Source organism: Hippoglossus stenolepis, chromosome 5 (assembly GCF_022539355.2).
Source record: "Hippoglossus stenolepis isolate QCI-W04-F060 chromosome 5, HSTE1.2, whole genome shotgun sequence".
Lineage (NCBI taxonomy): Eukaryota > Metazoa > Chordata > Actinopteri > Pleuronectiformes > Pleuronectidae > Hippoglossus > Hippoglossus stenolepis.
Genome location: NC_061487.1, coordinates 10,646,263 through 10,790,441, shown reverse-complemented (window position 1 = coordinate 10,790,441; position 144,179 = coordinate 10,646,263). Strand labels below are relative to the sequence as shown.

Below are 144,179 nucleotides of genomic sequence, written 5' to 3'. Positions count from 1 at the left end.
TCGGTTTGATCCTTCCCCAAATAAAACTACACAGATTTTCCAATAAGCAGTTTTTTAGCTCTTGAAGTCAGGATTTAAATCTTTGCTTCCAGTTTAAAGCCAACAAGACGTCTTACCACCGTGTCATAACTAACTGCTCTGTCAACACACAGTTCTGTCATAACATTGTTATTGTATGTTGACTCCGTAATGACCTTCTCTGACTAAAAGGACAGTCTCCAACACTTGGAGCTGGGCAGCAGTCAGGAAGCAGTTGGCATGCTCTGGCACATCCCGAGTCGGGCCAGCAGTTGTGCAGATGGTTTGAGCTGAACGTGTTGTGTCATCTCTCAGCCCTCTAACCGGAATCAGGCCCGGCTGAACACCTCCTGCACGGCCTCAGCAAACAGTTCTGTCATCAGGCCACATTGCTCGAGGAAAAATCCTGTAAGCGTCACTTCTAACCACACTTTTGCACCATTGAAATATTTAAACAACCACTGGATTAATTGCAGTGAGATTTGGTACAGACGTTCATGGAAACCAGAGGTTGAAGTTTACTGATCATGATGATTGCCCTGATGTTCCATCGACTGCTACCATGACAACCACCTTTATAATTTTGGGGTGAAATGTCCCAACAACCGACGATGAGGAGCCATGAAATCTAGAAAAGAAATTCTGTCCCTCTCTGGATGAATTGAAGATTATACCTTCAAAAAATCTGTGAGCTAGCATGCTGACATTAGCATTTAGCTCAAAGTATTTGCTGTGCCTTATTACAGCCCGAAAGAAACTGTGTCCCAAATTAGGGGCCGCATCCCTCATCGGCTGCATTCGAAGACCGTTTGCGTCACAGTGGCGAGACTAGGCTGTACCAATTCGAAGGGTCCTCCAAATGCGGCCGACAAATGTGTCCTTCCACCCCTTGAGCAACAGAGGCTCCACTGGGTAGATCCTTCCCGGCCCAACATATCCCATGATTCATTGTGCTTCAGTGACAAACTGTTTTTCAAAGAGGTAATAGCGTCAAAAAGCAAGGAGAATTTATTTTTAAATGTAAGTACTCAACTGAACAGCTAACTGTACACGTAAAAAAAAACATCTTTTCAACATTTTTAATCAACCGAAGAACCTTTTCGTCCATAGCTTTGTTGCCAGGCGATGGCTGTGACGGCGGGACAAGCTGGTGACGCAACATGTAGACCAGACCTTCTCATTTTTCTCATCTGCGACTGGTTTGTCAAGGCAGAGAAGCGCACACATCCCTAAGCGGTGTAAAGCGTGGAGTAAACAAGCCAGCGCCAAAACTGTTCTTTTTGCGTTTTTTTCCTTTTTTTCTGGTACTTTTGTATTTTTCTCAGCGGCTACACCTATTGTTTGGGAGAAGACTGCAAGAGTCACATGCATGATGGATTGGTCATGATGTTGTGCCACAGTCAGTGCACGCAATGACAAACCCGTCAAGCATATCTGCAGCTTTAGTTCTCTTATATTGTTCAACCGTGGATGCATAAACCCCTGATGTGATCTGGACAGATTGTTTCCAAAAGTCTTTTTGACATTTCTCATTTATGCTGGTAAGATCAGAAATAATTTATTTATGATTTTATCTCTGTACTACTGTAAACCTTTGAGTTGCTGTTAAACCTTAAATTGCTTGGTAAGCATTTGTCAGTTCTCAGTGTCGGTAACTTATTTTCATGTATAAAAGGCAAACTATCTGATTTATTTCAGTCCCCTTAGTTTGAGACAAGAAATTGCATCAAATCTTTTACTAATCTTTAGTTATTATTCCTCACCAAAAACAAAAGTGAGTGATGAAAGTAAAGTCATAAACTTGTCAGGACTGTGTCGTTATGTTTGTTTGTGTTATACAAGCATATTTACCAAATGATTGAAGCGATTGCTGGCTGGATAAAGGGTAAATGCCTCTGCATATCTCATTGTCAGGAGCATGCACGACTGTCTGTCTCGTAATAGGGAGTTTGCCCCTATGGCACCCCGGATCCACACAGATGACCTCATACCAAAGAGATGCGCTGTACTGACGAGGAGCTGAGATTCTAGCACCACACAGACAGCCCTGAACGGGGCCGGCTTTAAAAACAACTCTGCCTGTTCCGTTTCCTCTCACTGATGGTGTGATTTGTGGATGAGTTGAACAAGTCTCCACTGTCTAGGCAGCGGGTTACTGAGGCCGTGACTCTAGAGCGGCTTTCAGACAGGCAAAGAAGTCTGCACATTAACCTGAAACTTCCTGGAGTGGCAGTTTGTGCAAATGTCTGAGTCCGTTGCTCTCGACATTTTACAAAATGTTTCCTGTTATCCTCTTGGTAAAAAGCCTGCAAATAACCTGAGTGAGCCCATGTGAGAACACAGCAGGATAATATCTGGTAATTTCACAGTGAGCGAGTGGGCATTCTTGTGGAAGAATACAAATATCTCAGGATGAAAAAGAGGTACCATTCATGCAGAGGAGGCTGATGAAGATGTCAAATAAGAAAGACAATGACATTCAAGAGCTTTTGACATTAAGAGTTAACGCGTTAGTGACGTTGTGCTGTATATGAAAACACTGTGCTTTCCACAGCAGAATGTATGTGTCATGTCCTGCCCCCTGCTTGCTCTACCCAGGTGCTACTCCTCACCTGAATGTTCCAGAAATGTTTCTGCTTTTTGTGAACACGTCTGACCCTGCAAAATGTCCTGCTGCGTTCTTCACATGTGAAAGGCAAACTCTTGCAAATGTCCACAACCCAATTTCTCGGACATTTCAGAGTTCATGTCTGAAAACAGCTTGAAAGACTTTCAAATTTCACTGTGTCTTCTTGCAATAGTCTCGTCTCTCTTTTTCAATTTTCCCCCAAGCTTGACTCTGATCCCTTCTCTGCAGAACAAGCCCAGTTTGGAGAGCTAAAATACATTCCCATCTTGTAGGATCTTGATAGGATTCACAGCTCCGTTTCCAGCGGATATGTGCTGGCATAGTTTTTGTTGGAGCATTGGCCTTTAAGCAGGAGGCCTTTGTTGTGGTGGGAAGCAGCAGTGCTATCCCAACACAGATCTCTGTCACATGGATTTTGGACAGCAGGAAAGCCAACAAGAGGGGCTTTTACATGAAATCCCCGAACTGGTTCCTACTGTGCCATCCCACTTCCCCTATACCTTACCCGGCGGAAACAGATCCTATCTTTCCTTACTGTGGGTGTAACTCAACCCCTATTTATTTAAATCCATCCTTTGGCTACAGCAGCGACAGTGACTCGCATCATTACATCATATGAGCAGACAGAAAGATACATAGCAGATAATGTAACTTGTTAAAGCTGAAACTTTCCCATACTCCAAACCTAGCAAGCTAGACAAGAACACATCTCAAAAACATTCATTTGACTCCATATGTCCGACTATATGTTTGAAATAAGCTGAAGGCCAAATCTGTGGCTCAGAACGAAGAGGAAAATGGTTACAACCCCGCAGACATTGGCTTGGACGCACTGTGTTGTTTACTGCCAAGAACAACAACTCAGCCGAGGAAACAAAATCATTCTGACACTCTCCAAATGAGTCCCCGGCTCTTGTGGAACACGTTATTTACTGACCAAGTTTAATTAAGAATAAATTGATTTCGAGTTTTATATGGTTATAACTTATTTGAACACAGAACATAAGTCACTGCAAGCAAGACTTGTTTAGAGTTCTGCTTCAGCACCCTCAGGATATTCCCCCGTAAAATATGAGCCCTCTAACAGCTTCGTCAATGAGTATCTGCTCTTGACAGGATAACATCTAATGCAGAGGCATGAGTTTGGCTTGTATTCAGGGTCTAATAAAAAACAAATCATAAACCTGGAGTTGGAATCTCAGCAATGTTGAAGATGTGAAAGACTTAAGGTCATTGCCCTGAGGTCTGTGCACTCCTGACTCATGTGGGCACAGTCTCCCCTTGGTCCTGGAGGCGTCTGACTGGTTCCTGACCAGTCGTGGAGGGTCTGCCCTCAAAGTCACAAGCTTCACCACTCAGTGAACTCGGTGCCTAGGGGTCAAGGGCCAAGAGCCCGGGGCCAGGCCACAGCCCGAGCATCTGACAGTTATGCCTAAAGATCATACTCAGCGAGCTGATTTGTGAGGTTTACATAGAGCGTGGGCGGGATTGTCAAACAAAGCTGTTTATGGCCTGAGTGTTTACCTGTGACCTGCTCCTGGAGCACAATTTACAGCCTATTATTCTAAAAAGACAAATTCTATCACACAGGATAGACAGGAATGCAAAGACAGGAAGCTGTGAATAACAGCAATGTGAGAAAATATTATTTGTGATGGACTTCTTGACTAAAACAACAACAGTATTCCTCACCCATAAAAAAGGTGTGCATATAGCATTCAGAAAGGTTTTTCAAACAGAGCTATGGTGAAAAGCCAATTATCTTTTAAAGAGGGACACCAACAACAAAGTGGCCCATTGCAAATCTTGTCATGACTTTTTGAGGAGCACTCTCATAACGCCTGCTGACCCGGGGGTAAAGTAAACATTTCATTTGGCCTTCATGACTCGCCAGTAATTACCCAGACTGCCCCAGGGCCTTGCTCTGAGCCTGGCTGGCTGGCTATCTGGCTGGCTGGTTGATTTTTACTAGCTCACAGATATACAAAGAAACACACATTGCATTTCCTAACAGGTTTACCCCACATTAACAAATCAAAGCGCATTCACATGGGGCTTGTAAACTCTCAGGCTCAGAGCAAGGGGATTCTCTGGAATGGAAAACAGCTTGTAGGTTTTATAATTGACTTGTTCGGCTTTTTCCACTATTTGCAACTATCCACAATATTTTTGCATAAAAATACAAGATACCCAGATTTATCAAGTCATTGCACTGCAGCATTGGCCGGGGACGATTTTGCGCCTCCTTGCATGAATTCATCGAGTCCTGTTGACCGCTGAAGGCTGCTGTCAGTTGCAGTGGTCGTTACTGTCTGCCAACCTTGACGCAGGTTTGTCGCACTGATGACTGTCTCTGCCTGTCATGCACACATAACAACCACACATACACACAGGTCTGATTGTCCGCTGTCCGGCTCCACTCCCTCATTATCTGTATAACTGCATGTCTGAGACCTTTAGCTCAGCAGCCAGGCCAAGTCTCCACAACGCAGACTAACATCCTAGCCACGATAATTTACCTTTGGGACACGGATAAGTGTGTCTGGCCTCACTGATTTGGTTAAGATGTTAATCCTGTTCTAATGTCCATTAAAATTGCTGGAAAGCTCATAAGAAAGACTCAGATAGGGAACACTACCAATTAAGTAAATTTTATTCTTAAGTACATTTTTCATGTATCGTTACTTTACTTAGGTAGATGTAATTTTGTGTGCTTTTCATTTTGACTCCACTAAATATATCAGCAAATATCTGTACTTTTCAATTTCTATATCTTTAAAGTGACCAATAACGAGAAGGATTGATCCACTGATCCAATCAGAGTGGGCAGGTTACATTATTAGACCATGCCTCCTTCAATGAGAGCAAAGTGCGCCTGCAGCAGCATGACTGAAAACACCTATCAGAGGCCATTACATACACCATCCATAGCCATATTCAAAAGCCACAGTTAATAATATAGTAGACATTTTATTTTTATTCTTTAAGTACATTTAACAGCAAGTAACTACTTACTTTTAATCAGTACAAAATGTAAGTTTGAGCAGCTATCCATTTGATAGCTTTGCATTGACTTCCATTCATTGTGGACAGCCTAACCAAAACCTTATCCCTAACCTTAACTAGGACCTTTTATGCTGGAAATGTTCCTAAGAAGTACACACACACACACACACACACACACACACACACACACACACACACACACACACACACACACACACACACACACACACACCTCCCTTGCCTCTAGCCATATGTGTAATGATGCAGATGTCTGTGTGTGTTTTAGATTGTGACTTTCCAAGAGCAGGTAATTTATAATAGGGAAACAATGATGACAGAAATACAAAAAATATATACATGTACTGTCTGCAAATTAATGCATTGACAGTGATTGTAACAGAAAATTTGCAAAGGGTGACTGAAAACACAAAGAACCTGAGGAGAAAAGAAAAACATGAAGCAGAAAACAGTGCCAAGTTATACTGAGAAGCCTTTCAATTAAGTGCAACTTGAGAGCCCATTACAATAACAACAACATGCCTGTCACACTTCAAATTCAGCTTGGCTCAGCACAGCAGCCGCCTCAGCCAATCAGAGCGAGTCGATCTTCAGTTTAAATGGTAAATGAACGTGTTGTTCACTTGATGGATGTGCGTTTCCTGAGAGCCGGCGCTCGTCCCTACATAAAACCATACATCATTTTTAATTGGCTGGGCCTAGACTGGAACTGGATAATTAAAATGTAAAGTCCCTGGCAAATGAGCTGCTACTGCGGCAAAGCCTCCGCAATCCTGATACCTTTAGTTCCATTTGTGGTTTACTAATAAACTAAGCATGTGTGAGCCTTTAAGCATGTTCAACTATCTGGAGAGGATTTGGGGCAAAATGTGTGGCTGATAGAATAAAGACAGGGAAAGAGAAATCGCTAGCAGCTGTGCGAGAAAACAAAGGAATTCAAATGCACTTCCTTATTTAAAAAGTTTATTTAAAACTTAAAAATCAGCCTAAACACTCTGGAGTGAATTACATTCTCCAGAGCTGTGTTACCACGTGCTGTAGCCAGTGGTTTAAAGGGACTATAGGGGAGACTGTCGGGCTGAATGCAGGTACTGTTCACACAAGGCCCTCCCTGAATACGTGTTTGCTCAACCAGTCACATGTTCAAATCTATGAGGGGAGAAAAAAAAGTAATATTACCGTTTTCCAGACAGATTAACCCTAAGATTCAGGTTAACAGCCCTCCAGCACAGGAAATTCCTGTTTCACATGCTATGGGGGACACTGTCGTTTCTGCATTAGCCATACTATGAATTTTGATCTGTGCTGTAATGACCTCTGTGAGTGTATCTGTAAGTTTAAGGGATATGAAATGAAAGCAGTCATTTAAGTCCCATGGATGGGAGATTGGCAACAAGTCAAGACATTAACCGTTTTATACACAGTTGAAATATTGAGCCACACACATACAGTTACAACTTTTTTTAACTGCAACGGCAATGAAAACATTTTAAATTTATACAGCTTGTTTAATGGCGAAACATAACATTGTGTAAATCGATTCCATATTCTGGCAAAAAAACTGAGAGGACACAAAGAATGAAGTGAGATCGCAGCGGCTGGTTGTGCCACATTAGGAGCATTGGACAATAAAGGTGTTCCTGGAGCTCATGAAGAAAAGAAGATAGGATTTTCCATGCTTGTGTGCACCCTGTCTATGTAAATAAACGGGAAAGGGCTGGTAGGGCTCTCTCAAGGCTTTGCTCTCTCTGCTCAGACCTTATAAGGAGGCTTGCCGATCAACAGAGCAGTCGCCAGGACATTTGATCCACAGAGACAAATGGGGAGCACTTGCACTGGAAACAGTGGGCAGGCAGTCCGGGGGAGGGGGAGTTATCATGGTTAACCATCCTTAAGATATCACTGACATTTCTTAAGGCACTTTCCAGTAAGTTCAAATGAAATGTGCGGAGGCGGTGACTGCATCTGGAAGACAGTATATTGTCATTTTTGTTGAGTAATAATTAAAGCTAATAAAAAAATTTTAGTGTGGGAGTAGAGCTTAATGAAAAGCTCAACTCAAGCCATTTTCAGACATGAACTCTAGTGAATGTCTGCACAGTTGGGTCCGGACTTTCTCCGGAGTTTGCCTTTTCCATAGGAACAACGCAGCAGGAGATTCTCTGCTCAGACGTGTGGACACCAGCAGTGGCTGATACACTGGAACCTGCTCAGACGTGTGGACAACAACACAGAAATCTCCAGAGCATTCAGGAAAGTGGGAGGCGCAACAGGCAGAAGGGAATGTACATCAACACTGGCATTGGCCTGTATCACCGAAAACTCTTGAATCTCGTTGTCTTTCTCAGTTTGCATCTTCTGTTCTGTTTTTTTCTATGTGTCTGCCACATCTTTTCATCTTTAGATATTCGTATTCTTTTGGTTATTTTCAGTTTTGCGTCCATCATGTGTTAGAAACATCATTAACTCGCTCATGGTAAATCCTTTGGCTGTGTTCTCACCTGGACTCACTTAGAGTTTCTCTGGAGCTTTTACCAGGGGGCTGGTTGGAGAAACTCTGGAAAATGTCTGCAGCAACTGACTCGGGACTGTTTGCATTCTCCGGATAAAGTCAGAAGAGTATCCAGAGCTGCATGTCTGAAAGCAGCTCCAGGTGTAACATGCAGGATAAGCTTTCCTCTCCTCACGGTGCAGCAGTGGCTGATACACTGGAGCCTGCTGGGATGAGAAGGTGCTGCCAATTTCACAGAGAGGACCCAAGATGAAAGGGGTGAACATGTTCATTCCCAAGAGCTGTTGACAGCAGAACTGACTTCCAGGTCAAGGATGGGTAAGGATCATCCAGAGGGTCCAGACCTTTGCGGTTACCGTTCAGAAAAACAGCTGGTCCTGCACGGGCTCTCCTTCCAACCCATCCTCCGCTGCCGTCACTCATCCTGCTTAGCAAGAGCTGAGTCAGCGGCATGAAACGGACACTCCCTTTACCGTCAACCACAAACCCAGACAATTTACTGTCATCTCAATCTTACAGCATCAATGGGAGCTTTGGCAGCCTGGGATGATTGTAGGGTGACTGTGAGAGCTTACGTAGGTTTTTCTCAGGACATCTGTTGATGGGAACTCTCCGGTCTCTCAGTTGGTGGTATTTTTCTTGGCCGTACGCTGAACTCGAGAGTGACAATGAGACGTCTGATCATGCAGGCTGATGCGGGGTCTCAGGTGCCACAATGGATGTGGAACAGCGGGAAAAGTCAAGCAAGACGCGTAGGAGGTATATGGGAAGGGAAGACCACCAATTGCAGAGCAGTCAAGTGAAACATCACACATTAGATCTGCCGGTTCACCGATCGGCCTGAAGTAGAAGCAGCCTGGCGAAGGGATTCAGTTTGGTGACCCATCACCCTTATCAGTGCGTTTGTTTTGATCAGTGATCACTCAGTGGAGGCACTGCAGGTTCCACATCACATCAGCCCAAGGGGGTGAATACCTGTGATGCAGACAGGCTGTGAGACATGGTGTTAAGTGAGTGACGGTGCTGTGCTGCAGCTGTGTGGGATGACAGGGCCGGGACGCAGAGGCAGGTGGGAGGAGTGGACCACCTACAGTTTGAGTCTGAGAGGACACTGTTGGGTAGTCCCCTCCCAGTCCCTCATAAACAGTGCAGGTGTACCAACACATAGTCAGCTCCATGTCCTGTCTAGCCCTGACTTTCATTTCTCCATATTTACATATCTCTATTCACCTGTCAGTATTAGATTTTAGCCAGAATACTAATTATTAATGAGGCCTGAAAATTATTTATAGTTACAGTGTATGTCACAATCGGCTGCTTCAAGTGCCCTCGGCCTTTCTCAAGCCCCTCTCACTTCTCTCATGTTTTCTCCATCTGCCCACTAGATGTCCTTTGACTGTCTGTCCCCATTTTCAATCCTCAATCACTGTGTGATAGCTGTGATATTTCCTTCTTCGCAACAAGGACTCACGTGTTTGGTAAAAGCTGCAAAGCCTCCATCAACAAAAAGGGCCTTAACAATTTGTTTGTACTTGGTTTCACTTGATAAAAAACAACTACAAATATGCAACACAACACAAGCATCTAATTTTGGCTGGTGTGTTTTCAAGACTTAAAAACACATGGGTGGGTTGATTCAATAAAGGAATCTCTGTCTGTCCTTTGATTTTTTTGCACCCACTAATCTGATTGACCTCAATCTTCTATGTTATACTGAGAAGTGTTTCTGCTTTGTCGAGTGCACCATTAAAGCATATTACATGACGTACAAAAGACAAGGAATCTTTCAGTGTAACCCAGTACAGTTCAACAACACTTTAAATTACAGCCTCCGAAATGACCAGTAAAATGAATCAACACCTCTCAAACAGATGGATTCAATAAAAGCTGAACATTATAATTACCAGAAAGGGACAATTTATTGCAGACCTGTTGCATTACACAGCATTAGTTTTATCCAGATGTACCTAATAAATGTGTAAGTGAGTGGCTGGCTGTGTTGCAGCAATCCATTTGAATTTATGGTACAGTTTTTTTAAATCGGGTATATAACAAAAAATTACACAATTATTTTTATTATTAATATCATAATACAGCAGCAACATGGAAATAAAAGATATTTAAATCCTGATTTAAAGCCATGTTTGCATTTGATACTGTATATTCATATGTTTTTTTCCCCCTGAGGACCTTGGCCAGAGAAGCTACAGCCATGTGTCCTATAAACATTTATATACCACTCATATATAATAGGTGAATGGAGGCTGAACAATCTGAATTTAGTGAAGATTGTCTTCACACAACTATAAAGTTTTATTCATGCTCTAGTTCCTATGAGGAGATATTGTATATGCAGTATACAGATACCATAGGGAAAACAAATGTCTTATGCTGTCATTGGACATTTTACAAATATGTTTATAACTTCAAGTGGGATTCATTTTCTGTCCAAACATATTTGCTGTTCCGGATTAAACAGAACTTCTAGGGTCAGTGTCGGCTGATCCAAACTAACATCATGTAATTACTCTTCCTTGTACGTTTCAGACTCATCCATAGATGAGAAAGTCTTTGGATAGTTTTTTTTCACCCCTTCTGCCCTGAAGTCGTGATTTACACAGCAAGAGGCCCCTCAGTAAACAGAGGGAGCAGACGTACAGCTCAAGGGCTCCTCATTCATCTCCTCGTCCCAAGGACACTGACAGCTGGCCTTCGTGACGGGACAATGAGTCCGTGAGGAGCTCCAGCAGAGAGACGCTGGCCAAGGGCCCTTTCTGCTGCAGAATGGCACTCTCTCTCTGAAGGGGTTAAAGTCTTAATCCTCCTCTATTCTCTATGGCATAAGGATTAGCCAGACAGAGTTAATACGCACACCTTCAGGTTAGGGAGCAGAGGACGATCCCTGCGCTGTGGCTGCTCAGCCTGTCCACTTTTTTGGAAACACTGTGTGGCCCTCACTGCTCTCTTTGGCCAAAGTCCATACAAGAGGCCATTCTAGTCAGAGAGTGACCACCCTCATTTCAAAGCACATTATGCAGAACGAACAGATTGTTTGACTTGTCCCTCTGCACTCTATGCGTATGCATTTTGTCGCCACTTAACCCCTGAGCTGGGTCATGATTGAGATAGAAGTTGCATCCATCCTCCATGAAAATATTGCAAGAGTTATGTAAACAAGGGCGTAAATAGAGCAATTTCACAGCTCACGCTGCTGACCCTCAAAAGGGGGTTTGTTTGCTGCTGCTCGGCGGCATATAAATATTCAGTTGCCTGTTAGCCACGGCTGCTGCTAATCCTCAGCAGAAGTCGCTGCCAAGTTGGAACATATTTGAGGGCAGCTGGATAATAAATCATAAGAATTCAAACCCAGAAATATACCAAAGAGCTTGCTCTTTACAACCTCTGTTGTTGGAGCAATTGATGGCTGTGACGGCAGGCTCACGAGACCGGGACAAAACCCACCGCGAATTTCAGGCTCTATAGAGTCCATGATTTAAGGCAAGCAAGATCAAAAAAGAAGCTCCAAACATCATTCAAATTAGCTGAAGTAATTTATACTGACACATTATGTTCCCTGTGATTACTTTAACTTACATTTTTGTATCTATTGAAAGTCATGTATTTCGTCAATAGTTTTTGCTCTTGAAACTTTTTTTTTTTTTATGTTTACTATTTTGCAGCTTTAACCTACTTTTGCTAAACTTTTATTTCAATACACAGTGTCTATGGTCACTCTTACTGTGATGTCAGCACAAGTATAAAACTAGAGTGGCACTCAGTAGAACACATACCTCCACAAACTGTCCTCTTATTAAACCACATTTAAATCTACTACAACCACATTTTTTCATCAAGATCCATGAATTATTAAATATAAAAAATAAAAAAAACAAGGTAAACATTTCTGGATCTGCCAGTTTGTCATGATCCACACCAAAATTTGATAATTTTTTTTTCAGCTCATGTCCTATTCTTCAATTAAGTTTCGTGGAAATCCAATCAGTAGTTTTAATGAACAAACCAACCAACCCACAAACAAATGGACAGGGGTGAAAACATAACCTCCTTGGTGAAGGTAATAACTGTTCATTTACAACATGTTATTAAAAAGATAAACATACAAGAGTTTTATATCGAAAGATTTTGACTTTAAAGCTCCAAATAGAGATGTTGAATATTACTGATATTCTCAGACACAGAGGGAAAACTTTTTACAGTACAATAATTCACTCAAACTGTTTATTGGCTGAAGCAAGTTGATACCGGTATGTTGTGTAAGTGAAAACAGGTGTTTAGTGCTGGGGCTGCTATGGAGACACAGAGTACACTGTCTACAGTATGTCTGTACACGTGGTATATTTCACATATCATCTATCGCTCTGTCACTCTCTTTCCATCTACTACTGCTGAGACCAATGTTCATGTGCTCACTCGAAATATTAAAAAAAAATGTTTTGAAATGGTTTGATAATCTATAATTTTTACCAGATACTGTGCAGTAGGTATCGTGGAAGACTTACAATAGTCTTACGATAGCCAAATTCTGGTTTATGGGAAAGAGGCAGACCGCACATCCCACAGAGAAACATTGTGGTGACACAATATTGAGGCATATTTCTGTGACATCGCATCATATATTGGCGCTCATGCTCGTACCGCCAGTGTCAATCAAGTTGGATAGCCGGTGAGTGAGCATGTTTTTGCTCGAGCGTTGTCCACAATAACATGTTTACACTGGAAAAATGTACTGGGCCTCTACAGAGAAGTCAAATAACCATTTCAAAACGTCTTTATAAGTGAAAAGCTTTGAGTGGATGTTGCTTATCAACACTGCTCGATCCTTCATTCGCACTGATACAAACATTTCCATCTGGAAGCTGTAGTACAATTTGTTCTTCTGAAGCAGCTTAAGGATGTAACTCTACTGAGGGAACCAAAATGGATGAAGTGGACGTTTTACTGTTTCACCCATTGGCTGCAAATGAAGATGAACGGCGTGTCTCCACTTTCTCCCACTGAGCAATAATGAAGCCAAGATATCTTGAGAACAGGGGCTGCCGTCTTGCACTGGTGATGTCATTTCGAGCCAAAGTCAGCACAGTAGTGTTCATGGAGTGGAGCCTCAGTATCGAGGTTCATACACGTGCTCGATCAAAATCGAGTCAGTCTCAGCTGTCAATCGTGATGTTTTACCCCGTTTTCATAGCCTCTGATAATAAAACCAAACTTACTTGAAGATACATCAATGTGATAAGAATTACCTAAAAGGACAGAAACCATCTTTGAGAAGAAAATAATTAACTTACTGCACTTTGACTTTTTAGTTTGATCCATTTTTGCTAACATGGAGGATGCAGGTTTTATGACATATTCCGCATCCAGCCACCAGGGGGAGATCAAGATGTTTTAGCTTCACTTGTGGGAAGTCGGCATGTCGTCCATCTCTTTGTACAGTCTATGGTTTCAACATACAGACACTCACCCTGCAATTAGACATGTATAATGACAACTTTGCACTTCAGTTACAAACTACTACATCATAAACTTGTAGTCAAGTGGGGACAAACAAGTCTCAGGCATTCTTTGAGCAGCTTTGGATTCATATTTGGGCTGTCCATTGGTTCTATACTTACTTCACCAACAAAACACAAACATGACCAATGCATTTATATGTATGACAGTGATGTTACAAGCCCGAAACCGTTCATGTGAAACAGGTTATCAAAAAACAGGTTATCAAAAAACCTCACTTTATCCTGCCATTATGAAAACCTCCTCTTTTAGATATAACTGCATGTTCTGGCATATGTCATTTTGCTGATAATTCCTCTTAAATTAGGAGTCACAAGGGAAGATTTCTGACACAAACCTCTTAACCCCCCAAAAATAAAAACATCACAAGTGTTTGCCTGAGGAAAAAGGAGCTGTGGATCGAAGCCTAGATTACTGTTTTTCACTGGGGACACCTTTGTACAAACTGTACCTGTGTGTAACTTTATCATACTGTACCCTTCCAGGTATCAGAGGAATCTGTGGAATGGCTAAATGGATTGTTGACGTTCTTATGAGCTCGCCTTGATGTGGCAGTAATCCCTCCATCTCAGGTGATAGAAAGAATAGCTGCATTCATCTTTTCAATAGGAGTATCCATCACTGGTGATTAGGACATGAGTGGCAACATGACAGGTCCAGGTAGGACGTGACTGCTGATCAAGCCAAGCAAGTTAATCCTCAATTCCAGAGTTCTGTCTGGGTAAGAGGCACAATGAGGGATGTCAATAAAAGAGGCTGGGGCTTTGGAGCACTGCTTTAATCCACACTGAAACCAAAGAGGCCTCTGTCACCAAGCCTTGTTTATTACTGAGGCGATTAAGGTATTGCTAGGTTAAGAACAACTTTGATCATGACTGCTGAGCTTGAGCATAAGCCAAGTCAACAATTACGAGCCGACAGAGGGTCATTAGAAGGAGGGCTGCTGCCTACGTTCCAGACACCCCCTCCACCCCAACCCCACCCCCCAACCGAGCAGGATCTTTGATAACATCAAGTCCACTTCCATTCCTCCAAGCTTTGCCACAATCACGCCAAGCAAGGCTGCCTAATGCTAAGTACAACTCTGTCAGGCTCCACCAAGATCCAGCGTTCCCCACAACTGAAGAGTAGGAGTGGCCCGACAGGAAGTGTCCAGGGTGGGCCAAAGTGGGAGGCTGCAAGCCTCCGGGTGGTTAGGTCCATGGAGAGCTGCTCTGATCTGGTTCAAATGTGATGCTATCTATCTACTGTGCTTTACTTGGATTTTTCGCTCTTATTGGTTTCCCCAGGGGGACGCTCGGTTGACCTAAAATAGGAATAAAAGGTGTTGTGCTTATTTCTAGCGCGGCTCGACTGTAAAAGTGATGTGATGGAACTTAATTCTCTCATTGTACTGTTTCACAGAATTTATTAGCAATGTGTAGGCTTTTTGTTATGACTTTCAATACAAACGTACTTATGCATAGAGTTTTTAACTTCTGTGTTACAATATACAAACATTTTACAATACAACTTTAAATGTTTCAATAAAACATTAGATCCATTGATGGTTATACACATCCATGTTCATGTTCCAGGCTTTGCAGGACAAACAACATAACTAAAGTTACACTGGCTCTTGACGCAAGAGATACACTGCAGTTTTGCTATGCTATATTATACTATGTTTTGATTACTTCATACTACTTTGACACACTTCACTGTTTGTGATTTCACCAATTCATCAGCCCACACTGGACAGATAAATATATGGATGTGCTTTGGTTATTTTTTCTACAGTCTTTACACTGTTGTTAATTTTTGACACACAGCAACACTAAATGGGGGACAACTGCCAAGCCCTTTTTTGATCCACTGTGACAGTGGGAATCACAGTGAACAGAAGGCTTGTAGTAGAAATGACTTTGCCTGATGTGTGTCACTGAAAAGGAGAAGATTACCAAGGCTTTCTAGCACTTGCTTCACACCGGCTTCAAAAAGGAAAGGGGAACAAAGCTGAGCAACCACTGGGACACGTAATCTACTTTATGTAGTTTTGTCATAACTCCATCTATGAACAAATTTGAATATGACTCAGCTTATCATGCATCCATCTTCCTAGTTAAATGCACAACCTGATAATAGGCAAAACCTTGAATAATTTTAAATCAGAAACCGTGAAGACATATTCATATAAATAATTAAAAAAAGATTTGTTACAGAAAACAGACAATGAAAGCATTGTTTCTTCTAAATGCAGTAAAGGTGGTTTAAATTAATGTTTAAGTCTGTGTGGTAGAAAACAGAAGTAGGCTCTTATATTTCTATCTATCTATCTGTCAAAGAACACTACTGAAAAGAAGGCACATTTTTTGAGTAAAATTTTCTTTTACATTTTGTTCTTAATTTTACAAACTGTTACACATGTTCTTTAATGCCTATTTGGAGATAAACAGATCTAAATACTTTCAAACGTGTGCAGAGGAAAACCAACCTTGTAGCAGATAAGTTGGAGCAGTCATACCTCGTCACCGCTCCTTTGATGACCTAACTGTTGTGTTTAGTTGAAAGCTACAGTTACATGCATGGTGACTTTGCTGAGGGCCACATGTAATTCTATGATATGAGCCTTGAGGAGGAAGAATCAAAGAAAATATTGTTTTTAGTTTCCCCCGTCTCCAGTCGTAATATATGTGTGTGTGATAGCCTTAATTAGAGCATGAAATCAACAGAATGACCTTTGACCTTTCTGTTCCTTTTACCCCTCCTGACCCTGGTCTCGAGGTGAACTAGGGTTAGGAAAGGTCAGCGCAGGGTCGATATACCTGTAAACAGGGAAGTGGAAAGGATCAAAAGGCCAAGCTTCTGTTAAGAGCCTGATAAAATGTGACTTTTACTAGAGTGGTGAGGATCAGGTCAGTGTTAACACGGCTCTTTATTCACTGGGTCAGGAGAGTGAAAGCGAGGAAGAAGAAAAACTTTGCTGTCTGTTTTTATGTTTCCAGCTTCAAGACTCGAAGTGGAGTGGACTGGATCTGAAACTGCCACCAGCTGTGTAGAGTTACAGACATCCTGCCAATTTTGCTTGCTAATGAACCAGCTCATAGAGGTTGCTTCTTCTTGCTAAATATGCTTGTGTAAGATCTGTAGGCTCTCGTAAATCTGTGAAAGTTCCAACTCAGCATTGTTGGTCCGTGAATACGCAGCCCTGACATAATCAACAACACTCTCTTCGGGTCTGAGTATGCCACAAAATTGTTCAGACCTTACAATGTTTTCCACCCACCGCGTGGTTATTGCTTTCAGCTGGCGAGGGCAACATCGATCCCCATCCTGAGCGCTTGTGCGGTGCACATCACCAGGAAACAAACAGGCAGCGAGCATACCCACAGTGTTTTGGTTGAGGTCACAACTGTGAGATGACTGGCAGGAAAAATGTAAATAATAGCTCTATTTTTACCCGGGTCTTCCACAGAAGCCACAAAAGCTGACAGTTTGACAAAATGGGAAGTAAATAAAAAAGTGTTTTGTGACAGCGGTTTATCAGCGACTGCTTGGGTAAACATTTTGCAACATGTGTCATGTCTGGGGAAAGATCGAAGGTTTTAAATGCAATACATTCACTTTCATGCAAAAGTCTTTTGGGTTCTGCATGAATTGAACTAAGTGTCTGTTGAATTATTTCATCTTATTGAACAGACTCTGAAACAGCCGTTGGGAGGATTTCAACTTCTCTTACAAACTTAATCATGTGTGCCTTTTTGTGTGTGTCGAGTGCAAACCCATGAAGAGGGACAATTAGTAAGTGCCTATTTGTACGATTACGCTCAATTTACCCATGTCAATTTGGATCCACGTTAAAACTATGTTTCATTAAATCAAGCTGAACCCTCGAAAGATTTTTTTCGGTCATATCAGATTTGGCTTTTCAATATATACATGCAATCTGGACTATCAAACAATGCTTTCGTGAACTGCCAGATGTTTGAACACGGATCAGCAAAACATTCAGGGCGACATTCACATAATTGAGTACAAACCAAGTTATACCACGACATATCAAACAAAAGCCTGAGACTATATTGAGACTAAGTCGGTGTAAACTGTGCATTCACCGCTTTGACACTGAAAGAAGAAGATGACATGATCTCAGAGCCCGACCAGGCGCGGCGTCCATCTCACTCGGACTCACCAAGGATCCCCGTCTGTATCGTCAAAGACATCTTCACTAAGAACACAGGAAGACTCAAGGTAGGTTTACACCTAAGAACAGCATGAAAGACAGGAGTGCTCACTCTACATTTACTTGTTAAGACCAAAATATCCCCAGAAACACACTGCATACCGACTGACAAAAATACAAATGTTCAACTTGAAAACTGGATTGAAGGATGTGGTGCGGGTCAGGGAAAAAGACATTCAATTATGGATCTGGATGAAGGGGCAGATCTGGGGATTCTTTTCACTTTCTTTAGCATTGCGAGATAGGGCGTTTTTCAACCTTGTCATTGTTCTTCATGAATCTCGATTTAAAAAAATCTAGCATGTTGAGACGACTGATATTTATGAGTGTGTGCAATTTGGTGCTGATCCAAGTAAAAACCTGGATCTAGTGAAATGCTGCAACATTTTAGAAAGTTCCCATAAAAACGCTAAAGCAAGTTTCCCTCTTAGGCATAAACTTTATTTATGTAAATGAAAAAGAGAAAGAAATCATGGTTCTGAATACACATCTTCCGTCCAGTACAGTCGTTTCATATAGGATCAACAATGCCATCTGTTTGCTGGCTCTCTCTTTGTTATAGTGGATCTACAAGCTCCTTCATCTGCCATATCCACCATCACAGACCTCGAGTCATAGTACAGAGGTATTTGCTTGCTTGGAGCTGTAGTCTTTTACACTTAACACTTTCCAAGGGCAAACACAAATTTACTTTCAGACGCTTGAGGCTGATTTTGGAACCATAGGCGATGTTGTGTCAAGGCTTTTGTGAATGTTTTCACAAACAAAGCAAGCTAAGCGTTTCTAAAACCTCTGCTATCCCCAGATTATTCTTGAACTCTGAGTTACCTGCACTTGGTAAGCTGTACTTGGCGGGTAGAGCCGACGCTGAGAGTGGTCACGTGAAACACTTGCTGGCCTTTCTTTCATTGTTATTCCAGATTAGAGAGGGATTTTATTCATTTTCTGCAATTTATTAGTTTTGACTATAAATGGCAGGCAAAGTTCCATCAAGATTTTCATTTGAGAATCATGGCAGTGCTCATCTTACCACAATCGAAAATCTACTCCAAAATACACTGAGGATGGTTTGGGAAGTGTCTGAAGCTACAGTTAAACAATTTCGCTGCCAACAGACGTTTTATTCTAGCCTGAAATATTCTTCGTGTTGCTGCTGTGCAGCTTTTCTAATTTGGGGATTTCTCCTTCAGACTTCTCCATCTCTGTCTCTCTCCCCCTCTATTTTGGCAGAAGTGTAAAGTATAGCATATCATTAGATCAGCAATCGTTCCGAGGCCTCTGCCCCCATGGCGTGTTCAGGCGTTACGGCGAGACCTCACTCTTATCGGAGACAACGCTGCATTCCACTGCAGGGCAGATGGAGTCACATTTCTCAGCTCTTCTCTGACAGGATTTACTATTGCGCCCACTATCTTTGATTTGTAGGTACAACTGACTTTGAAATTCTCCCAGTCTCCCCCTGGCACAACACAGGACTAAAATGTGCTTATAGTTTTTCTTTCTTTCTTTACCCCCCCACCCCCAATAAATCTGTCTCTTATAGACTCTCATGGTCAAAGTTGTTGGCTTCGCTTCATTTTCCCCCCTTTTTGCTTAATTAGTAGGGCTGCACTCTCCCGTTTGATTGGCCGAGTAGTTGGTCGACATGCTCTTCTCCGACCAAATTGTCATTTATCTGTTAATCGCCAATGTTAGAACGAAACAATTGCTACAGCTTTCTCTCCAGGGTTAATCCATTATTCTTGGTGGTTGTAATAAGGACTGAGTTGAATTTATATTCTGGTTCAGGTCGGGTCGGTCACATAGGCTGGGCTGATTTTCTACACTGCACATGTCTTTAATCAGGGAAAACAACCAATAACCATGTGTGTTGGGGACAGGGTGACAAAAACAAAAACAAAAAGTTTTGTAAATGGTCACAATGGCGTCTGCATGTTTAGGCTACAGTGTAGGCTCTGCATTAATCCAATGCTTGGCTGCATTAACTTGGCTGAGTTAGGATGCTCTGTACGCTTTATGTTTTGAGTGTGACTGTACCACAATTGGCATTTTACAACATGTTTGATGCCCATGAATGACTTTAACTATTCCACTATGCTTTTCACTGTTATGACCAGACTTGCGATACTGACTGCAACTAATTTAAGGTCTTTTACTCAATTTTCGGAGCACAGAGTTATTAATGTTTCCATGTGTAGCCTGGTTTCTTTGGGTGTTTTGATTCAGCATGTACCACAGAGTGGAGTGGCAGCAACTCCAGTAAGATGAACACAAGTTTTTTTATGGGCAAATAAATGTCTTTTGATTTTTAGAATGCAACATATTTGTGACTGTAATGTGTGACGGACCTTAATGAGCACTGTCGCCTTACATCAAGGAGGTTCCTGGGCTTTCTGTGTGGAGTTTGCATGTTCTCCCCGTGTCTGTGAGGGTTTTCATGCAGATTGGGGTTTGCTTAATTGGAGACTCTAGTTGACCGTAGGTGTTAATGTAAGTGTGAATGGTCGTTCATCTCTGCATGTCAACCCTGCGATACACTGGTGACTTGTGCAGGGTGTTCTCCCCCCCCCTGCAACCCTCCTTTATTAGAACTATTATCAGATTCAAAACATGCAAGTCCATCCAATGGCAGAAATTGCATTATACCTTATGCTATGTGTATCAGACCATTCAATCAGTTTGTTATTTACCAGGTAAATGTAAATGGGCCTACCTCTGTTTTTCAACTTTACCCACCACCAGAACACAGATGCCTCAGTATAAATAAACTAATGTTTGGCAAATTTACTGCAGTAAGATTACAACCCATGAGTAAAGGAGTACGAGGATTACAAAGAAGTGACAGAATGGCTTTCTTCCTGCATTAAATCAAATCCCCGTTTCTGTCTATCTTTGTATCCGCAGACAGCCATGTCTCTGCTGCCAGGGGCAGGGCACCATACCGGGGTGCTATAATCTGTTTAACCTACATGAAAGTGCTTCAGATGAAGAGAAAAGATGACCCACAGATGGTCACAATATCCCTCACAAAAATGGTTTGAATTGGAGCTCTGCATCAAATGAATATCTGGCCCACAAAGATAAGACTTTGTCCACAGGAAGTCTTTGAGGAACCTCTCCCTTTGTGGGCTTGGTGATTTCATGCAATACAACATTTTTTTTCAAGGCAGATTAGCTTTTTGAAGAATAATAAGAAAATAGGGTTGTGTGTGGTTGTGTGTACAATCTGGCGATTCCATGTGCACGAGGGAAGAAATATTTTGTTTCCAAGGTTTAGCGATCTCAGCCTCAGCATTTAATGATCCTGAAATCTGTCTGGGTTCAAATATCTGGGAACAAATCACAACTTTCATGTGAAAAGTCATTTGGATTTTCTAAAGCTCATTCATTGAAAAGGAAGTCTGATTTTAAAAGGTAAAACCATGATAACTATGTACTTAAAACGCATTCTTTTCTTCCTTAATATTAAGCTGTTTACAGGACCTACGGGTAAAATCTACAGAATTTGCCTCGGAGTTTGCCTTTCACACATGTGCAACATAGGTTCTCTTCACAGACGCATTCACAACAGCATCAAATCCTCTGCATTACTCAGGCGAGCGGTGGAGCAGCCGGGTGCAGCAGACAGAGACAGGAAGCGATGTAGTAACTCCACTGCCGAGATGACGTGATCATGTTTACAGCCCCCCGACACCGTCGCCGGCTTTTATCAACACAAACTCTGTTGACATCTTCATCGGTGTCTTCTACATGTTTTCTGTTTTGAAGCGTCATCAACCCCCCCACTCGCTCGTGGTAATCCAGCGGTGGATCCCCTGCTGTGTTCACACATCCACATCACCTGGATTTCTACAGACCTTATACTGCAGAAACTACGGAGAGTCTCACTCGGACATTTGTGTTCACACATGCACCTCCACCGGAGACAATATAGAGCACCTGCGGAGTCCAGTGCATGTCTGAAAGCAGCTTTAGATTACATGGACAGTTCAAAATATTACATCTTGTGCTTGTCAGTTTGACAGAATAAAACCCCAAAAAGGCTGGGTTTATTTCCGCAGTATAACTGAGAAGGTTGGATGATGTTGAATCTGATACAGGCTAATCTCTGGAAAGCCCTCCTTGTTGTCATTCTCGCAGTGAAGACATGAGCAGACACTTGCCAAACACTTCTAAGCACTGGGAGGAGAACAATCACTCACAGAATTACTGGTTTCCTTTTGGCTTATCCTTGCACGTAAATGGCAGTTTGCACAAATTTGTTCAGCTCGAACCACACCCAAGCACCGCTTGAGACAAACTGTCTGGTCTCACTTTCCGAGATTCCTGCAGCCGCATCACCAAACCAAGGACGTAGTCTTTCTGTTGCTCCGTCACATTCAGCGACATGACCAACAGCTTTATGATGGGTGTGAGAAGGTTTTTGATTTGTTGATCTTTTCTCACATCTAAGCCCACATCAAAGGCTGAAAGCTATTCAAAAAAGGTGGAGAATATGGCATCTTCTCTTTATATGAGCTAATCCAAACCAGGACGAAGCAGGAGAGAGGATTGATGGCCTGACGTAGAAACGTAGCTCGTGGTATTGCCAAACATCAGGTTCTGTGAAGCCTGTTTACCCCAGCCCTGCTTCAGAGGCTTTGGTGGAGAATCTACCACTGTACTTTATTACAGACGCTTTTGTTTCTTATGCTCCGAGTGTGCTTGTGCTGATTTGTGCACATCTGAAGCTTCAATTAATAAATTCACATGGGGAAATTTAGAGCCTTCAATTGTCTATACTTTACACTATACCCCGGTCCCAATGCTAAACCCAATACTAGGCTAAACTCAAGCTACTGAATGTTTTAACTTCATCACATGACATAGATGGATCCAGTATATTGTTGGGAAACATAAGGATGAGTTTGGGTTCGAGTTGAGGAAGCTACCGTTTACAGCTTTGAGATTGGGTAGGTTTCAAACAGGGTTTATTTAAGTCTACCGTGAAATTTATAACCCTAATCCCAACTCTGAACAAACATGTCCTTAGAAAATGCTACTCCTTAATCCTAAAATCTGTCCTTTAGCAGCAATTTTTTTCACCCGAAATCAACAGGCTCAACCAAACTATACTCTTTTATAAACTCCGCTCCTAATTAGTGGGCAGTTCTTGAAATGACCAGATGTGACTCATCAGATTAGTTTTTACTAGGGGAGCAGTACACTGTTTGCTCACCATTACCTGTAAGCTCAGTGGGGAAAGTCACAAAGCTGTAACTTAAGACAAAGATTCACACTAGCACATAAAAGGTTTAACTGTGTTAGGTTCATGTTAAAAAGGTTTAACATGAACCTAAATCACTTGAGCGTCTAATTATCCTTCTATTATAAAAGCTGCTGAGACCTGGAACATCACCATTTATAAAAAGATCTACAAATATCAGGTTTCCTAAGTTTAGGTGACAAAGCCAAGATGCAGTGGAACCTGAGAAAATAAAACAGTTTTCAACAAAAGCAATGAAGAGGGAAACAAAGGGCTTTAAACTGATAAAAAAACATGAACTCTACTGACAGAAAAGGAGAAGGAAGACAGAAACTTGTCGATGAAGGAATTCAACATCAAAATCACCTGGCAAAAGGATGGGTTTTGTTATAACGTTCAGGTTTGGAAGGATTTTTAGCTCAGAAAAAGAAAAAGGAAAGATCCTGGAGCAAGTGGGATGCTTCATCTGTTGAGCATTAACTGTTCATTCATCATAAGGGGAACGTGCAGACCACAGGATAACCTTCAGGCAAGTACAAATGACATAATCAGTGATGAAATCTCAGAAAACAAGTGTTTGTTCATTCTCTCCAGCTGTGCAACAAACTTCGCTTTAACTGAATTTATGGACTTGGCTTTCAACTTAAAAGTCTTGTTTTGATAAAAACTGGAAAGTCATTTCCAAGGGATTGACTTGGTGTAAACTTGAGACATGTTGCAACTGTCGATTTTCTGATTTTGGACGTAATTATACAAGACTACGGTAACTTAATGGAGAACTGGAGCTTATGGTCAGCCATAAAACATCTCTTTCGAAAATCCTCCTCAGTCTTTGCTGGTTAGTCGACGAAAACAACAGAGAACAGATGCCCTGCAGCCATAAAAAAGGGAAAAGGGTAACGAAAACAAATCCTTTTCAGTTGTTTAAACTTGAACTCCAGCAGACTGATGGGAGGTAGGTTTTGGGGTCATCGGTGCCAGAAGGATTCCCCTCTAAGCGTTGCCTCCATGCGCACATCAAAGATCCTCAGCCTCTGCAGATAGCGGGTCCAACCCTGTGAGCAAAAACAGCTGGGCCCGAGCAAAACAAAGATGATATAAGCGGCTTCCTCCTCAGTGGCGGCACCGGAGCAGTCGGAGATGATAAGCCCCAGCTCTTATTGTGTTTGAAGCGCAGTGTCCCCCTCTCCACCACCGGCACCACCGAAAAACCAGACAATTTAGAGTCCCATGTAATGCAAGAGGAAATATAAACTGTGATCTTTTGAACCCTGTCAAAAGAAAAGGTCTGGCTTTTGTCTTTGTGGCCATTTTGGGGAAGTGGGAGTGACTTTGACTTGCAGGGACTGTGATCATTTAAAGCATTCAAACATGCCATCATGTCAGCAAGGGGGAATAAAGGAAGGATATAAAGGAGCTACACAGGATATGATGGGAAATAAAAATGATATACACAAGATTCCTCTCTGGAGTTTAAAGTAGAGCAAATTGTTTCCTTGTTTTTCTCTTGCTCATCTAAATCAGCCATGACAGACTGCTGCAGTTTCAATGAAACAACAGTTCCATGTGTATGTACCCCGGAGACAAATAAGACTCAACCAAGTTCTTAACATCTTCCATGTAACCTCACCACACCTACTGATGCAACGCAGACAACATTTTCACAATCAAAGTTTCCTTCTCAAACTAGGACACGAGTGCAATGAAATTCAGACGCAGCACTGAGCATGTTGACGGACACGGCAGCCAAATAAAAGAAATACTTCTCAAATGACTCAAACTGGGAGAAGCAGAACAGACCGAGCAGTCCGTGCTGACTGCAAATCTTTCATACGAACAGAAAATCTTCTTTAAAAAGAGGACATTTTCCTGGATGGCACCCAAGTTGGAGGTAAACATTTTTGGTGGGATGGACAATTTCCCGTTGGATTTATCTGACAGTGCTCCAGGCCTGAAGGACAAGGGGCACGCATGGATCCAACTTTAGAGGTTTCTCAAGTCTTGGTAGCACACACAAGAAATTTTCTTTTTTACAAACAGAAAACAATCTAAAATACTTTATTCCCCTACGTCTAAAGGCATAGCCATAGTCATCTCTATTAACAGATCCTGTATGTGAATATGCAGAATTTGTAGATGAGCGACAAGGCTTTCTGGTTTTCGTTTCTAGTTTGACAGATCACATTGGAGCAGGCTTTGCCCACAGTTAAACCTCCTCGTGTCTGCGTGGGTTTTCTCTGGGTGCTCTGGCTTCCTCCCAGCCGCAGATTGGGGTTAGGTTGACTTTAAATTGACCGTAGGTGTGAATGTGAGTGTCAATGGTTGTTTGTGTCTGAATGTTGGCCCTGTGATCCGCACAATGTTAGCTGGGATTGGCTCCAGCTTCACTCAAAGGATAAGCTGTGTTGATGATGGATGGATGGATGGATTATCATCTTCTTACTGATCGTGGCAGTTCTATTGTATCGATGATTTGGGCGCATTTAATGTTTTTTTTGGACTAGGCCCATACAAAGCCTCCTCTTGCCAGTTCAAGCTAACAGCACTTGACTCGAAGGAACATCACTGCCCCCCAGATTACATTGACTTTGGAGAGCAGGAGGGGCCAGCACCCAGACCCCCCCCTCATCCCCTAGAGGCCATCCTGAGCCACAGCCACGTCTGGTGAAGGTGTGACTTAGGGATCTCACAGTCAGGCTGTTACGCCTCCATCTGGGCCCCTGAATTAAACATCAGCGAGGCAGATGGGCGCCCTGGCTCTAGAGCTCCGAGGACCAGGAACTGAGGCCAATTAACCCGTGCCCGGTCTATTCAGACGTTACTTTGTAGCCAATTAACAGGGCATGTTACAGAAGGGGATTAGGAGGGATGATAAAATGATTGGGTTTGATCGGACAATGGGAAAAATACTGACTGAAAGAAGCACTTTGACCTCTGCCATTAATGCAGACATCATGAACTAAGTAAATACATAAAACATGTAATGGATAATAATAATGATGATAATTTAGTTTACTTCTGCTTCCCTAAAGTTTCCAAGGGCACCTACAACATTTACTTGCAGTAATTAGAGGATAACTGAGCCTGTTTTATTGAGCAGTTGAATCCTGGACTTAGAAAATATCGCCCTGACACACGACACTGTCACATTTTATCTCTGTGATCAGACAGTAGTTTGTCTTCACTGCAGCTCAGTTCCCCTTCAGTAACTCTGACGTCCTTCTGGTGTGAGGAAAGACTGCAGATGAGACGAGGACAGGAAACAGTGAATTACAAGAGCAGAAGGGAACTGAATCAGGAATCTGTTGTTTTCTTGTACTACTTCACCAGATGGAAGTGACCCCAGATGTGACCTGCTGTACTAATGTACTGTATATTTATGTTGTTATTATATATTTCCTCTCAAGAAAAACTATGATGGCAATTATATCACTGATTATATCACGCTTACATTAGTCAATTTAGTTTTTATGGAACGGTTTCACAAGTGTCCCTGAAAAATATATATGAAATGCATTTTTATACTGTGCAGTCTGTCAGAATTAGTGATGCATTTTTCATCGTTTTGACTTTGCTCCAGTTGGTTGAATTTGAAATTAAACCCTTTCTCTGAGGTGAAAGTGCTGACTCTTTACTCTGAGGGTGTTTGTGGATGTTCACATTAATATTAGATGATCAGTGAAGAACTATTAGTGGAAGGAAAGAGGAGCACACAATATGAGAACTGATCCAATTCCTGTAAATGTAAGTACCCTCTGTTTAAAATTTAAAGTCAGTGATTTCTTGATTCTTAAGAAGTTTTCACGCCTGAAAGTCACAACCAAAGTTCATGCCTTTGTTTCACATTTAATTGTGTCTGACGTTGCTGTGTTGTCTATTCAGTTATTGTATTCTCTAACTATTTTGAATAAAGTTATTATGGTATTACCACCAGCAAAATGAACACCCTCGTCATTTTTAAAGTTAATTTGTTGTAGGCAAAGACTACAAGCAGTCCTGACAGCCGCTTCCACTTCTTCTTCTATTGTTTAATGCCGTGTCAACTTCCTGAGGTTGCGCCAAAAGTCTAAAATATCCAAAGTGTTTTCCCACTGCAAATAAACCAGAACATGGTTCTGTTTGATCCGAACTGAGACCGCCTCCTTTGGTATGTTGGTCCAGACCTTTCACTCCGGTTATTTTGGTTGGAACTAAACTGAAAAGTCACAAGGTCCAGACCAAGCAGGGTGCTTGTAGGTGTGAAAGTGCCTTTAGTCCCCATTTAATGTTAATACAAAGTGCTGAATCACAGAAGCGAAACAAAACTGTCCTAAAACATTCAAAATGTCCTGTAAAACACTGAGGTGTGTACTCAAGTTAGTCATCCAAAATGTCCATGTACATGTCTGTGCAATTTTCCTCATAATTTGCAGTGATTTATTATTGAAATGTGTCAGAGTTTCATAGGAACCAGATGGATCATTACTGAACATAGAAACCTACACTATGAAAGAAAATAAATCTGATACATGTTTTCATTTCCTCGCTTCATTTATCTTCGGCCGGTTGTGCTGACACAACTGCAGTGGATGCTGAAACTGTAAAAAGCTGGGTGATGAAACTTCCAGCTGACGATTTTTTTGCTGCCAGGTCCTGCAAGATGAACCTGGTGTTGCAGACCTTGATCAAAAAAGGTGTCGAGTGTGGACAAGGCTCGTGTCAGCTGTGATGTAAAACTCGAGCTTGCCGTAGGTCTGCTCACCTCTTCTTAAACCTCTATCTGTGAACCTGCTGCTTTCGACTACGCACACATGGCACACACTGTCAGATGGCAGATATTATTTTTACAACATTTTTAACTAGGAGTTCATTGCATTCAGCTCTGGATACACACCCCTCCTCCGAATAGCTAACATTTTACATCAATCTATTCCCTCGGGGGAGGAAAAAGTGTAATGATGGGCCAAACTGAGAGAAACAGGTGTTCTTCTTGCTGTGGGTATCTTCGAAGGTGTTGAGAGGCGCAACAAAGAGTGTGAATCACTGCTAATTGCATGAGATTATAGTTGTGCGGTGTAATATGAACTCATTCCAGTGGAGCTTGAGCCAACACAGTTACAGACGCAGTGTTGAGTTGGTTGAAGGATGGCATGAGTTATGGGATGATGTTGGTTTACTGGAAACGCTGCAAGGGATTTACTGAAAGTTTACTTGATGTTTGGACTGCATTCAAATGTAAATTGTTTATTTTATATCATGTTCACTCAAGTTTCAGACACACTAAATTAAAATCATAAGGGAACTGAAATTACCTAAACTTCGAGAATTTGGGGATTAAAACCACTGAGTCAAAAGAGGTCAGAATGTGACTGGATCTGACTGGAGCCTCCGTGTTATTGTCTTTAAAATTAAATCAACTGTGGCTTAGAAGGAGATATATTGGAATAATGGGATTTCAATTTTAAATGACAGCATCGCCACCGTCTCTAATTACACAACACAATCACTCTTTAGTTAAGCTGCTCAGCAGAGGCCATCGAAAGAAAAGCGTTTACAACAGATATTAACACGAGGGGGTGGCCTCTCATTGTTCCGTGACTAAATCTATTTAGTTCCGACAAATAAAAAATCATCTGTATTCTTTGACAAACAAAAACCAATAACTAGGATAAATCATGAAAAAGCCAACATGGGAAATACCTGACTGGCAGTCAAGTGTAAAACTACCTTCATGCATTTCAATAAATTTATATTCAACATTGTGTATATTGTATATCTGAAATATTCTACTGTGATTTGCTGACTGAGTTTTGTTTTCAAAACTCATATTAAGCCATAACACAGTTCCTTTTCATGTAGTCTCTTTTTAAGTCACATTTAATCAGAATATGTTAAATGAGTTCAGTTTGATGCAAGATGTAGGGTTTTAAATAAGCTGAAAGTGATGCATAAAGGATGAATTAAAGCTGCATTCAATCAAATCTGAACGCTCAGAGAACAAGAGTTGCCTCTTAGCAGAAGATTATGAGCATCATGTCTGTGGCCGCCTGGCAAATGTCCAACACTGACCATTGTTTTGTTCTTGTTGCTTCTTTGTTCGTCTTTGTTCGTGTTTGAATCACCAACTACTGAGGAAAACATCTGCGTTTCAGCTGCTTCACTTGCTTCACCAGCCACTCTGTCACTTTCAGCCTGGGCAGGTACTTTATAGGCTGGTTCACATTTAGCTTGTTTGAGCTTGTTTGCTGTAATTCTCAGTGGAAATACTGGTGACGTTCTCATAGTTCTACCACTAAGCTCTGACAGGAGTTAAAGAGTCTGACTGGCAGGCAGAGTTTTGAGTGGCATGTGCAAACCAGTTCCTCAACAAAGACTTGACTTGATTCTAAAACAAATGAAACTATCTACTGTCTAACCTGATTTCAGAGGGAAATATTGTACTTTTTACTCCACTACATCTACTTCAGCTACAAGTTAGAGTACTTGATTATTGATACAAAATAAATATATATATTTACAAATACAAAAATCAAATAAATTATGACATAGGCAAAAAATTATCAATCAATCAAATGTTATGTGTATATCCCATATTCACTTTCATATTCCATATGCTAAGTTATTTAGCTTTTGCTTATTTTGATGCTCAAAATTTTGAATACTTATAAACTTGTATTAGAGTATTTGTTACTATTCGTACATATTAAGTAATAAACCACAAAGTGAGTATCTAAAGGTTGTATTGTTGTAATGGTTGTGTATGAGTAATGAATGACACATTAGTTCAAGTGTTTTTAAAAATAGAAGTAAAAGTCATATGGTGTTTAGCGATACTTTGGCCATCAGGTCAAGCCTGGAATCATCACAGTTAGTTACGTACATAAGCCGCAGATTTCTAAACACATGTGATTGAAACACAGGAGTGGAAACTGGGAGTTGACACATCACTTTAGTCGTCTTCTGAGAACTGAAAGTAGACTCTTGGCTAATAGATGTTCCTTCCTGCTGAAGAGTCACTTCTCTTGAAGTTTGTCACTTGTGTGCCACTTATATTTTGGATCGCCAGTGTGAGGTCTCATCTTCACAGGACGGCATCTCGATCACCGCTTGAATAGATTAGATAAGGATAGTTTAACGCTCAAGTGATTGATTATTCATCACAAATTTCCTGTCATCATTCAGAAGGGACATCTTGGGCTCCCCTTGGTTATCATGACGTGTTTTGCTGTGATCATTCTGTCTGGATTCATCAGCATCTCAGCAGCAAAGGAAGCATGTGATCACTATGCTGCAGTTGGACAGAGTCTGACTCTGCCTCTTGACTTTAAGGGACTGAAAAACACACATGGGCTGAGATGGTATCACAATGCTAAGATCCTGTTTGACAGACAAGGAGACAGAGTGTCTGTTGGAAAGCCAGGGGACGTTTCTGCAACCGGAGATCTTCAGCTGAAGAACCTGCAGTTCTCCAGTGCAGGCGTTTACCAAGCAGATTACGGTATTTCGAAGGAAGATTGGAGTCTCTGTGTGATGGACAAGGTGTCAAAACCTCAACTAACTTATGTGTGTGACTTCAAGTCCAGCACTGTTAATCTAAACTGCGATGTATCCAAGCCTCAGGGTTTGGATTTCTCATGGATGCCCGATGACACGTCGTCAACGAGACAAACGTTGAGCGTATCGTTCAAAGAGCAGAGGAGCTTCACATGCAGCGTGGCAAACAACGTCAGCAGTGCGAGGAGTGACACTGTTCGTCCAACCTGCACACATCCATCACCGTCACCACCCAATTTGCTTTGTTTTCCATCCAAAACTGTTGTGGCAGCGGTCGCAGGAGGAGTGAGTCTGATTCTGCTTTTGATTGTCATCGTCATCGTATTATGTTTCTACTACAGATGCAACAAGACTCAAAAGGGACTCAGGGAGAAAGGGGCCGTCAGAATGCTTTCTGTAAACATGCGAGAACCGGACATCAGCCCAGATTATGAGACCATGAACCCGACTGAGAACCCTCCTCCCCCGAGCCCCAAGCCTCCACCGAGAGCATGTAACCAGAACGTTCCTCCGCCCGAAGCTCAGACTGGAAACGGCCTTCTGCAGCTGTCCACCGTCGCTGAGAGACAACCACCTTCGCCTGTGCCGAAGCCAAGGACCAAGACAACAAATATCGGAATGTGTCTCCCTCAAGAAACTTTCAGCGACAAAGAAAAAATTTGTGGCTTAAACACATACAACTGAAAGTTTACATTTTTATCCTGCATAGTCTTTATCGCTGTGTCAATATCTTTGTAGGAGTGATGGGTTAAATGTTTATAAATATGTGGCGAAATTATATTTCAGAATAAAAAAGATTTTGTGTAAAAAAGTGACGGTGCAGTAGATTGAGGATGGGGAGGTTGATGTTCTGTATTTTTATTAAAGTCCACAAATCGAAACCAAAGTCTTGTTCTGTCTTCCTAACTTCCTGAATTGTGTCTGTGACACTCACCACATTAAGTTGAATTTGTTAACATCATTTACTAAAACAACAAGACAGTGTAGAGTTTAGTTTCTCAAACAAGAGTAAATTGTATATTTATTGGGGACTGTACTTTCAACACCTTTGTTGCTTTAGTGCCTGTTTCCGACTGCAGGTGTGACTGGCTAAAAATAAACTGCAGTGTTTTCATGAGGACACAATGTCACAGTGACATTTCTTTAATATAAAGTAGGGGATTTTTCAACATTTACAAGTTTTTTTTTCTGGAGAATAATTCATGGGTCTTTTAAAATAGTTTAAAATAGCTTTAGATTCGGTTCAACTAATTCTTGGTTTTGTCCTTTTCATGAAATTTAACAAGAATGATAAAGGAAACTTAAACACTTTGAAGCTAAGGTGTCCCACATTACCCAAATTCAAATAGTTACAGTCTGTTTATTTCCTGTTCCAACAAAATCTAGTCAACAGGACTTTTACAGTAAGTGTAGCATGGACATCATGTGATTGAAATCACTGACGTCACAGAAAGGGGCGGGGCCAGTGTCAACTTGCATTATGGTTATAAATCTGTCATAAATAAAACAATGTTACTAATTGTTATCAAAGTATAATAGTTTGTGATATATTCAAGCAACAAAATATGAATTTAGTTTTGTTTTAGTTAGTTTTTTAAAAAAACATTTTTGACATCACTGATAATGTGGGACATCATGCGTTGGGTAATCTGTGACAGTCATTTCACTTCTCTAAATGGGGAAAATATGTATTTAAAGACTTCCTGAAGTTAAAAATAGACTAAAGACATGTAGCATATGATCTGCAGTTGTCAGACAGGAGTAACTGGTAAACTTAGTCTGTCCCTGTCTGTTTAAACTGATTGTCTGGTTAACTAACAAGCACATAATTCAGCTCTGTAGGACAGCGATGATCCAGAAAGCACAGAAGAGTTTCTGTCCTGTCGTCTGCAGCCATTGGTTTCACCAAAACAGTTTGTAAAACAGATATCAGAATAAGTCACAGAAGTCAAAATTGCAAAAAATGTCAAGGATTACCACAATTCACCATATTGGAATTGTATGAGTAAAATGAAATTGACACAAATAGGAAAAGAAAACATAAACATGACTTTATCTCTTACCCAAGATAGTTTTATCCAGTAGTCTTTCAAGATTAATAAGCAGGTTTCGTGTAATATAACCACACTGAGTGTTTATATATATGGCTTGTTATAAATAAAGTTATAATGAATGATCTTTACATCTCTGTTTGTATGAAACCTACATTAAGCAGCTTTTCCGTGTCAAACGCAGCCCCTTTGTTCCAGCCTCTTACACGTCAGCATTCTTGCACTTATTAAAATTTGCTTGCTTGCAAGAAGTTATTAAAGGGGGAAAAAATCAATAGAGGGATGGATTAGCTAAGGCAAATATCTGTTATCTCCAATGGGTAAATGGTAATCCACACATGAAAGTGTTTGCTCTCTCGCCTAATGCTGTGTGACAGCCACACAATGGAATCCCCCTGAGCGTCATCGCCTAAAACTTACAAGCCAATGTCATCTTTTGTCAGGGCCCCCGCTCCACTCCTGCTCCCTTTACATGGCTGAAATTTCAGTCCAGCCGGCAGGGATTTGGCAGTAAAGCTGGTATCTGCTCCTGGAACAATGTCATTTGTCTTCCTTGAGAAACACTGAGACTTGGCTGGCAGCGCGCCGAGTCACTTCCCCTCGCCAGCTAAAAGTGTGCACGATATACATAGGACATACACATGCACCTACATCGGCATGTTGTGTTCTCACACACATTTTACACATGTAACACACAAGGGAGGGCGTTCCATGATTAAACTTAATGAAATACATCTCATACGTCTTTGCTTGATCTGTCCTAGATAAGGAGGGAAATACTTGTGAAATGTGTTTAATCAGTGGCTCTTGGAGTCTAGAGGATTTACCCTTTGATCTTTGGAGTGTGTGTGTCCAGGAAAAGGGTCAATTATCCATGGAAGGTATTTATACTCATGTCAGATCATTCCTTGTTACAGGCCTTTAGTTGTCATGTGCTGCCAAGTCTGGGGGAACATGAAAAAAACAAATCAGAGAATCAGAGGTCAGCCAGAACCGTGGCCTTTTTCATCAGATTTGTCTGAAAATACAGAGATGATTACGGACGTTTAGCATTCTTCAGTCAACATGACATCCTTTGACCTCGGGCCTTTTTCAGAAAATTAAACCAGACAAAGCGATGAGTTAGTTAACCGGTAAATGGACTCGTTTTTCTAGTTTTAACGACCACTCTAAGGACTTTACAGTCACATTGACCCGTTCACACAAGCATTCATACAGTTTATATATAGAGCTTCTGCATCCATCGAAAGCCGTTTTCAGGCATTAACTCCGGAGCACCCAATTTGCTCTTTCACACATGAGGAACACAGCAGGAGATTGTCTGGGTCAAACGTGCTAACAACTGTAAAATGTACGAAACATTCAGGCGAGGGGTGGCGCCTGGATAGAGCAGGCACTCCCGTGCAGAAATCACATTTGTTTTACAGCACATCAACACCGGCATCGACCCTCATCGTCAAAAGCTTTCGAATATCGTTGTCTTTCCAAGTTGGCATCTTTGTCTGTGTCTTCTTTGTGTATGGCTCTTTTTTTCATCCTGAGATATTTGTATTTTTATATTTATTTTTTTTCAGTTTTGCTTCTGTTGTGTGTCACCAACACTCGCTTACTGCAAATTTCCCAGACATTTTACCAGAGAAAGGTTCCGGAAAATTAACGAAGAAAACCAACTTATACATTTGCCTTCTCACATGCAAACCCTATGAGAAACAGCTCTACATCCACAATGTCATCGGGGACAATTCCCTTTTTATTGAAAAAAGAAAAATGGCCTTTCACTGTTTGAACCAAACCTGTGTTGTTTAGAGTGTGTTGTTTCCATGGAAAGCTGAGGCTCTGAACTTTCTGACCACATGACATGATTGAATTATCAGTATCTGTCAAAACACCAGTCCTGTTTATTTGTTCTCCTCCATATGTGCACCTCACATGGGTTTTCACACACTTCTTTTATACAGCACATTTAATTTGTGGACCGGCTCTGCACAGTCTGCTACACACCAAATCAATTTCACAAATTTGCTGAGGAATCAGGCAGCACTGATTTTTAAATGGTGGCAGAATACTTTCCAGAACTCAGCAAGATTAAGCAACTCACAGTCCCTGGATGTCTGGGGTCGACGCTCAGAGCATTTCAGTCTTCTAACATTTGGCTGACTCTAATCTGACTTGTTAGAAGATTGTGTCCTTGAAGGTCGAATTGAATGTTCACCTGAGCACAAAACGTAGCCATACCATGCATTACTACTTAGGATAAAGAAATCATTTACTGACAGACTTTTTACGTAGTCGGTCAGTTGTCCATCCATTAACATGGAGAAGATAGAGTTTATGACCTATACTGTAGCCAGCCACCAGGGGACCATTTAGACACTTAGGCTTAATCTCGGGGAGCTTTGTTTTCTGTCTTCATATACAGTACGGTCTGTGGGCTATTGAAATAAATCTGACTTGACTTGATATACTGTTTATGTTGACTTAGACTGAGATGCCATGTTTGTTGTTTTGTAATTGTAATTTAACGTATATTGTGTTGTTTTTGTTGAATGAAACTTAAATGCTAAATGCAGTGTATCCCATTACGTTTTTAATCTCCACACCAAATGGCTAACACATGATTAGCAAATTAATGTTAGCATTGTCAGTCTAGTCAACAGGACGTTTAGTCAGTTTGCTACCAAAACATTACATTTAGCAGAGAATGGGTGAACTAATCTCTATATAAGAACTTGTTTGTGGGCTGGAAAGTTTAGGCCAATGTTCGTAATGTTTAGCTTGAACCACAGACTGTATAAAAAGATGGATGATGCATCTCCACTTCCTCCAACTTTCCAGACCTGAGGCCAAAATATCCTGGATCCAAACGCTGCCATCTTGTGCATTTGGAGCCAGAGTCTGTGCAGTAGTGATCGGGGGATGTTAATGAGGTCTTACCGATATGTGCACTTTTACAGCTTCAAATAACTTGTTAAAACCAAACCTACTAGAAAAATGAGTACTGGAAAAAACAATAGTGTGACAAGAACTAAATCAAATAACAGAAACCATCTTTAAGTAGAATTTATTGGACGTGTACTTTGACTTTTCAGTTTGGTCCATGTCCTGTGTTCACTTTTGGGGAGCTGACATGTCGTCCAACCTATTGAACCTATTGATCCGGTACAACTGTCTCTTGGGATAACAGGGATTGATTAAATGACATGTTTGGTATTCATGTGATTCTGTTTTTCTTAAGAATAAATACAAAAACCACAGTACAAGTAGATACAAAAGTCATAACTTAAGTGGATATTTAACGTGAGTTTACAGTGGAAATTAAAAGCTCCAGGAAACCAAATAAAAACTGAAGACAGCTGTAAATTAGAAGGGATTTTCCCAGCACTGTCTTCATCAGCGGAGCAGACACTTGGAATCATGGCAGATTAAAGCCAGGACCTTCCAACTGGAGGACTTTTGGTTCGAGACCTTAAAGAACCTGAAGGATTTTACAGGATTTCTAAATACTCCATGATTCCATGAGAACCCATGACCAACAGGCTTCAAGCACGTCTCATATCTGCAGCCAAATCATTTTATAATTTTCTTCATGGATGACTCATGGATGAAAATTGTACAAGCACATGTTTTCCAACAGGATGTTGGAATAAAAATGACAGAGTTCGATTGCCTCGAAGGGTCTTTGGATTCAGTTTAGTGTTCTGCTAATGTCTGCACATTAAAAACAACAGTTCATCCAAATTGAGTTTTGTAGGTCTTCTGAGGTCATGACGTACAAATACAAACATTCATACTGTGTCTGGCCAAGGCTTTGTGTGGGCCTTTCATCAGGGACACATTTACACTTATCATCACAAAGAAAATGTAGAAAATGCTGGTTGAGTCTCTAATTTGCCTTCTGCAACGGTTAGAGATGCATACATGAATCACCCTGATACCGTATCATGTGTCCAGAGAGTGAGACATCATACAGGAAGAATCATCATGCCAGCGAGTAGAAGAAATATTCACTTAATTTTATTGTAATGCCTCGGCAGCTGCTCTGAGCCAAGATGCTGTGTGAAAAGGAAAAGGCAGTGAAAACAACAGATGTAGACAGAAGCACTGCTTCCTCTTCATGAAGGACTGTGACGACACCAAGCTCTATGGACACGATCATCACCGCCCCAACCAAACATGTCACTACTGTGGTAACAGAGATTTGATCCCTCACTGGTGTCTTAACTGTGACCTCCATTACACATGGACCGGGGTGTGATGGAGGTCACAGTCAAGCTGGAGATTTAAGACAATTCACCCTGGTGGTAAAAACCTTCCAGAACTGATTTGTAACTTTTTGGTCCTTGCCACATCCTGTAAATAAGTGTTTGAGATAATAAGAGGTGACCTGTCCTCTTTCCAATAAGTCAAGTTTGGACAAATTTGAATAAATTCAGAAACGTTAAGGTGTAATGGGCCATTTCACACCGTGATACAGCAGAGTGTTGTGAATGAATGTGGTGAAAAGTCAGATGAGGCTGAACTGATCAGTCAGCAGATCATGTGATGCATCCACCACAATACACACGACTGCAAACTGTCTGTTGTGCTCATAGAGTCCATTTTGAAGAGAAGCAGGTCATAGGGTTAGTATTTCATATAATACATTTTTCGTGTTTGAATTTGGAATAAACAGTGAGAGCTCCACATCACGATCCACTTGAAATCTGCCAGATAACTGCCAGATTTTCTTCCCTCTCTTGTTTGAAAGAAGAGCAAAAATAAACAGGTTACTGGCTGGTTCGAAACCTCATGCACACAGTTACACTGACTGTAAAACTGAACAAATCCCCTTTATTAGTGCCATCAACCAGGCTTTGCACTTAAAATGGTCTTAAGCCTGAATAAATCCTGTTTATGTTACCTTCCCATTAACCCCCTAATATGCTGTAACTGATATCATGTTAAATTCCCAAATTGTCTTCTAATTCTATTAATTCGGGGGTTTTGAGCGATGCACCAACTGGAACGTGCTGCCATTATGTATCTGGTGTTTTATCATTTTGTATAAATTTAAAATTGGTTTATTAAAATTGGTCCCCTTACAGGTTCCCATATACTGTACAGTCACAAAAAAAATTAATACAACTTTATTTCTATAGCATTTTTGTAAACGAGGTTACAAAGTGCTTTACAAAATACACAGGAATACAACAACACATGACCAAAATAAGAAAGATAATATAAAATAAAATATTAAAAACCAACAATATCCTTTAAAACCAGTTAAAATCCGGCATTAAACTGGTTCCATAGCTGGGGGCCAGATGCTGCTAAGCTTTAAAAGTTATTAAAAGAATCTTAACATCAATCCTAAATTTAACTGGCAGCCAATGACGTGAGGCAAGAATTGAAGAGTTATGGGCCCTAAGCTTGGTGTTGGTTAAAATGTGAGCAGCAGAATCCTGCACCGGCTGAAGATTAACAGGATCACTTCAGTTTTTTAAAGTCAAAGTCTGTGTTTTATATCTCTATTACTTTACTGAGTGTGATAATGTCTAGATGGTGTGAGAGATGTCTGCAGTGGTTGAAGGAGGCTTTCCAGGAGGCTTAATCTTGTGTGTTTTGTTTTATCCCTCACCAGGTATATCTCACTGCTCGTCTCCATCGTGGAAGCTGCCAGGAGTTCCAGGTGAAGCTCGTGCGCAGGGATGAGTCTAAACAAACATTCCAGGAGAATCAGCTGCAGACAACAGCAAGGGGGTAAACTCCAGTCCACAAACTCTGCAAAGCAGGCCTATCATTTCCAGCACGACCACAGCTCTGTAATAAAAATGCTTCCATCAGCCAAATTACCCATCCACAGACTTACACCTGATATAAATCAGATGGAGGAAAAATTCCACCTCCAGCTCTAATAAGCATCTTTTGTGCACAGACTCAACACTCATTACTGAGATCAAACATTCCTGTAACATTCTTGGAGATATAGTGTGTGTGTGTGTGTGTGTGTGTGTGGGTTGCACAAATTACAACCTGGCAGAAAAACAAAAGGAGGAAAAGTCAACACCCCGCTGCTTATGATGTACATTTAGCACAATAAGACCTTTTTGCTTTGACATGTAGGGTAAAATCATTTAAGATGATTCCCTCAGATAGCTATAATTCCTTTTGAGGAGCACCAAGAAGAGATCATTTGGATTGTCTCGGTCTACAGGCCTATCTCACGACAGAGAAAACAATCCCTTGAGCCTTATTGTGCGTGTGGATTCATGCAGGGATAACAGCATGTCAGTGAAGGGCCGTGCAACAATAGGTCAAGATGAGAGAGGTGTAAAGGTGCGACAGAGGGCCGGCAACACAAGGCTTTGCTTTGGCTATGCCGTGACTATCAAGCGAAGCATCAACACAACACTCCTGTGGACTCTCTGTGTGGCCGTGGTTTCTTCAAACGTCTTTGAAAAGGTACACTGCGCTTTGCACTGGCCTCATAGTAGAAAAACTGCCTTGAAAAAAGTTTATGACTGAAATAGATAAGAGCTTTGGGGGGGGGGGGGAAATGTGTGTTTACTGCAGCCATGGAGACAAAGGGGTTGAGTGAATTGATAGATAAAAAAGTAAACACAAATTAAAGCCAAGTAAGGTCAAGAATAGAAATTTGCAATACCTGTAAAAGTAAAATATGAAACTGCTATTACATGAGACACGTGTCATTGTTAATCTTTTTTTTTACAAAAGCAGCATTAACAGGAATAACAGCAGTAAAGCAGAAATGATAGTAAAAAAAAACATTATTTATGTAGCACTTTTCAAAACAAAGTTACAAAGTTCTTCACAGGTCAAAATGATAAAAAGCAATACATGGCAGATTAAATGTCAAGCAATCATTAATCAAAAGAAGCAGGATGAAAGAAATAAAGTCAAGTAGAACAATATGAAATGGTTTTAGGGGTTATGATGCCATTGTATAAAATTGGTGTTATAAGGTGTCTTTGGAAAATAAAGTTTTAGACCACAAGCCTCGTAAAAGCCCATTTATACAAACTTGTTTTTAAGAGTGATTCAACCAGTCTGATCTCCTCGGGGAGATGGCTCCATAGCTTGGGCGACCTAACAAAAAATCCCCATCACCTTTGGTCCTCAGGTTGTCTGTGGTGTCAGAAGATCAGTGATGAACATGCGTACGAGTCCAGAGCCAATCCATTAAAAGGTTATTACCAGTGTCTTGAAGTCAATTCTGAAGTTTAACAGGAGCGACTGAAGTGATGTTGAAATTGGGATAATGTGCTCACTCTGTTTGTTTCGGTGATGAGTGTTGCTATGGTTGCTACGGCATTTTGGAGAAGTTACAAAGTTCAAAGTATGAGCCACTTATAAAAAGACATCATGAGGTCAGGAGTGGTCACACAGACAAAAGAAGAAGTAGAAAATAGAATAGAAAATAGTATATTAGAATAATAATAGGTTATAACGCTTTATAGGCCAATTATATGCTGTGCCATATTAGTGATAGGAGCAAACAGTACAAATCATACTAACAAATTAGTACGCTGAAGCATGACTGTTTAATTAGAATACGTCTAATCATGTGTCTAACAAGTCGTCTGGGCCAATTAATCGGAGTCAAATCTTGGTCCTTATGGCAACTGACAGACAGTCTGGTCGAGGTGGCCACTGACGCTGCTCTCTGTGCCAGGAAATGTGTCACAAGCAGCTGGGTACTGTACGTTGTTGAGCTGCGCTACCATATGGAGTGTTAAAGCCGAATCATAAAACCCTCCTGCCAGCGTGGCATGCGAAAAGCTCCCGATTACTCCGTCAAGGAGCAGAACATTTCGTCTGACACTGAACAACCCGTGTGCAATATAGGAACAATGGGTTGGGGGCATAAGGCTTAGATTTGAGGTTCTTTGGAAAACAACGCGGGAGGCTTCAGTAGAGAACGCAGCAACATGCCAGCAGAAAGATTGATCAGCTGTCTTCTGACATGGAAGTTAAGAATCCGTGCTGAAGTTTGGACGTATAGAGCCCACAGTCTCTCTTTCCTTTAGAATATTATTCAACTCTCCCAGTTAACAGAGAATGTTCCCTTTTTATGGCATCAGTGGTAATTATGTACAAACGCAGGAACAGCCAGGAGCTCAAATGATCTGCGTATGTACAACAGTTCTATGTTCTGCATTTCATTACTTTCAATAAAGTCAAACCTTTTACACGTCTGTAAAACACTTTTACTTAATTACACTTCAATTAATATTTACATTTTATCTAGTCTAGTGCCATATGTATCGTTTCATATGTGGTATTGATAGATGTTTGTGTCTCCTTGTCTGATTTTGATTTGAACATTTGGTTTTACTTGAAGTTTTCAAGTGTTTATTTATGAATTATGTGTCCAGAAAGGCGCTATGAAATAAAATGTATTCTGCATTATGCGGAGTCAGTAGCTTCCTTTAAATTATAGAAGAAAATGTACTTTGATGGTACCGCATTCCCTGATTTGACTTTTTATCATTGTTTGGGAGATTATGCTAAAAAACACATTTAGTGTTGTTATGCTTTGGTTTAATTTTTCAATTCTTTCTTCAAATATTTACTTTACTATAGAGTCTTCATGTGTCCACTCTAATTTTTTGGGATTTTTTTTTTTATTTGCTTGTATTTATTTTTTTATTTTTGAAGCACTTTGTTTTGAGATGTGCCGATTCAATAAAGTTATTATTATATTGTGGATAACACCTACATAGACAAAAGACTTTGGCACAAAAATAACCTAACCTGCATGTTTCTGGACTGAATGGGGAAATTCATACAGACTCAAAGACATTCAAATTATATGTAAAACTAAAGATCAAATGCCTACAACAGTACACCTGACTTCAAAAAACAATGTAATCTCATCTCTGTGCCATAGACCTCTACCCTCTCATGTGCACATTTGAATGTAAGTATATGATAGAATATGCAGATGGAAGACAGATGCTCACACGATAGTGTGATAAAAGCTTATCATGTGCTATTGTGCTGGTCTACTGAAGTGGCTTTGTCTGGGTCTGAGTAGCACCATCAGTGTGTGTGTGTGTGTGTGTGTGTGTGTGTGTGTGTGTGTGTAGCCCAGACAGGAAGACATGCCCAACTCGACAGCGGCACTTAGACTGGCTCCTAATTAGAGCAGGTAGACGGAGGGGTGGAGATGTTTTGGGGGGAACGACATTGTTGGGGTTTAAGGGCCGTTTGAAGGATGAAAAGCTGGGCGATAGCGAGGCTTTGTTGTGGGTCTAATAAGATCACACCCTCGTGCAAAGAAACACGGATTGATAATCACAACACAAGTTCTTTTTTATTGAGTCCCGCGGATCGAGTGTGCAACCAAGTGTCTGGGAATTTCCTATTTTTCTCTCGTCTGCAGTTTGTATCTTCCCTCGACAGAGCAGGACTCGCCTACATGTCTCTTTGGTAGAAGAAACCAGATCCTATTATTTAGTCAAGCACAGAGAAAAAGTGGCTTATGAGAGCAGAGGACCTTCAGAGTAGTGATTGATGTTAGTTAACCCTGTCAAATGCAGGGTTATGGATCAGTGCAAACCGGCACATAAATCACTTCCAAATGGTCTGACCTACCGCTGTTAGATCCCACTGATACACTCTTTGCTCTTTCTGCCATCTCTGTGAATGTCTAGAGTATCACTGTATTCTACCATTTCAGCTGCTTTATTAGTACAACTGCAGGAGTTGGTTACCTCTGCTAGGTTATGTTGTTATCTGCATCTGTTATTGAGCCGAATTATGCAAAAACGACGGGATGGATTTCCATGAGACTTGGTGGAAGGATGTGGTATGGGGTCACGTAAGAACATTTCGTGCAGATCTGGATCAGGGGGCAGATCCAGGAATTTTTTCCCCCCCACTTTCTTTAACGTTGCCAGAGACTGCGTTTGTCAACATTTCTGTGGATTTCTTAGAGAATAATTCATGGATCTTGCTGAAAAAAAATTGACAATTTAAAGGGACATGTTTTTACGAGTGTGTGTAATTTGGTGCAGATCCAAATGAAAATCTGGATTTGGTGAATTTGAATGTGGTTTCATGAGGGGAGCGTTGGATCTGTCATGTTAGCCAGAGGTTCTTTGTCTATTTATCTCTGTGAATGTATTAAAATCCTCTAATCACATATTCCATCCTATTATGTTAAATCCTGAAATGTAGCAAAGTATTGAAATGTTAAACCTCATCTTTGCCAGAAACTGGACTTGGACATTTAATTTCGGGGGGAAAATACAGAAATTACCATAAAGATTTAATATTACACTAATAAGAAAACATATTCATGTTTTGTATCTTACATTGTTTTTATAACTTACATGAACTTAAGTCCATCAGAGACATAGGAAAGAGCAGAATGTTTTCCTTATAAATGTTCAAATAAATAAACTACAAAAGGAGAATGCAAATAGACACATTTTAGATTTAGGAGTACCACTGTGTAAAAAGTATTGTTAACACCAACCACTGACATATAACACAACTAGAGTAGCACTCAAAAGAGCACATAGCTTCGCTAAGGCCCAATAGTCCTCTTAAATTCAATCAAGCCACATCATATATCAGTCCCACAAACATTTCTGAATCTGCCCTCTGATCCAGATCCGCACCAAAATTTCATTGCTTCTTTCTGAACCCATACCGCATCCTTCCACCATGTTTCCTGGAAATCTGTACAGTATTTTTTGCGTAAACCCAAAATTCCACTGTATTTAACCAAGGAGTAATGAAGTACCAAGAATTCCGTATAGTTTTTCATGAGGTGCCCCCTCTCTCTGTGTATTCATCCTCTATAGAAAACACAGTCCTCCTCAGCAGGAAAACAATTGACTATGGAAAAATGGACATAATCTATTCTGAGGTACCTTGACAAGAATTCCCTCATGACCGCTAACGTCTTTTTCATAAGCTTTGCAAATGTTTCCACTGAAGACATAACATGTCGCCTCACAGTATGAAACCCCCGAAATGCTGAAGCCACAAGAAAAGAAAATGTGGGACTTTACTCTTTTTTTTGGAGGAGAATTTGAGTTGCTTGTATGGCCTGTTGTCTGTCTCATCACATGGCAGGGTGTGTGTGTGTGTGTGTGTGTGGGGGGGGGGACTGGGCTCTACAGTACTAACCCTAACCCTAGCTCACAGGCCTCATGTAAGAGTGAACTTTCTGTTAAGAGGTTTATTAAACCCTGATGACGTGAGGCACAACAGTGTGTAAAAATCTGCAGAAGGCTCATTTGATTGGAGCGCTAAGCTGTTAAAAATAATAAGCTTTATACCACCCCCCCACCTCCTGTTATCGAGACACACACACACACACACACACACAATACTGACCACAGCTCACAGTTGTAGCCGCACTGGCCTTTGCCTCATTCATTCTGACTATTCTGACGTGGGGTAGCATTTTCCAGCGCTGCTTAATGGTCGCAAGTTTTACAATGGGAAAGTATTTTCTGCAATGAAAACACACCCACTGGTCATAATGTGTGCATTTCCTAAATGTCAGTCAGGAGGCTTTTATGACTATTATGCTTTGTTCACTGTGAGAACCAAAGTTGGAGCATTGGTTGGGTAACTGCATTCACATGCTTCTCTGAAGGTACCATTTAAGTTGTGAAGTCGTATTTAAACAGCACCTTGACACCTATTTCCAATATTTGCATAATAATGAAGCGTTAGAAGCCACCCGCCAATAAACCGAACTAAGAAGAACAAGAAAGGTCCAGGTGAGACAGGCATATGAATACTTTAAAAATGGATGCATGTTAATAATAAATTCACCTATTTGGACCCTGTTCGCACGGCGGCCATTTTCCTCTGATGTCACGCTCAGGGTGGGAAGCTCTGCTCTGAACAGACTTATGTGTCAGTGCTGTGATCCAGGTTTATAAGTCACATAAACACAGCGACTGTGACAAATTGTTTTCATTTCATAGGCCACCAACCGATCAGCAACTGAAAGGACAATGGTTGGTTAAAACCTGGTGGGACCTGTTAAAATAGCTTGAAGGTTTAATGAGATATTTGATCGCTCATGAGCTACAATTAGACAGCGGCTCTGATAGTTGCAAAGTGGTCTCTGGTGCTTGTGAGACATGGACATACAGTGCATTGTTTGACAAGTTGACATAAGAAGCTACTATTTAGATCTTATTGTAAATGATGTTTATTGGCTTATAAATAACTGGAACCTGCCTGTTTGGAATGGGCTGTTTGCTTGACCTGTTATGGGAATGGAATTTGCTAATGTGAAAGAGCTTCATCCGAATTATTCCTTGTCATCAGTGAGACCTCCTCCAACCGTTCTACAATAGACTGTCCCTCTTCATTCTTTTTGTGCTGGACATTGTGTGCAGAGCTTTTTATAAACTGTCTACGGTGCAGAGAGAAGTTTATCCTACCTGGTTTATCTGCGATAAAGATTTTATAGTGTGTGTTTCACTAAATTTAACTGAATTTACAAAACAAACATGTTGCTACCAAACAGGGAGTGGGTCTGTGAAATGTTGCTGCCATGACGGAGATCAGCACATGTTAATGTCTGTGTCCGTCTGATATGGTGAAATAAAAATAATCAAATTATCACAATGATCTGCCGACCCAGTTGCCGACCACTGCTGTAGTTTATCTGAGGACCTAGAAGGAGACATGTTCAACTCAGTCCACAAACTGAATTTTGTTTTTGTTTTTATTGATATTGAAATCGTGTTAAATTCAACACTGCACTTCGCCGAGCCACCAAGAACACACATGCCAAGTGTGAAGTCTATAAGATGAAGAAACACAGGCAGGGAACATGTGACGCTTGTGGAATTAGTTGATAGATGACGACAGCAACTCATGGACCAAACTTTTTGCAGGCTTTTCCGAATTGTTCTGAGTTGAGATGACGTTCACGGGAATTTTCCCAGTCAAGACTATTTTTTTCCGATTGTTCTGACACTACTTGCATGCACAATAACAAATAGAACATTCTATGCTCAACAATGTCAAACAATACCTCGCTGTATTGTGTTCAATCTTAACAAAGATGCTTGAGCAGATGTAAAAATCCTCCGGTGATTTGTGAGAGCGTTCTGATCTCCGGTCGCCTTAATGTGCGATTCATGCCAGAGTCTCCTGGTCACGGATCAAACAATGCGAGTCCATTTTTCATCAGACAACATGTGCGTACGGGGCATTCGCACATACTTGTGCACCCCAGGGGTCCGACACCAACCCCTTACCCCCTTCATACCTCCTCCAGTCGGATCTTGCCCGTCCCTGACAGCATACCACCCCAGTCATGTGCAGTGAATAGGTGGTCAGCTTTGGACCAAGGCACACACGCACACACACACACACACACACACACACACACACACACACACACACACACACACACACACACACACGGCACACGCAGCTGTTACAAAATGGACACTCTAGACATGTAACACAATACCTAAAAATGACCTCATTCAGTCTCAGCCAGTTAAAGTCAAAGCTGACAGTATTTCCTTCAAAAGGGTTGGCAGCCAGGCTGACAGTACAGTCCGTAACGCCTGTGAGGCAAAGTGCCAACAGCATCTAATCCCCCCCCACCCCAAAAAAAAAACTCCTGATAGCCCTGTTGGCAGCGGAGATAACTGTGTAATCGTGTGTGGTTTTCATGGATTTTGAAGCAGACATGGTGCATCAAAAGATGAAACTGATACTGTTCAAGGCCAACTGTTCCACCAGAGGATGTGTGTGAGTGTGAGAGTGTGTGAGTGAGGGGTGGGAGTTATGTGAGTATGTGTGAGGAACCGTATACAAGGATTTGAGCTCGCTTAAACAACCTCCTCCTGCTGCAGCGGCTCTCGGTGTGAAAATCATTTCAAGGACTGCTGAACTGGGAAACTGGATGTTTGTGTCCACTGCTGTTTATACAGATGCACATAACCAACGCTGTGGGAAAATATAGGAGAGGAGCTGGAGCATAGTCTGGATTACAGACCTTGAGAGTGTGGAGGAAATCCACTATTTTATATATTTTACTTACACACCACTTCAGTCAGGCAATCACCATGCACACACACACTTGTCTTTCTATAGTTGTGACAACACTCATTGACATAGTGTATTCCTTAGCCCCACACCCTAACCTTACCATCGTAACTATGCCTAAACCTAACCCCTAACCCCAAAATATCCTCACAACAATGGTATTCAACCAAAATTGGCTCTCAAAACTATAGAAAGACAAGGACGCACACATGCAAACATGCACATACACACACACACACACACACACACACACACACACACACACACACACACACACACACACACACACACACACACACACACGCACACATACACGCACACACTCGCTTCCACTCTGTGGCGACTACGGACAAAACCTCCCAAATACCGCAAAGGCAGGGCATGTATGACACAGTGTTAATGTAAAATACATTTGTAGGAATTACTTATGGAAATAAACTCACTTAATAATTTATATACATCAGTGTTTTCTCTTGGGCTCAGTGTTAACCTGCAGTAGTCTAAAGAAACTCCATTGAAGCAAGCAGTGGTTTTTCTAATGTTTTGTCGCCATCTACTGGTCAACAGTAAAAGTGCTTTATGTTTTTTTACAGTGAGCTTCATCAGTTCAGTTCCATTGGAAGTGTAAATATAGTGTTGAATTGTAACGTTACTGCTGGTTCTCTTCTACAATCTTTGTGTGTGCTGTGGACCTGAAGATGTTGGTCTCAACACAGACACTCAGGAGGAAATGCTGCAACTTCTATGGTCCAGGGAGAAAGGAGGTGCTGATATCAGTGTTGTTTCTTTCAGGGTTTTCTGTTCATTGTGTTCAGGAATCAGTAGCATTGTGTGAATAAGTTTACTAGTTTTCTTAAGGACATTTCACATTGTCTCACAGGTTGTCCCAGTCTCAGTTTTTAATGATATGCCTTATGTTGCGCCTTTCTTCTTTGTTCAATGTAACAGTATTATTGGGTGAATATGCTTTCACCTTTTCCACCAACCTCTCCTCTCTCCCCCATTTCTCTCAGCCCAAACGGTCGAGACAGATAGTTGCCAAGTGTTTGCATTTTTTTGTCGGGAACTGTTGTGTTTCTCTGTAATATTCTAAAGTCTCGGCCTTACTATGCAAAGTGCCTTAAAATAATATAATCATTCATCATCATTATTATATATAATAATATAATCGCTGAACAAATATAATCGGATTGAATTGAAACAGCCATAACTCACCAGCATTTCATATTGCTGAGGATTTTGTACGTACCTTTTCACTAAGGCTTGTGTGTAGCCACAGCATCTGTCAACAGGGACAGTAGATGTAGAGTCTTATATGGTACACTAGGGGTCACTGTTTGCTCAGTTTAAAAAAATAGAATTTCATTGGGTCACTCTGTGGATGCTTTGCCTTTTGGTCTAAATTTAAGTCAGTGTTGTTGAAACGTTATTAAAAGTGCTAAATATTGTATTGCAGATAGAGATATTGATGCAATCTTTTTGCAGTGATTCTAAAATATATAATATCATATAGTTACTTGTCTATGAAAACTGAGTAAAATTGTGACTTGATTGGATCCAGTTAAAACACGTCATTAACGTTACCATTCCTTGATATCTTACCTAGAAGTGAGATTAATCAAAGGTCGTATATGTGTTGTCTCAGTCAGTATGAACCAGTTATAACAGTCTCTGGATACTTACTCTTCAGAGCAGGTTGCAGCTGCAGATTACACTGAGACGTCTGTGCCGTTACCTCACAGCAGACTGCTCCATGGTGAACGTTCATCATTAGTGTCTTTTTATGAGGATCCTCTGTGCGTGTTTGTGTTTTTCACTTCAGTCATTAAAGATGTCTGGTTTATGCTCTACAGCGAGCAGAGCAGGGAAGCTTTTTCCTAACTTGTCCATAGCCCGGAGAGCCTGAAAGGACCTGAGCACAGCTTGATTTCACTGGAAAACTGCTTTGGAGGGGAGTTGTTGTCGTGCTTCAGGTCTCTTCCAAATCCTGAGATTAGATTTTGGGAGCCGAGGCAGACTTCTGGCAAGAAATCAAAGCAACTCTTGAGGGACCGCTGTATCTGTTTTCATTTAATGTACAAAGCTATCTCAGTGCAATGAACCCTGGTGAAGTGGTTTGTATATGGACAGTTTGCCTTTGGCTGAAGTACCTGCCCCTTTATTACAGCGTCATTCTGGTGATACAATTCCTTGAAAATGGTACTTTCCAAGTTTTTGAAGCTTACTTGGAACTTAGCTCAGTCCTTAATTCAACATAACAATTCGATGACATCGCCTCAGCTGTTTCCAGATCCTGAGAAAACGTGTACTTCAGTGAGAAATGGATTTAAAGGTATCACCCTGTTTATGTGTCTCTTAAGTAGAACTGACCTCAAGAGTCATTAGAATCCTTTCACTAATAATAAATTGGCCTCTGTCAGGAAGAGGAACTTTTCAGTGGTGAAAATAAGATTTGGCTCAGCTTTTTATGTTGCGCCTCTTTTTGTCTGTGTAATATTTGAAATATTTAAAAATGTGTTCTTTCTAAATGTTTGACCTTCACTGTGCAGTAACATATATTGTATATGCAGAGTTTGACACAGACAAATTCTGAACTGAAAAATGTACTCATGGTGACCTTATTTATTCAGGAACAAAGATTCAATCTTGTAGTTTTTGGTAATAGAGATTTTTTGTGAAACAATCATACCAGATATAATTATTATTATTCCAAGTGGATAATTATTTGATTTATTATATATGTTTACAGGGGATCTTTAATATTGCATAAATGTTTATGTTTGAAATATAAAACTGTAGTTACAGCCCTGTGGTCCCTGACATATTGCATTCACAATAACATGAGGTGACTGTGACAGTTGACCCCTGAAATCTAATCAGTCTTGAGTCCAAGTGACAATTTGTCAAATTTAAAGAAATTCCCTGAAGGCAGACTTGAGATATAATTTTCAAGAGGCCAAAAACATGTTGTGTTCTTGATTACCTAAAATTTTTAATCAGATCATCCTTTAATCCAAGTGAATGTTTGTACAACATTTGAGAGAATTCCCTCAAGGCTTTCTTGAGATATCATGTTCACAAAACCAAAAACAAGTTTTGTTAAGTCAAAGTGACCGTAACCTTCGACAATCAAATTCTGATCCGTTCATCTATTAGTCCAAGTAACCGCTAGTATCAAATTTGAAAATATTTCCCGGAAGACGTTGCTGAGACAAGGCAAAAATGTGTTTTGTGAGGTCAAAGCGACTTTGACCACAAAAATCTTTATCAGTTCATCCTTGAGTTCAACTAAACTTTTTATTCCTTCAACTTATTTTGAAGATGTCGTGTTCACAAGAATGACAGACGGACAACTTGAAAACGAGACGCCTCTGGCCAATGTCTGTCGCCGACATAAACATAAATAAATCAAACAGTAAATCAGCTGAAAGCATGTTTTATTAATACTTATGTCTGGACAGTGTTAGTACACGTAGTAGCATGGCATACAGTATTGGTACGATTAGTAACCATAGCACCAGAATCAATCATTCATTTCTTTTATACAGGCTACATACATACTGTAGGTACATATGATTCTTAAAAACATCTTTGGATAAAGCATGGCAAACAAGCACACTATCTCTCTATTCAGTACAATGACCATTCAATATTTAGCACACTGTTTACAATTCAAGTATGAATATTAAAAATACACATATATCATAAGTTACAAATCTTAATGGTTATTACAAAAAACAAACAGGATTACATTTCTACAAAATTCATGGCACATAGTGCATCAAGTATTCTTTAAATTTCTGATACAGACCTCATAGAACAATTGACCATCATAGAAATGAATGATAGCCAAAGGTTTTCTAGCTGCTCATTGACGTATTTATCATTTATCAGCCATTCTTTAAATCAAAAATAAGCTGCATTGTCTGAGAAGAAGAAAAATAAATCTGCATCTATCTTCTAACTTTGGTTAAAGCTGAACATCGGAGTAGCAGGGTGTTAGGTTGTTTGTGGTGGTGGTCACGGTGAAAGTCGTTTATGTGTTTGACAGATCCCGCATGCTAGTTTTTTTCTCCAGCTCCATTTATAAGAGGAGCATGGCATACATTTATAAACTGATGCTACATACAGAATGAACTGAAGCTCTGCCGCAGCACATCTTATTCCCCAAAGCCAGTGTTTTCCTTCTCAAGTTGTCTCAGAGGTAATTCCAGTAGTTCAAAAGCACCATTCAAAAGATCCTCATTTAAGGTTAGTGGTTATACACTACAAACTGCAGGCTAATAACTTTCTCTTAGCGAAGCAGACAACGGCTTCTCTGTTGGTAGTAGTCATTGTACATTAACACAGAACGCATCTACGATACAGTCAATACAGAATAAATATGGTCAGACATAAATATATTACAACACATATCTCCTAGACAATGGATGTGTGTGAGAGGTAGGGGTTGCAGGGACCCACGGGCCCAGTGGAGAGTGTGACGTGAGTCATCACACTTGATACTGTGTCGCGGCGTAACAGATGAGAACTTGTATGAGTAATGTCATCGAAGAGTAACACTAATAAAACTTCAAAAATAAAAAATAAATCCTCATGGTTTTAAAAAACGCCATGAAAAATGTTTATGCGGTAAATGAACACCAGGAAATATTGAAATATTTCAGTTATTTCCTCACAGCACTGGTGTTGATCAGTCAGTGGACAATTGTCAGTGATTCTCTGAAATGACCAGTGTTAGGCAAGTAACTGAAAATGAGGAATTGGTTACAGTTACTTCTCTCCAAAGTAACTGAGTTACCTTTCCAATAACTGCATTCAAAAAGTAATTAGCAACTAGGGAAAGTAACGTTCACTTACTTTAATAATGTCTACTTCACTTCACGTCTCCACCACATACCTGTGTGGAGGAAAGGGTATTGCTCCAATGTGGAACAACACAAGTGTCAAACTGGATCTATCACTGTTCCCATCACCACTGTGGCCTTCAACTCTAAGTCAGTAACACTGTTGTAGAAGTTTGAAATGAAGTGTTTCTCAGATATTTACCAGGTGCTTCAGGAGATTAGATTTACTAATTGAATGTGGACGAGGTCCTCACACCAGTGCATAGAATATCCGCCCTAAGAGATCAGGACACTAGTGATCAGCGTTCAGTTCACGTGATAACACCCGACATTGAAATGTGTCCTGAATGTGTCTCCTGTGACCGCTTGTGATCAGATCTCGCTTCCCTGCTCTGAATGCAAATAATCACGGATATACGTCATTTTTGTTCATAAAGAGCAAATTATGTTGTTTTAACCCAGTCTGAGTTTAACGAGGTGTTCGATGTCACTGTGTATGTGTGTGTGTGAGAGAGAAAGAGAGTGAGAGGAGTCAGGAGGGATGAAATGAATGGATGTGTGCAGCTATGAAGGAAGATTTTACCAATTTTAAGAAAAGTATTAGTCATAGTGTGTCCCTCAGTGTTGATATTGTGAGTGTAAACTAACACATTTGATTCATTGTGAAACTGTAGCAGGTCAGAGGATATACCAGCAGAGAAGATGGGTCTCAGACAAACTCCCTATGTGGTTTGAGTGAACAGATCTCAGGACACATTTCGGTTTGTTTAAACCTGTACTTAGCGCTAACCACTTGTGATCTGATCACTCAGGACGGATTTTAATACCGAGTCTGAACAGGGTTTATAACTCACTAGTATAGTTTTATCCTTATCCTCTAGGACAAAACTTAAAAAAAAATTATATTTCCAGGGGAAACTGCTTGGACTCGGATTGTTTGGGCTGATGGCTAATGCAAATGTTTAGTTGAGTCACAGTAAAGTCAGGTGAAGGCTGTAACTGACTAACTCATGTTAGGAATTAGTTACACTACTTGTTTCTGTCCAAAGTAGTGGTGTTACAGAAACACTACTCCCAACTCTGCAAATGACAGGCTACAAATACACTAAAAGTAAATCCTAATCTTAAATGTATTTTTTTTCCTAAAGGCTCCTGCTGATCTGCTACAGTTTGACCCCTGACACAAAGCAGATTAGGAAGAATGTCAGTAGTTACTTGCTACGTCACTGTTTGTATAAGTCCTGCACCCTAAAGGAAGAGTTTACAGTTTGGTAAATAAACTGAATACGGTGGTCAGTTGCTAAGTTGCTGTGTGTGCGTAGCTACAGTAAGCTAACTGGCAACTAACTTAATATTTACTGAAGAGACGTGAGAGGGTTGTTGAACTTGTCATCTATATAAATACCAAAAATGTTGAACTATGCCTTTAAGGCCAAAACGTGAGGTGGCACAGCTTTTAGCATTTAGTATAGTCGGGGAAAAAAAGGTTTTGTATGATTGTAAGTTTTGTAAAGCAAAGCCATCCCTCTCATCCTATCCACAATGTAGCACTTCTTCATCACTGCAGGACTTCAGTTGTTATTGCACACATACAATGTGATATTTTATGTTGTCTCCTCGATTGCAAGTCAGTAAGATTGGTAAGGTACAATATAAAAAAATTTGTAATAATGAAATCCTGGACTTTTAAGCATAAATGTTCTTTTGTTGTTGTTTTTTTTCACATAATTCACTTCACAGAATACCAGAGACAGCTGTTTTTTTTTGTTAAGATTTGAATTTGTTCCTTGAAGAGAGAGGAGACGTCTGTAAATCCTTTCCCAATGTTTTGAAGCTCTTTATCCCTTTGTATGATGCTAAAAAAATTCACAACAGTATCAGAAAAAGAAAACACTTGAGGTTTCAAAGCACAGATGTGTTGGATCGCCACTGCTGGCTCCTCCTCAGAGTTAGCAGTTTGGATGAGGGACCCGACAGTGGCCCTGTGAAGCACAGCACAGTACGTAGTGTGTTGTATGGTTTAGCTGCCATTTGGGAACTGGGGCTGTTACTACAGGATGATTAGTGTTGCATGCACCTCCACCAGACTCGTACATGCCTATTCCATGTTCCTGGGCCACTGTCTTTAGGGAAAGATTTAGGGGTTTGGTCTCTGCATGGCCCTCAGTAGACTTCAAGGAGTAGGCCATTGTGAGCCTGGGGAATGCACTTCCCACAGAATCCACCACAGCGGCCGTAGATTCTTGTCCCGTCCTACGTACCGAAACAAATGAGAGGGGAAGGGTTGGGCAAAGGGCAGCCTTTTTTACGCAGAGAATGAGAGCTTCATAAATGTCACTGGGGATTCCTCTTCAATGAATCAGCGAGAGATACGACATGACATTTCAGATGACATTTCACAACCACACTCCAAGACCCGACAAGAAGGACAATTATCCTGACAACTTTACATTCAGGCCAAAATCCATGACTCAAGAGTCACAGAGTGTCGGCCACACCACAGACAACCAGCTTATGAGTCGACTGTTAGATTCTTACCTCAGATCTGTGGACTTTGACGGACACGTAGTTGCCCTGAGATGTCCACTTGGTGGCCTCAGATACTTTGAGGCCGGTGCCGATCAGATTGATGCTGAACTGACCCTGTGAGCACACAGCACATCGAGCAATTTAAAAGCTTATTTAACCAGGAGGGTCAAGCGTTTAACACACAAACAGTAACTACAGATACATTGTGTTAATGAGCACTCTCAAATAGTCCAAGAGAGTCATAGTGTACACTTGAAAAAGTGGAGTAAATATTTGTATTAGTCTTAAAGCTAGGGTTTGTAATCCTGGAAAAGTTATCAAGAGCAGGCTACACTTTGAAAATATGTATCGTTGGAAGTACTTATTTCTTCAAGTGCATATTCCAAGTAGCTCCAGGGAATTATAGCAGCTTTTCTCTGACTTTCAGGACACTTTAATACAAAGACACATGAATGACACCATGTACTGCGTTTCACTCACCTGTGGACACTTGGCTGCACTGTAACAATCTCCTGCTGTAGCAAAGGGCACAGGTCGCCCGAGAAGAGTCTGGGAAAACTGGAGGTCCGTGACTGGTGAACAGAGCAGACGCAGATCCAGAGTCACATTGAGGTAAACACAGAGTGGAGGCAGCTGCTCAGAAGTAAACAACCACTGCACAGATAGCCACAGAGCATCAGCAACTACACTTTATGTCATTAAACTTCACTGCAGGGTTGATGTCACTGCACTGTCACTTTGCCAGATGTTTTAAAAAAAGAACTTTTCCACTAAAAGATTCTTCCAATGAAGTTGTAGCTTGAATCTGAAATAAGCAATAAGAAATAATGTAAATTAGATTAAATCCTTTGTCAAGTCTATTAGGTTCAGTGATTCAATGATTTTAAGTCTCCAAAGTTACAAAAAGTATATTTTTTAAGAATAAAACCTCAAATTAAAAGTTGCTATGCTGTGGCAATTGTTAGTACTTTTGTTAAAAACCTGATTATTTTGTGCAATAAAGTTTTGATGAGAGATGTATTACCCATGGAAGACATTTGAATCTAAACATTTTACATTTGACAGTTGTAAGAATTCAGCCATAACGATAACAGCATACTTTATATATTCTGTTTGTGAGTAAATCAATTAAATCAATTAAACCTTTTTTTTTATAATAACAGAAACTTAACATAACTCACCAAAGAACAGACGAACACAATAAACACAACATAAAAATCACATTAAACAATACCAGACCAGACTGAAACATTCACACAAGCACAACCGTACCAACAGGCGGAACAACCTGATTAGTTCAACAAGGAAAAAAATAAAGGAATAAACAAACAAACTACATGAATAAATAAATAATATTTTGGTCAAATAAAAGTTTCATTCCAGGGCTCAGCCTCAATGAACTTTACCCATCTATCCCGATAATTTGAAGTCAATCATTTCTCTTTGCCTCAAAATAAAGTAAAATTTCATTAAAACAACAATCTAAATTAATAAATATTCAAAGAATCCACATCCTTGGCTTTAAAAATTAACCTTTTTCAAAACAAAACGATCAAGTTATGAACTAAACTGTCTGTTTTTGAAACATCTCCCAAAACCATAGAAATTAAATCAGGGTTTGAAACGTGATTTCATTGCGTTGCACATTCCTTAAACCTCTGCTCATAAACAAAATGAAAGTTCCATTGTCTTATCTTTTCTGGGGCTAAATCAAACATTTTCCTCTTTCATTTTGAATTGAGTGACTCGATCTGGATCCTGTCTGGGCGAGTCTTTTGTTTTATCATTTTCCGTTTACCCCGCAGTGTCACACACGACGTCGAGGACCTCATCCTGCCCTTCCTGTCACTGTGCCTGCATAAAATGATGATTAAGTTCACGAGATGCGCAAGGCCCACTGCAGCAGAGCCTCCTCATAATGATCCCTTCATCTTGAACTCATTACCCCCTCCCTCAGCTCTCTTCAAGCCGCCTGAAGGCCAAATGAGTACCATGCAGCGGGAGGGAGGGTGGGAACATGTGCTGTCAGGGTCCAGACGAGAGGAAGAGGATGGAGGGATGAATGTGTAAGTTATAATCCAACTTCCCTTATAACACACACACACACGCACGCACACACACACACACACTGTATGCTGTATACTAATCCACATACTCTAATCAAAGGCATATGTGGACACAACGGGGAAGGTGGATCTGACTGTTATAATGAGCAGAGGAATATGGCCCGGAGATCCGTGTGTGTGATTGCTTGTTTGATTTGGATGCGATTACATGCACTGGTGTGTGCCTGCTTCTTGTACCTTCACATCTCGATGCGTGTGCTTGCAACAGCAAAGACGTGCGAGGCAGCATCACGTAGCGTATGTGCTCGAGAGCAGGCGTGTATGTCTCTATGTGCATGCATGCATTCCATTATTCCCATGCTCACGTGTTTGCACAGAGGGGCCCGGCGTCAAGTCCTCCCCTGGTGATGTGAACACGGAGCGCTGAAAGGTCATTATTTGGATTTTCGGAGGAGAGAGCGTGTGGAGAGCGCACTGCGTTTGGACGGCGCAGACGTTTTGAGGGAGGTCTTATTAGCAGTACGAGGCGTATGAGGGTTAAAACAACAGCGATGTGTGGTCTCATTACAGCAGACAGTGTAAGGCAATCACACAGTAATTACGCACTCATTATCCTCAGGGAGCTCAGGTCCAGACGAACTTTGTGGAAAAGAGTGTATCCCGCTGCTGAGTAGTCGTTCCTGCAGTCGCAGTCCTGTCTTCGGCTGCCGTTGTACGGGCATTCAAAAGGGTTCAGCAACCTTTGCATATAAGATAATGAGTTTAAGAAAAAACACAGCAATCTCAACACAAATGGTGTATTTTCATGGTGTGGCAGCAAAACAATCCTGATTTACACGTTACAAGATCCTAATACAAAGCCACACTGTCATCACCACATTATACACACCTGTGACCGTAAACCTCCGAGAAGTTGTCCGTCTGACCGCTTCGCAAGGTCACGTACTCTTTGGGGAAATCAGTCTGCATCTCAGCACAGTAAATCTGAGGGCAGACACGTTTAGACACGATGTGAGAGCCTGCAGGAGAGTTGCCAGGTTGAGTCATGATGTGTGCAGGAGCAGTTGTGACAGAACAGACGCACCTGTAGGATCCGGGACCTGACTTTGAGATAGTACTCGCCATCTATCCTCAGACCCTGTCTCATCTGGACCTCCAGACAGGACGCCAACAACTGGCCTGGGAGGAGAAAAATGTAGGGAAGAAGGAGAGTGAGGAAACAGGAGACTTTGACTTTAAAGAGTATTAGGGCCATACGGAGAAATAAAAAATAGGGAGATCTCAAGAATAATGTCGTAGTATTACGAGGAAAAAGTCATAATATTATGAGAATAAAGAAAAAAACGTTCTTTCACTGGAATTCCGCTCCTTCTGGATCGAGAATCTTGAACCAATCTCGTAGTTTTTTGAGAAACTGCAAAGATCCTTTGAATAAACACCGATGTAACCAACGTTAACCTGACACTCGACCACTACCAAACATTTTCTCCAACTCTGACAAAATGTAAAATTTTAGCCTTTTCCTTAAAAAATTCAAACGACAAATGTTTGGGACTTTTTCTCATAAAATTACGAGATTATTTTTTCCCCCTTTAACTTACAACCCTGTCATACTCTTTAGCCACTTCTGCACATTAGTGCATGAATCATTTGCCGAATGCCAGAGAGATAACAAAAAAATGTAATAAACACAACTAACAGAACGATTTGTCTTCTTAAATACGAGCTCTTGTTAATGTCCCATTATTTGTGTGGCCTCCTCTGTTGTCCAACAGTGCTGTAGAGCTCCCATCACGCTGATTAGCTGATTAGCATTAATACTTGACTGCAGAACTGGCTGTCATCCGAGCATATCATTTTAATTTTGCTAGTGCCTGACTTGGCAGAAGCCAAGTAGGGAATGAACAGTCCAGTGCGCCAGTACTGAAACATCTGAAATGTGGGGGAGCGAACCTGCAAACTTTGGCCCGCTGCCGAGTTTTACACTGCCTGCAAGTCCACAATGTAGGCAGCTCCCGACACACTGCCCTGCGGCGCGCTGACAAACTCTCCATATCACAATTTTGTACAAAATGAATGACTGTCTATTTATTGCTCCAGTAAGTAATCACTCCGAGAAGTTTTCAGTGAGGGCCGCCGTTCTGCTCAATGTGCTAAACAAAGCAAAAGGTTGAGCTTCTATAAACACAATCAGATACAGGGTTGGTGGCAATATACAGTACAGTCCATTTGATACTATTACTGAGGAGATGAGAGGAAGAGGAAGAGGAAGATGAAGAGGAAGAGGAAGATGAAGAGGAAGAGGAAGAGGAAGAGGAAGAGGAAGATGAAGACTCACACTCTCTGTCTTGACATGCAGCTTGAGACTCAGGTCTCTCTGATGGACGGCAGTGTTTGGAAGGTTGGCCTTTAGAGTTCACACACTCCACCCTGCGCTCCATCACTCCTGCACCACAGGTCTGCGAGCACTGGTACACACACACACACACACACAAAATGATTCCCACACACCGTAACAAAACAATTAACAAATAAGCTGCAACCAAATCCACAAATGTGATTCATCAGCAGAACTGAAAAATGCAAAGGTCATCGAAAGGTTTTGTGGAAACAGCGATTGGCGGGAGGAGAAGGTCTCCCACTGCCGAACAAGGATTTTGTGTTTCACCTTGCTCCACGGGCCAACTTTCCAGTAGGTTGTGTGCGGGCAGTCTCTGAGGAGGCACGGCCGGCTTCCAGTGGGATGAGGCTCGGAGCAGTAGGTGCTGCTGGCAGCGGACGACTGGGCAGCAGTGTACGGGTGAGCAGCCTGGGAGGAGGGAACCACGGAGCAGGAGACAATACGCTGCTGGTAGCCAAGACCACAGCTGGCAGAGCACTGAGACACACACACACACATAACAGTTACTAACATGGGCATGAGTAAACGTTTGTACGGCGCAGTAACATTAAACACAGAAGTGCATCTCTTCATCTGGGCCTCTGTGGCACTAATGCACTAATAATGTTAATCTATCATCTTCCTTCTTCCTTTTTTTTTTTACACCTATATTTATTGAAAAATAGTGATTATACATGTATGTACAGCATAAATCTGCTCGTGAAAGTTTTCACAATGTTTCTGTCAGTCAGGTCTCTTTAAATGTATTGAGATTTATATACTATTCTATTTCTCAATTAATAAAAACAATTAAATTGAATACAAGAGAATTTATGAGGCAAAATTACATAATCCTTATTGCCCTGACATGTGTCTCCAAGACGTTTACAAATTTGTTTATGTTTTTTAGCTGATATCGTTGGTTTTTTCTTGAGATTATCTGAAAAGTTAAAAATCACCTACGTTGCAGGATACATTTAGACAAAAGGGGTCCACCTTGTTTGAGCATTTGTGTTTTTTGTTTCATATAATTTTTGAATTTGAATTGCTGGTTTAAAAAACTCATGACTACTTTTTCCCAGATGTAAGAACAAAGCTCACGGTTTATCTCCTCTTTTGTTCCTACCTGTGACCACTCCCCTGTGATCCACATGTAGTTGCAGGGAGCTCTCGTGCACTGTTGGTGTAACGCAGGACGGGACGGCGGCTCACAGTAATCGTCCTGGACGGGTGTCATCCCTGGGCCCATGCACCCCACCTTCCTCCCCTGCATACCCTCTCCGCAGGTTGCGTTACACTGCAAGAAAAGAAGGAGGGAAGAACTGAGTAGGAGTGGAGAGGAGCTGACAGAGGGGGGGCAGTGTTGTACTTCCAGCAGCAGCAGCAGCAGCAGCATCATTGACCTCTCAGACTCCAGCTTGTCTGTTTGGTTCTCCAGATGGTCACAGATGAGCAGCCCTTATCGTATAAAGCCTCTCACAAGAAGACAAATTTAATGGTTGTGAGACAGTGGTACCATTACCTCACAATCTCAAATGTGTTCTGTTTGGAAATGTCCCCATAAAAGATAAAAAGTTCCGCTGGTTTGCCTTGGGCCTAGTGATCGTTTATAGGAGTATTTAAAAGTAAGGATATGGAGCACAATCTTAAAATGTACTCATGTAAAACAAAAAAAATCTGCTGTGTGTGGATTTTAATGTCATTTTATTTGCACCTCTTGAGAAGAGAAAAGATCTCAGGGCCGAGCTGTGAATGGAAGGAGTCTGCGAGTTCTCGAGGCAACGCAGACAAGAATCTGAAGAGAGCAAACATTCCTGCAGCAGGAGGATACAGCGCTGCGTCCCTACATGGTGCCCCTCTTTTCATGCCTCACTTTTGAGGACAAAGCACGGGACATTAAAGATAGATGAGCCAAGGAAAAACAAACAGACTGCTGGCGTGACACAGAGCGGCGATATTCAGCAGAACCAAAGGGATGATGCCCATCGCTACCTCGAGGTTTGATACAGAAAGATATTGTGACTGATGGTTATCACTTAAGCCCTCACGACAGACGCAAGGCAGCGAGGGTATCTACAGGTCGTCTGTTTAATGGTGCAGAGAGAGACGGAGAGAGAGAGAGAGAGAGAGAGAGAGAGAGAGAGAGAGAACCTCAGCCAATAAAAACCTTAATAAGATGGTTAAACATCTCTACATCTGTCTCACCCTGGGAACGAGGACGAGGGGGAATTACACGTAGAAAGAGGAGGAAAAGAGTCTCTTACTTACTTCTTCCCATTCACCGGCGACCCAAGAGTAACGTGTGCATTCTGCCGTTTGGCACGGTTGGGTAACAGCAGGACGCTCGTGAGCGTCGCAGAGATCCTCCCTGACCCGACCGGTGCCCTTGAGCCGGCAGTAAATGTCTCGGCTCTGAACTCCGACTCCACAGGTGACAGAGCACTGGTAAAAAAAACACACATCGATATGAGAGAAAGGCAGCTACATGGAAAATCCGTTTGTGACATGTTTGTTCTTGTGTTTCTCATTCAGGAACAGCTGCAAGGAAATAATGTAATATAATTATAATTTCCAGGCATTCCAACCTCATTTGTCTCACAGACTGGATGTTACACGTGAAGTTCAATTTACTTGTCGGGAGGAGAATTACTCAGCTTTGTGTGTGCGGAGTGTTTTCTGTGTCTCTGGAGGACACTTTGCAAAGTTTGATCAAACAACCCTGATTATAATGATCTCACTGGGGTAATACTGGCTTAGGCTTACAGACTTGGGGTATTTTTTGTAGAAAGTTTGCAGCACAACCTAATGGGTGCCATTGAAAAAACAAGTGGAAAACGTATATCAGTAGCTAACCATGGTACTGCAACTTAAAATATAGTGAATTCCAACATTTCTCTTATAGAAGACGACATATGTAAAGACTTCTCTAATCTCCAAGAACGAAAACTTTAATGGCGTATTTGTTAGGTGAGCAACTTTAATTGCAATTCATGGGTGGAATCTTAAGGGAGACATATTCTGCTCATATTCTTTATATTACTTGAAAAGGTCGACGTGCTCTAATGCTCACTTTCCCCAATCTGTCTATTGCTGCAGCTCCTCTTTCAGCCTCTGTCTGAAACACTTTGTTTTAGCTGTTTTAGCTCTTTAAGGGCCCCTTTCCGATAAAGCCCAGTCTGCTTTGATTGACTAGCTACCCCTCTCTGTTGTGATTGGATAACTGCTTCCAGCATGTGTTGGAAATGTCTGCCTCTGCTCTCGCTTCACCTGGCTTTGTTGGGGGCCAGACTAATCGCTAGGCGTGCAATGTGCAAATGTGGGGCGTGTGACATCCCAATGATGTGGAGGTATCAGGAGATGTGTTTGCTGTGGGGGAGAGGAGCTCCCTTTACCAACGACTGGGGTTTTACATACAGAAAAAAACTTATAACACACAAGAAAAAAAAAAAAAGAAAACCCACGATATGTCTCCTTTAAAATACTTATTATATTCAGTTATCCTAATACATGTAGGGGGGAATTGCAGAATTGCAGTGTGGGATGTAGTTATTTATTTGTTGCTAACACAAACCAACTAGTTGACATAGGCTAATGGCCTTACCAGACCAAGTAAGCAGCAAAACTCGCCTGAGTGCATTGAATTGATTTGACCACTTATGATGAGTGAAGTTGTTATTTGCAAGAGGAAGATTGAATGATGATTTCAAAATGTTTGGTCTGCTGCGTCAGAGTCGCTGCTTTGAAGCTCCAGCACCATGTCCTCCATTAACCCAGTTTGTCGCTTCCTTGCGAGCTGTATCAGTTGGGTCACACAGAGGTCTATCTCACCCATCTCTTTGATGTGCTTTGAGAAGCATACCTGCATACTGAGGAAGCACTCTGTAAGGCTTGAGCTGATTCCCCCCCCCCCCAGACCTCAAAGAACCATGCCAAGCTTCAGCAAATTCACACAGTCAGAAAATCTGCACATTATAACACCGAGTATCAAATTCCCCCGAAAACGTCCAGATGTATTTGTGTTGTGCGTTTCTCGCTGCTGCAATTGTGACGTGTTATCATTGCAGAGCGTGAGGTTAGATGTTAAGGGTCAAGTCCGTGAGTTTGGAAAGAGAACAAAAAGCACCACAGGAAATCTGACCTTCAAATCAAAAGCTGTGTTTTTAAAACTCGTACAAAGCCTGAAAATAGAACCTGCTCTTGCAGTGACTCTAGCAACTGTTAACTGCTACAGCTGCAGTGTGTATTCCAGCGAAAAAGAGCTGCAGCTCTTTTATCGCAGATGGTGGGGACGCCATGAAACCGTGGAAGTGCTGAGTGAGCAGCTCCAGACGTAAAAGGGTAATTTCACCCAAAATACAAAACATATTTTCTCACTTATCTTATCTTGTGGGTATTGAGCCATGCAGTTAATTTTAGTTCTTGGCCATGCTTAGATTTCTGCTGCCGCGTTTCTAAGAAGCGTGGGCAAATAAAACCTAAACTGAAGCAATATAAACAACTTAGACGGCTTTGGGCCAAAAGTAGAAAATACATTTTAGTGTAAATCAGATAAAACAACCTTTTAACTGGAATTTAGCATTAGAAAAAGCGGAGAACGGTTCTCGAAAACCAGTAAAATGCTCAAAGCCTACACCCTCCTAGGCTTCACTGACTTGCTGCCCATTACACCCCCAGTCAGAGGTGACTGAGAGGACTGGGTAGCTGTGGAATAACTCAAACAGTGGGGCTGAGGTTTCAAAGTTGTCACATGCATGGATATTAAGATATAAAACATGTCTTTATGCTCTAGTTGAGGATTTCATGGTTGCTGGTGGTATGCGGAGGAAGATGATTGCTTCCAGACAGCGGCGGGGGAGAGAGTGAGAGGGGAGGAGGACACCCTCAAAGAGCGGGGAGTGGCAGGGAGTCCTGTGGAGGGAGGTGGACGAGGGTCTGCGTGGACCTTTTGGGATTTTACACTTAAATTGAAAAAATTACCAAGAATTTGTAATATTGGACAAATATCCTTCAGCGGTGGATTCATAGTGTCAGAGGAGATGTTGACACTTCCCGCATCAATCAACAGATGTCATATTTCTGTACTTGAACACACATGCACAGTGCTCCTCAAGGTACTTAAATTTGGTTTTGAACATTGCCCTCCCTCTGTGAGCTCAGCGGGACTCGAGGCCAAAACTGTGTGGCGGCTGCACACGGAGCCCCTTGGTCGCAGATACCGTGACTGTGTGGTCGGCTCCAAGATGCCTGTGACCTCAAACCCCCCCCTCCCCAGGGTGACTCCTCTACGCATGGCTTTTACTTTTCCAGTGTCTGGTTGCACTAGTGTACGGTGGTACAGAAAAACCCTGAAGCTCCAGGATGTTCATCATGCTGGATCGCAACGCTTTCATCTGCAAGGGAGGCCGAGCTCGACCACATCAGCTGCACCTCTGGATGCTCATATTTACTGTGTTTCATTACGACGGCTTTTTGTGTATTTGAGCTGCAAACACATCCTTAAAAAGATTGAGTGGATGAAATGTGATTTGCATGAACATGCTTTTGTGCTCTCGGATTGCCTCTGGTCCGCTTCCAAAGGAAAAAACTTTGAACATTTTAACATGATATATAAATGTCCTGAGCACTACGTAAACAGATTTGCACATCCAGCCTGCGGTGTTTAGTGCACACTTAGGGAAAAGGACACATTTCGTTTGAACAAGAATAAACTGAGTGGTGATTGAACAGGTGCTCTGTGTGTACATGTCCTACATCTGCAGCCTCTGGGAAGCCGTCGGTCGTGTTTGTGCTTGTGTCTCAGCTGCTTGCAGCAGTCGCTGTTATCACAAGTCCCCGAGAGGCTATTCTGTGAGGCAGAAGAGAGCAAACATACCTCCCTCCACTTATTGGCTTTCCAACTGGGGCATCCCCGTGCCCGACAGGCCTTCTGTGTTCGCGGGCGAGGCAGATGGCTGCAGTGCTCCTCCTCTGTTTTGGTTTGGTTCTGGAGAGCGCAGGCTATCTCTCGCTTCTTGGTCCCACGACCGCAAGTCACTGAACACTGGGGAGGTAAGAGGAGAGGGGGGGGGGATTAGCAAAGTCCTGTTGAAGTTCACAACATTATATCTTTACCATTCGTGCTCATGATTACAAAAGTAAAACGCTTTAAAAACAAAACTGTAGGGTTATGCTGCATTGAATTTTGAGCTTATATTTTATCCAATTCAAAACTTAAACATTATAAGTCACAATATTTTTTTATTAAATTTTTGTGATTTATTGGGTGTCGAATTTTTTTATAGATAAAGTATAAAGTGTGTTGAGACAGGACACTGTTTCCAGAAAGACACTTTAATAACCTCCATATTCAATTTTGTATTGTTTGTGTGCAGAGCTTTTTATTAACCGTCTATGGTGCAGAGTGAAGTTAGAAAAGTTTGGTTTATATATAAGTTTGAATGATTTACTGAACTGTTTTTCAGGTCTGTTAAGCATCGACACGATCTTCACACCCAAGTTCAAAGCTTTTTCAAAATAAATGCTCTGTAATTTAGCTCGATATAAAGCATCAAAGCAACAAACTGAATGTTGTGCTTTTACTTAGAAGGCAATTGCAACTTTTAAAAATGATGCTGCCATGACGGAGACCAGCCCCCACTACACCCATGAATGTCTGTGTCAGTTTGATATGTTGAAATAAAAATAATATGATTCTCAAAATGATGTGGCGGGACACATATTATTGGTTGCAGGCTGCCAGTTGCTATCCTCTGCTGTAATGTATCAGAGGACGTAGAAGAAGACACGTTCAATTCGGGCTGCAGGCTAGAGGCACACTGCCCCTCCCCCACTGACTGCCACAGAGCGCTGGTCACTTGTTTATTCAATTTGTATTCATATTGAATGTATTATGGGTCAATCTCAGAAATGTATATCGCTAGATACCTCAAGCATATCCAGACATCAAATGCCATCTAGTTCTTTTTGTTTTACGTTTTGAAACACAACACCGACAAACAGCCATAATGGACATAAATAATTCCCTCAGCACCGCATAACACAGGATTTAAACACAACTCAACACAAGAAACCCAGCAGCTTCCTTGTTTAATTTCATGGCCAACTGAACTCACTGCATACAAATCTCAGCTCAACAAACCCAAATAGATGTCACTGAAAACCTTTTGTCAAACACACGCACGCTGATGGAATGCAGCCAACTATTTAACCTGTAAACAGAGGAATTACTTTTAGAGCTGCTGCGAACGGCAGAGGGCCGGGGCAGCAGAGAAAAGATGCAGAGCCAAAACGTGGATGCATGGCGAGACAATCATCTGGTACCAATAAGGAACCAAGAAATTCTGCAGGACAGCTAGAGAGAGACGACAACGAAGAAGAAGAAAAAAATAACCCGTAATGAATAAAAACCAGACACCCTGATGAAAGCCTTGAAAAAGAGAGGCCTTTGCCTGTGATGGCAGATGAAAAATATTCTAGAGTCCACGGTCCCCATGAGGCCAGACAGCAATTAGGGTGCCCGCTATTTCTGCTTGACGAGTGAGCGCCCCTATACAAAGCCACTCCAAAAATGGGGTGCTGGAATCAAATACACAAGATGAGAAGAGTTACATTTTGTCTTAGCGTATTTTCCAGTCCAGATAATACACATAATATTGCATTGTCCTCTAATTATGATCTCAGAATGTTGCATAACACCAAACACACTTTTTTTCATCCTGTGTGCTCATGGCACTGATCATACTACAGACGGTGATGGGGGAATCGGAAGAAGAATCTAGATTCACGAACGCGTCTCGAGGACTTTTTGTCTTTTCGCTCTCCACTTTTCAGAAGCTGAAAGACTTTTATTCCCGCCGGGAAAAGAAAAAAGGAGTCTACCGATCAAGATCGGAGTACCCATTTGAACCCTTCAAACAAAGCCACCTCCTGGTCCTGTTCTGTGGTGCGGGCAGTGGTTTGACACTGCACACACATGCATCACACACATTGTAATTACACAGGCATTTTAAACACAGGGCTGGCTCAGCTGACACAGAACATCAAAGCCGAGGCCGGACCTGAGCGACTGGTCCTGAGCGTGGCAGATTCACATACCCGCTGCACACCCCCTCAAAAATGATAACAGAACTCCCTCTACCTCAGACAAAAGCAGAGACAGGCAAACATGTTGGAGGGGGTGGTGGTGGTGGTGGTGATGGAGAGGGGGGTTGGCCCCTCCTTACTGCTGTAGAAGCAGGAGGAGGAAAAAAAAAGAGAGAGAGAGAGAGAGAGAGAGAGAGAGAAAGAAAAAAAAGGAGAGGAAGAAAGGAAATCGCAGCCATACGGGCTACGCTCCCCCGGCTGAACTGTATCTGCGTTTTGAGCGGTGAGAGAGAGGGGAAGACGCGGCGTACGGCGACGCGCTCCTCCCTCCACCCTGCACCCTCATCTGTCAGCCATTAGTTAATCAGGGCTTCCAAAGACGAGAGCACGGAGAGCTGGCACAACGCGTGGGACCAGAGGACAGCTTCACCTCTGAGAGCAAGAGGAGGGCAAGGACTCAGGGACCTCTGTTTCACTGAGCCACAGCTGGGCTGCTTCACTCAGCAGCACCCACTCAGGTAAGGCTCCTCCACTTATCACCAGTCTCAGCTGCTCCCAGCCTGACATGGTGCTATCTCGCTGCTCCGCTCCCTGTTACTTAGAGAAACAGTTGTGCCTGCTTTTTGAAGAGTGTCAAAGTTGAATATGGAGGTCGGCTTTTTTTCTTTTTAGAGATTGCTGCATTATTATAGCACGAGGAGCTTTTACTGATAATAGTGATATCAAATGTACTTGTTGCTTTTATGTGTGTTATGTTGGATTTAAACAGGTGTTATCCTCTTGTCTTTCTGTGATATAAGGGATCTGAATGTTAGTTTAAAATCCTCTGGGGGCACAAAAAAGACGCCTGAGAAAAACCAGCACATAAAACCAAAAGCTCACATGATAAATGAAAGACTCTTGGAAAGATTTGCCCTCCCACGTTGTCCCAGCCATTAATTTCACATGATTAGGTGGCTTAAATCTACTATAATCCGCTGAGGTTCATCTACACATGATTTCTACGAGTCGCAATGACTCGGTCTCTTTGAATTTGGCACAAAGTTGAAAACACGCCAGATAAAACAGCTTTTGTGAAATCTTGATATTTAAAATAATATGTGAGCAACGGGCAGATCTTAGTAGGGACAACATTCTTGAACCGATTGGGTTTCACAGCTCTGGAACAAATCACATAATTGAGTGTTAAACCAGACACATATTCATGGATTTCTGGCAAAGTATGAAACCCCATAATAGCCTGAACAGACGTCTGATTTAGTGTAGTATATAGTAGTATATTATAGTAGCCGATATTTAGTATGTAATAACCCAGCATGATTTCTAACAGACATATTTCTTCTATCAGACTGATATTAGAGACTCTTTTCTCAGCACCTTTGTCTTTGTCTGGCAGGCGGCACCCTCAACATGACCCCGCCCACTGCTTCACTGTGAACAGGTAAGCCAATAGGACACATGGAAGCTGTTAGACGTCCCAGCGAGAGACTCGACCATGTGGCAGGCAAACAGTTAATGCTGAATACGGCACCAGTGTGAATGTGCTCAGTGATCAAATATACTCATCGCTGAGACCTTAAGCAACACAGGTGGGCGATAAAAGCAGAAGTCAGTGTTTGGAAAAAAAATGGTTTATGTTGTGGATTGAAAATCACAAAGGGCCTAATTACACATCATAATGTGAACGATGAAAAATGCAGAATTACGTGAAGATCAGTGCCAAAAAGAATATAACTTATTTACTAACTATATAACTGACTGGTTTCAGCTTGTTGTTTTTTTAAACCAGTATAATGATGTACAACAATAATGAATCTGTTTATAGGACTACAGTCAAGTTATTTTGTGTCTAAATTACTCTTGATTGTCTCAAAATAAATAACCTATTATTAAATATGAAGGGATAACAACCAAAAAGGCCATTTAGTCCACATATGAGTTTTTGTTATATATGCCCTTCTTAACATGTGAGAGCCAAGGTTGAATTCCAATCACATTGCAGCACGCTCACAATGCAAGAGGATGGTAATACCAAGCATATGGTAACTGTAGTTACAGAGACTCTTCAAAAGAGCTCAGCGCTGACCTGGAGCAAGAACAAACTTGCAAAGCGTCGACTGCGTGAAGGGAGTGTAGAATTATACCCTAGGCAACATGTTGTCAAGGTTGTGAGCTGCGGTATCGTCACACAAAGCTGCTAGCTCACAATTATCAAGTGATAGAAGGGAAGTGAATGTGCTTGAAGATAATGCCATGTCTCTTGTTGCAGCTTCGCCAGTTTCACTGTGTTCCCTGGTTGCACTGATTAAACTTGAATCAGCAGAGACGTGGGGAGACGAGAGGGAGGAAGATAGAGTCATGGAACATTCACACTACTTTTCCATTCAGGGTTTTGTTTTGTAAGAAGTCAAAACAACACATGTTGTCAGCATGAGGACAGCTGGTAAGAGCGGCGTCATGGGGCAGAGGAATGTCAAAAGTCATAGATCTTTTCATCCATCAGGACATAGTAGCCACCCAGACTTTTTGAAACCAAGCACACGGCCGGCGTGAAATCCTTGCATTAATATATGCCACTCATCTCGTGCAATTTTTGCCAATAACATCTCAACAAATTGAGAAATATCAAAGGATCAATTCATCAATAATGAGGATACGCAAGTGCGATATTTCCAAATGCAAAACAGGCTTATTTTGTTTTTAGAGTAATGTTACAATACTGAGTGATGAATTTCAGATGGGAGACATGATTTTTCCACATAATTCATCTCAAGACGTAGTTGATTAGATGACAAATAATGGAAATAATTTCCTTCCTGTCTCTGCCAATGCAGCTCCTGACAGCGCATCTTCCGATTGGCTGAAACCTTCCAGCATGTTCTGCACTCCATGCCAAGTATGACTTTGCCACGTCCGAAGAGTTAAATAAACACTCGCTTGAGTAGGCATATACAGTTTCTTCAACACAGTTTCCTTTTTAAGTCAACACCACTCAGAAAAGATACACTGAGCGGCCGTAAGTCAAAACGGAATGACAAAACAGGCAAGTTTTTCCGTTTGTATAAACATTCCACTGAGAGCTTTTTCCATTACCGTGTTATACTGAAACATCCGGCAGTGCTCATGTGAGTACTACGCTGCAGATGGACTAAAAAAAGAGGATTGAGCGCATTTAAGTTAGAAGAAGAAAAAAAAAAATTCTAATTCCTGACGACAGAAGTTGAAAAATACAAACAGCAGAGCAGCCGTAAAGTTATAAAGCGGTGACCTTTGACACAACACATCCCCGTCTAACTCCCTCTTCCTGCTATATGTTACACAGCTGCTTTTCTAATCTGTCATAGCAACCAGTTTACCACAGCTTGCAAGCAGGGAAGTATGGAAAAGCTCAGAGAAGGGGAAGGTCCTGACCTTGCATTCATGTTTATCCAAAAAGTTTTTACCTAAGTTTACTTAAATTGGCATTACTTTTTAAACCATACCACCCTAATCCCTTTATCTGCGTCTGGGACTAGTTTATAGGTGGTGGCTCGTCTTGGCAAAGGAAATGTGCCTCAATCGGGAAAAACACACCCTTAAATACATTGTATCAATGAGAAATCAAATAAAGAAGTGTTTTTTGTAATATTTATAAACAGGTTGTATTTTCAGCTCCTTAGATTCGACATATGGAGGATCTTGTTGCTGATTCACCGTTTTACGTAAATTCCAAACGCAAAAGAGAAAAACGTGGCAGGTAACCAGAGACAGATAGAGGCAATAGAATTGTTCACTGGTAGGAGTTTGACGAGCCAATGCAAAGGTCAGTTATGGGTAATACAGCTCCTCCCTTTCATTTGAACAAGTTTAACAGCCTAATAAAAAATAAGGTAGATTAATTGAAAGTGAAAAGAATTGTTAGGTTGTTCTTATTATCTACAGTGCACAAGAACGCTGAATGGATATTTCCTGTGATTGTTCCTTGTTTTGTGTGGAGAAGGCTGTCGACCAGTGGCCCAGATAGCACAGGTGATGAACGAGAAGAAACAGACCGGACAGGTAGTTAACTGAAGTGTTAACAACACTGTTAGAAGTGTACAACTAAGACAAACAGTACAATACGAGTACAGATCAATCGTTTACTCTGCAACATCCCAGAGAGTGGTCTAAGACTTTTGGACCGCTGTACATTGGAGTTGGGTGGAAGAGCCATTTCCTCCCTGTTACTTCATATGGGCCAAATCAGTCAATCAATCATCGTCTTTCTCATATTTCCGAAAAAGACTCTTTGAAAGAGTTGTTGAATCTCCCATTTCCCATTTCACTCCGTCAGCCTGATAGGCCTGAATAAGACCAGGCCCCAGTAAAGTATGATATGGTTCAGTAGAGTGTCTCCTAGATGCCTAAGACCACTTCATAATAACCAACAAGTTGAGGATAAGCAGACGCTCTCTACCTGTGTCAAAGTGAGGCCTATCATCCGATGGGTTCGGGGTAGACCGACCTAAATGCTTCCAGACTTTCACGCCCTGTCTCCTCTCATTTCATCTCACTGCATCTCTCCCAGCTCCGATCGCCCACAAAACAGCATCTACCCTCACAAGAAGGACTCCTCCCTTCCAGTTTCAATAATCCAGAACAAATGTATTATGAGTTCACACTTGTTTCTATAGCTTACTTCTACAGGGACAACATCCATAGGATCATTGAACTGCTCTCAAAGATACAACAGATACAATGTCTATGCAAGAAAATCTATTTAACAGTGTGCAATGTGTTCTCCCTTCATGCTATAAATCTGTTTGGCTTGCAACACAGGGTCATCCCCGATGTGAAAGCCATGGTGTCATCCAAATATTTTGAATTTTCAGATAACATCTCACAGCATCTGTTTGTTTTTGCCTGCAAAAGTCTTGATGGTTTGCCAAAATCCCTGGGCCATATTGCTTGGCTTCTAACCAACATCAATCATCCATTTTGTGTATATCTCTGGACTCAGATTTAAGTTTAAGACATGATCCACACTAAGGAGGACCAGGGAGTGTGGAGGGGCCGGCCCTCCCAGCCACCACTTCAGTTGCTCAAACTCAACTGGCATATGGGCAGGATGAGGAAACGCAAGCTGAATGATGTCAGGACCAGGTGACCCCCGGGGTGACAGGTTTGGAGAATGTTCTACCCTCAGGCCAAAGTCAAGTATGTCAATGTTGCGCATGTGGATTTCATCTGAAGCAGCAGCATGATTAGTCCACAGACGCTCAACTGCGATCCCCCTCCATGGGAAAGCCTCTCCTGACAGGAAACGGCGTGTTTTTGTTAGCAACAAACAGGCATAAATTACTAAAATGGTGCCTTGGTTGCCAATTCATCACACAGAGCCGTATTGTTGTTCCTGCACACATTTGACATCGACATGGCTTTAGGATAATTACCATTACTTAATGATATTTACATTCTGGAGGGTTTATGTTAAACTGTGTCTGCTATTCTAATTGTGTGCAATAAATGTGATAATTGTTTTGTGTCTTTTCTTTTTTACAAATGACAAAATGTGTTTCAATGACCTGTACATACAGCAAAATAAAAAATGATCCAGGGATGCGGAAGAAGGAAGGCAGCTAATTTGAGAAATCCTGGGATGTTGTCAATAAAGTGAAGCAAAGATTGAAATGCTAAATTTGTAAAACTGTGTAAATGTATCATTAATAAAGCCATTTCATATTTAGGTTTAAGAAATGTTTCATTTCATGTAAGAGTTGGCTTGACTAGGATGCCTTCATGGTATGTGTTGTGTTGACATATATTTTCCAAGGATTTATGAGCTACTTCTGTAAACTGATGTGACTGATATTGGTGCAAAAATGATGAAAAGTAATTAGCAGAGAATAAAATATTGGGGATTGTACCAAGAGAAGAGGCCATCACACGAGGTAAGACACCCACTGCAGCCATGGCAAATACAAAAGAGCATCAGCTCCTACAAATACTGACATTTCATCAGGAATATGTGTTCAGTCATAATTTTTTTAAATGACTGGAAATGTAAAAATGATATTTGACTTTTTCTATAATATATGAACTTACTTGCATGGAGGTAAATTTAGAATTGATGTTTGCCAGTGAATTAAGTTCAATACAATATAGAAGTAAATTGGATAAACTCTATTTCATTGCATTTGGTGTATGAGAGGTTTCCTATGGTCACATTTCGTAACATTGTCTATTTTAGGTTTGCCTATGTTTTAATTCAAGTATATTTGAGTATACTACTTTTTAACTGATGCTTTTACTAAGCAAATTTTCATTGAAGTATAACCTCTTCTAATGTTATAATACAATAGAATATTAATTAATATCTATATTCAGGCAGGGCTTTTCTATAAATACTGGCAGAGCTTTGCTTTTGGATCTCCTCAACTTAACAACCATGCCAGCATGAATTAATACCAATTATTGTTGTAGTAAAAGTAATACTCTGGGTCTTCAGTCTTCTGCCAAACGCATTACAGAGCGCTCCATTATTACAATGGTAAACAGATGTGCCACCCAGTGCCAAAGTTTGATTTGGCCTGTGTATGTTTTCTCCAGGGAGATTGCAAAATAAAAACGTCGAAGCACATAAAAGGGAAAAGACCTGCAGTGTTTTTACACTACATTATACCAAAGTATGTTAAGTACTACAGATGCAACAGAAACAGGTCTAAGTGCAGCCCTCAGAGGTTGAGCTGTTGTGAAGATTACTGAACAAGACATCCAAACGGAGTGAAGTCAATTGAGGGTCAAATACCAAAATACCACATAATGACCCATGAGTCAAGTCCCTGACGAGTTGTTTACAGTAAATCGCCTACACACCATACACTGCCTAAGTATACTGTACACATATTGCATGCTCATATTGAACTAGTGGTGTACTAGAAAACTATGATAACTGCTGTACCTCAACAAAAACTGCTCCTCAAACAAGGCAATAAACTTTATATTTCAACCCTCATTGCATGTTTGTATATTCTGTCTTCTCATCACAAACTTGTTCTCTAGTGAGACATTATGTTCTATGTTTTCATAACCTTGAACATAAAATGTGCTTTCTCTTAGCACTAACCGTTACTACAGTCCTGTATTTTGTTTTCAGCAAAATACTGCATTGACAAACAACACAAATTTCAGTTACGTTTCTTTAATATTCTTTACAGTGGGGAAAAAAGCTAATTCAACATATTATGTATTTTTCATGAGAATGAAATAAATAGCAAAAAGAACAATAACAAAACCAGAATATGCTAAATAAAGTAGCGTTGCCCTCTCGAGTTTGGCAACTTTGCACCGCATGCTCAGCGAAAAAAAAGAAGAGTGGGAGTGAAACTGTCATGGCTGAGGAGTCTTGGTTGTGAACGACACAGTGAGAGGAGCAAAGAGTGCAGACGTCCTCGCTGAAGAGGACGCCAACATAAACACAGACTCACGTGCAAAACACTTCACCTGAAATATTTGTCATGATAACTTTGTGTGATGTCACGTTTAAACTGTTGGTAAACTGTTTGCAGGAGCCTGAATGTGCTGAGCTGCACAGGAAACTGTAGCCCTTGGCCTGACTCAACGTCCAACACACAGCACTGCGGGTCCTGCACTGAATGAGAGCTGCTTAGCTCTGAGTTCCAGTTCACACCTGGTATTACAATGGGTCCTGAATGTGTCTCCTGTGACCACTCGTGATCAGATCTCGCTCCCACGCACTTTATGCAAATCATCGCGTACGTTGTTTGTGTTTGTGCAGATCCAATTATGTCGGAGTTTACAGATGTGTCCGATTTCCATGTGGTTGTGTGTGTCTGTGTCGGCACGAGCGTGAGAGAGAGCGGTCTAGAGAGAGAGAGAGAGAGAGAGGAGTCGGGTTTATCAATCATTATGCCTTGATCAGAGTTTATTTTGTGGTAGAGGCTACAAATGTATTCTCACTGAAAAGCGTAATAAATAAGTTTGATTCATTGAGAGCGGGTCAGAGGACGTCCGCTGAGTAGGCGGTCCTTTAAATGTGGCCCAGGACGCATTTGCATTCACGCGGCGAAAAGAATAGGTCCCAGACCACCTTCAACCTCCACATGTGGTTGGAGTGATCGCATTTCACGACACAATCAGCTCTCATTTGGTTCACAGCTGCACTTAGCGCTGACCACTTGTGATCCAATCCCTCAGGACAGATGTTAATACCAGGTCTGAACAGGGTGTGAACTGGGAGTAATCACAGCAGGGGCGTGAAGCCAGTAAAGGTCAGCAAAAAAAAAAAAGAAGGATTTGTAGCAGGTGTTTATTCCTCTTTCAGGCTGTAACAAGACAATAAGAGCAACTTGTAGAGTATATTGAGCTAAAATCTGCTCTTCACATTTAATACTGGCAGATTAACTATACAGAAGCAGATTTTGCAATGATTGTTTTCAGCATAATGCATAATGTGTGAATGGGGAACAAAGCTGAACATGGGTTATGGAAATGTATGTGACTCGTTTAGAAATTTCTGTTAATTCCATATAACTAAGCACCAGCTGCTTCCCAGGTCCCAGGTCACATGACTGCAAGAGACCAAAGGGATCCGACCAGAACAGTTCAGGTGCCACTTGTGTATCATGACAAATAATTCAGGTAAAAGTGGTTTCATCAGTCCAAACTGGAGGAACAACATTGGAGCTGAAACAACTAATAATCTCTTTGTAAACAAATAAATAAGTTTCATCTGAAAAAAAAAAATCCTTCAGAAATACAAAAACAAAAAAAAACTGGCCAAAGGAATAAAGAGACACAGCAACAAATGACTATAACTTTATAAAGAGGAGGTATCTGTGTGCTTATGTTTGTGTTATGGACACTGATCGAAGGGGAACAGGAACGGCTCAACGAGTTTCACTGCACTGACGGTTCCATGTGCAATAAGCTGCACTGCTGCTGCTGCCTGATATTCATGAATTCTTTCTCAGCCTGAAGATATGATGAACCTCCGTCTTCACAATACCAGTAACGCACCATTATTTAATGTAAACTATTACAGTGCCTTATCATAATGAGAGTCTGGCTTCCATTCGCAGACAGGATGTTAGGATCCACTGGTTCAGTCGACACATTAAGATGCTTCTTTGTATGTAAAGTCAAAAAGCAGGTGAATTCAAATATCCTTGAATGGAAACTACAGTGTAGATTATCAACAATTATGCCTGTTTTATTGTGACCATAAACCAGACCATATACTTTATTCAGTTAATGTTTAATGAATTTTATTTCCTATAATGTTTATTTTTTTGATATTTCAAGGCACTAGCTATTAATTTCATTTTGGATGAAGTTTAATGTAAATCTTTTATTTCATAGTTTACTTGGTTACTGTGACAGTGTAGATGTTTTAACATATTTTATACATATCAAATATGTGAAACTGTATTAAGTAAAAATAAAAACATTATCAAAAATACGCATGAAACATGATCTGAAAATATTTTCCTCTGTACAAACTGTATTAACTCATAAAGATACGAGAGGTCTGACCAATAGCACCAGCAAAGAAAAAATTAAATATAATATTCAGTACGGCTACTTGAAAAACAAAATCATACTGTACAAAGATACATATACAAAATACACTGACAGTCATCTGTTGCTGTTCAATAAAGGTCATTATATATACTCTTATACACAAATATACACTTGTGTACTTCAGATTCAGGGTGAAGACAGCAATAACAACAAAGAACATTTACTTCAAGCCTCATTAATGAAATAAATATTTTCCAGAGTTATGCCTCTACAAATATATGGCGATGTTGGACAGCACCGTCCACATTTATATGATTTCATTTGGAGCCTTGGCTCAAAATGGGTTCCATGTGTTTTTCATGATCCCCTGAGTGGAGCAGCATTGTGTTTTTGTGTATTTTTCTTTTTCTTTTATTTTTTTTCCTGATTCTAATCAGCACCACGCCCCTGCAGGGCCCCTCTGGGTGGGCTGGAGCGAGCGAGCCAACGGCAGCGCTCGATACCCATGTCTCACTCCAGAGTCACCTACAGTTTTATAGGCAAAGAAATCACACTCGCTACGCAGGCCGTTTTCAGCACACACAATGTCTACTCACAGTGACGCACACCTCGGTGGGGAGGGTGAGTGGCAAAGGAGAACGAGTTAGCACTATCATACCGGCTTCCATGGTCGGCGGTGCCAGGTGGCGGAGCCTGGGCAGGGCTGCAGGTTGCATTGCTCCATGTCAGTCGGCTTGTCCAGGATGTCACAGTTGTAGTTGTTGAGCCGCTGACCATTGGGCCTTTGACACACCACCAGACGAGTCCTCCTTCCTCCACCGCAGGTCTGGGTGCACTGAGGTTAGGAAAAAAAATCATTCGTAATGATTCTTATAAATTACTTTAGCTGGGCATTTCCTGACTATTCTAGCATCGACTTTATAAGACTAATGTCCCTTGACCTAACTAACCTGACAAACAGACTGACTTTTAGTTTCAAAATGAATCATTGCTGCTACGTTTACGCCTGTCGTCCACAACGCTGCATAATTGTAGAGCACCTAAACTGAAGTTTGGAAAAGCTGCTTTTCCCGTTTTAGTTCGAAAGTGTTGGGGTTGCGTTGTAGTCTGAACAAGCCGAAATGGAAACAGATGATGATGCAGTCACTTGCATTCACATCCTGATTGGTTCCTATCAGTCATGACTCAACTACCAGTGGTGAGGGTTGCTAACACTTAGTGTCTCTCATGTTTTTTAAATTTACTTTAAAGTTCCAGCATGCACACGATAACGATAAAAACTGTGTCTGAGCTCTAAACGTGACCTCACCTCTCCCCAGACACCGTAGTTCCACAGAGGGCAGGGCCCGGAGTCACAGCTCTTGGACTCGGCAGGTTTTACTCTCTCGTCACAGTAGCTGTTGCTGCGTCCATCAGCATCCTGACAGACAACCACTCGTCTCTGGAAGCCTCCTGCACACGTACTGGAACACTGCAGAGCACACACGTGTGTGTCATTGAGGGCTACAACACATGAACACACAAAGAAGCCTGAAAAATAGAAAACCACTGGGAAACACCTGGGTACACCTAATATAGTATACGACCGATGTCGCCACACCACCAAAGTTCCCTACAAGCTCCAGAAAGCGTTACTATACGTTTGTTAGAGCTAACATACACATTATACAAGCCGACACGCTGAATTTAACTCACTAAGACGACCTCCAGCTGCACAGTTCAAAACTGTTTTCCTAAGGAGGAAAAACATCAGCCAGTGAGGGATTGTCTGAGTCTCTGAACGACACAGCCTTGGACGGAGCGGTGGGCGCACACTGCATCCAATTAAAATGACTAATCTCCACTGTCAATAGGAGTGAGTACATTCAGAGCTCTGTATGTGTGAGGGAGGACAGCACTGAGTGAGCCGGGACTGCAGCTTGCACTCGACTTCATTATGTGAGAATGTGAGAATGAGCAGTGTGCTGAGATGAATGCCTCTTCTGGGGGGATTTTCAAAAATAGAAGAATTTTCTTCTCATGGCTTTCGGAGAAAAGGAAACCCTTAGTGGGATCGCTAAAGTTTCACAGAAATAAACACATCTGTTGATGGAGCAATGGCCGTCTCATTAAGTGATTTATTAGGTATAAAATTTAAAACAGGAAAATTAAGGGGAAAAACATTGTGATTTTACCCAGAACTGAGAAGCTTTACCAATTATTGGTGAGTGGGCAGCAGATTCCTTCTTTTAAATAACACACTAGGTTCTACTTGTATTGAACTGGACAGCCAATAATTCTAAATCTCTCTCTGTGTGTGGCTCTCGAGAACTGTTCATCTTTTTAGCTTCACACTTGGCATGTGTTTGTTAAGGATCCAAGGAAGGACAGTGTTGAATTCGGTGCGATTAGGTCACGTGATTCGTTCAATATTACAATCACACAATCCAAACCATTACTTCCTCTCATGGGTTCATGCTGTTCAGGTCTCTTTCGCACCTCAACCCCTGAAGGCCGGACACGGCTCTTGTGTTAGTGTTAATGTTGGCCTGGGCACACTGGGGCAATTTCATGGCAAAATGGACTCCAAAATAAAACTTCATGCATTAGACACAACTTCATCTGCACCGATCTTGGCATAAACCAACTGAGCTACCACACATGGGTAAACACAGAGAAGATGAACTTGAGCCCGATGAAAATAGCATCCTGCCTGCATCTGAGCCAACACGACTCAAAGCCAAGAGCATGAAAAGCCTGAATGGCTCCGATCCGTTTGGGTTCGTTCATGCCCAATCGATTTCAACCGAAGAATTGAGGTCGTACCTTCAAGGGATGATTCTTTGGATACATAGCTACAGTATATTAAACTGATGTCTATACTTGCACTGACAAAACATTTATACACATTATATACACTCTTCAGTGTATGTATTGCAATTTGTCCCTTGGTGCTGTTTGTAAAGTCCTTTACCATGTATGGCCCTCTGCCATGGGAACTGAAAACATCCGCTACCTCACCCTCCCAGTGGTCACAAGGTTGTGTTTACTCACAGACAAACACAGGATTTCATAGACTTATGTTATATATACTATACACCAAACTGGCCAAACATCAAATAATTCCATTCATCATTGGCTTTTTCAGATATAGAAGTTAATCAGGCTCTAAGAGAAGATCTGGTTTCCTGAAAATGCTGTAAATTCTGACTGAAGTCTCTTAAACGTTTCTACCACAACACAAAATACTACACACTGCTTTTCATCCAGAGATCATATGCTGAACAAACATACTGCGCCCCAGGGTCCAGTCCTCCACTGGTTGTCTGTGGAGGGCACGTTCCAGCTGCTGTGCCCTGGATGGCGTCCTGGGTCCTGTGGATATCCGTAGGGCTGGTTGTTGATGCGCTGGCGGTGGAAGGTAGAGGAGCAGGGCGCAGCGGTGCACTCCTGTTCTGTCGCGGGCTTCTCATCCGGGTCACAGAAGGACTGGTCCACTGGCTGGTGGTAGTTAGAGCAGACCACCTGTCTGGTGGTTCGTCCCGCGCCACATGTTACTGAACACTGTAGCGGGGGGAAGTGCAACACACAGATGTGAGGAAGGGGGACAGGAAATATCACAAGCAACAAAGAGTTTACACAATGAAATGTAATTTAATATTGAAACGAAATGAATGTGTTCCTGTGATTCTGAGAGTTCACTTGGAGAAATAACATAAGCTATCACACTGTGAATACAACAGGAGTAGAAATCAACTTAATATGACATGAATTTAATGAACTTAAGACTTTGTCCCCTCAGAGAAATTTCCTCTGGGCTTTTATATTTAAAAGGATTTTCATTTCACATGAACATGTGATTGAAAAGATCAGAACAGAATCACTGTAAATCCTCCCTGGCTCCTTCACACTGCCAGTTAGACGACCCCACCTCTGGTCGTTCGGTGACAACATCCAGAGTTTTTTGTCTCTCTCTGTGTGTTGACGCACACAAATCAAGACTAAACTGTCCAAGATCACAGCAGTACTAAAAGTGCGTTATTGCCCAGGGCAATTTTAACGTTTCAGAATGAACTGATTGATCACTGCCAGTCACTGTAGTGGAAAAACAGCTGCATTGATTAGACACAGTGTTAACTCACAGGAGACCACTCCCCGGCACGCCATTGGCCACAGGGGCTGAAGCAGGCGGAGGTCTCTGGGGGGCGTGGCAGGTGGGCGCAGTGTGATTCGTCGGCCACTCCTCCCTGGGCATCTCTGCAGCTGACATAACGCGCCCGCTTCCCCTTGCCACAAGACACGGAGCACTGCAGGACATGCAAATACAGGCAGAGATGACATGAATGTTTGTCCCGTGGAATTTCTGTTATTTTCATTTTCAGTTTTCACACACTGTGGTTTTTAAAGTGACGTGTGAAGTGTGTGATACTCTTCCTGACTTACCAGGAGGTGCCATGCTGTTTAGATAAGGAACCACAGAACTGAGTGGTTTGAAGTGATATGTAAGTTGTGTTATACAAGTTGTATAGCACTTTTAGGCAGCCCCAAATGTCAACGAGGGAGTAGAATATGTACAGTATACTTCATGTATCTAAAGGTCTACAGTATATGATATATATTACAGGAAAAATAATCAGCTTTTATAAACTTAATTATGAAATTAAATTCAAGGTTAATGCTTTTAAACCTACTTTTTCTACTTTTCAGCCAGCGTTTACAATAAACAAGAATAGTGTTTGTGCATTAGACCTTCAGCTTCAGGTTTGTTTGTCTGATAGGACTAAATATCTCTTCTCTACTATCGCTGGTGTCCTGAGATGACTCTCTGATCACCTCTCGCCAGCTCGTAGTCAAACTACACCGTGTCATCTCAACACGACATCATAGCAAACATTTCTGAGGGGATGAATACCTAATGCAATCAAATGGCTCCAGCTCAAACAGGCCCGTTAATATCCCTCTCATATCAGTGACACTTTAAAGACGATGGCAGTTCCGCTGCTCGGGGGAATGTATGCATGTGTATACGTTCATGTGGTGTGTGTATTTTGTGTGTGTGAGTGTGTGTGTGTGTAAGACCACACTGCTGGCCTCTTTGACATGTGAGCTCACAACGACTTTCAGATTGACAGACGGGGTTCAATCTACGAAACCGTAGACTTGTGTTTAGATGAAATCTGGTTTTCATTTGCAACGAGTAACAATGCAAAAGTATCAGGGAGACAGAGGGGCCTCTCAGCCCAGACAGTGGAGTCTGTGTGTGTGTGTGTGTGTGTGTGTGGGGGTGCGTGTGGGTGGGTGTGTAACAGCAGGGGGTAAAAGAGACAATGCCAAAGAGGATCATGAATACAGTATGTACAATCTGAAGGAATGTAGGGATATACAATAAATTGTTGAATATGTCAACCTTATATTTGTAAACATACAACCAGGAGACCCATCCTTATAGGAGTGTGGTTTCCTTCTATTAAACACACACACACACACACACACACACACACACACACACACACACACACACACACACACACACACACACACACACACACACACACACACACACACACACAGTTCTATATTCTCACATTTCATTCTTTGTCAAGACAGAGGTCTTTGACAAAGAATGAAAACATAATGAGAGGTAAGTCTCACTCTAGAGCTCAGCAGATAATTTACCCTCAAGCTACACACACAGAAAGATGAATGCAACAGTACAATATATTAACAAAGTGCATTGTTCATTTATATAATTCTCTGGGCTGCAGAAGGTAAACCTATAGACTGTAATTTGCTCTGATAGACACAGTAAATCCTGTGTGTGTTTCCTTACCGCCGTCCAGGAGCCGTATCTCCACTGAGTCAGGAGCTGAGCTGTGTTGTCAGGTCGAGGTGTGCTTTGTGCCGAAGAGGTCCATGGACATCCTGGCATCTCACAGTCCTACAAATACAAACATGCAAACACAATATAATGAGCTATAAGTCCTATGTGAGCCATTCAGCAATAGACTGAAGCAGTGGAAGAAACTGCGCCACACAAACATGGGTGTTTTTTTTATCCTATCGTTATTCAAGAGCGTGCTCAGCAGGACTTGTTGATTTCAAGTTCAGATTTTGTAATGCCCACAAATGTGCCTAGCATCTGTCAATATGGTAGGTGACCTCAATTCCAGCAGCCAAACAGATCTCTTATCTGGAGTCTGAAAGGTCATCAGTTCACAACTGTCTGCCTTCAGTGCCCATCAGTGTCTAAAAACCTTTCAGCAACACACTTAAACCACTCAGGCAAAGTGCACTGCAGCCGTATGGTCTCTGTCCTCGCTGACACAAACTTGGGACTTTGGGTCAAAGTGGAGCAGAGCAGGTAAACATATAAAGAGGCTGCTGATGATGCTAACCAGGTCACAACCTTTGCCTCATTGAAGTTTGTGGTGAAGGTCATATCTTTGATTTAAGGGTGTCGTCACAGAGAGAAACGATCAGCAGATGACTGATAAGAGCCATCCCACACTTAAACATCAACAACTGGAAAAATCTTTGGCCGTTTCTCCGGAACAAAAATTTGAGTGATCCTTGCTTAATCATGCTTGATTGTAGATGCACGATGCCCGGTTCAAGTCATTGGTTACAATGAATGGGAGGTGAGAGACAATGAGACGGCTCTGCTTGACATCCTCATCATCTAAACCGCATCATTTCTTTGCAGCTGTCTGGCTCACCAAGCTCTCAGTAGATGGTTTCAAGCTCAAATCTCACAGAAACTAGAAGATATACTTCCACTAAGGCTAACGCCCTAAACCAAGCCCTATTCCATGTTAAAGAAAAAGAAAAATGTATTCCTTGATCCGCCAGTTAATCCAGATCCATGCCAAAGTGTAATTCTTTCTTCCTTGGGTCATGCAACACTCCTCTAATAAATTTCATGGAAATCGGTTCAGTAGTTTTTGAGTAATGCTGCTGACAAACAGAATAACAAACAGCAATGAAACATAACCTCCTTAGAAGAGGTAATAATTTAAAAAGGCATCAAACATGTTATATGAAAGGGGATACTCATAGTGGGAGTAGGAGCCCACTGAGAATTAGTGCAGAACTTTATAGTTCCCCTAAGGTCTATGAAACATTTGAGCTTTTCCTTATTTTGGTTTTCTGGCCGAAAACTTTACTGTTCATTCTTGCAGCTCTAATTATTCCAAACCCAGTAGGTAGCTGCTTTCAGTGCGTTGGTCGGTAGACGTCTCTTCCATCAGTGTGAATAAAGCTAGGTGTGTAAAGTGTGAGGTTGCATGGAGGTGATTGGTTCCCCAGCTCAGGACCTGCAGTAATTGGCTCATATCCAGATGATGCACTCAGTTTAAGGAGAGAAGATGGCTCCACGCAGCACGGGAGGCAAAACCTCAGTTTCGTCCAGTCTTGCTGCGCTGATGGTAACTAAATCTTTAGAGTCATTAGGGGTGGGCTTCCTCTTGAGTTAAACATGTGTTCTCTTGTTTATTATATTAAGGAGGGTAAGTTAAGGTCCGTTGCGTTTGTTATTTTTGCCCTAATGGCACAACCAGCTCCGTCTTTCTCTTTTTCTATATTATATCGTACATAAACATAACAATCATCAGCTAAGAATCTGACTTCCGAGCATTCTTGGACCTGGAGCAGCATGAGGCTCCTTCATGTTGTGTCTCAGCCACCCCTAAATAGGACATGACACTCAAAGCAAAGGTTCTGATAAACACAGTTAGCGACGAGCCAGTGATCATATTGGAGTATTTATCAGTGCTCTGGGATTCCCTCAGCAGTTGGTCGAGATCAAACACATAACTTAAAGAAGGGTGGATATTGGACTTAAAGCCAATATATTAACATGTATTTTGAGTCGCAACTACAAATGAATGCCAATATTGCTTTGTGTCTGCTGAATGTGTAACTGGGAACCCTCAGTTCCTTGACTGATCACTGATCTGTAGCTGGTATGTACAGTTGAAGGATTCACAATAATGATCAGCAGTTCTTTATAGCATATTTTTAAGTTGGTCCTGCAGTTCACTTTAAACCAATGTTCTCCATATCTGAGAAACATATCCATCTCCTTATATAAGAATATTTGGCCATTTCTAAAAAAAAACATTGATGAGGCACTTTATCAATGCATAATTCTTGTTGTATCTAAGGAAGTTGGTAATAGGCTTTTATGTTTCTGGCTCCTTCTGATTGGAATAAATTACCTTTAAATATCAGTTCTCTGTCATAATCTATCTTATTCAAAAATATTTTGTCTTGTCATCTTAAAACAAACCGCTTATGCTTTCATGAATGATGTCATTGTTCCATGATTTCTAGGATTTCTTGTATTTTCCTTCTTTCCTTCTTTATTTACAGATTTACACTCTCTTTTGATAGTGTCTAGTTTAAGTTAGTAGCTTTTGTCTTGTCTTCTTACTGTCTTACTTACCTGACTGTCTCTGGGCCTCGCCGCAGCGTTGCACTCTCTGTCATCCACTGTGTTGCCGTAGTCCCCCGACACACACCTCACCGCCCTCATCTGGTATCCATGGCCACAGGTCACCGCACACTGAAAGGCAAAATCACACACATACATTCACACACACACACAAACACAAAGAGAGAGGCCCAGTCAAGCGCAAGATATCTCAAACTCTATCTAAGTATGTCAAGGTTGATATCTTAGACGGGGCCTCTGTCAAGGTCCAGCTCAGCAGAGCCTGAGTAAGACGCCGACATGCACACACACACATGCACGCACAAATACATTCACACACACACCCATACTCTCAACTCGACCCTTAACCTAGTTCTTAACTCACATACGAGTTGATCCAAGCACGTTTAGTTACAACACGAGAGCAGAGGAAGCGCCACAGGATAGGTTTATTTGAGCAGCAAATTATAATTACACAGGCATTAACGAGCCGATTCATCCCAGCTCTGTAAATACTACTATCTGACTTCATACAAACACGTGTGGGAGGGCATTAGATCTACGTGTGTAGAGTATGAACAGCCAAGGACACCTTTACATACACGGTTCATTCAAGTTCGTGCTTTATCTTAACAGTGCTACATCTATTAATAAACAGCTGGAAACCTATGTGCTGTTGAATGTATAAGGTGTGTGTGTGTGTGTGTGTGTGTGTGCGTGCGTGTGTGTGTGTGTGTGTGTGCGCACTGTGGATCAGGTTTAGTCTGACAGGATATGAGGGCAAAGTGAAAGCACCGTGGAGGAAATGGCAGCTGGAGTCAGGGCACACTCCTCTGTAACTCGCTGCTGTATCAGGTTCCACGCACAGACACACAATTGAAATATACGCTGTCTCTCCTACACACCACATTCTCTCTTGGTGACCACACACACACACACCCACACACACTCAGTGTAAAAGATACGAGTCAAACACCAAGACAGCAAGCCACACATGAAACCCATTTCCTTGGTCAAACACTGCACCATGTCACCTTGCGTCTATGTCTTATCTGTGTGTGTGTGCATGTGTGTGTGCATGTGTGTGTGTGCGTGTCTGCAGGACTCACCGCTCCCCAGACGCCGACTTGCCAGGACGCACACTCGGGCAGCTCGCAGCTCCCCACAGCTTGCGGTTTGGTGGACGGGTCACAGAAGTGCTCGCTCAGCTTCTCGTCCCCGGCGCCTGTGGTGCAGGACACTTGCCTGTGTCTCATCCCTTTCCCACAGGTCACCAGGCACTGGGAGAGGGAGGAGGGTGTGGGGGTGATGGTGGGAGAAGGAGAGAGAAAAATAAATTATAGCTGCGAAAGTGAAAAAATCACTTCCATGCTCACATTTATAACAAGACACCCCACTCTAACAACAAGAGCTAACGGGAGACCCTCATTTGTGTATATCTATATAAACTTATGTAGTATACACTCTTTTTCATACTTTATGCATTACTTCTTTATAACATTGCTGAGCTGACCTGTCCTCTTGTCCAACACTTGGGCCGTTGACCTTGTGTTAACGTTATTCTCTATATTCTCATAATATAATATAGTGACCAGGCCCACCTCGCTCCACTCGCTGACGGTCCACTTCGGACACGGCTGCTCGCTGCAGGTCTCAGTTACCACCCTCTGGTATTCATTGCACTCGCGGTCTATCAGCCGTCTGCCCAGGTTGTTCATGCAGTAAGACTCTCTGCTCCGGCTCCCACGTCCACATGTCTTGGAGCACTGTTCAAAAGAATAAATCAGCCTTTCTTTGCCCACGCAGTCATGTGTTTTCATCTATTTCTTATAGAACCCCAGAAAGGGATATTTATATACATCAAAGCCACGTTCGACTACATTGAGCACTCAAAATGATGTTGCGTAAGCAAGAGATACACTTACTTCTCATCTTTTGCTTAATTTGTTTTGCACAAGATAAAAAACAGATAGCACAACAGGCCAACCTTTACCATTTAACATAAGGTATTAACACAAAGTATATATTAAATACATAGATATACAGGGACGTCTTATGTGGTACTGATCTAAAAATATTAAAAGCTTAAGTGCGATATATATTTCAATCCGACAAGGAAATTCTAATCGTGTGAATCGTGGTACTGTGTGAAAAACAAGTTGATTTCTAATAACTTTCGGGTCAGTGGCTTTTTGTATATGTACATGTATCACCTGTGCACAAATTTATCAAAACATGGAAACAAATCATCAAACAAATTAATGAAAAAGTGGAAATGACTTCTATCTTGTGAGAAGGCAATAGGATATTTAATATAGTTTCTTCATATAACCCCTGTGCTCTGTATTTATCCCTTGAAACATTATATAATAATGTGAATGAATTTCTGATGCAAATCAGAAATAGTGGTTGCATAAAGTTCCATAATTCAAGCCCAGAAAATAAGTCTCATAATTGCATCTTTCTCGTGTTTCCTTTCAAATGGTTATTTTGGTGTTAATCCTCCATTGACTGTACCTGTGACCAGGCGCTGTACTGCCAGTTCTTCAGCAGGCAGTCCCCATGGCAGGTCTCTCGGGCCTGGGGTTTTGCAGCAGCTCCACACATGCTGGCCTCCATCCTCTCACTCTGTCTCTTTATCAGGCTGTACTTCATGCATTGGACATCCAGGCTGCGGTAGCCTGGACCACATTTAGCAGAACACTCGCTCTTTCCAGCAAGATGCCAACTGTGTGAGGGGAAATGCAGGACAAACGTTTAGCTGATTGTGCTGTGCAGGAATTGATACTATGTGTGTGTGTGTGTGTGTGTGTGTGTGTGTGTGTGTGTGTGTGTGTGTGTGTGTGTGTGTGTGTGTGTGTGTGTGTGTGTGTGTGTGTGTGTGTGTGTGTGTGTGTGTGTGTGTGAAGTAATGCGCACCTGACTTCACAGTCAGTGTTGCAGGGCTCAGCATCAGCAACGGGACGAGGTAAATGCTCACAGCGTTGGTCTGACACCTCAAGGTGATCGCTCTTACGCACACATACTGACTTTTGCCTCCGTTCACCTTAAGAAACACACACACACACACACACACAGAAGAAGAAGAAGAAAAGGTTCATATCAGAAAACATCTGGCAGCCAGTCCGCTTGCCAAAATATCACATTTCTCCACCTCCAACTACACCGTGCAGCTCTCTGACATGTTGGTCTCAGACCCCACAGACTCATCTCTTGACTGGATCCCACTGTGACCCACTGGGAGTCTGACTAGCTCACTTCTAAAAGAGACATTTAAAGGGCTTAGTCGGGTTAAGGGCCAGGCCAAGGGGAAAGAGTCGGTGAGGTCACACTGGGGTTGCCAGGAGGGGGATTTATGGAAGAGGAGGGGGACGGGTGAGTGATTAAGGTTTTAAATCCAGAGGTGTGTGTGTAAGCGATGCAAGAGAAATGCTGATTCTAATGTGCACTGACACTTAAATCTGTGCCCTTGAAATAAGATTCCCTTGTAATGAGAGCTGTAAGACGCATCGCGGATCCTATAAACTTCACACTTTTTACAGATTTTTGGTGGTGAATTTTTATGCTTTGTATTAAGAGTCATGTGGAAGTTGGCTCTCAGCTAGGCCACATGATTCGACAGCAATGAACTTTTTCTTCTCAAAGTCAAATATTATAATATGTGAAAAAATAATGACCCCAAAAAACTTTTTGCAAGTATCACACCCGCACAAGCAAAAGCTTTTCAGGATGCACGAGGGCCTGAAGCCCCTTTTTCCACTGGTCAGCTTTGATTGGCAACGGCAAAAACATGACACCACGGTGAACGCGCTAATTTCTTCTTCTTCTTTATTTTAGCAGTGTAGAAGCTGCACCATTTCCAGTGGGACGTAATGACACACATTGAACGTTGGTACGTAAATATCTTGGGAACAATGTGCAACAACGTTTTTTTTCTTTGTTTTGTGCAAGATGCAACACTGGCAAGGCACCAAGTTAAGACAATTTATCTGTTTCCTGCACGTTCATGACGCACCGTGGAAAAAACCCCGAAAGACAAACTCCTCTACTGGCAATGGGAAATTAGTCTATTGCCTTTTTATAGCGGGTTTACCTGCGTATACCCCTAAATTTTGGTTTGAAACAAGTATAAGACAGATCATCATATTCTTCCGAAGTGGAGATTTTGAAAGCGCACTGAGACCTTACCCTGACAGATGCGGTTGCATTCAAGCCAGGAGCCCGAGGGGTCCCACACAAACTGCTCCCTGTGCTCCTCGATTGGTATGTTAAAGGAGTAACGGACATCTGGGTTATAAAGGTTTCCCACACACAAGACCTGTGGAGAAAAAATGGTAAGAAAGGTGAAGTCAGAAGTCCACACAGAGATACCGGCCTATTAGACAGAGATCCGGCTCAGTATGTCAGGAGTTCGGAAGGAAACATCAAGACGATTTGTCGCAGATGTGACTGCACAGCAGCTGTTAGCAAAGACAACAGGGTCAGCACTGCTTGTACTTGAGGGCCATGTGATTGGAGCCTGACAAATCAGCAAAGGTTACGTCCTGACTGTCATTGTTTCCAAACATCTCAGTTTCTGCTCATTCAGACTAAAATTCAGCCTTTTTCAAACTAAAATAGGACCAGCAGCTTTTCCAAACTTCTTAGATTTAGCGGCACCAAAATTCAGGAGTAGTGCGGACACCATCTGTAGCAGAGTTGATGCATTTTCGATTTGAAAACATAGTAGCATGGATGAAGCCTAATACACAGAACATGTAAAGGAGGAATAAAACTGATAAAATAAACTTAACATAAACATATTCAAAGACTATGAGAATGGTCCTCTTCCTACCTGTAGAATAAGCTCCTCCTCGATGCGTTCGGTGCAGTTGATGCGCTCCACTTTTGTGTCCGAGCCACTGTACTCTATGACAATTCCCTTGAAGGTGATTTCCCTTTTGAACATGGCCACCACAAAGTTCCCGTTCAGGAGGGAGTTGGACTGGCTATCGGCTAATGCTGCAAAAGGAAATGGATAGATGAGAACAACCACAAAAAAACCTCAACAGCACAAAACTCCAGCTATGAAAGGATTAGCGCAAGTGAAGGAATGTTTGGTTCCTGGAACGGGTCTTGTCTCCTGAGGAATTGAGGTTTTTGGGAATGTTTAGGCGATGTGGCAGTCATCAGTTCAGGCTGTATGTTAAAGTAAACAGTCTTTGATTGACCCGTCTTATTGTTCTGCAAAAACCATTGTTGCAGGGGAGGTATGCTGAAACACTGCCGGCTCTAAATTGCAGTTATTTGGAGTTAGACTGCATGACTCTTTTTAATGACTGGCACTGCAATGCAAACAAAGGATCTCCACTCGCTGCTAATACAAACAAGCATAAACATACAAACACGAACAACACACACATACAAATGAATAAACACTCACACATAAACACAAAAGAAAAACACCCACCACCTGTTTTTCACCTCAGATGTTGTGCTTCTGGGAAACAAGCACTTCGTTAAAATCTGAGAGAGCCCACTGAAACTATGCATCTGATTAACGCAACTTTGTGTGCACATAGTCCGATGCCAGATGTCATCTTTAGCCAACAGACCCTCTGGGGTTTGACAATCATCTACAGACTCTGGCTGTCATCAGTGATGCTTTGCAGCAACAAAAAGAAAAGAAATAATCCCAGAGTAAAATGTGCGGACACACAGCCACACACACACATTCAATATATGTATAAACATATTTAAGTCTCTGCCCTAATGTTCAGAGATGCTTCTGCTGAGGCTGATTTTTTCTCCAGAAAAACGTACAGCTAAATGTTGGAACAGCAAAGAAAATTACGTGGTAGAACAACACAACCTGAAGTTCGTGTTCTGGTGCACACGCTCTGAACACTGAATGACTGCTAACTTTATGAACCACTCTAGCTCCATAAGTAAATTCCCCATTAATTTTCTCCATTGACATTTCAGAAAAATCCCTATAAAAAGAGTTTTAAGTCCAGAACCAGGTCGACCAGCTACGGAATTAATTGTGACCATAAAACATTTGATTCAGAGTGTTTCCGTGTGTTTAAATATTTCTATTATTAAGTATTGGTCATTGCCACTGAGATCTTTTCTGTTTTGAAGCTCCAAAATTCAGGCTCAATGACTTCAGAGTGCGCTGATCGTCTCAAAATAATTTCGACCCATTGGACCGGTTGTGACAAAATTGGCGGGGAGTGGCAAATATCAACCGTGTTCAATATAGACGGCACTCGCTCACGGCAGGGTGGCGCTCAGTGACGGTGGGGGTCGACCCTCTAACAGCAGTGTGTCGACGAACCTTTGCCAGATGTGTTTTCAGACTATTTGACTTAAAACATCTTGAACCTCACTTGAACCAACATTACAACACAGGCAAACTCCCTTTTTCCTGTTTCTCTCTCTGTCTGTCTCTCACATGCAAGCACACACACACACACGCGCACACACACACTCACACTAAGCCCGGTGGGTCCATCTAACCCTATACCCCTATATCTACTTTCATGCAGCCTGGGCTCCACATGCCTCTAATTAGCACCTATTGCTGCCTCATTTATCTTTCTCAGGGGTTGACACTCCATTTGCTTTCCCAACCAACCTTCTCCGCCATGACCAGATGGACCAACGCCCCTACACATTTCCTCCATAACACGCTCAGTACAAATGACAGTTTCTTTTCCTCTAAGAAAATGGTTTGACAACCGTTTGGCCCATGTCTCCTTGCCCTCCATTTAAAAATCCTAAAAGCCTCAGCAGCTCGGGGTCAGCAAGTCTGGGTGGTTTATAGTCGTGTTAAGGGAATAATGGCATTGACCTGCCAGATGAGAACTGAACGGGTGTTATATATACGTCTTATTGGCCTGGACTGCTTCCATTTTGCGTTGATTCTTTCAAGGAAACCTACAAGGTTAAACTCACAAACACACAGACACACTCACCGAGGTAGTTGTCGTCTTCTGGCTTTCCAGAGTAGCTGACCTGCTTGATGTCAATGTTGGTGGCTCCGGCCGGGATCCGCACCACTGTGTTGTAACCTGAAGACGGAGAAGAGACATAGGGACTTGGAAAGTTAACACAACTTTAAAGAAGTCTCCTATGGGTTAGATGAGATGTCCCACCTTGAATTTCATAATAGCTTCACTATGCTAAACCGAAACCCCCAGTCAGGGAAGTCCGGTTCCAACCGCTGGGGATTTAAATGTCATACTTGGAAAAATACCCCCAAAAAAAGGTGTAGTCCTCTCAAATAACCTGCAGGAGACCTTGTTTTAGTCTCAGAGGCCCGACCGTGAAATGATATGTAATTATTCCCTGGACCTTTACCTTTGGCCTGTAATTACCACACCGAGCCTGTTGTCCCATGATAAACTAACATGGAAAATTAGTGAACACGAGAGACAGAGCATGTGAGTCAAGAGGTGACAACAAACATGTAGATATGAAGACTGAAATAGGCTAGATGCAAATACAAATGGGACAGTTAGAGGAGAGAAGACGAAAGAAAATAAGAATCTGTGTCTTAATGTGAGAATGACTGTGTATAGAATCATATTCATTTTGACGGATGTATATCAATAGCAGCAGGTATCAAAGACTAGAATCGTCCTCTTCTTTACTTCATACGATCATCCAGTTTTTTCTTATTGTGGATGCTTGTGTAAAAGCAGCTGTTTTTGTTTTGTTTTATTAAGTAAGAATAAGGGTTTAAAAAAAATATATACATTTTCTAAAAACTAATGATATTAAAGGAAAAAGTAACATTTTGTGTATATGGTCTTAAATGGCAAAATTAGTACCTACCAATCTCTAACCACACCACTTGTGTGAGCAGTTGCTACAGCTTATAGTGAACCCAGTATGAAATAGAATGGCACTCAGTAGGGCACATACCTCCACCCAGGCCGAGCAGTCCCTTTAAATTCAATCAAGCTGCACACTCAAAAGTTCCCTAAATATGATTTTCATTGATTTTCATCAAAAAATCCGGGAAAACAGGGAAAAATTGCAAGATGTTAAAGGTAAAGATGAATAAAATTTAGGCTGAGAGTTCTTTGTTTAGTGTTGAATCGTAGTTTTTGTGTAATCTTGCTCACTAACAAGCAAACACCAACAAAAGAGGTAAATGTAACCTTTAGCGTTTAAAACACAGAGAGAGAAGAAGAGAGACAACATAGACCAAATGTCAGCGTAGTGGGAACATGCACCGAACAGCCCTAACATTCAAAGCAGTTACTGGGTTTAATGTAACGGCTAAACGGTGGATTCTTGTTTATAGCAACACTTTGAGAATTATGAGGGGGAAGCGTTTATCCACACTGAACTCATGATGCGCAGCTGTTTGGTGCAATAACAATTTTATGTCTCTGGTCACTAGGTAAGTCTAGTAAAATCACTGCAGGTTTACAGGGATTGCCGTGGGTGTAATTATGTTTCTGTCACATTCAGACAGACGGAGTGATTCATTTCTTTCATCGTGAGAGATCAGCTTGAGGATTTTTGAACCAACAAACATTTGGCGAAGGCGTCGACTCACCCTCCCACGACTTGTTCAAAAATAAAAGAAAAACAGTAAAGTAATGAAAGGAAGGAAACGTGTGAGCTGGTGTGACATGATGATTAACCTGACACCTTGAGCCACTCGGGGGCAGCACTTGGTTTACATATCATCCTGTCATCTGCCATGGAGTTTCTTTTTCACACACACACACACACACACACACACACACACACACACACACACACACACACACACACACACACACACACACACACACACACACACACACACACACACACACACACACACACACACACACACACACACACACACAGGGATGTCAAAATAGCACAGGAGGCTACTTTTCATTCATAAACATCACTATGAAACAAAACCACTTTACATATTCCTTCACAAGCCTTTGCACAGTTTCCCTTGAAGCTCCCTTGATGTTGCTTTTTGAGTGTCATGTCTAATTCCCTCCCAAACCACTTGGGACAGGATAAGCTCTTAAAAATACAGGGGAGCAGGAACTTTAGAAACCGCCAACACAGTCGCCCTCCGAGGACACACGGCATCCACAAGCCGCCAGAGGCCTCCGAGATCCCCCCCCCCCGGCTTAGCTACTGACCATACACACAATCCTCCGCCACCACAGAGTGACCCAGAAATGAACAGTAAACACACCGCGGCGGGGGGAAAAAAAACACAGACCGTCCTACACTGGGGAATGCTGGGGTTAACCTCAAACATGCCTCCCCCTGCCACTAGCAAGAAAGAAGATGATGTAGTATTAATAGCCCGAAGAAGAAAATTAGAGGGCGTCACAAGCTCGGCCCTGCTGGAATCTGCGAGAGGGTACGGGCTGAGTGGACGGCAAACATTGGCTTGTTGTGTCATTACAGCGATGGTTAATCCCATTCTAAGGCAGAATGCGTTTAACCTTTCAATCTGATGTTGCCAGTTTAATTAGTAATTGCGTTAATTTAAAGTGAAGAAACAAGATAATAGAGGAAGCATAAACCTGCATCAGGTCCACTTGTAAATCTCCAGTACAGGGTTTAGGTATTCACTGGGTCCTGTGCAGCTGTCAGGAGACATTAACTGCCTGGTTTAATACAGAGTTGCAGACCTGGACTATTCAGACTTTTTAGTTAGTAATTGATGATGTCCGATCATAAATTCGGCTCGTTCCGGTCACTTTAACCCTGATGTCCTGGCTTTGCGCGTCTCATGTTGTGTGTAGCAGATGAAATACGTGCACACATGTTTAAATGCGTGCCTCATGAACGTCAGTACTGGTCAGGTCCTAATAACTTCTGATTCGTGTTGGTGTTTATTGTTAAAGTGTAAGAGAGTGGAGGGAAGACAAGCAGACAGAGACTCTGACACGGTAACAGACGACCAGACCTTTAATGTGAGTCTGTTAATAATTATGCAGCTGCGGGATTTCGCTTTAAAAAAGTAAAGTAGCGGAAAACATGAATCGATTATGTTCCGTCTCTGCATCGATGCAGAGTCGTCCTCGACTGCCATCAATAAATAAAGTTGCCTGTAAAAACAAAAAGAAAAAAGAAAGAAAGCAGCTGTCTGTGGCTCCTGCAAGACTGTGATAAAAACGACAAATTAAATGATTCGCTGGAATACTCACTAACCGACCTGCGTGCCTTCATCTTTTATCAGTTGTGAATCAGTCAGTGCACGTTCATGGTTTTTGGGGGCGTAGCTTTGAAGAGAGGGCCAATTTTTTCAAGTGTAGCCTTCTCTTGCCAGCTTTCCCAGGATTATCAACCCTGGCTTTAAGTTAGAACATGAGACTTGCTTCATGCTGAAATGACATTACTGAACACTTTTATCAGTTCAGTCACTTGGCTGACACGGTGACGGTCACCAACTATATTTTGCTGTTTTTAATACAGGGTATCATTGTCCAAAAAGGGTCAAAGACCAACCAACTTCAATGTTCCATGGAAACAAACGTTACATAAGCTGTTTTAGGGCATGAAGTCTGGTAATGTACAGACAATTGTGACTGTTTGGGTCAGACTTGTTCACAACAGCAGGAATATTCAGGTGCCAGGTGGCGCCTGAGTAGAGCTGCAGAAGGCAGGGCTTTATATAAATTCCTCCGATAGAGCCCAGTGTTTTTGTTTACAGCACAATTGACATCGACATAGGCCCTTATCGCCAAAAGTTCATGATTATCCCTGTCTTTCCCAGTTGACGTCTTTGTCTGCGTTTTCTACATGCGTTGAACCTCTTTTTCACCCTGAGATATTTGTATTCTTCCAGTTTCCCATCTATTGCGTGTTAAAAAGTAATGGACACACCCACTCCCTCACTGTGAACTTTCTAGATATTTACCTGCTGCATTTTTACACGGACTCATACGGACATTTTCTGGACATTTTACTACAAGGCAGGAAGAAGGAATTCTGTAAAATGTCCTGGTTAACTTTCAGAAATTTGCATTCTAACAAATACCTAGATTTGACTTCAGTGCATGTCTGAAAGCAGCTATACATACATGCGGACTCTGACACTCTAGCCTTTTTAGGACATCTTCATAAGGTAATGCTGTGGTTGTCACAGCATTACTAATGATCATTGTCTAATGAGGAAAAATACGCAGTTGTGTACATTTTCTTTCTCAATGCACCTGATTAGAACTCACTTGACACTGTACCATCCAAAGACTTATATACAGATAGATATATAGCAACATTTTTTTAGCTGTTATGAATTTAAAGGTCAACATTTAGAGACTTTGCATTCCCCACAGGATAATAAGAACTCTATGGTTTTATCTCAGAGTTCAGTTTGTCTGGTCTGTTGAAGAACAGAAAGAAAGGTTGTGATAAATGCAAATATTAACACAAAGGAAAAAAAGGAATGAGACAAGGATAGAGACTAACAAATAGAGAAACAACACACAGAAAAGGACAAAGAGGTGAAAGACAGAAAGACGCCCAGGAGCAGAGGGATATCCTGCCTGGGCTGCACTCCCACTCGTGTTCTCTTTCTTCAGGTTAAGCCAGAAAGTTTAGGTCTGGTTCAGTTCAATACACTCCTCAAACCCAGTCCGCCCCCCCCTCAAACGGCCAACAGACTGGAGAAAGAAAGCAGATGGATAGAGACACAAAAAAGCTCAGTGCCAAACTAATGTGAAGTTAACATGACAAGCCACACCCAGGGCTTTTATGCTAATGTTTCTGCTGTTTCTGCCCGCACTTAAAAAAAAAAAAAGGGGGTCGGATGCAATCAGCAGTTGGCTGCAGTGCAAAAAGCTCGGTATTAAGCAGGACAGTTCAAAGGGGTGATGTCAGGTTCGTGTTTGCTCGACCTGAAAGAGTGAGATCGCTGTATTAATCAGTTTCCAAGGCTTCAGAGAAGATCGGTGCTCGGAGTTTTTCTAAATTTGGCCGAGACACGTACCAATGCTGAAATACGTTTAAACATAACCAGACATGACATCAGTGCCTAATGTGAGTATACGGCACGTCAGCGCTGCAGCCGCGTGGAACTGAAGTCTCGCCCAGCTCGTCTATGTTTACTGTGGATCACATAAATCATAGCTCATCTGCAGAAGCAGCTGACGTACAGTTTGTTAAATAGCAACACCTTTTTTTGTGAACCGTCAGCTATTAGTGTACTGTACATGTAATGGGCGCATCGGGGGGCTTACCATACTGTGCATCGTTGAAGGTCCCTGCCTGGGTTTTACACGATGAGTTGTCCCCGCCACACACTCCGCACTTGTCATTCCTGGCCTTGGAGTTGAGGACGTGGTCGCAGCCCGCTTGCTAAAGAGCCACACAAAATGAAAATTTATGATTTGCAATTACTTAATTCAAAGTTTTCAAAGCGTAGTTTTGCCTGGAGATCATGGGCTTGGCAAATGCAGGTGTTTCAAAATGTGACCTCAGTGGCGGATCTAGGATTTTTCTAAATAGGGGCAATAAAGGGGCCACAATTCACACTGAGTGGCCAATTATATGTCCAATTTCCATGCACAATTCCTGATCAGACCCCATCAGACTTCAGTGGGGTCTGTACCAGTGTGACATACAAATATCTTGCTGCAAATTCAAACCAAGTGTTAATGTTGTGTTATAATACGAGAGGGCCGAGATTAAGTTTGTATTTCTGTGTCGGTATCATCCTTAATTCCTCTTCAGCCAAGACATAACTTTAACCAAAACATATCTGACGCTACACACCATGATTAGTGGAACCTATTGTGTATGTATGTGTGTGTGTGTGTGTGTGTGTGTGTGTGTGTGTGTGTGTGTGTGTGTGTGTGTGTGTGTGTGTGTGTGTAATTTCATTAGAAAAGAAGAAAGAAACAAATGTACCCTGCAGAGGCCTTGAACACAGATGTCGTATGTGTCTGGCCCACACGGCGTGCCGTCGGTGACGCGGTCCTTCAGCTGATAATATGCCATCGTCCCAGCCACCCGGCAGAAGAGCTTACAGCGATCCTTCATCAGTACTGCATGGCGGAGGAAAGAGAATGGACCGCAGCTCTTTCAGTTAATGAGATTAATAAAACAAAAATTCTGAACAGTTACAAGATGGAAGTCATCTTGAGACTTGCCCGTACTGATTAAAATAAAACAAAACATAACTTCACATTTTTGATCTTGAGCCTATTTACAGTATTTTCTTCAAAGTCCTGCAGACTCTTTGTAAGAATTGCCAAAATTGTCCAAGCTTCACGGAAAACGTCTTGACAGTGTACTGGCTCTGGGGTTTTGGCATGTTGGCTTGTACAGAATCAATTAAATGAATGAATCACTTGCAGTAACTTAGACATGGTGGTCTTTGCCAGATGGTAATCTCCCATAGCGGGGCAAGGCATCTCCACAAGGAATGAGATACGGCTGCGAGAGGGATCGCTGCCAGATGGGTTCATATGGACGGGCTGCATACTGCGTCAATGTGGCGGATGTTGTTCAGTATCAAGTATAGGTTTACCCTGGGGTAACTCATCATGGGGATGTAAATCATGACAAAGACAAACACACGCACACACACACATACGTCCACCCACCTATCAACAAAGGGTTTGTTATCCTTTCACCTCACAGACTTACTAATTCCACATGTGTGGCATTTGTATCTTAAGTGGCCTCAGGAAGAGCTGTTTTGAATTTTGGTGCATTTTGGACATGCGATAGGTTCAATTAGGTCAGGTTAATAGAATTATTATAATCCTAAGAATTCATTCTGTGGACCTAGTTGAACATGTCTTCTTCTATGTCCTTGGATAAATTACAGCTGTGTCTGGCAACTGGCGGCCTGCGGCCAATTATATCTGGCCCACCAGATCATTTGAAAATGTTATTGTCTTTATTTCACCATATTGGAATGACACATTCATTCACAGGAGTCACGGTTGCTGATCTCCGTCATGCAGCATTCATAGAATCACTTGTCTAGTTATTTGTCTAAAGCACAACATGTGTTTTGTTGGTTGCAATACTTTATATTGAGTTGAATTACAGAGATTGTGTCGAGCATTCACACAGAGAGCAGCCCCATTCCAAATGGACAGGTTTACAATGGACAGTGCACTAGTGTATTAAATTATCAATGGATTACATTGCAAAGGCTGCAGATACACAGACATCACAATGCTGTGTGTCTTGGCCTCAACAAACCTCCTACACACAATGGAGACGGAGCGGTTTACACAAGCCCAAGTGCTGGTAATCAAACATAAAATGAATAACTGGGGGATTTCAAAATGGAAAAATGGAGCATTTAATGCATCAATCACAGTGAAACACTGGCCTCAAACTACACTGTACAGTTGGATTTAAATACCATCCAACTTTGATGTTGCGGCTCAAGTTACCACAAGACATCCAAATTACACGCTTCAGGATTACATTGGTGTACTCACTGCCACTGTACTTGGGGACCCAGCGGACGGTGGGAGGTAGACCGTTGATGTTGAAGTGCTTGCCGTCAAACTGGGAGCACTGCTCTTCGCGGAAGTCTTTCTGTCCTCGTGGACACGGCTCTGTGTTGCAGGAGCGGAATTTCATCCTGCGACCCACGCAGAACTTACCGCCATTTCTGGGCCTGGTGGGAGAAACGCATGAAATGACAGAGATGGATCACAGAAGCGCTGCACTCGATTTCAATGTTTGCCCTCGTTTGACTAGAGCTTTACGACTTCAGAGCAACATTGTTTACTTTGGAATTCACACTAAGGAAACAGGCTTTCTTCGACTGTTGTTTGAAATCAAGTTGAGACTCAGTGGATCTGACACACGGGCTTGTTACTCACTTAAGCTTGTTTACAACTCTTGATCATGCCTGACTGCCTGACAGAGTAACACCCATATTTACAATCTGTGATGGCTTTAACTGTGTGATTCTTCCTTACTCAGGCTTGTTGCATTCTCTGATGTTGCTCCGGGTTCCTCCGCCACAGGACCTGGAGCAAACGCTGTAGGGCCCCCAGGTACCCCACTCCCCGTGAACAGGTTGCAGGTCCAACTCCTTGTTTACACACATTCCGTGTCTGCAATACTGCACCAGAACACACACACACACACACAGATCCAGTTAAAAAACGATGACTCCAACACCTGCAGTCCTGACGTCAAACGTGGACGTTGTGAGGCTCTAGTGTAGATTAAGTGCATGCACAGCTGGGAGCGGTGTTCCTCTTTGCCTTCTTAATCCTCTGTTTATATCTTTAGCTTTATTTGAAAAGAAATCCACATTCAGCTATTGTTTACCCTCAGGGACTGTGTGCAACTACCACAGCTGTCAAAAGAGAAATGGGAGTGTGAGGGAGAGACATGGATACAGACAGAAACAAAGAAAGAGGAAGACAGAAAGGAAACATGTCAATAAGAGAAACCTGAAACTGATGCCACCACACAAAATATATATTTTTAAAATGCATTTGGGGTGTGGGGTAATAAACTATAGTGGCGATGACAACATTGCATGTTACTGCTGCAATATGGAAATCAAAAGGGAACTGAAGAAAAAATGAAAAGTGGTAGATCCATTTTCAAAAAGAAATTAGTTTAGCAACAAAGAGGAAGCACTTAAAAAAAATATGAAGAATATCCGGACTAAATGTTCCTTAAATCATCTTGGTCTTTCCGACAGTAGACCAGATGTGACATGAAGAATAAGGTGCCTAGTATCAAACGGTGTGTACCCACTAACTAACCTTTGCCAAGAAGTGCTAACACTGCTTTCATAAGCAAAGCATGGCAGGCCCACTTCCCTTTGTGTGTAACCAAATCCCCTTCCCAGCGACTAAGATATCGGAGGGTCCTGTTCACTGAAAGAATGCAGGACAAGACGGCGTCTGTCTGGGTACGTAACCTGCCATCCGGGCACACAGGCACGAGGAGGCAGTGGCACCGCGATAAGGAAACTCTAGAGTTGTGATAACAAAAGAAACAAAGTTCATTACTTGCCTGACATAGGATCACCACTTTAAAAGGTGCAACTTCCAGAGGAGGATCAGTTTGTTCATTTTCACTTTGTTTTGATGTGCACATTGTTATTTCAACAACCAGCTTCATCCAGATGAGAAATACATCTGGCTACACACCCATTGTGTTCAATCCCCTAAGACCGACTGAACTTTGCATGATCCAGTGGACTTTTCCTAATTTCACCAATAAACCAGAGAGGACATTAATCAAAGTCATCACTTGGACATTCTCTGGCCCATTTCTGCTTTAAAATAAATTTACAACTTGCAGCCATCATCTTTGGTGAACATCTGCAAAAAGTTCAAAGTCACACACACAAACACATGTAAACATACACACGGTTTTGCACCGTGGCCTCTTCTATACTGGCCTAGATTGCGTGTGTGTTTTTACACCCTTGCAGGTCTAATGATGGAGTGTAAAGTCTGTGCACAATGACAGACAGGTGTTAACAGCTGCAGGGTATGAACCAAACAGGCCACAAACATTTCCATAATCCAGACATGGTTTGAGTCATGGCCGGGTCCTTTCTACCTGTCTGACTCCACTGTAAATACAAAAATGAAGGTGCTGATAATTTTCTCAGAGCACTAACAATGGATTCAGAGAACAAATTCAAATAAAAGGCACTAACAAAATGTGATAAAACATCCACAAGCGGAAATGGCTTCCACACCACGAAAAGGCAAACAGGTGTTGCTCCTCCTAACCCTGGTTGAGCAACATCCTCGAGAGATCATGGAATCATCAAAGAAACTCATTTTATAAAGTAAAAAAGTAAAGGAAACATTTCCCCTCCTCTAACAGCTCTCACATCCCCTTCCCCCCCGCCTCCATTTAGTGACTGACAACCCCGGACGTGAGCATCCCCTCTATACGTCCTCTCCGCTGTCACCCATCCCCCCCTCATTCCCTTATGGGAAATTGCAAAAGGGCCACGCAGGGACCACCGCAGTGCAACCAGGAGGCGGGACCTGAGGAGCTGTCAAACACAAGGCGGACTGTCTGTCAGAGAGGACCAAAGTCCGTGTAAGCCTCTGAGACATTCCACTCCCCCCGCTGGCACCCTGTGTTTACAACCGTTTTGTTTGGCTTGAAAAGGTGATGTGGGTGAAAAGAAGAAAGGAGGACAAGGGGGGAGTGGAAGGAAAAAAACATCTGTGTGAGATGATGTATGTGCGTGTGTGTGTGGGTGTGTTTATGTGTGTGTGTGTGTGTGCGAATGTGAGCCTGCTTATGACTCTGTGTGTGTGTGTGTGTGTGTGTGTGTGTGTGTGTGTGTGTGTGTGTGTGTGTGTGTGTGTGTGTGTGTGTGTGTGTGCGCTTGGAGAATGATTGCACAGAGTCTGGAGGCATCTGGAGGCCACGCTCATTTCCAATTAGCCTCTCTTTCAGAAGTGCTCAAACACACTCTTTGAAAGACGCTGTGGTGACAGGCGGCTTCGGCAAAGCTCAAACAGGCATTAGGGACATCGGCCGACACTTTCCAAGTAAGATCGTCAAAATTTGCCCTCAATTGGGAACGTGGTGAGACATTTGAAGCTCTTGTGAGAGAAACCTGTCCAGCTGGGACTAGCATGTGTTTCAAATTAGGAATCTCCCAAAGACACACGCTGACTCACCCACACATACAGAGACATATGCACGTATCACCTTCATGCATTTTGCACTCACTGTGCGTAGATGCACATGTCATGCACCCAAACACACACAATCCCTAAAAATCCCAAATCGCACGACAACACGCTGAGTAAAGTTTCAGGAACTCAGCTGTAGAAAGTGGCCACCAGCGAGCAAACCCTGACAGTGGTGAGCTGGGGACAGCAGCATCTGCTCCGAGCCGTTCGGCCGGCTGGGATGGAAGTGAGCACCCTGTAATTGCCAGGAAACTGTTGCAGGGAGCACCTCATTTCTGAACCCAAGCCATACATCAGGGCAGGAATGAGAAGGCAGGGGGCCGATTTAAAAAGCCCTTCCACTCTTTCATTTTAACACGGCCATTTCCAAATGGCATCATCTTTCATGCTGTGGTCTTTCTCATGGTTCTGGGTTCGGAGTTCACAGGCCTCTTGCCTGGTGAGATTTGTCTTTGCCTCCGTTGCTTTGCAGCCAGTCCAGCAGAAATAAAACAGACTGTAGTAAAAACAAATTGGTCAATGTCACGAAGTGGACCACTGCTGCTGATTTTCAATAAGTCCTCTTTACATGTCTGATGACTTGTGCAGCGGGTGAGGGCCGGTGGAAAGAAGCTATACAGTAGAAGATATGCAGATATCTTTGAGCTGACAGGGAAATGGAAATAAGTCAAATGACAGCTGACGGATTGAATCTACACAGACTGATTTTTTTGGTCTAGACCTTTCACCTGTTGGTTCCATATTTCATCTTTCCCCTGTGTTGAAAGTGTGTGAAGACAGACGGAGGAGAAATGATGAGAGGGTTGGGATACGGTGAGAAAGAGAGACAAAGCGACCTTGACCACAATCAACCTCTCCGCTTTACTACATCACCTTTCCCTTGTTTCCTATCCTGTTTGTCCTCTCTCTGATCCCTCCTCTCCTCACATGTTTCCAAGAACTGTGAGGGTTATCATTAAAGTGAATGAGTAGTTTCTTCCCGTCAGCTGTTCCGACACCTTTACGGTAGGTTTTCTCACTTATCATCATCTCTATACTACTGACACATATATGGTAAATGGTATGTATTTATATTGCGCTTTTCTAGTCTTGATGACCACTCAAACATAAATACATATATATATATATATATACATATATACCTCTTGTGATCTTTTAAAGCTGCACTTACTGATATTGTGTTCATTAAAGTATTGTCGACTGTATTTTTGCTAAATTGTTTAGTATTAAGACTTGCATTAATGCAAAAAAACGAAACATATAATGAATAATGGAAAGAAAATTATAATCAGAATTGTTTGGCCACCTGGGGGCAGCCCATCACACTGTAAAAGCATTGACATTTGCTGATCATATATGATTATGCACAGCAAATTGTGGCTTATTTACAAATTAAGAAAACACATAAACATTAGTTATTAATCTTGTTCATGTTCACCTGATGAATTATCATGCGATATAAACTGAGACAAGAAACAGAAAGAGATAGAACATTGAGACAGAAATGCAGAGTCAGGTTTGACTATAAAATCGAGCTCTTTCATACATCTAAGCTTTGTCCCAAATCAGGGGCCTCGGGCGGCCGCATTTGAGGACCGGTTGCATCACAGCGGCACAACTAGGCTGTCCCATATCGAAGGCTCCTTCAAACTTGCCCAATAAATGCGTCCATCCTTCCCTGAGCAACGAAGGCTCCAACGGGTGGATCCTCTTTAGAACAGTAGCAGGAAGTTGTCTTAAACAAAAAGGTTCTGGTGAACTCATGGTATCTAAAAGGCTGCCAGACAAAGTTAGCAACCAGCTGATAGCTTAGAAACAGAAGCAGGAAACACTCCTCCTGATTATTGCTAATGTTGCTCTGAGTCTGGTATTGTTTGCTCTCACCTTTGTAATAACAACATTACAAAGCACCGTATGTCCGGTGCGGTCTCTTCAGCTTCCCCTGTTTCTGTAATACTGTAAATATTTACATATATAATTTCACTTGCACATAATAATTTGACTTAAATAATGAGTTTTAGGGCATTAATGGTCGCTACATTTTGGAACCACTCTATAATCATACAAATACATCTTTCTCCTTCTACGCAGCCAGCAATGAAAGCTCCACTCACTGGCTACCGGACGCAGTAATTCCATCGGCAAACTATGTGAATGCTAAAACAACAATCCTCTTGTTAGCCCAAATCCACAGATATGTCTGTGATGGTGGTAAATCAAAGTGGCAACATCCTGCAAATATCAAGAGATTAGCTGAGAGTGACACTGATACCAGTCTCACAATCCCAAGCTCCAGTGCAGACATATGCACACACAAATACACACATACACGCGTATACACAAACACACACACACCCCGTCCCAGCATCATACGACAAGTCTGTCAGGCTGCCAGGGAGCTCCAGCCAACACTCACCGCCTCAGCCAGCAGACTCCATTCTGCCCCCGCTTCACTTTTCAAGACCTCACTATCTCACTCTAATTGGCTGAAACCATAGCGGGCCGTTATTCTTTTCGGAGGAATGTTCTGGAAATCGAAAACAACTTCCCGTTTATTTACTTACACTAACCACTCAATTAAGTCCTTATTATCTGGGAAAGCTTTTTGGGGTTTTACACTTATTCAGAGGGGAGCTAAGCAAGCCGTGGCTGTATTGAAATCGTAAATTTGCGACAAAGTCCCCAAGAAAAAAAAGGGCTTTCAGGGGAGCTTTCAGTCAAGACCACACTCAAGTTGACACTTTTTTCTCTCTGCCACCCACTGAGTGATGATGTGGTGAGAAGCCGCAAAGGGGATCTACAAAGGGTGGGGATGTGGATGCAGGGCCAAGTGCTCGGCTGTAGTTTGACAGGCACTTATTGATCAAGTTGGCTGGCCCCTAATCTAGACGCACACATCTGCATATGTGTGTGTGGTTAGAATTAAAGGTTAGGTAATCCCACAAAACCGTTTATGAATACAACGAACACCAGGACATTCACATGTATGTACTTGCACACACAGTCAAAACATACACACACACACACACACAGACACACAGAGACGCACACAGGCAGGATCCCTTTGAAGAGTGAGAGGGACAGAGAGGGGGTGTAGGCGGGTAAGCGAGAGAGACCAGGGGGAAGAGAGGATAGAGGGGAGGGAGGATGGTGGCAGTATTTATAGACAGCAAGTGATGGGATGCCCTCATTAGTGCATGGCCCACTGAGCTAGATGACATACGCCGCCAAGAGGTCATGTGACCGCATTACTCACTCCGGCGGCCTGTGAGAGGGCCCGTCGAGTAACAGAGAGGGAGCGAGCGAGTGAGGGAGGGAGGGAGGGAAGGAGGGCGAGAAAGAGGCAGAAGTGGAGAAGCGGAGGGAGTCAGAGAAGAAAGGAACACAGGGGGAGAAAACTAACCATGAACCCTGCCGTGCCCGTTGCCCTATTTTAACTAAGCTGTATACAAACAAAAACTCTTAATTTAGGGGACGTGCCGCTCTCCCAACTTTCTGAGCACTGACCTCAATTACCCGATGAGCCCGCAGCTTTGTTTCATAACCCTAATAGAACCACGCGAAAAAAGCCTTGGACAATGCCGGCTCAGGAGGTGACAGCCGTTCAGAAAATACGTACTTTTTTACGAGAGATCATGTTTCCAGTGTCAAAGTTTAGAATGACACGACAGGCTTTGGGCTAATGATAGGCCAGGAAAGTTGTCTTTAAAGGGGAGGTGGTGTGGTGGTTGCAAAGATAATGTGTGCCGCTAGTTTTCCCCCATTGAGGCCATAAATGTAATCCTCTATACATCTGACACCCCCCCACCCGCACACACACACACGCTCCCTGTCAGAGCTGTGCAGACACCTCAGAGCGAGGAGCTTGACCAGAGACCCTGTAAAGCCTCAGACCTGGACCTCATGACTTCTGTTTGGAAAGAATGAGAAAGCGGTCAGGAGGAGTGCTGAGGAGGTGTGATAGAGGCATTGCATTAAAGGTAGGGTTGGTAATTTTTCCTGAAACTGTTTCTTATCTTATTTGTTCTCTTCACATCCCGCTAGCCATCAATAAATAAAGTCATCTGACAAAAAAGGAAAAATTCTAAGAGCTGTTGTTTGGGACCTCGCAGGACTGTAATAATTACGACTAATCATTTCATTGCAACCAGATTAATGGATTGGATGGTGGATCCATCACTTACTGACCTGCCCACCTGCACGCACCCTGTCCATGTTCTCAGCGCACGTGACTGGAGTCTTCGGCCAACGAGGCTTACACCACCGAAGCAGAGACGGTAGTCAGAAGTTGGAGAGCGAGTCACGGAGAAGTCGGCTTTGTAGCTTTGACGAGAGAACTGATTGGTGGGATGTATCGGTTGCATGTGTAGCCTACTCTTGCCTTGCTTTTCCTGGATCACCAACCCCAGCTTTAAAAGGTGCTTGTAAATTTTATTATTGCCAATATTGCTACAGAATTACTCACCAATCTAGCAGAAAAATGCAAGTTCAGTATCAAACATCATTACTTACATGGCGCTTGGTGTGCTAGCGCAAATGACACCAATCACAGTTTCATGCTTGTAGAACACTACATAGTAAGCTCATCAGCAAAAGAAAGACAAATTTTACTCGGTGCATTTTCTCTATGCCTGTAATTACATAATTGTCGCAGGACTATGACGTACAACAACGATGTTGGCCAATGTATAATCTGACAGTATATTCAAAATATTTATTCTACATTCACTATTAATAGGTTTAGGTAAAAAACACAGTGAATGATCACCATCACCTTGTTTGCCGCAAGTTTGTGCTGTCTCCAGTAGTGGAAAGCAACACCACAGTTATCTGTTGTTTACTTCCTTTTCTATCGCTTTCCTTTTCTCTAACATCCAGTTACTCAGGGGACATATTATAACCTCTTGTCTTGTAAACAAAACAATGAAGCTCTTGATAAGACATCAAATCCACCACCCCCTCTCGCTTGAAACCACGTTCCGCAGCAAAGATACAAGTAGTGTAAGGTTAAGTCCAAAGAAAAAAATAGAAAGAGAGGCACAAAGACATTCAAAGAACAATACAGCACTGACACAAGAGAATCAAAAAGAGTCATCCGGGTTTACAGATAACCAGACATTTGAGGATGGCATGATGAGGAACACACACACACACACACACACACACACACACACACACACACACACACACACACACACACACACACACACACACACACACACACACACACACACACACACACACACACACACACACACACACACACACACACACACCACAGAGAAGTACCACATAAAAGCGCTCTTGTATAGGCAGGTGAGTGTTGGTGAAGGGTCCCCCTGTCTTTCAACTCACGCTACTTCAAACAGCCCCCTGCATGCTGATGAAACCTGGGCCTCATCACCACAAACAAAGCTGGTGCCACTACTCACACACACAAGAAGTGAAAGAAAACTGTTTGTGTATTTTTTTTCAGACAGAAAACAACCACCACTAAAGGATCAGATTTTTTGTTTTTAGCTATTGCTATAGCTTTAGGGATCGCAATGTCGAACAGAATTAATCCCAATGACTTTGGAGATCCTCAGACTTTTCATCTCATACCACCATGAAGTTGATATTCATTCTGTTATTTGGCATCAAGAGACAGCTTAGCTGAATATGGTTTGAAGGTAACACTTGTTACTTTACTCAAACGATTTCACTGTGAAACAGGCCCTATAACGATGATTGGTTATACGTCTATAAAGGTTTTTCAAACAAATGGAACCTGGTTTTAATCAAGATGTCTGACCGCATTGGATCTGGATTTTATCAAAAGTGTTTACAGGATTCCAATGAAGATCAGTCAACCATGGTGATATAGCTCAGTCACCTTAAGTTGGGTTAAGGTTTGTAGCTGATTCAACGAACCACTTGCTGTGATTAAACTCACACCATGTCTCCTCAACCTGTTCTCCCACATACATGCTGAGAACAGTGTGGGAGCAACAATCCCCGGACCATTACTGTTTAGTGCGGTTGTTGTAGTTGGATTAAGACGTTAGCTATCCCCTGTTAACCTCTCCTCACTGGACAGCGCTGATCCAGGGCCTAACATGGTGATCAGGGAGATGGAGCCACATGAAAGGATATCAAAGATATAAGACTTACATGGGCCCACACTGCAAAGGACTCCTGGAGGGCAGGGGGTTAAGGAGAAGAGAGACCCTCCTTCTCTTGTTCCCTCTCTTTCGCCCTCTCATGCATGTTCCGAATGTTAAACACCACCACATCCTCGTCCCCCTGTACCTCCTCCTCACTCGCCTCTTCCCTCCTCTCCTCCCGCCTCCTGCCCTTCAGAATCACTGATGTGAGGTCTTTTGTGAGAGCGCTGGCTGGCCTCAGCCTGGGCTCTGTTACGGCCTGACCACTGACCCACTCACCCGCCTTTTAAAGAGGTTTTAGGGTCACGGGTTCACAACAAGGTGACTCAACTGTGAACGGCGGGCGGCATCCTCTTTCAAAGAGCCTACGTCTTCACCTTTTCCCTCTCAAGAATCTCTCTCCCTCTTTTTTTGCTCCCTCTATCTGTCTTTTCTTTCTTCTTTCTCTCTTTCTCTTTCCGCCCCCCTCCCGTGCAGCCCTTCTCTCCATGTATCCTCAGAGACTGACCCGCCGTCTCAGCCCTAATTAGCATAGCATCCCAGAGCGAGGAGAACATGAAGGCTAATGGGGGTTGGGGCCCCGTAACAACACCAAGGGTAAAGCTTCAAGTTTCCAACTAAGGCCATCACCTGACCACATTTACATGGGTTTCTGCAACCAGGATGCAGGCAGCAGAGTAATGCATGATAAATTATTCCCTTCCTATTTGTGGAGGAAGTGAACTAGAGGGGAAAGGCATCAGGATTCAAAGCAGTGCTACATGGAAGGTATTTTGAATTTTAACTAAACTGTAATGAGGGGAGCTTTCATAACTACGGTGATTGTGGAACAGGAGGAAACATATTCAGATGATTCATTGTGTTATCCAATTAAACACTACCTCAAAAAAGAGGATTAGGAGTTTCTTATGCGAGATGCATTTTTACACACGCATATAAGAAAATTGGACAGATCATTCAAATACAAAGCTCCCTCTGATTGGTATAATCCCTTTTTTTGACATCCATTACTTCTTTCCATTGCTTCAGTTCATCTTCATTTTATCATCTCAATACAGTCGCCTCCAAGCAATTAGGTTCCCAGTTTGAAACCCTGCTTGGCTTTCTGTTCTCCCCGTTATGTTGTCCCCATGTCTGAGTGGGTTTTCACTAGGTACTCTGGCTTCTTCCCACAGCCCAAAGACATGCCGATTGTTTGTATGATTGGAGACTACTAGGTGTGGATGGCGATACACAGGTGACTTATCCAGGTTGTAACCCGCCTCTCGCCCACTGTCAGATGGGATTGGGTCCAGCTCCCCACGCGACCCTCAGAGGATAAGTGGTATATATAATGGATACATTTGTTAGTGTATGTAAAGCTTTTGTGGGTGTGGGTTAGGGTTAGGGTTAGGGTTAGGGTTAGGCTGTGTTCTCAATTTTGCATTTCAAGGATATCATCGAAAATGAGATATATGCACATACACATCTCGTTATGCAAGAGTTTAAAGAGTTTTGCACAATATTCAGTTATTGGCCTTTATACAGTATAGAGGTCAGACAGGTCAACAACTGTTAGTCTCTCAGTTTTCACTTTGCTCTCAAAGGCATTTATTATCATTCACCAAACTGTCTCATCCTAATTACAGGATCCAACAACTTGATTGTTGCTGTTTTGAGACCTTCAGCTAACAAACAGGTCTGGAACATGCACAGTTAGTGTCATTCTAAGCAAAACATGTGCGTCAATAAAAAAGGACACACTGTTGTAGTATAGGGAATCAAGTTCCTATGATCTGTTCATTAAGCAGCACAGATCCACATGTGGATCAACTTACCATTCCATTTCCACAGTCGGTCCCATCAGCCAGTGGCATGTGCTGCGTGCGGCATCCTTTGTGGTCCCCCTCTGCGCTCGTACACCACAGCCTCTTGCACTGTTTCTGCAGAGGGGAAAAAAAGCATGCTTCTGCAATTAATCATTTTTGTGGCTGAATAGGAAACAAGCTTGTCTATAATGTGAGAACATTGTACAGACAAAATGTTTTAATTGAATCTGTGACTTTTATTGGGCCCATCGCAGAATTTAAGTGTAAACATATTGCTTTGTTTCTTGTGGAAGGAAGTGTGCGTGATTGCAGCTCCCAAATATGTTTATTGGTTTCATCAAATTCTTAATATGTTATGTTTAATAAATATTTTTGTCCAAGTAGCCAGGAACTGACACTTTCTTTTGTGCCTCACTGGTTCCCACACATGTGCGAGATGCATTTTAATGCCTCGGCATCGGGTTGTAATTAACGGCTGTGCAGTCAACAACAGGCTGAGTTAATCTGCCTGTTTGTATTTACATTAGGCAATGGGATTTACTGATGAAACCAATCCACACTATTTTACAATAAACTACACACATTTAACTGATTTAAGTTTCATTTTTTATGATATTTTCGGACCTACAAGAAACTGCTTTGCATAACCCTCGGACAGTTCATGAAGGTTCTCTACTTCCACTTGAAGTCTTACATCTTCACTTTTTCAGTGTGGTTCTGCTTTGATAGCAAGCCAACTTACCATGTAGGGGCAAATTTGGGAACCGGGTCCAAACATCAGTTCACACTGCCTGTTGGCATTGTATATTTGACCAGGGAGGAGGGTGGGCAGCTCGTACGTTCTGCCTACTGGCTCATCGAGGAGGCACTCTCCATAGCCGGTGCTGAAAAAAAAAAATGTAAGAACGTGTGTAGTGTAAATGAAAAGAGAATATAAAAACCACACAAGTCTGTTTACAAACACATATATGCACCACGCACACACACGTCATCATGGTATGACAATTCCCAGGATAATCCAGCATGTTCTGACCCAGAAAAGTATCAACATGTGTCATCTCTTTCATAAGTAACAAAGTAAACATCTCTGTGTAATTGTGTGATCATCCTCAGATGTGTTTCCCCCTGTGGGTGGTCTGGAGGGTTACCTAACGGGGAGGCTGATACCGCTTGCCCTCGATGAGCCTGTTAGTAAATGCTGTGCTTGCTTCATGCTGTGAAACTGGTGTCAGTTGCCGCAGACTGAATAAAACTGCATTTTGATACAGTCTGAAAAGGATCTTCGTGCTGACCACGTTTTTATTCGAGGTGGAATTATAAAGCCCCTTGATTAAGTTACACTTCAGCGCAATGAATAAAGACTGACTCATAGCACAATAACCGAGACAATAAAAGCACAGCTGGACTAAATGTAAGTGCAGACACGCCACATACAGACTCATCGGCCTTCATGGACGTGAAAAGGCACTAGACAAACACGCTAGCAGAGCGTGCTGAGCCTCAAAGGATCTCCTCCTTCTTGTTTACTTTTGAAAAAAAAGGAAACTGGAAGTTGAGGCATGAATAGATGTGTCATTACACAACGTGTCTGCACTGCTCTGACAAATTTCATCCTGGACCGAGCTGCTAAGGCACCTGCTCCATACACCACCAGCTGATGTGGAAGGACACATAATTACCCGGGATTATCCTGAGTTACCGTCACTTTGTTTCTTTCCCCTTTCATTTGCAGCCGTGATGTAAGAGACTGTGGCAAACAGCGCTGGGATTCAAGGGGATGACTGCATGACAAGAATGAATCAGCAGCAGAAAATACTATGAATGAAGACTGTGGAGGAACCCTTTCAAGGAATCACACGGACACTCCCATATTACAGCGTCTGTCAGCAGTTGGTGATCTGTCTAATCAGTGTCCCGGAGCCTAATGGAATGATTATTAAGACCAAGACAGACAGAGGATGGAGAGGTGGTCTCTGTGGTCATGTTTTAAAATTTTATGTCTACCACTACTCCCTGAAAAAAACAACAACATAAAAGAGACTTGATTTATAAGATGACTTATACTTGGCTGTCGTGTGCTTGTCATAAAATAAGATAAAATGATCGTTTCCATGTTTAATATACTGGGCTTTGGTTTTTGAGTGACGCACGGCATTGCTGGCTAAACAGTGTTTGATCAAACAGCAGCAAAGAGACATGCAAGAGTTTTTCTCTGATGCCCTGTAACAAGATAATGACAGAGGTTTATTTGAATTTGAAGTGACACGCTACAGAAAGACTCGTCTTGATTTTAAAAAGCAACAATAGATTTAAAAAACGTCGATGACGATTTCACATTAGTGTTTTTCAAGAATGGTTAGGCCAATTTCTGAGGTGAGTAATGGAAGATGACAGGGCTTGTCCCCTTCTAATGATCATGCGGTTTCAGACAGAAGGGGCAAACACAACAATTAGTGGTTGGCAACAGTCAGAAATTAGCATTTTACTTTTAGATTTGGATTTTGAGGCTTAAATCAAACGGCACGGAGCCAGGGGGAGAATGAATAGCTGCTTTATGTAGCGGGCTGACGCATAACAACACTACACAACAGCGGGACGCTTTTCATCAGTCCTCAGGTGCGGGAGTTCAGTGTTCACATTATTACAGCAACAGTGAGATAATGGGGGTCCTCAGCCTTTCTTTTTTTCAAACTAGTAGGCGAGTGGTGGAGATTGAGTTTGCTCTTCAGGGGAAAATGGGCAGTCAAAACACTGACGTACTTGACCAGGTCAGCCCACTGAGCAGGAGTGGTACTGTAGAAGTGCGAGATTGAATCAATGCTTCTCATTGTTGACTGGAGACAGACTTCAAAAGCACTTAGACTTTGGTCTCGAGGGCCTTTCCCACCGCTGTGGCTCCCACACTGGAGCCAAGTGCTACTTCACTTTCACTACACCCGCATTATTTTTTTAAATATAATGTATGTTAAAGTTTATCACAGAGACATTTGATGTTCACGTCTCTTGGCTTTTGAGCGGTAAACACAGAAACCCAACACTGCTGATATGGCCCAGTCCTGATAATAAATAGATTCATGAAGATTGTCCTCAAATTTAGTCAAATGTTCCAACTGCTGAACCTTGAGCTCATCACTGGAAACTATGCAGAGCGCAGCCTTAAAACTCCATAGGAGGCGTCACCAAATGCTGAGCCTTCAAGATGCATCTGGACCACAAGGCTGTCCTTTGTGAAGGCCTCCACAATTAACAGAGGAAAGGAGGCAAGGATTAAAGGGTCATGTCCAGGGAAGATCTAATTATAACTGACATTTCCCATCTTGAAGGAAACCCTTCACCAGGATCAGTGACCATGGTGCTGGGTAAGGAGTAGGCGAATGAGCAATGGCCCCAAGTTACGAGTTCTGGTGTGAAAAGCAAGCTAAAGTGACTAGATTACTATTTGCGCAGCATCTTGGGAGCAGGGCTCAGCCTCTGCAAGGAGACAGCTCTGCTGGAGATGTATCACTCAGGTCGGCCAAGGAAGACCCCAGGATTCAAACAGGAAATACTCTTTCAACACCAGGCAATAACAACTCCGCATAGTTTACATTTCGCCGACCTGTCTACAGAGCACTGCGAGAGATGTAGAATAACTTTGTTTAGATGGCCATGTCACAACAAGTAGAGTAAGTTAATGACAATCTTAAAATGTGAAAAGGGATTGTGTGAGAATGAAAAAGAAATTGAGTGGCATCACTTTCATCTGCCTGAGAAGAGCCGTAATCGGACATTTGTTTTGCTTTTAGAGTGTTTTGGTGTACACTGGGGCGACACGGTTTGAATCCCAGTTCAGCCAGGGTCTTTCTGTGTGGCATTCTCCCTGAGTTGGCATGGGCTTTCTCCAGGTAGTTCAGCTTCCCCCCCACAGTCCAAAGACATGGAGATTGGGGTTAGGTTAATTGGAGACAAAATTGACAGTGAGTGTGAATGTTGTTTGTTTCTATGCGTTGGCCCTGCTCTACGCTAGCAACCTGTCCAGTGAGTACCCCCCCTCTCATCAGATATCAGCTGGGATTGGCTCCAACTCCCCTCAAAACCCTCAAAGGATAAACTGTTTAGATATTGGACGTATCAGTTTACAATTGGCAAGAAGAGGTGACAGTACTCACTCCAAAAACTCTGTAATGTACTTGCGACTGCACTTGGACCATGACCAGGGATTGGTGTCGTAGTTGAGGGTGGGAGCCATGACGTGGTACTGGTGCTTCATGCCTGCCTCTCGACATTTTGGGTTGTCGTCGTGGGGCATGTTGAACCTGGTTTCAGAGAGGGAGAGAAAAGGAAAAGGGGGGTTAGAGACGGAGAAAGGGATATAAGGAACACACACAAAGTGATTATCAGCTGCTTAATGGCTCAGTCATAGAAAGAGGGATAAATGTCACAAGATTTACGTTCAGCCGTTTGGGGATCACCCTGCCTGATCTTGGCTGCCAAACATCTTTTTGCCTACCCCCCGCTCTATCTCCCAAACATTTATACAGTAAAATCCTGAAAAGGGCTTCAATAAACCTTCTAATGGCGAGTAGGCTGTGCAACTTTTTTTGTAAAACATCACTCTCCATCGATCAGCATCTGTCTTCTCCACCATCATGGCAAGCAAGTTAGCGAGAATCACCTCTAGCTCACCACTTGGAGGTGAGAGGTCACCATCTCACATTCTCAAAGGGCTTAATGCTGAGGGAAGGGCAGGGACACCACGGACATCACTAGACACATGTGTGTACAGCCTACACATCACATAAGAACACAGATGTTTTTAGAATTGCAACTCATGATTATTTTAATTATCATCTGTCATGGTGACATATTCAAATTCTTTGGATTCCCTGCAAGTCAAATATGAAACCTGCACTGCTTTAAAACAGATCTGGATACAGCACATATTTGGCATTTTTTTCCACATGAATGACTTTATAATCTTAAATGATTATCAAAATTAATTTTCAGTTGCTTCCGTAAACAATTAATCAACTAATTGTTTTGACATCAGGCATTACAAACTCACAGGAAGAACAACTGTATAAAGTGGAGAACACAACAGAGCATTTGCTAATTAATGAGTTACTCCAGGAAGTCTGCTGTCAGCACTTTTCTTGTGTATGTCCAGAAGAAGAGTGCAGTCCAGTGTGGATGTTCTGTTTTGTGCTGCGGTTTGGCGTACGTTCATGGATACATGCAGTGCCTGCGCCAACGCGAGCATGTGTATTTATACACGCAACAACCCATGCAGCTGCATGATGTCCGAGGTGTTTACAACAGGATGTGGGCCAGTGCTGGGCTCCGGGCCTGTGGCTTAGGGTCAATCCATACCACCACACAAACAAGACCTAGCATGGCTGGCATGAGGCCCACCCTACAGGGGCCGAGGGCCTGAAGGAAAACACCCCGGCCATAATAAAGCCTCTGGCACAGTAATGAGCTCTGAACACACAAACTCAGGCTGCTGCCTCATGCTGACAAAAGCTAATCTGGCTCAAATGGTCTTTGCAAACTATTTTCTATCGCTTATGATGGCGGACAGGTGCATCAAGGTGATGCAGAGAGTCACAGGCAGATAAATAAAAACAAAAGGCTCAATACTTTGCTGCAACATAAAATGGATTTGAGACAAGCTCCAAAAAAAGTTCTCTTAACACATTACACTGATTTAGGCTTCAGCCATACTACTATGATTTAGTTTGAAAACACTGTTTTCAAGCAACTCCACACCACTGCTTTGGCTTCATATCAGTTTTTTATCCCTGTCCATACATATATCAAACACACCTATGAACACATATCACGTGACCACTCATGTATACTGGGCATGTGCATGCTGGAAACAGCAATGGCTACACATGTAATCAGTTGTATCATTGTAAAATGCGTCAGCAACACTTGTAATAGATTATCCAAGTTACATTCTACACTGTTATCCAAGGCTAACGCTGGTTGTTTCTTCCAGAAAGGGGTCACGTGATAGGAGCATGACGAAGTGAAGTGAAGGCTACGTCATGACCAACAAGACCCAATCAGTAAAAAGTTGTCAGTGTCTACCTCATCATTTACAAACATCTCTGTTTCGGGACATCCAGGCTAAAATGAAGCTACGGAGTTTTCAAGCTAAAATGAGGACAGCATTTTAAACATCCAAACATTTTAGTGGCTTTAAAACTCCAGAGTACTGCTGACGCCAGATGTATCCATAGCAGAGCTGGTGCATTTTTAAAGCGTAGTATTATGGATGTAGCCTAAGTTTAATCAGGTCTGAGGACAACTAATGGAGATACTGGCTTGAAACCCTGAGAGCCTTTTAGTGTAATTAGCTTATAAATCAGGCAGTTTTGTGGCTCTCCTCCTGACAACCTCAGGGGACAGATCGATAAAGGGATGACAATGGGAGTGTACCACCTCTGGCAAAAACTTATTGGCATCCAGAATGTCATCCTTTTAAAGTTCACTCGCTTTTATTAAAAGCTCTTAACAAAATTAACTGCTTTGCTCTTTCCACATCGCAATCTTAATGCCATGCTGCAATCCTAAAGAGGTGACTTTCAGAAGGACATAAAAAGATTTCTGCTGAAAGGCTCATAAATAACATAAAGAGATAGACTTGTTGGAACGATGACAACCGGAGTTTCTGCAGATTGGCAATAAAAAGCAGTTGATTCCTGCATCGTCAGTGTGTTTCACCAGTTTGCTGCTTAAGGTGGATTTACCAACAAGAGAAATCCTCTTTGACAGCCCCAGTCATTTGATCCGCCTCGCTTGCTGATAAAATATGCGTGATCAGAACAATGCCAGTGATGTTCTGTGGTGTAGCCTGTCATATTCCGCCGTCTCTTGGTAGCTCTCCTCATTCTACTAATGACGGATCAAAATGTCAGAAAGATTTGGTTTTCACCTAAGTCACTTGAAGTCTTGGCGTCATCAGATGACACACTTGATAAATCCCTGTATGTGTCACCTTTGAATGGCTGTTAAGTTTCACCGCCTCGCCCGAAAATCCCCATGATGGCTAGTTGTACTCACACGTCTTTGCGGCCATCCGAGAAAGGCCTCCTATCCTTTAGTCTAAATCTTTCTTTAATCTGCAACACTCTAGAGTGGCTCCCACTACCTGACACCGGCTTTCCCAGAGCGCTAAACACCCGGGAGAGCTCGTGCCTGTGAATGCAGCGATTAACCACGCCAGGAGGCAGCGCCAACTGGGCCTCCAGCTGCTTGAACTTTAGCATAAACAGATACACACACGAGACGCAAGGGGAAAGAGGGCCCAGAGACTCGTCCATCTGGCTGCTGCTCTGCACTGGAAGAATGTGTGAGCGTGGACAGAGGAGGCAGAAGAATATCTTTCATTCTTACCCCGAATGGCTCAAAAGCTCACACTGACACTGCTCCTTTTTATCATCCACAAAAACAGAGAGGCAGACCGGAAAGAAAATCTGTCACTCACTTTCACAGCTACGCTCTGCGAGGGAGGTGGGCATGAGGCAAGGACGGAAGAAAAACTGACGGTTGCTTTGTCTGGCTTTAAGAAATTGCCCACAAGTGAGCTGGCAGAGACGGAAGAAAAGGTGTTCAAAGAAAGAAAGACTTTAGATCTGATGCTAATCAAGGTTCTAAAATTACATCTTAATGAAATCCACTGAACTACAAGACAAGAAAGAGGCCGCAGTGACTGATTTATGACAGTTTTACCTCAGATAGATGTTTAGAATAAACAGAGCCTCATATGACAGATAAAGTCATGTGTTTATGATTACGTGTTTAAGATTACTCATGCAAGGTTTTTTTTCTTCACATGATACATGTGGCAGTATTAGCTTGTTGTGAAAACACTGTCCGGCAGAGTAGCATGTTGTGATAACACTGCTTTACTAACTAACAGGCGAAGAAGTAGAATATGACGAGGCTGTCACATCTCCAGCTTCTTTTATCAGTCGTTGGTTGCTGATATTTCAAAGCAGTACATTTTGTCTTGTACTCTCTGATAAAGCTCTCAGTGTTTTTGTGTTTGTAGAAAAAAACAAAGACTGCGATAAAGGGAGCTCCTCGCCCCCACAGAAAATACTGCTCCTGAAGCTCTGAGTCTGATACTTCCGCAACATTGTGATGTCATGTGACGAATACTTGCATAATGCACGCCAAGCAGTTACTCCACCAGCCCCTAACAAAGCCAGGTAAAGCAAGAGCAGAGTCCGGTATATCCTACATGCTGTGAAAGCGGCTGACAAATCACAACAGAGTGGGCCAGCTGGCCAATCAGAGCAGACATGCCTTTCTGCCTCTTAAGAGGAGCTGCAGCAATTGACAGTATGAAGAAAGTACTGATTTTCTGAACATTGGCGCAAATAAAAGAAATGTAAATAATAATCCAAATTAAAATAGCACAATATGTCTTCTTTTAAATTATCTGGATTTTTCCACCTCTCAAGACACAGCTCTGACACATACAGGGTTAACTTCTATTGCTGTAAAGTAAAGTAATATAGGCTGGCATGTTCTTACTTTATTATGTTTTGCACCTGTGTCTGCTGCGCCCTACGTCCCATGATAAGAGGGCTTTTGTTGGTCAAGTTTGGCTGCGAGTGGTGAGATAGGGTTTGTGTGTACAGTGTGTGTACGTGTGTGAAGGGTGGGGGGCAGAGTTGCTACAAGATGTGTGCAGCAACTTACACATGGCCAAGCTCATGAGCGATGGTGAAGGAGGCACTAATTCCATTTTCTTCACTGATGGAGCAGCTCCGGTACTGGTCGCACATGGTCCCCAGCTCCGCAAGCCCTAAGAGGTCACGTACACACATCGAGTCAAACACACAGATGCACATAAACACGTACAGCGCAGTGCTACTTGAAAAAGAAAAATGCTGCTCGAGTGTTAAAGGCGATTAAACCATCCAAATTTCTGTTTTGTAAGAGAGATTAGCCCCGACATCGACTCCCTCCCTTCTCCCCACTCTACCACTCTGTTCTGTCACTACAATATTATTAGCTGACAGCTTGCCATAAACTCATTACTGCACAGTTTATTGTAAAGTTTATTGAAAGAGAACTGAGGTAAAGAAGTTTTTGCAATAGTTTACCTAACGTGTCACATTTGTCTTTCGCACGGCAGATGTCTTCTCTAAAAAGAAAGAACACACAAAATATACAATGATGTTAACAGTTGTCGAAGAGGAACATTTCCTTGAGACATTTGGTTTTGCTTTCAAAGCGAGGAAGAGGAGAGGTTGAACCTGGTGATGAGAAGTGCTGTGTCATGGTGAGAGGGATGGCTGTCGTCCTGGACATTTTGGGTCTGCTGCCAAACACAGAAGTTGTGGAGAGTCGTAGCAGCGTTGAAGCTCACTGTTGGCCCTTCCTGTTTGGGTTGAAACACCAATGGGGATGTAACCATGATGAAACTGGGTATACACATAATAATAACTGTTTTAAGTGAGTATATCATAACAATCTCATATTTCGAAGGATACTGTACCCTGCATTTGTCCGTTATGACTTTAGCAGGAATTACATAAGTTAATGGTTAAGTTTTGTAAATAGCTTTCCAAACCATTTTGGATTAACAATGTCAGCCTCTTGTTTTTAAATTAGACTACAAGTTAATATTGTATTCCCATATAAATCCAAAGGTACATCACGGCATACCTCTTGCACAAAGACCCCATAAGAACAGCTGGAGATTGCAGATAACCCAGTGGTTTTATCTACTCTGACATGTTTGCATATGCAATAGTCAACATGATGGTGTTTCTTGATGAACGCATCCATCCATCTATCATCTCTAGTGTTTATCCTTTGAGGGTTGTGGGGTGGCTGGAGCCAAACCCAGCTGACACTGGGCAAGAGGCGTGATACACCTTGGACAGGTCGCCAGCGTATCGCAGGGTCAACATATAGTAACAAACAACTATTCACGCTTACATTCAGAACTATGGTCAATTTATCATCTCTAATAAACTTAACCAACCAGAAAGACCAATGCCCAACTATGATATTCCTGGCTGTGAGGCGACAGTGCTACCCACTGCACTACCATACCACCCCCTTTGATAAATCAAGCTCTTTACCCCCATTATCTGTTTTAATACCAAGGTGTTGAGTAAAATGTTTATATGAATATATAAATGTGTTAAAAATATCAGGTTGGAAAATTCTATGAGTTTAATATAACTGTTTAGGATTCAGTCACACAACTACAGTGAGTCTCTTCAGCCACATTTGCAGGTGGCACCCTGCCTCACTATCGTACCGTCTGTTTTCCAATGAGACCTCTCTTGAGACTTGAGACTGACAAGGTTGATAGTGTCCTTTCAAACAGGCCCCACAGAGAAAAGGCCAGGCCAGGGACACCTGCACTGACGTCACACATCTTTGAGACCTGGATACAGGCAGCATTCAATGTCCTGCACTCACCTGTTCATTGTGAACGACGACGAGCTTGACAATCATGATGTTGATTAGGTTTCCTACGCTGGGATCCTTGTACACTGCTGCTACCTGTAACAAAGACAAAACACAGACAAAAAATGCAAACCTGCACCAACCTCAACCAGAGCAGAGAAACAGCTATCGCTTTTACGGTTCAGCTCCATGGGGTTTGATCAAAACAGCAACAGTGCATTGAAGTCTAAAGGAGAAAAAGTCTGCTTCAGGGTAAGTTTAATCAACAGGGTATTAAAACCAATTACAATCCCTCCACAGACCTTAGCAAAGGAACAATAAACTAAACTCTGGACCCAGCAACAAATGTGAAACTTCAGCAAATCTGAAGTTCAGAGCCCTCTGTGAGGACAGCAAAACATTCCCTCTGCAGTTGCTCTGCTCCTCCTGCTTTTCTCGTGCACCCCTGTCACGGTCAGCCAGCGGTCTCCTGAGGCCGTGTGCGGCCCCCTGACAGGAACTCATTAGTCCATTATAAACATTTAGCTTGTCTTAGCCTGGGGGGAGGCAAACGTGGCCCAGGCCTGTCCAGAGTGGGCAAAGGGATCTGTCTTTGCTTGCTCTTAGTCCAACTGTGACGCAGGACCTTCCTTTGTACGCTAAATCCCAGTGTGGGTTGTTGTATGATCAGGGCAAAAAACTGACGTGAGGAGGGAGTGCAGCTTGCAATAGGCCATCACCTCAGTATCTCACACAGCCAGTTAGCCAAAAACAAGCTCTGAAGGCAGAAATAGCAGAGCTGACACAACTGTCAAGGCCAAGATCTCTGTCATACAGTAGTTCTGGGACTTTCAGGATTTAGATGAAATGTCAATGAGCTTTTATAGTTTGATTACACACACATTATTTAGGATGTTTTTAAGGCTATATCAATATTAGACAATTATTTATGAATAAAAACAACACTGATCAGCCACAACATTAAAACTAGTAACTGGTGCACTATGTAGTATATGGACCAATCAAAGGTATTTGTGTGTGTGTTACTGTTGCTACTGCTGCAAAGATTTAAGGAGTGGGGTCATCAAGGTTTTGTTTAACTTCAGGGACTGGTTTTAATGGTGCAGCTGATCAGTGTCTAACTTCCCTTCATCAGCATAACAACTTACTTTAGATCAAACCACATGGATCAAACTTGGTACATTTCTCTATTCTGCTTAAGATTCTCATATTATGGCTGATATGGTTCAAATTAAGTGATTGACAGTCAATGTTAACTGGATGGGGAAAATGTGGTCCACCAGCACCACTGGTCTGCAGACATGTGCATGACAGACCTAATGTTTTGACTTAGCAACCTAGCAATAAAACTGACCTGCACATTGGTTTTTTAACACTGACTGTTCACCATCAGCCTCCCCTTAAGGATAACAGTCCACTGACAATCATTACTCCTTTATAAGTTAATGAGTTTTGTACAGGGTTCAGGCAGAGACGGCAGAGAGTACACACAGTTCAGTAAATCTAATAACCTGTTCAGCTTTGACACACTGATCCACCAACACAGTTAATCTAATACATACAGAGAAAGTCAATCACTGGATTGATTGACAGTCAGCAGTCCCAGACAGATGTGGGACTCATAAAGAGCTCAAACTGCTGAGTCAGGACTTTTACAATTAACTGGGCCACTTAGGCTGATGAAATGGCACTCTAAGGTCAAACCAGGGTTTCAAACCAAAATGTCCAGCACTAAAATCCACAGCTATTAACACAGTGACCTGGACGACAGGATTCTGTTTGTGGCTGTGTTAAATTACACTATTCCTACCTCCCTTGTTTCCACAAAGATAATTTTGGTTCATTTGATCTAAGTTTTGAGGAATCGTCTTTGAGATAAGGTTAAAACCAATATAATGAAGCTAAATATAACTTTTTATGCATTGAGATGTGTATTTAAAATGACAGACTCAGGGACTAGTTCTTCCATCAATAGAAGGTCCAATTAAAGTTACCAGTCTGTTGACTATTCACAGTAACTGGGACCATTTCTGAGTTGAATTTTTCAGCTTTGTGTGAACCACAGAGGCCCTGTTGCAATGAAAATGGAAAATAAAATGTGCAGTCGTAAAGTAAAGTCAACTATGGTAAATTCAAGTAGCCCTGCCACTGTGTCATCAAGCTGCTAGTGCCTAGACTTTCAATTATTTCAATCAAGAAGATAAGCCCAAACCACAAACTAACAAACAAACAAACAAACAAAAACAAATTCTTCCACATTAAGACAAAATAATAATTTTTACTTTACTTACTACTGACATGATTGTTAGGATGTAGTGCTCTAGGTTGCGCCCATGATGAAGGGCCATTTTGGCATCTGCTGTCACCATCAGCTCGACGTAGCGGGGATAGGAGAGGAAACGCTTGTGTCTTCGTGGGGATGTGGGGTGTGCGCCGGTGGAGTTGTTTTCATTCAAGTGCTGCTCTTCTATTGTCACTCTGAGAGAGTCCAGCTCCTCTCCCATATTCCCTCTGCCCTCAAACGAGACTGGCCCCTGTGTGTTCTCTGTTTTAGGAAAAGAAGGAAAAAAAGATAAGTGTGGAGTTGGATTGAAAACTGCAACTGATTCACCAGCATTTAAAATTCACGACCAAAGTCACTGGGGGCTGGAGCCAATCCCAGCTGACATTGGGCGAGAGGCTGGATGTACCCGGGATAGGTTGCCAGCCCATCACAGGTCTGACATATACTTACCTTGTCGCTTGATGGTGGGAGCAGTAAGCAGAAAATAAAATCCACAACCAAATGAACCTGGCCAGCTGACACACACCAGGTTCACCTCTGGTCAACTTCTGCCATATCCGCGCTACACAAACATGATGGACCCGCAATGCAATTTGAGAACACGTGACATCACTGTTTCGGTTGATGCCTCCAATTCATGTACACATGTGAGTCCAGCGATAAAGAGACAAACAACTCTCACATTCACATTCACATATGTCTATATCTAACCTAACCCCCTTCTGCTTGTCTTTGGACTGTGGGAGGAAGCCTAGGTACCTGTGACGCTGTACGGCGACATTCCTAACCACTGCACAACCATGCCTGAATTCAACAATAAAACACTCAAATTTCACCACACTGGATTCCACTTTATATAATAAATCATGAGAGGGGGCATTACATCTGCAGTTAAGGGCCGAGGGTTCTAGCGTGGCTGATTTCCAAGTGGCACAACAGAGGCACGCTGGAAAGAGGCAGGTCAGGAAATCTGCACTCCCTGCTGCCTGAGTGCAATCCATACAAACGGAGAAAATCCCATGACGGCATTTTATCAACACACAGAGGGACTATCCACAGTATATACTCAACAAGGAGATACTCAATGAACCCACTTTGTGACCCGGGTCATTACGTTATCTGAAAATTGTCAGAAATGTAGAAAGCTACACCGAAATATAAATAAATCAAAAGTATTGAACAAACAGATTGAAATAACACCTTTTACAGACTCAAGGTGAATGCCTTAAGCAATAGCCTTAGAGGGAAAAAAGAAATCACAGCCATAAAATGTTCATACTCAACTGGAATTCGCTCAGCTGAACTGCACGTGTCGAGCTGGCTATTATTATAGATTCCTTCACCATGAATGAGTGAAGTTGAAAGAGGGAGACAGGAGCAGAAGCACCGACTAGAAAAGTGTGAAGAGCTTGTTTTATTGGGGGGAAAAAAGGAATCTGCAAAGTTGAAGCCTGATGCAAGGGAAATTACACGAACATGATGTTAGTCCACGTGGATGTTTCATCTGACAGAGTTTGGAAAAAGAGACAGAACTTGAGCAGGAGGAGAGGGTGAATAGAATCTAATGATTAAATGGCCATGGTGTTTGGGGGGAGGATGTCTGCAAGGTATGTCTGCAATTGACCAGCAAGTATGGTCTTAATATTAAATCAATAATAATATAGCACTGGGATGATATCCAGAGCTTTTTGTGTTTAAACTGGACATTTGAGGACTAAGTACAGGCAGATTTGCACTGATGCAGCCATATGTAAGAAGGGGTTGCTTGGAGAAGTTAAGTAAAGTGATGGAGAACGGAGAACTAACACAACAGCAGTACAGTCACAATCAGAGATTTCCTTGATAATTTCCTTCTCTATCATTAATAAAATACATTGGTCCATGTTTTGCAAGTATTTGTTACATTTTGGTGCCGATGCGGATCAGGGGGCGGATCCAGTTTTTTTCCACCTTTGTCTAACTTTGTGAGATAGGTTGTTTTACTAACATTTTCCCTGTTTCCCCAGGAAATCTGGTATATTTAGGGAACTGATATTTATGAGTGTGTTGGGCTTGGTGGAGACATGAGGTCTACTGAGTGCCATTCTAGATCACATATAGTCTACTCTGTTACCTTAGAAAAGTCTTACAAGAATCGGTAATCAAGAGAAAATAGTAATATAAATTAAACATCAAATAACTTTCAGTAATTAAATGACTGAGAGTGTTTATAAGCTAAGCATTGTTTGGAGTTCGTCATCCTAAACAACCTCCTCAGCTTTGGATAACACGATTATAGAGAAGAGTTCCTTTGTCTTCTAAACACTCAATCTTTCCAGACAGCCAGACAGAGAGAGATTGTGTGGAAGTGTTAGGTCAGAGCGAAGCAAAAAAAAGAAGGACAACCCGTTGAGCACTCCCGAGATTATTCAAGCGATGCCCCCAGTGGGGACACAAGGCGGAGCGTGACTCCCTGGCACAATGGCACACAACTCTTGACGCCATGAGGCCCAGCCCCATGCCAGCGCCAACATCCAAGCCAGCGCCAAGCCTGTCTGTGCCCGTGCACACTGCCCAGGCGGCTGGGCCAGAACAGAGCTTTGTATTTTCCAGGAAAAATCTCTGCAAAGCCAAACCCACTCTGCTAAACCCCTTTAAACAGACTCATCACTGCAGACAGTCCGACATCAAAGAGATTATCAAAGCACAGTAGAGTATGTACGTATGTCCACAGAAATTGCTGTTCAATTTTAGAGCAAGTGAGTGTGCGATGAAAAAAGAAATGAAAATGAGGAGGAGGTTAAAATGTGGTCTCTGTTATAATAGCCTTTGAATCAGTGCAGATTAGCCACACACAACCTTTCCCAAATCGCCTTAGGTTCAAATCCCCCTCTCACTAGGTAGTGAGCTGCTACTTACACCATGAGAAGACAGGGGTGACTGCCCTGAACCGCCCGACACACAGAGACATGACATCATTCCTCTTGGCACCAAATCAGCATCACTGACACATCTAAATCTCTGGGACCAATATTACCCAAACATCAAAATGTGACACGTGTATTTTTACACCCGCAAAAATTTCATCAACACAAGTCCATAAAACTAAACTTCAACAGTTCTTCATAAAGTCAGCCCCGCACGGCATGAGTGTTAGAAGTTGGCTGCAGCATTCACATAGCTAAAACAGACCAACCCACCACATTCACTTTTCTGCTCCAGCGCCTATTTGATTTGTGAACTCCCAAAAGCCTTTTTATCATTGTGCCAAAGAATTATCACACACAATGAATATTATAAACAGTGTTAATCTAGTCATTCAACAACATGTTTGATCGCACATCTCAGGCAGTGCATCAGGCAATCAAGACTGAAATTTAGTTTGAATGCGCATGCATGTTTACACTTGAGCGTTTATTCAAATTCATTCATAAACATTAAAGTATGGATAAGGATTTTGATGTTTACGTATGCACTTCATGTTTGAGGCCATTCATGTACTGTACACGAAGACTGTCCAGCCTAGATCAAAGAGCTGCTCTTTAACTCTCGTTCAGTTCTCTGTCAGAAGTATCAATGCCAAGAGCTCAACAGTGGGGAACACACATTTCATTGTTGAACTAATTAACATTCTTTTACAATGGCCTGCTGAGAGTTAAAGCATCCCATTTCCCCCGGGTGCCAGTTAAATAGACAGTATACCTTAGAGTGAGTATAGGTAGGGCCTTGGTTCTACATGAGGTCAGGCATGGCTTGCTGCAGTTTTACTGACAGTACAACTCGAGTGGGATGATGTTGACACTCCAGCAGACAGAGGCACAATTAAGTGCAATTCTGTGGCTAGACAGAGAGAAGCGCAGGCAGCTAATTGTTGCTGCTGAAGAAGGCTTTTAAAAGTGAAGTGGCATGGCTTCTGACCTCATTGGAAGACGGAGGGCTTTGTACACTTACAGTGCTCACAGAGTTCAGTTGTTATTTTCAGTTCAGAGACATGCTAAAGACAGCATGGCCGTCAGCTGAAGAATGTGTTTGGAGTAGCAGACCCCCTTTGAGGAGACAAAACACGGCTAATGGATCTGGACTCATGACGATGGTCAGGGGCCTGGAGTGTTTTCTTTAGTCAGGATCAAACTAAGACGCCTCTCACTTTCGGCTTTAGAGAAAGTTGTCCTTCACCAAACCTTTAAGTTTGCTGTTTGAAAAGGAGAAATTGTTTCAAAATCTGGACATGATATTGGACAATCATCCTGAAAACCAACTGTAAATAGACGTTAGACACATTTACATGGAGACCAATATTCTAATATTAAACCAAAAAGACGACAATCTGAATAGGAAATGTAAACAGTGTTTTCCGATGATCTTAATCTGAATAAGGACATTCTCAGAATAAGGAATAATCCAATTAAGACATGAGGAGTATTCTGACCTTTGTCACATTATGTAGACAGGTATGCTCAGGTAAGTTCGATTGGAGTTTTCACAGGATTTTGCAGTGTTGACATTGGCCATGTTTGCACGCTCATCTCAATATGTCTAGCACCTTATTTGGTGAAGTCTAAATAACACAGCAAGCTTGGTAAGTTCAAAAGAGTAATTAGTATTGCTCATCCATCTCCTGTATTTTCAATCATACCAAAAACCAAGTGGGGACCCCGACACAGTGGTTTCAACAATACTTTTGCCTCGACGTAGCCAAAGCAGGTCAACAGTTTTGAGTGGCGTCTGGCCTCTTAGATGATTAACAGCCAGAGCCGCAGGCGATGACACCGATGCTTAACTGGCCACTGCCTCTCCCCAGTCCATCTCGATGGGAAACTGTCGCTCACCTGTCACCCCCTCTCACCTCTGACTGTCAGCCATGCCACCATGCAGTCAGTCGCTGTCACTCAAGTTGCTCTAACCATTCCAATCAGCCGCCACCTGTTAAGAATGCCCAGACAGTAGACAGTGGCAGAAAATAGCCCCAGCTGGAATTTGTCACGGGAACTCCTGAGACAACACATAGAGTTCAATGGGGCTGAGGCCTCGGGCAGGGCAGACACATGGCGGTTACTAAAGTTATAGACTGTCTATAGCTGCCCAGCCCTGTTCAGCCCTGTCCAAAATATCTGTTATCTTAAAATAAGATGACAACGAGTGCAATGGACCATGTTATTAGCTGCTTGCACTATCTGTCATGCAGTGTTATGAAATATGAGGCCATGATGAGACAAAGAACCATGCTTGTAGGGAACACTTATAAACATGTTGGCTGAAGAGTCCGCAGTCAGTGCATGCTGAATCCCATTCCAACTCATTGACAAGTATATTAATATCATCGTCCTGGTGTTCCAACGAAAATGCCAAGACCATTCGGGAGAGCAATCAAAAGACAAAAGAAATGCTGGTCCTTTTTGTATCCAGGCCAATAGCAAGGCAGTGGGGGATAAACCTACTTTAGAGAAGCAGGTGTAAAAGCAGAAAGGCGGGCAGTGGGAGCTCAAGAAAAGGCTGGGGCCTCTGCCAAGCTCTGGAGAAAGATCGACAGGCACATGCAGCGCAGGGCAGGATTGCTTAAACACATAAAGAAAGAAACCCCTTTCTCCATTCCTCTATATTGCTCAGTCAGCAATTCCCAATACTCTGTGGGACACTGACGTGCTACCCTGATGGATCCAAACAAACCCTCACAATCACACGACATCTGTGCATGCACACAAAGGCCCAAAACAACTTTTCTGACAAGTAACAATAGGTGCTTCCTGTTGGAGGAGGGCTAAGTCCGTCCAGGGGGCATGAGGGCACAGAAGAGGCCTAAGCCTTTTGGAAGATCCACAACATGTTAAGCCAGAGCCTAAAGGTGAGAGAGGTTGTCTGACTGATCAGTTCATCACACCCTGGCTGGCCACCTTTCCTGACCCCCAGTCAAGAGTCAGAGTTAAGAGGAAAACAAAGAGCTTAATTATGCACATACACACAGTTCCCACTGAGTCCCAGCAAACAAGTCAGCAAACCCAGCAACCACGCACCTCTAGGAGGGGAAAACCTCAAGGTCACATCCACCCGTCCAGTGAGTGAATCCAAACAAAGAGGGAAGTGAGGTCACAATCAACAAGTGCTTCCATTCACATACATGAAAGCGCAAAGGGAGAGCGGGCAGCGATTCAAGTCGGCTAGTTCAAACCCCAGGCGGGGGAGGGCATTTTTCCATGTAAATGAACCCATTGACCAAAAACCTGATGCTAGCATTTGAACTACCATGTATACACAGTGGGCACCAAGGGGGGAATCCTATACAATGATTGTGTTGAGGGTCAGGGGGCACAGATGCCATGTGTGCCAAGTATTGCCACATCAAAGGAAGTCACTTCGCTGTCCCAGCCTCCCTCAGTTAGCCACCAAGGAATCGTGTGAAACGCTCTGCAGCCAACAGAGGAACATTGATGTTTGGATTTTCAGCTGGTAATGTTTGCTGTCAAACTGTCTGTATTCAACAAACCGATACTAATTCAGACAAAATATGACACCCCGCAGCTTGAGACTTGCAGCCAACAACTGTGAGAAAAAGATACCGTGCAGCTCCCTTTCCCCCCCCCCACCTCATGTCTTTAGGAGGGGGATTTTTTAGAAAGCTAAGGGAAGAGAATTAGAGAAGAATCTGCCCCTATCTGCAGCCACCCCCATCGTTGTGGTTATCTCTATTGAAGGACGGCACATAGATTCACATGCAAGCTTGGAGGCAGATACCATGCAGAATGTGCCATTAAGGGTCGGAGCTGTGCTGTGAATTGAGGTCGCTGAGCTTTCTTCCCCAGAGGCTCTTAAAAGCCATAACCAGGCACAACAAGCCATTCTGCGACTTTTAAACATTAATCACCCACTCAACAGTTATCTACTCCAGAGGTATTCTAAACAGCAGGGACGCCACCCAGGTCGGCTGACAGAGAAGGAAGACTTGTACAGTTGCTCACAATGTCAGTCAGTGAGGCCTAATAAAGATATCCAGATTATTTGATGTAGAGTTGTATCTCTGATTCGCAGTCTTAGTCTGACACTTAATTTAAACTTCAAAAAAAAAAACTCCGATCCATTTAACGGCACATAGAGTGATAGTGCAGTGCTTTGTCAACAGCGCATGAACACACACAGTGAAGAAAAGCAGCTGAAGACAGGTATATGGCCTTGTCATGTCTGCTGAAATAACAAAACATAATTTTCCATCAAGGTAACACTTTAAAAGCCCTCATCATTGCACTTCTACCTCTGACACTTCACAGTCATGACGGCAAATGTGCATAAAAGTCAAGTATTTGTACATGTCAGGAAAGACAAGTGCAACATTTGAAACAAATTCTCTGCTAAATTTATCCGTGTGGAAACATGGTCTTCCTCTCCTTTCAACACATATTTCCATGGTGTGCAGAGACTGTACAAACTGGAAACTCTTACTCCATTCAGATACAGAAGTCCCAGTTGTTTTTGGCACCGACTGTAGTGAACTCGGGCATTACTACACAACATCATATCTGAGGGAAAGGCTTATCCCAAAAGAGGCACTGTATCTTTCTGCCGATGCACATTTAGTTTCCTTGAGATCTGGTTGATAAAACACAGCTTGTTTCATGTTTCTACTGTTTAAAAAAAAAAAAGGGGGGTTCTTTTTTGGCAGAGCAAAGAGAAGAGGGGATTTAAAAAAAATGACTGCAGCATGACTTAGTCCTGCAAAACAAAGTCTTTACAGATGGGGGAGACTGACCAGCTAGCAGATTGGAAGCATTGATGCCTATTCAGTATTTTCAGATGTGTGGACCCACAAGGCCTCTTAACCTGCAAACCTCTTCAAAGTCTCAAAACTGCCAAACCCCTCAGCACTCAAAGTCCAGCTCCCCATTTTGATTTAGGACGAGTCCTCTTCAGACCATAATGAAAATAAAGCGGAGAAAGAAAGAAAGAAAGCAAGAGGACCATAAGATAACTAACTCTGCCAAATAATGTTTTATAGCTCTTCAAAAAGAGGACTTGAAGGGACACTTCATAATCTGCCATTGAGAAATGTTAATCAGTTGGATTGCCACTTTGAGTTGGCACACAATATAAAATGCCCTTTCACCTTTACTGTAGTGTGCAGTCCAAATATGATGCTCAGAAAAGATCCAGGTCTTAATTCCTAGATTAACAATGATTCTACTTGGTGGGTCCTGAGATCCTCAACACTAAGGAAGTCCTGTGAGGATACACACAGCTACTAAGTTTCCCAAGGAATTTAACCCATAAGTCGTGAGAGGCAAGTGTCCAAATACATAACCAGGAGCAGCAACTGTTTTGCAAGTAGAATTTATACGCACCATGCCAGTGTTTATATCTAACCTGCTAGTAGCAGCGTGTACTGCACTTCTTCCCATAAAAAGACACGACAGGGCTGTTAGTCTTGGCTCGGTGAGGCCTTCAAAGAGCCCATTTATCATTGCATCTGGAGAGGGGCCTATCTGATATGGCTGAAGAGCCACAGCCTGGGACACCTCATAGTCCTAAAGCAAACCCCACTTGGTTCTTTTAATCCTTCTGCTCAATGTTTACCTGCGGCCCTTTGTTGAAGTCCTACAGGTGTCACGTCCACATACGAGGTGGGGAAATGAATATTTTTTTCGATGCATCGCGATGGGAATGTGAACGACTCTGCATCGATGCAGAGACAGAACATAATCTATTCATGTTTTCCGCTACATACATTTTTTTTGCGACGTCCCGCCGCTGCGTTATTATAACCACCTCTGCTTCTGGATCAGGACAGACGCACATTAAAAGGTCTAGTCATCTTTTACCAAGTCTCCTGTCTGAGTGTCCTCCCTCCACTCTCCCGCTGACCTGTGCTCACTTTACACTTTAACAATAAACACCAACACGTTTCATGATGCGACACCATCGATTAATAACTAAATACATGTGGTTATCAGTTTTTGTGAGCGACAGAGATGGGCAAACAGACACAAACACAAACACATAGGCTGCAGACAGGAAAGAAGTCATTGCCACAGATTATCACACTGTTTTTTTTTTTACTTCATTGTTGCAGAAGAAGCGAAGCCCCGCTTATCCAGGAACATAAATATGAATTCAGCAGGTTTTTATAAAGGTCAGCTCTAAGCGTGAGTGACTAGAAAAGAGCAGAGAAGCAGAATAGACTTATTATAAGAAATAAGAAATAACATTTTTTGATGCATCGAGACGCATCGATAATTGTTTTATAATCGAATAATAGCCCTCTGTATCAGAATCGAATAGTACATCTACTGTTTGTAGATGTACTATTGGTTCATGGTTAGGGTAAAAAGTCTTGATGTATCTCAAGAAGTGATAAGTAGAAATTCAACAATAACTGGCTAAAGCATAAAGATAATTGAATGACAATGGATATTCCTTGAACATCAGAAGTCAGGAGTCATTCAGCAAGCCTACACTTATCCATTTCTTAGGGGAGAGTATATTTAAAAGTGCCTCAGAGTGGGGGGCTGAGAGACCCTCGAGATTTCTCAGCCTCTGTCTACCACACACAGACTGAGTGAGTGAAAGGACACAGCATATTAAGGGGGTATTGGCCTGGCCCATCAGGTCAGTCCAAGTTCTTTAAACCGCCGCCGCACACAATGGTTACCACCAGGCGACAATGGCCGGGTTCAGACAACAAGCAAATCAAGCGGCCTGTACATAAAAGATTTATTGCATCCAACAACAAAGGCCGCCCACGGAGCTCCCTGCAAGGACAACTCTAAGGCCCCTCCGTCGCTGTGAACTCCACTCGGTCACCCGGCTTTCTTTTGAGGGCCTCTCCACCGTCCAAAGGCCTCTACCATAAAAATTCAAATGATATTGGGGGGAACTTTCAAGCAGCCTCCCAAGCAGAAAAAACCTCTCCACTTCTTTTCATCACAACCGCAACCTAAGAGGTGAATATTCCTCCTCTATGAGCTCTCAGCCTCAGGATTGAATGCTCCAGAATAAGTGGAGTAATAACATCAGGCAGTGCTGGAGTTTAATTAAGCTGAGGAGCTGCGAGTAACACCCCTCTATCAAGGCTGAAGTCTTTTGGGAATCCTTCAAGCCAAAGATCGTGACTGAGTGTAATTTACATTTTATGCAGTGTTTATTGCTATGGCTGAGAAATTGAACACAGGTCATCAGGAGTGAGGTGTTTGCGGGTGCAAGTCAGACAGACAGCGGTTACAGGCAGGATAGTTAGTCAGTCGTAGTCTGTTACCTGAGGCAGCACAGGGCTCTGTGTTGTTGCCGGCATTCGAGATGTTCCTCTTCCTCTCATGTCGATAGACCAGATGAGGTTTGTTGTTCTCTTCCACATATTCCTCCCCGTCAGCGTTTAAAAGAGGTTCCAAGAAATATTCACCGTGTTGTGTTGTAAAAGTTCCAATCTAGAGCAAAAACAGAGACGTCATTGATTAGTTGTGTGAGAAAAGCATGCACTTGTGTGTGTGTGCAGACTGTACTGTATATTTGCAGGTTTAGTTTACAGATGGGGGCATAGTTTCATTTAAAGAGCTTGTGGTGTAATTGCAGTCATTCTGTTTTGCCCTTGAGCACCACTGAGCACATTATTTCCATGCCTTTGAACGAGCTCTGTCTTTTGACGTCTGCACATGAAAAGAACATGCTGACTCAGACAAGGTCGGAGAATACCTGTAACAGTTCACTGTCAGTCATTGTTGAAACTGAACCCCAAAAGACAATTGTGGGACATTTCAAGCCTTTTTACACTTTTATAGACACACAGGTGAGCCATCAAGTGTGCAGTAAGCCTTTTCATACTTTTTATGCAGTAGTTGTTATTTCAGAGCGCTTTTTATAACTGTGAAAAAACACATTTCCCTTTACAGCCTGACACCGGGAGGAGTGACATCATCATACATGGACAGAGCTGCTGACAGAGGAATGCTAATATTGATTTGGCAGCTCAGTCCCTCACAAAGCTACTTAGCTCACTTGGCCATGAGGAACAAGGGTGTTTGTATGGTAATTTCATGTGCACACTTAAACAGGATATTGAAGGCTGGAATGTTATCTTTACGGCAGCATTATTCCATAACCCTCCGCGCAAGTGATGGACATTTGGCAATGGAAAACATACAAATCGGATAAGGGAAACATGTACAAACTGCGCCTTTAGTCTTCCCCCCCTTTCAAAGAGTGAAGGATTAGTTGGCTTGCACATATGTCTCATACTTCCTCGAAAGTGCTACAGGCTTTGACTGCTCCATGTGTTCATTGCTGCTTATTTTAGAGTAAGATGTGCCAATGTATTGGATATCCAATTTAGTGAAAAGAAAAGAAATAGAATAAAAAATTAAATAATCAAATAATTAAAACTGCTGAATAAATAAAAGAGATAGTTTTAAAGACTGCCCCTTGAACACAAATTTATTTTCCTAATCTTATCTGAGGACATAATGTGTAAATTTAGGGAAACAGTTGCCATATATTACTATTAGTTACCTGCAAATTCCACACGTCCGTCTATATGTGCCGCACATATCTCGAGAATTCATCTTATCAGCTTCACATTTCGTAAATGTGTTATTAAGGGAATGTTGAATGTTGAATTTGGGTAAACTTTGATTAAACAGACAACCAGAAGTAGCAGTGACGTTGATCAAAACAACAGTCCGTTCAAGGCAACGAGCATGTTCACGACAACGGCAACAATAATGTATTCTCAGTTCTCCAGGGTTCTGCGTACTTAGTCAAGCTTTACTGAACTTTGAATAAGCAGGTTCATATCTTTGGAATGCGTGAGGAAAATGGTTCACAAAAAAGGACACTAGTATAGAAAAATAATGAATTTTGTGGGTCAAATTTCACAGATATTTCCAACTTGTTTTGGGTCACACATTACGTTAGAAATGATCCAGTTAAAGAGCATAACCTTAATTATGAATCACTTACAATAAAAAATTGTATTTTGTCGTATGAACCATATTAGATGTAGACACAGCGAGATACTGTGTTGAGCTTCAAAGTTAATCACTGATCTTAGAAACACCAGTCGATGAATGGGATTGCCCAACTGTCATGGAATTTAAGAAGTTCAAATTCCCCTTTTGGAGCCATTTAAGGACTTTTAAACCATATTAGGTCTAAAAACATTCTGTTTTGCATTAACGGATTGTGTAATTTTAAACTTTTGTCGAAGAAATTCTGCATAAAGATTATTTTTTTCACCCAACATGAGAATGTTGCAGCCTTGCTGTTGAACTAATCTAAACATGATGAATGATTTATACAGACTAACAACTGGTAGATGTTTACCTGTATCTTGTAAATCACTATCTATGGTCAGTTAGCTTTAATTGGATAATTATGGCTGAGCCTTTCGGAGGTTTTCATGTGGTGTTGACTGAAGGCTGAACAGACAAATGCTCTGTTTGGAGGAGGGCAGAGTTTCAGGGTTTCCCAGCATTAGCTCAGCAGCAAATCTGGCAAACATCTGAACAGACACAATTGTTGCTGTTCAGTCGTGGGTTCTGAACTGGACTTTACAAGCGAGGAACTTCTATTTGAGGCAAGGACACACTCAATGATATGGATGAAATGACCGCTGGCCCACATCTGTTTTATAAAATCTCACACACTCAAATCCGGCAGTTGCTGCTGAGTCATGCGGACGTATAACATATAGCTGCAGTCAATCTCTAAAGTTAAATAGGACATAAAGGCGTCATGAGCCTGATCTTTGCACAGAGGTACTGTACATCACTTGGTGCTGGAACGAAGGCAGCCTCATTTCTCAAGACAGAGTGACTCAACACACATCCTCTATTATGTGAGTGGATTGAGGGAATGAGCTTGGTCAGGAACTAACATTTCCCACACTGTGAGCAATCCTTAAGTCCCCCAGTAGCTTCATTGGCAGCTGTCTCCTCTTAACACGGCATTTCTCCCCTTTTCTGCCCATCACAGCTCACTTTGAAAAGGCCAAAAGCCCCTCAACCCTACCCCCTCCAGATTCCCCCCTGGGGATGGCTTTGAGCGACTCTGGACGAAAGGGGAACCTGCTTTTTTCCAGAATGACCCCTTTGTTTTAGGGCTTAATTATTCCTAAATGACCTCATCCCAACAAAATGTGCTTGGCCATTAAGGCCCAATGATCAGATACGGACACATTTATGACCCAATAGCCTCTGGGCTGTCTCCTTTGTCCTGTCATTCTCAATGAGTGATGATGCGGATAAGCAGCAAAGATTGCTTGAAAAAGGATGCAAACATGTTTGGATAAGCGAGTCATACATCAAAGTTGAGCAGTGTGACAATTAAAAGCTTATTACCCTGATAATTCCAGCATACCTCGTGTCTTAGATTGCTCCGCAAACACTTGTGGAGGTCTCTTTTCTCAAATGCCGGACTAAATAGAAGTTTATCCCCACTAAGAGATAAATCCCAATCATTTTTAATCATTACGTCATGTTTCAAAAGGAGTGCAATCACCGCATGCAGTGTGAATGTTCTAGTTCTAAAAGCTTCAAAGTGCAGCTGACGCCTATTCTGTGACATGCTATCCTGGTACTGAACGCAGTGCACCTATCTAAAATAAGGATTATGTCACTGATGGACGTTATGACAGGGAGGGAGACTCCAGGGCCTCCTGTCTGTGTTGCAGTGGCCAGCCAGACCCCACCACCACCACCACCACCACCACCACCACCACCACGCAGATTCCACCACAATCCAGCTGGCGCGACTGTGGTCAAACCCCTGCCCCTGGACCAGTAACCTTATGTGACCCAGGAAGTCATTGCCTTCCACACTTATTAGATTGTCTCGCACAGGAGTCCGCCAATTAAATGACACGGACATCAGGATCCTCGTAGTATAACAGGGCTGTAAACTCATTATTACCCAATAACTCCATTAAAGCCCCATAAGATCTAAAAGATGTGCTAAAGAGCAATCAAAAGGCAAACAGCTGCTTTAGACTGAATGACCACGTCTGGAGGCTGCAAATGACGAATTACTTGTATTGACAGCTGATGTGTTGATTTTAAGTAAAAAACTACTAAAACAACTCCCATCACAAGTGTTCAGAACCTGACGGAGGTGACATCTTCAAACAGAAACCCAAACCCCAAAAGTACAATGATACATAAAAAGCAGCAAGGTGTCGGATTGGAGGAGCAAATGTTTGGAATTTGTGAATTTGCCAATCAAACAATATAAATAAACATGCCAGTATAATCTTCATCAATAGCAATATAATAACAGTTCAATATGTAATGATATAATGCGTATGCATTGTGCAAGTAGATCAATTAACACTAATTGATCTACCTCAGATTGGTAAAACGTCTTGCTGCCATTTATAAAACCACAATCTTCAATCAGACGCAAAAATCTGTCTTTGAAGTTTTAATAACGTAACATTTACTGTAAAAATCTTTTTTCTTCATATAATTTGTAGCCAAATTGCATAGCCCTAATTAACTGATTACTCCAAAAAAATCAAATCAAAAATCTCCCTCAGTGATCCAGCACAGAACAACAACCCCGGTGGCAGCTGATCAGTGTCTCTTGCTCAAGAGCACTTGAGCAGAGTGGATGTCCCACTCTCTTAACCCTGCAGCACCCTGATGCCCAGGCTGCACCGAGCAACAGCAGCATCAACAGGTAGCAGGATGCAGAGTCCTCTCTCCTCCTCACGCAGAGACGCGAGTCCACCAACACCCGGTGGGGGGGTCGCATGCACGGATGCACATCGTGTACAACCACAAGTTTGAGATAAGGTTTGATACTCACAAGGCCAGTGCACAGGCTGAACACCGCGGGGTACTCGCTCTTGGCGTTGACGTGTCCGCTGAAAAAGCAGTGGCGCATGTCGCTCGGGTCGTGGGACTCCGTGTCGTTGCCCCGTCGCGCTCCCAAGTGTGTGACCGCGTACGAGGGGGCGATGAAGCCGGAGTCCGCGGTCAGGTTGAGATGGAAGCGCTCCCCGAACGCGTCCACCCGGTAGAGAACCCGCAGAGCCGACAGGTCACCGCCGGGAGCCAGACTCCTGCGTCTCCTCCTGTAGTGCAGCTTGTGGGGGAACGACTCCCCGAAGTCGTTCAGTCGGAGCGGGGTGATGATTTCGTACGATGACAGCCGCTTGATGAAGCTCTCTGCAAAACACAAGAACGGTCATTTAACGCCAAGCTGCAGACTGACCAGCCCCCGGCTGCACATCTCCCCGGCGAACCAGTGTCGGGCGCCTCCAACGCGAACCGAGGCAGAACTCTTACCTTGTTTCGGATGCAGTCGGTACTGCAGAGTGTCGCGGACAAGTGCTGACAGATGACACGTTAGTCCAAGCAGCCACATTGCAAACTGCATGATTCCCCCCGCGAAGAAACCCTCCAAGGCGAAGTACCCTCCGTCTCTGCCGAGCGAGCTCCCCGTGCTCCCTCTCCCTTTCCCCCCGGCTTGTCAGCGGCAACAGGTCGCGGGATCCGCGGAGGAGGCTCTGTGCAGCGCAAGTCTCGCAAAGTGCACTGGCCTCATCGCATTGCTAAACCTGCATCCACTACCCCCCCCTCTCTAAACTACGGCTATTTCTTATGACACGTTCATCCCCCCCCCTGACCACAACAAAAAAAAAATGTTGCTGCCTAATGTAAACTGCAGTCTATACTGAAGGGAGGGATCTGTGCCAAGTACGCTTTCCCTCAGCCATCCCTGGAACACCCCGTGCGCCCGAAGCACTCACCGAGTCCGAAGCAACGCCCCCGTGTGCGCTCCCGAGCCAATGGAGAGTGCGCCTCCACCACCACACATGGGGCAGGCTCCAGTGCTGCAGAGCTGGGAAGACTGGGATTACACTGTCAGAGCAATAAGATCATCGGGACCTCAGGGTTTAAGGTTTGTCCTCTGCAGTGGTGAGGCTATAGTGTAACATGTGACTGACGCACCTGAGGAAACTACTCTACCACACAGACATGATTCTATTGTTAGTTCTCCTGTGATAAACACAATAAAAGTGCTTTACATGATGTTGTACCTGGGACTTGTGATGCATCTGAGGCGGCAAACACTGAGTTTATATTTGGTTAAGGTAATAGAATGTAGAGCTATGGATATATTGGACTATATCAGCTGCATGGATCAATATGTCAGCTGATATTAACGTCTGCCTCTCAGGTGATCGAGCACATCACCCACTGACCAGAAGGTCTCTGGTTTGATCCCAGTCCTCCAGCATATTTTCCAGTCCGCATGCTGAAGTGTCCATGGGCAGGACAGTGAACTCTAACTTGCCCCTGATGGCTGCATGTGCCGTCAGTGTGAGAGAGAGTTGTATTGTGCAAACGGGTGAACGTGAGTCGTAAAGAGCCTTGAATGCTCAATAAGATGAGGACAGCTGTATTTAAATATCTGTTTAGCATTTCCATGTATGAGACACATTAATATTCCATTTATATTTTAAAAAATCCGATTCAAAATCCCACTGACGTTTGCAACAACGCTAAAAACTAATAATCCAATCGTGTTATCTTTCTCTACAGCGTGCCGTGTGACTTGCTTCACATGTTCGGATACAGTATATGTGGCAGTTCTTTTTAAATACAGTCTAATATTGCTTATTCAGCAGCCTTTAAAGAACACCATTCATAGGCCTTATGTTCACAGGCTAAACAGAGGTCATGGGGGTTGTGATTAGCTCAGACATTAGCAGCAGGACAGAGAGGATTGGATGCTGTAGATGTTTTTAGACAGCAGAGATTACAATAAGAAACTTCACAGTGGGGAATGTCGGTATTATGTATTATGCATTTTGACGAAACCAAGATACGATGACCCAAGGAGCCGTGCTGCCACACATGTAGTGTTTTTTCACGAGAGCTGTAGATTTTTTTTTCTTTGCTCATGACGTAAGTGTTGTTTACTTCCTTCCCTAAAGTCAGGGAGGTCTCAACATGCTATAGCAACGTGTCTAGTGGAAGCAGATTTGTGTTGGACAATAGAAAATAAACCGTACGCAAACGCTTCATTTAATTCATAGAAAGAAATGATGTAACTCAAGAACTCGTGGAACACATGCTCACCCAGATGTGTCACTACTTCAGCACTCCACGTGGGATTAGTGTATGTGAAGGGATCTGAATTTCAGATTCAGTAATTGCATCACATTTGCTACTTCCAGCAACACTCTGTTTGGAGGTTTGTTTTTCTTTTTGTTTGATGGGAAAATCAGAAATCAGATGGTTTCGCTCAGAGTTGATGACAGTGCGTGAACCCCGTGACTGTTAATTCACTAATGTTTCATTTTCTGCTTATAGTAAAATAAATAAAGACATGTACAATGATGAGTTTTATAAAGGAAAGGTTAAGTGTACCAAATAAACAGGGAACTCAGTGATGAGTTCGTAGAAGCCTCTCAGTGCTGGTGACCTGAAGGACTTTGGTATGACATCAATGATTGTCAGTCTGAATTTAATATTACATTTTTAACTGATTCAACCGAGAAACTAATTGTGTCACATGTATCTTCATCTTTAGGCCTGTACTACGCATTTCATCTATAATTTCCAACAAATGGATCCACTGTAGTACGTGATTGCAACTCGTGGGAAAGTAATAGGCACTCGCAGCACAAAATAATCAGCACAGAGGGCATTATGAGCCATCCCTCACTGTCATCTGGTGGAGGAAGTAGACTTCCTCGGCCATGATGTGGTCAGCTTCTCGTTAATCATTCGGGCACGTTAGGTCTTACACAAAGTTGATGGACGTGTGAAAGGAGTCTTGTTTTTCATGTCCTTTGAAGACTAATGTCACAGCATTGTGAGTAATTCGACTCGGTGGGCTCACCGGAAACACTTTTGGATCCTGTGAGCTCTTTCTTTGACGGAGAGCATCTCGCCTCCAAGTCAGGGCTTTTACTTTTTAAGAGTCTCTCTCTCTCCTTGCTCTCTTTCTCTTCCTCTCTCTCAACCTCCCTCTTGAAGTTTTCTTTCTGAACTTAGTGGTTTCCGCTAAAAGGAAGGAAGGCAGGAAGGAAGGATGGATAGATGGATAGATGGAGAGATGGATAGATGGATAGATGGATAGATGGATGGATAGGTTCCTTGATCTAGAGTAAATATGTGAACATCTGCTACGACGAACCCTTGTGATGTGAGCAAAGAAATAGGAAAAAATGTAAAGCACATCTGGAAACAGTAAAAACCAATAAAACAACAAGATTCACATATTCCATTTGCTTATAGTTGACAACATCTACAAAAGAAAGGACAGAACCAATTCAAATGCCCCGTGGGCTCAGTGCTCCAGTCAGGCTGCCGGAGCTGCGTCTGAATTTCATAGCTCCTGTGATGAAGTTATTGTTATTTTTGAGGAAAAAGTCTCTGCACTGTAAGTTGTCTGATGCCTCCCTGATGTGTTATTCATTCAGTCTCCGAGCCTCCTGTGAGGCTATTCATTCCACTAAACCCCTGTCGCTGTCCTTTCATCATTAAGATCCGAAAGGGGGAATGTTGAAAAATAACTGAATTTGACATTAAAAAAAATCTGTTGTGAAATGTTTTTTTTTACAGATTTTCTTACAGAAAGCAGTTTCAGCAAAGCTGCATGTACATAAAGAAACAAACACCTTTCTAACATTGTTTGGAGAATAAGAGACATATTAAGAGTTTAATGTTTGATCTGACCAATAAATCTCAATTAAAATATACATTATAAAACGTAAAGATTAATTTTTTATTCGAATAAAAGTCGGGGTTATGGCAAAAGGACTGCGAGAAGCTTAAGGTAAACTATTTAGGGTGAAAATAACGATGGGCCCCAGATGTGCAGCTCTCTCAGACTAACAACCACTGCAGGGAGAATTCTGGATCACGTGCTGCTTTGGCACACAGGTCTCCATGCAGGCCTCTAGCTATCACTGCAACTCCACTTCAGCCACTCAGCCACTAACAAGCTTTTATCACCTACAGCACATTTCAGAGTTAGCAAAATGATCACACTGGATAGCTCATTTAGGGGTGAGCGGCGCTACCCACATGCTCATTAATGCTCCGCAGATGCCACAGTTAATGGATGAAACATCCTCAATTTCTGCCAGATGTACATAGCGAGGTCTCCGCAGATGAGTCAGCGTCTGCCTCGGGCCTCTCTATACATCGTGGAGACGTCAAACTCGTAGCGTGCTCCCACTGCAAAAGGCCCTGTCTGTCCTGTTCAACAGTTACAAAGAGCACTATTATTCATTAGTCCCCATTACGCCAGTCATGCTTTCATTTCTTATGTGTCTCAAACTAAATACAGCAGAAAGATGTGCCCTCTGCTGCCCCTGATTGTGCACATTCTGAGGTCATTGCTTCACAGATCAAATGACAGTGTTTTAGTGTTTTTTTGGTTTCCACATGTTAACTGTCTCATTGTCTTAAACAAGCGATGATATACGCTGGGCTTGGCCCGCTTCCTTGCATGGCCTTTGCCCACAGTTGACCCTGCAGGTTCAGTGTAAAGGGGAGGTTGAGGTTTAGTGAAAGGACGACTAATGACTGAGAACAAAGGCACTTTCCCAGTGTAAGCAGCAAAACATCAAATTCTAATTAACATGTATCATAATAAAATGCATTTACAAGCTCTTCTCTCAAGAGTCTAGTTAATAGTATGACCTACGTATAGGTGTTAATGCATGTGGGATTTTCCTTTTCACATATGTTTTTAGATTAACAACTGGCTTGGAGAGAGTTGTGCTTAGAGACCTCTCCAGCTAAAATGTATGTGCATGTGGAAAATATGGCAGAGGGTTTCTCCCCTTATGGGAACAATCAATTGTGGTGAACCAGACATCAGTGGAAAACATGCATCGAGCATGGGGCATTTGATTTCATGGTTTTTGATGGTTCTCGGTGCTCACCATAAAATATATAATTACATATCTATCCTCATCCTCCGTATTGATATTTTTTTATCATACACAATGTGTCTTATATTTCTCAATTCTTTCCTCTATTTTTTCTGTGCAAGCCTTATACCATAAAACATCTGCTTTATTCTTTATTTCCCTTCAAGGTTTAATTGTTTGATCTTTCTGTGTCAATCACTGATTCCCTACTTGGTTTATTCCATATGTGGTGCTGTTACTCCATTTTGCTTAAAAAAATCTTTGCTACTTTAAGGAATTCAGGGAAATAAATGAAAAGAAGAACACAATGTGACTCGGCTGAAGAATTAAAGATGGCTGACCTATTGAATACAGCTGAAACTAAAATATGATGTCATTACACGTACATATTATATTACACTGTATTAACAACATTTGGAAAATCTGATTAGTTGTGAAAAAAGCTCAGTTATTTCTACTGTACACTCTAACTAAAGGCAGCAGTGGAAGCTCTTCCTCCGACATGTCAGGTGATTTATCATCCAGGGTATGACCCCCAACCCCCTTCTGTTTTACCCTAAACTTGAGCAAAGCCCAGGCCTGAGAGCTCGAACAGCTCCAGAGCCACTCTTCCTTTCATGGTTCAATGGGTTTGAACTCCCCAGTCATAACAGTGATCTATACCTCCTGATATACATCAGGGCCTTGTCTACCAGCCACTTCCTGCCGTGTTGCAACCTCGGATTTCTGTTGACGTATTTTTGCATGTGTAAGAGGGTCTCCTGAGCACCGATTGTAATATGACCACAAAGAGGGGTTCCTCTCAGGAGGGTTTCCCGAAAACTGGAATACATCACCGCATATTATTTTAGTTGTATTTGACAACAAGTTCATCTTGACAATCCACAGAGCTGAGGCAAATACTTTGTAGCATTACATAGCAAGCATTGTGTTGCTACTATAATAAGATAAATACTTTGTATACGACTCTGAATAGCTGCTTCGGGTCCGTACATTTTCCTAAACTTTTCTGGAGGGGCTGTATGTGACACCTCAAGTGTTCGAGGCAGTTGCTCCAGAACCTTTCCTGCCAGCCACCTGGGAAAATATCCATAAAATGTTGGATTCAGCCCATGTGAGAAAACAGCAGGACTTCCAGAAGATTCACAGAAAGCGAGTGGGTGTGTTGATAACATTTCTAACGGTGCGTTCAGAAAAAATGCAAAGAAAATGATTACCGGAGAAACCAGCACTGTTGTGTACGAGTCAACAAGATCATCCAGGGGCAAAGACAGCTCTGGGAAGTCCATAGACACCTCCAGCAGCTGTGTCTGGATGGCTGCCATCTCTAGCACGACATGAGTCAGACCAGTGGCTGGTTTGATGAACTGCTAACCCCATTTGCATTATTCATGTTGCCTAGTGCGAGTG

The 144,179-nt window shown here is 42.3% G+C and overlaps 2 protein-coding genes and 1 long non-coding RNA gene across 3 annotated transcripts; 2 read left to right on the top strand and 1 right to left on the bottom strand.

Annotated features, from left to right (window-relative positions):
* Positions 1-30,172: 30,172 nt before the first annotated feature.
* On the top strand, positions 30,173-31,596 carry LOC118109079 (T-cell surface antigen CD2-like). The gene has a single exon (XM_035155892.2). The coding sequence runs from the start codon at positions 30,374-30,376 to the stop codon at positions 31,397-31,399; it is 1,026 nt and encodes a 341-aa protein (XP_035011783.2). The 5' UTR covers positions 30,173-30,373; the 3' UTR covers positions 31,400-31,596.
* An 18,636-nt stretch (positions 31,597-50,232) lies between these two features.
* On the bottom strand, positions 50,233-138,665 carry LOC118109534 (A disintegrin and metalloproteinase with thrombospondin motifs 20). Its single transcript, XM_035156701.2, has 39 exons — positions 138,160-138,665; positions 137,678-138,039; positions 133,137-133,305; positions 122,928-123,181; positions 120,649-120,732; positions 119,469-119,593; positions 119,316-119,356; positions 118,909-119,014; positions 114,360-114,506; positions 110,954-111,095; positions 110,221-110,325; positions 99,543-99,688; positions 99,054-99,235; positions 97,501-97,637; positions 96,831-96,948; positions 91,587-91,682; positions 89,462-89,628; positions 88,816-88,945; positions 87,547-87,673; positions 87,145-87,355; positions 86,229-86,393; positions 85,737-85,907; positions 84,640-84,759; positions 82,027-82,134; positions 80,339-80,503; positions 79,491-79,760; positions 77,527-77,688; positions 76,876-77,052; positions 64,507-64,674; positions 60,903-61,076; positions 59,761-59,931; positions 58,923-59,132; positions 58,593-58,722; positions 57,339-57,433; positions 57,144-57,238; positions 56,861-56,994; positions 54,669-54,760; positions 54,198-54,302; positions 50,233-53,912 (listed from the first exon to the last, which is right to left on the bottom strand). Exons 1-39 carry the CDS (start codon positions 138,248-138,250, stop codon positions 53,823-53,825), a joined length of 5,742 nt encoding a protein of 1,913 aa, XP_035012592.2. The 5' UTR covers positions 138,251-138,665; the 3' UTR covers positions 50,233-53,822.
* LOC118109535 lies at positions 66,883-73,689 on the top strand. The gene is made up of 3 exons (XR_004696825.2): positions 66,883-67,234; positions 68,113-68,157; positions 71,695-73,689. It is a non-coding gene; the product is annotated as an uncharacterized LOC118109535 (long non-coding RNA).
* Positions 138,666-144,179: the final 5,514 nt, after the last annotated feature.

Excerpts from the sequence above, each read along its gene's own strand:
- LOC118109534 (XM_035156701.2), bottom strand. The coding sequence starts at position 138,250 with ATGCAGTTTGCAATGTGGCTGCTTGGACTAACGTGTCATCTGTCAGCA. Across the intron at positions 111,096-114,359 it reads TACATTACAGAGTTTTTGGA|CACCGGCTATGGAGAGTGCC; the intron begins GTGAGTACTGTC and ends TTTTTTTTTCAG. Across the intron at positions 82,135-84,639 it reads CGAGGCCCAGAGACAGTCAG|GACTGTGAGATGCCAGGATG; the intron begins GTAAGTAAGACA and ends TTGTATTTGTAG.
- LOC118109079 (XM_035155892.2), top strand. The coding sequence starts at position 30,374 with ATGACGTGTTTTGCTGTGATCATTCTGTCTGGATTCATCAGCATCTCA.